Genomic DNA, 144,179 nt, shown 5'->3' with positions numbered 1-144,179 from the left:
ATGCAGAAACAGTTTGTGATATATTAAAACCTAAACATAAAATGGGCTGTATACACAAACATCTGCCACAATAATCACATTACTTGTATTTTTTAAAACAAGCACCTTATAAACTGCACGAGCACCAGAAACGCTGTTGTTTTGACAAGTAGCAATAAATCACTGATATCGATTAGGGGTGAAATCAGGTTGTACGTGCTGTTGAAACTAACACAACTAAAACACATGGAAATGGGAGATATCTTTTATCTCACTGGTTACAGGACAACTCGCAGAAGACAGTCTGCTACATTTTAGTGATGCATTTCAATTTAGGGGTCGCTAAACAAAGGAACACAACACTTATTTGTCATAACTCATCGCTAAAATCATTTGTGCGAGAGGGAGAGGAGGTTGAACGTCCTCTTAAAACTAACAGCTCAAAAACCACACGGAATCTGGGAATAATGAATGTGTACATCACTGGTTAGAGGACAATTTGTAGAAAACAGCTCGCTACATTTCGAAGTGTTGCATTTTGATTCAAGTGGGTCACCAATGTGGTAAGTGTAACACAACTCTTTTTGTTAGTCACTTTTTGTTAAGCGGAGTCAATCACCACCTTCCGGAGACACCTGAAACCCCACCTCTTCAAGGAATACCTAGGATAGGATAAAGCAATCCTTCTGCCCCCCCCCCCCCCCCCCCCCCCTTAAAAGATTTAGATGCACTATTGTAAAGTGGCTGTTCCACTGGATGTCATAAGGTGAATGCACCAATTTGTAAGTCGCTCTGGATAAGAGCGTCTGCTAAATGACTTAAATGTAAATGTTAAATCTCATAAATAGTACTCTTTCAATTCAGAGCCTGGATTTCCCCCTGAGGCTAATATCCATATCATAATGAAATCAATAGAACAGGGGACACACGTTTAGGCTTCTACATTGTGACAATATTAAAATACTCCTACTACAATGTGTTAACATTCTACATGTTGACATCATTAAAATACTCTTCCTACAATGTTAAAACATTCTACATTTTGACATCATTAAAATACTCTTCCTACAATGTTAAAACATTCTACATTGTGACATTAATTCATTGATATCATGAAACAACTCCTTCATGTATTTTCTGCATGTATTTTCTGATATTTGATCAGAGATCTTTTATCAGATTATCTCTGGTCACAGCAATGAGGTTTCTCTCCTGTGTGTGTTCACTGGTGCACTGTCAGATCGCTAGATTGACAAAAACTCTTCCCACATTGATCACAGCTATAAGTTTTCTGTCCTTCATGTATGTATTTTCTGATGTTTGATCAGAGGTATTTTATCAGATTATCTCTGGTCACACTGACCACAGCTGAGATTTCTCTCCTGTATGTGTTATATGGTTTGTAGTCCACTTGCTAGATGTAGTAAAACTCTTCCCACATTGAGCACAGCTATAAGATTTCTCTCCTGTGTGTGTTTTCTCTGGTGTGATATCAGGCTGGTTGACTTAGTAAAACTCTTCCCACATTGATTACAGCTAAAAGGCTTCTCTCCTGTGTGTGTTCTCTGGTGTTTAGTCAGACAGCTAGACTCAGTAAAGCTCTTCCCACATTGAGCACAGCTATAAGATTTCTCTCCTGTGTGTGTTCTACGGTGTGATTTCAGGCTGGTTGAACGAGTAAAACTCTTTCCACATTGAGCACAGCTATAAGGTTTCTCTCCTGTGTGCGTTCTACGGTGTGATTTCAGGCTGGTTGACTGAGTAAACCTCTTCCCACATTGATTACAGCTAAAAGGCTTATCTCCTGTGTGTGTTCTCTGGTGTTTAGTCAGACAGCTAGACTCAGTAAAGCTCTTCCCACATTGAGAACAGCTATATGGTTTCTCTCCTGTGTGTGTTCTCCGGTGTTTAGTCAGACTGTTAGATGTAACAAATCTCTTCCCACATTCATGACAGCTATAAGGTTTCTCAACTGTGTGTGTTCTCTGGTGTGATATCAGGCCGGTTGATTGAGTAAAACTCTTCCCACATTGATTACAGCTAAAAGGCTTCTCTCCTGTGTGTGTTCTCTGGTGTTTAGTCAGACAGCTAGACTCAGTAAAGCTCTTCCCACATTGAGCACAGCTATAAGATTTCTCTCCTGTGTGTGTTCTACGGTGTGATTTCAGAATGGTTGAACGAGTAAAACTCTTCCCACATTGAGCACAGCTATAAGGTTTCTCTCCTGTGTGTGTTCTACTGTGTGATTTCAGGCTGGATGACTGAGTAAACCTCTTCCCACATTGATTACAGCTAAAAGGCTTCTCTCCTGTGTGTGTTCTCTGGTGTTTAGTCAGACAGCTAGACTGAATAAAGCTCTTCCCACATTGAGCACAGCTATAAGGTTTCTCTTCTGTGTGTGTTCTCCGGTGTTTAATCAGACTGTTAGATGTAACAAATCTCTTTCCACATTCATCACAGTTATAAGGTTTATCTCCTGTGTGTGTTCTCCGGTGTTTAGTCAGACTGCTAGATGTAACATAACTCTTCCCACATTCATCACAGCTATAAGGTTTCTCTCCTGTGTGTGTTCTCTGGTGTGATTTCAGAATGGTTGAACGAGTAAAACTCTTCCCACATTGAGCACAGTTATAAGGTTTCTCTCCTGTGTGTGTTCTCTGGTGTGATATCAGGCTTGCTGATTGAGTAAAACTCTTCCCACATTGAGTACAGCTAAAAGGTTTCTCTCCTGTGTGGATTCTCTGATGAATTTTAATGCCCGTTGATGAGGCAAATCTCTTCCCACAGTCAAAGCAGCAGTGAGTTCTCTTCCCTGTGGGTCTCTGCTGGTATTTCTTGAGGTGTTCTAATGTGGAGAGACTCTTCTCTGCCTTGTCAGCATCATGAGGTTGTTGAGGCTCCCCAGAGGATCCACGATAGTCACGTCTCTCTCCTGCGTGAACAACAAAGTCAGACAGATGGTTAAAGGCCCACAAAATGAGCAAGAATAGTCCTATTTTGTCTTGTTTTCACATTATTAGTAACATCGATGATTGAGTTATTCAAGTTATTAAGGTTAATTATTAATTAAGGTTAAATATTAATGAGGGTTTGTACACTAAGTGTTTGCCAAATTGGCACAAAACTTCACCTAACAACAACATAGACCTACTGTAGGACCCATAACTTCACCTAACAACAACATAGACCTACTGTAGAACCCATAACAATAACATAGACCTACTGTAGGACCCCTAACTTCATCTAACATAGACCTACTGTAGGACCCATAACTTCACCTAACAACAACATAGATCTACTGTAGGACCCCTAACAACAACATAGACCTACTGTAGGACCCATAACAACAACAAATTAGACCTACTGTAGGACCCCTAACTTAACCTAACAACATGGACCTACTACGCATATAGAGTAGGACTAGTCTATCTGGCCTGAGCCCAAATGTAGGCCTACAAATGTGCCAATTTGGGGATGTCTGATAGTATTTCTGATTGTCTTAACGCACCACCACCAATGAGCTGAGGAGCTTCTCAAAGCAAATTTCTCTTCACCTCAAACAGCAAGTAAACAAAGTCCAATCAAAATCAATTGCAAATGAGAATAGTTCCTCAAAGTATTTGAAAAACATTTCCAGCTCTCGCCCTTTCGATAACCACCCGGCACGAAAGGGAAAAACGTAATGCGCTGATCCAGTGGAAATGTCATAAAATACCTGATTACTTCTTATCCCTTTCACAAATAGCCAACAGCTGTGTCTGTCTCGAACTCACTGGCGTGGGAAACCAAGAGCCCAGAATTATTTGAAACAATGTTTCAAGTTCGTTGTAGACAGGCCATGTGATTTATAGGATATTTATTTGCAATGTTTTATTTGTTGGCTTTATGTAGGCAATTTTTTACATAGTTGGCAATGGCAATAAAAGTTACTTTTAGATTTGTATAATTTTCATTTAGATTTAGATAGAATGTAGATTAATCACAGACAATGATTTTGAGATACTATTATCAATTAAATTAAACTGCTCCAGTAAAATGTGAATATGAAAATCATAACTGGCACCAGATCAGTAGAAATGGTAAGATAACTTGGCACTCCAAATGTAGGTTGCCTATTACCAGCAACGTCAGAATTTACGAAGGCCAGCAGGAGGAGGTGGTTCGTGTTAGGATTTGTGTTTATTCCACTATAACCCAATGCTATATCACATGTGATATAATATTAGCAACTGTTAGCCTGGGCGCCTGTGTGTGTGTGCTGAAAGTAACATTGTGCACCAGATAGTGTGCAGAGAAGCTGTGGTTAACCTTGAGCGAGAACAGTATGCTTTCTATGCAGGTGCAAATAGCTCAAACAATGTTACAGAACTGTCTGACCTCAGTCTCCAGGGTGTTGGAGCGTAATCCACACAGCAACAGCGCCGGACACCAAGAGGCTGGGACCAGTCTGAGCGCCGGCGATAGGCTGAGCAAAGTTTAAACCACGCTCAGCCTCTACTGTGATAGGCCAACAGACGGGTTGGAACTACGTCTATCACCGTATAAGAACAGCTGCTTACTTACATCCTGCCAATTCTCTGTTCTGCCCTGCGAGGTGATACAGAGAACCCGTATATACGAAAATTGCTTTTACCATTTATCGCTTGAGTTTAATAAAAATACTTAGTATATTCGGTGACTATAAATCACATTTTGTCCTGATATCAGATTTGAATTGGCGTAAATCCCTTATAGAAGAGTTTCTTCTCAACTGGTTAGGCTATATTGATGTAATGGCATGAAAATAAATTGGCTGAATATTATACAATGAATTATCAACAGCTCTAACAATTTGAACCCCACAGGAAATCTACACTGTCAATTCTAGAATACTATATAGCCTAAAATCCTGGCTAAACTATCATTATGACATCATGGATGAATTCTAGAATATACTATATATCCTAGAAACGTGGTTATACTATCATTATGACATCATGGATGAATTCTAGAATATTCAATTCAAGGGGCTTTATTGGCATGGGAAACATGTGTTAACATTGCCAAAGCAAGTGAGGTAGATAATATACAAAAGTGAAATAAACAATAAAAATTAACAGTAAACATTACACATACAGAAGTTTCAAAACAATAAAGACATTACAAATGTCATATTATATATATATACAGTGTTGTAACAATGTACAAATGGTTAAAGCACACAGAATATACTATATAGCCTAGAAACCTGGTTAAACTATTATTATGAAATCATGGATGAATTCTAGAATATACTATATAGCCTCGAAATCTGGTTAAACTATAATTTTGACCTCATGGATGGCCAGTCCTTGTATTCATAGTGTAGTGAATTCAGGGGGTTACCCTGAGCTGAACTCAAACCTGGGTCCAGCGACTGTCAAGCCAACACCTTATAACTGTTACGCCAAGATGTCTGAACTTCTTGACGAGGTCGCTAGGTGTTGGATTACGGTTGATACAATAGCTTTCTCTATGAATTTGGGAGTGGTTACATTTCTCCAGCCCCCATCCCCCAGCTGTTTACCAAACCAAGTCTCTGGGCAGCCATTTTGTTGCTGTTTAAATACTAGGTGGCCCCTTTAAAAAAGTCACACAACAATCAATCAACCAATAACAAAGCTGTAATTCCACCACTGTTTTGCTAATAAGATGATGGATGGGGCTGGAGAAATGTAACTACTTTCAAATTCATAGACAGACCTATGGATGCAAGGACTGACCATCCATGATATCAACATTATAGTTGTAACTATGTTTTGAGGCTATACAGTGTTGATTTAAATTGTTTCTGGAGTGGAGTAAAAAGCTTATTCTGGGTTCTGATGGGGTACAACAGTTGAACTAAGCTCATGAGGCATGTGTTATGTTCTTCAAGAATGAATGGCTATAAATAAATCATTTAAAAATCAAAATATGGATGTAGTAATTGCAGATTTCCCCTTTAACACCACACATCCTTCCAGTTCTCTGCTGCCAGTGACTGGAACAAATTTCAAAAATCGCTAAAGCTGGAGACTCCCTCACCAACTTTAAACATCAGCTATCTGAGCAGCTAACCGATCGCTGCAGCTGTACATAGTCCATCTGTAAATAGCCCACCCACTCTACCTACCTCATCCCCAAACTGTTTTTATTTACTTTTCTGCTCTTTTGCACAACAGTATCTCTACTTGCACATCATCATCTGCTCATTTATCACTCCAGTGTTAATCTGCTAAATTGTAATTCTTCGCTACTATGGCCTATTTATTGCCTACCTCCTCATGCCTTTTGCACACACTATATATAGACTTTATTTTTTCTACTGTGTCATTGACTTGTTTATTGTGTTATTGGCTTGTTTATTGTTTATTCCATGTGTAACTCTGTGTTGTTGTCTGTGTCACACTGCTTTGCTTTATCTTGGCCAGGTCGCAGTTGTAAATGAGATCTTGTTCTCAACTAGCCTACCTGGTTAAATAAAGGTGACATAAAAAAAATAAAACATCAGTTCAACAACTGCAGAGTTTGTGCCTCTGTTTTTAAGGCAGTACTTACTTGTGTTAACCAGGGCCCGTTCATCGTTAGAACCATTGGATGCCTTAAGATGCGTTTGGGAAACCGAGCCCAGAAATCCAGTTTCCTCCTCTTCTTCCTCCTCCTCCTTTTTCGATGTGACAGTAATCTCCCCCTCCTCTTTCACTCCAAAAACTGCATCCTCCTCTTTCTCTTCCTCCTCTTCTTTTACTGTAACATCCTCTTCCAATCTGAACGCGTCTTCTTCTTCTTTCACTGAAACGTCTTTCTCTTCTTTTTTCACTGTAACAGCCTCACTCTCTACTTCTTGTTTTACTGTGATAACCTCCTCTTCCTTCTCCTCTTTGACGAGAGCTTCTTTCTCCGTCCAGCAGACCTCCTCTTCATTAACAAGAGAGTAGCTTAGTGACCTCATGGTTGGAGATGTTAGCTAGCTAGGCTAATGCTAACTTAACCAGCCCGCTAGATGAATAATAAAAACAATACCGTAAATATTAAATTAAAACGGATAACTAACTAGACGACAGTAGTGGTTTTAAAATACAGTGGCTAATATACACTTAAGCGTCTAAAGAGCGTTATTGGTTCGTCTATTTTGTCTAGCAAGCTACCGAGGTGGCTGAATAACTGTTGCTGCTGTTGAAAGAAGCGACCCGTCTACTAGATTATACGTCACACTAGCAGCATTGCCTTAAAGTCGCAGACTTTGACTGGAGTGGGCAACGCAGTTGAGTAAAATGTAAATTGAATTTTCAGACAAAAAGTTAAAGGGTAGTAATCAGGGACGTAGTTAGTCCTAAAATATTAATTAGCCCCCCTTAAATAAATCAATATCAGTCAATATATTTTTTCTGTGATTTCTTATTTTCGTCAACCGTTCCATCGCATCTTAAACTTCCTACTGGGCCGGCACTAGGACCGGGGGAGGCTGCTGCTATGCTAGTGACTGTTTGACTTTCTTCAGCAAATATGGTGGACAGAAATACTTGGAGAGAGGGGTACCCCCAAGGCGGAAATCCCAGGGGGGACGGGGGACACACGACCCCCCCATCCTGGGAAAAATATGATTTGTCCCCCCCAATATAGCACTGTAAACATAACTATGTAATTTCAATAATATGAATAATACGCAATGAAAGCACTTATGCTGATTATAGACACATAATGGCGCGTTTGTAAGTTTCAAAAGATTGCGACCCCCGCCCTTTTCCTCACAATGGTTTGATCCACTGCCAGTTCCTTAGCTGGCAAGGTAAAAGAGGGTTCGTATCTAGTGTGTGAAAGGCACTTAATGCACGTAACTGACGTGAGGTTTATCAAGTCAATCGGCCATAGCAATGTTTTTTTTTTTATGTTGGCAGGGTTCACACACACACTAGCTGAATTTGCAGAGCTAGCACGCAAACTAAAGCAAACATTAACCATCAAGCTAGCTAGTACCTATTCCATTTATGTGGCGTCGTCAAAGATGGAATCTTTGCTATCGTCAGTTTATTCCAAGATCAGCATGCAGCTAGAGTGCTTCAAAGTCCCTGTGATAAGGTTAGCGATAAACTGAAGTACAAACTGAACAGAACTACACTCTCTTCTACCATTGTCTTAAATATATTTAATGGTCTCGTTGCAAAAGCTAAATTGTCGCTAGTGAACTTTTTTATTTTATTTCACCTTTATTTAACCAGGTAGCAAAGATTATAGCAAACACCACAGAAACGGAATTGGTGCTCGCTAGCTTTGCAAATTCAGCTATTGTTGGAAGCCAGCCAATATGAAACAAACTATATTAAAATTACGAAAGGTTGCAGCATATGTTGTGTAAATGGTGAACTCATACAGCTGTCAACTCTTGTCACTGCAATTCACATTTGCTAGCTATCTTTTAGATCGAAGCCCATATAGAATGATATAAGATGATAGAAGCCCATCTCCTACTGTAAATAACCTACACACTGTGTGTGTGTAGCCAGCCAGGTAGAAAAATGGCAGAAAAAAGACGGACATCAGAGTATTTTTCAGTACACCAAAACGCAAAGTAAGAACCCTAGTAGCCTAATATCTCAAAGACTAGTTGATAAAATGTTCATAAGAAAGAAGTGAAATGCTAATGGAAATGTTTCACAATGATGTCATTAGGCAGAGCAGGCAACAGATGGCACACAGACAGCAGAGTTGGGGACAGATATGCAGGGACAGACTGGCAGAGACAGGGAGTCTCAGGTAAGTTTGTTGAGTCTTTGTTTGGCAATATTATGAAAGGTTCTCAATTTTTTTAAGTTGTAAAATAGGGACATAATTGGACAATGCCATGGATACCCCCACTCTCAACTTAAACTGGTGACTGAACTAAGATTTGTTTAAGGCAATGGTATTGCTGTTGTGATTAATTCTGTAGTTTTGGGTACCGGTAGTTACGAGTACGGCAAACACCTTATTTATTTTCTAGGAGACAGACTGTGAGGCATTGAGGGTGGTGAAAGGGAAAGAGCCAGGAAGAGAGACTTCAGAGGACAGTGTCACAGCCATGGCAGGACCAGGTGTCACCCTTGTTGCCAGCAGGACCAGTATAGGGGACAGTGGCACAGCATTGTCCAGTTACCTCAGTGATGGCACAAAACTATATCAGCCACACCCACCATTTATAGAACCGCAAACTCTTGCCAACAGAGTGTTGACGTTTCAAGAGAGATGGTTTCGCGATTTCCCCTGGCTACATTATAATCCATCAATAAAAGGAGTGTTGTGTTTTCACTGTTGCCAAGGGTTTTCAAGCCAGCCATCTTTTGGCCAAAGAGCAGATGCTGTCTTCATTAGTGCAGGATTTAGGAACTGGAGAAAAGCCATTGGAAAATTCACAGCACATCAAAACTGCCAAACCCACCGCCACTTTGTAACTGTAACAGCACACCAGCTAAATCCAATCAGTGTCCAGTTATCCAGCGCGTGGGGTAAACAGCAGGAGGACGCAAGGTATTGCTTGATGAAAATTGTTAGTTCAGTGCGGCATGTAGTAAGACAGGGACAAGCCTTTAGAGGCCACACGGATGACCGTGGGAATTTAAACCAGCTTTAGAAACTTAGGGCAGAAGAGGATGATCCCATTTTACTGAAGTGGTTAACAGAGCGTACCACAATGTACACAGGCCCCAAAGCACGGAATGAAATTCTGAACATCATGGCCAATACAGTCATTCGAGGCGTTGCAGCAGAGATTAGGTCTCTTCCGATTGTACAATTTTCAGTAATTGTTGATGGTACTCAAGATGTCTCTGGTGCTGAACAGGAGAGTGTCTGTCTGCGTTATGTTGACCATGGCATTGTCCCTCACGAGGAGTTTATTGGGCTATACAGGGTGTCGGAGATAACAGGCGAGGGCATTGCGAAAGTGGCAACTGATGTGTTGTTGAGGCTCAATTTGCCCACGTCTGGCTTACGTGGGCAGATTTACGATGGTGCCTCAAACATGGCAGGAAAATACACAGGTGCACAGGCAATTATGAGGAGGCAGCAGCCATTAGCCCTCTATGTACATTGTGGAGCACACTGTGTAAATCTGATTACACAGGCTGGCTGCTCAGCCTCCCCACTGATCCGGGATTCCCTTTCTTGGGTCCATCAGTTAGGTGTCCTCTATGGCCAGTCAGGAAAGTTTAAGAGCATGTTTGAATCAATTGCCACATCCAAAGATACAAATTTGACCACCCTGAAACCCCTATGTCCAACAAGGTGGACTGTGCGGAATACTGCTATTAGAGCTGTGCTAGGGCAGTATGAGCAGGTACTAAGCAGCCTAGAGGAGATGGCAAAAACTGCATCCAAGACAGCTTCAACTGCCAGTGGCATATTTGAGCACTTCAGCAAAGGCAAGACTGTGTTGGGCCTCACACTTGCCTCTGCTGTTCTTGGAGAGCTTGAATGTCTAAACATTTCACTGCAGAAGAAAACTCAGACTGTCTCTGGTATGCAGGCTGCAGTCGAGTGTGTGCGGTCATCTCTTAGGGGCAAGAGAAATGATGAAAGCTACCTTGCACTGTATGAGAAAGCAACAACATTGATTGCCTCTATTGAATCCATTGAGACGCATTCAAGACGATTTGCTGGCAAAGCAGTGGATCACTATAGGGCAGAATTTTTTTAAATGTTGGATGGTGTGGAGGTTCAGTTTGGCGACTGTTTTGACCAGGACAGTCTAAACGTCCTGCAAAAGTTGGAATGTGCGCTTCTCACGGGGGAGTTGGATGAGTCTCTAGATCAGTACCCTGAGGTGAACATAGATTCAGTGCAGATCCCTCTCTTTCACAACAAATACCCCTGTAGCAGCAGTGGAGAGGCAGCAGAGGTCCTCAGGAGGCTTCCAGTGGAGGTGCGGGGGTTGTTTGACCAAGTTGAGGTGCTGATCAGAATTTTGTTTGTGGTGCCAGTGTCTTCATGTGAGGCTGAGAGGAGTTTCAGTGCACTCCGCAGGTTAAAGACTTGGCTACTGGCTAGCATGGGCCAAGAGAGACTGAACGGCGTAGTTGTCTGTAATGTACATAGAGACAGGCTGGACAGTCTCAAGAGGGAAAATGTCTGCCAGCAATTTGTTGGATCCATTGAAACCCACAAACATATGTTTGGTTCTTTTGTTCAGTAGTTTGTATAGCAGTGGTTTTCAACCATTTTTGGGGTACTGGAACCCCTGCATATTTTGAGGCAAGGCAGGCAAGGTTTTGAGCGGTCCTCAGGGACCTCCACCCCCTCTATATTATATGTAAAGTTACTGGAAACCTTGTGGTACTGAATACGTTCATTACACTTTTTGATTTCACGGACCCCTTGCAATTACATCAGGGACCCCTGTTTGAGATCCCCTGGTGTATAGTATATTTGTTATTTTGTTTAGTAGTTTTCAGTACATGACAGTACACTTACTAATTATTTATTTAATGTTATTTTATTTAAAATTGCATACTTTGTGTGACATACTTGTCCATAGCTGCTGTTTGAAGAGTTGAGACACTGACTGAAGGATATTTTGGTTGATTTATTTGGGTTATTCATTGAAGTAGTTATTTTGCTTTTAGAACTGTACTTATTTGTATCTTTCTGTTCTTGTAAAGCTATTGTAGTAGACTCAGGCCAGTGGCACATATTTAATGACTATATAAATGTATCAGAAAAAGTAAAATTAAAAGGTCAATTCAATACGGAGACCAACTTTGTGATGGTTCTCAATGGAGATTATTTTAGACGACATCACACCATGTTCATTGTATTTATGAAAACTGCACCCATACAGTGTACAGTACCATTGCCACCTACTGGCCTTTCTTGGTATTGCTGGTTGTAAGTACAAATACCTGCATACATACTGGACTGATAAGGAACACTGCTATAACTATTATTAGTAGTAGTATTATAATGATTTAAACATTTGAACAAGTTGGGACAACCCTTCAGTTAACGACTGTACCTATCAATTATCCAGTAGTAGTGATTACGGTTCCTCAATATACATTTAACATATTACAACGTAGGCTATGTGTTACAGCACTACTTTTGGTGTCCCCCTCAGGATTTGCTCTTGAGAAAATTTCATGTAATTGTCCCCTCCAAAGTTGATATCAGATTTTCGCCCCTAGGGGTACCCCTACACAGAACTGAACTGGATCAAAGATGGCGGACAGAAATACTAGGAGAGAGGGGTACCCCTACACAGAACTGAACTGGATCAAAGATGGCGGACAGAAATACTAGGAGAGAGGGTTACCCCTACACCGAACTGAACTGGATCAAAGATGGTGGACAGAAATACTAGGAGAGAGGGGTACCCCTACACAGAACTGAACTGGATCAAAGATGGCGGACATAAATATTAGGAGAGAGGGGTACCCCTACACAGAACTGAACTGGATCAAAGATGGCGGACAGAAATACTAGGAGAGAGGGGTACCCCTACACAGAACTGAACTGGATCAAAGATGGCGGACAGAAATACTAGGATGGAAGCAAATGTAAGGGATTATAACGTCATAACGAATCATGCAAAAACATGTACAGTTGACAGGGATGTTAGTTAATGTAGAGACAAGCGATTTTTATCATAAAGTTAATTTACGAAAATCGTGATTTAACAAGCTAGCTGACTAGCTAACATTAGCCAGCTAGCTTTATGGCTGTTGTGACATGACTATGAAATTGTACTTCTGGTTGTTTTTAGGGACTCCTGAAACAACTAGACAACCAGGCGGTCGTTTTGTGAAACAGTGGATGTATAGAATCTAGCTAGCTGAAGAATTTACTGCAAATTTAATGTACAATTTTGTAAGCTTGCCTTGCTGATATTTGCCATGCAGATAGATGAAATAACGTAGCTAGCTATGTTCTTGCTTATTGTGCAGTGGATGATTAAAATACCTGTATGCCTATGGATGTGTAGCTAGCTATTTAGCCGATCTGTGTATGGACCCAAACGTTTGCTATACATATTAGTTCAGAACCTAGCCATGAACCTCAGCTATCATAGGCAGTTGTATCAACTTCAAAACAGCCTGAATGAAATTAATACATCTCTAGGATAGGGGGCAGCATTTTCACGTTTGGATGAAAAGCATACCCAAATTCAACTGCCAGCTACTCATTCCCAGAAGATAAGATATGCATATTATTAGTAGATTTGGATAGAAAACACTATGAAGTTTCTAAAACTGTTTGAATCATGTCTGTGAGTATAACATAACTTATTTAGCAGGCGAAACCCCGAGGACAAATCATTCAGATCTTTTTTTTTTTGAGGTCACTCTCTTTTCAATGGGTTTTCATTGGGAATCGGCAGTTCCTACCGCTTCCACTGGATGTCAACAGTCTTTAGAAATTGGTTGAGGTTTTTTCCTATGTGTAATGAAGAAGTACGGCCATCCAGGACGAGGGTAACTTGAAGTGTACTGTTAGATAGAGGCGCGTGACCAGAAAGCTAGCTACAGTTTGTTTTAATCCTATATTGAACACAAATCATCCCGTCTTCAATTTTATCGATTATTTACGTTAAACTTTGGCAAAGTTTGCAGGTAACTTTTGAGATATTTTGTATTCACGTTGCACAAGTTGGAACCGTTGTTTTTCTGGATCAAACGCGCCAAATAAATGGACATTTTGGATATATATAGATAGAATTAATCGAACAAAAGGACCATTTGTGATGTATAAAGGACATATTGGAGTGCCAACAACAGAAGCTCGTCAAAGGTAAGGCATGAATTATATTTTTATTTCTGCGTTTTGTGTCGCACCTGCAGGGTTTAAATATGCTTCTCTCTCTTTGTTTACTATGGTGCTATCCTCAGATAATAGCATCGTTTGCTTTTGCCCGAAAAGTCCATTTGAAATCTAACATGTTGGCTGGATTCAGAACAAGTGTAGCGTTAATTTGGTGTATTGTATGTGTGATTTCATGAAAGTTAGATTTTTATAGTAATTTATTTGAATTTGGCTCTCTGCATTTTTAGCATCCCACATATCCCAGAGAAGTTAATGAAGCCTATGGATTGAGTAGAATATATTATCATGTTGTGCCAAGGATGCAAGTCGTATATACATGTAGTTATTACCATGCATGAGTTCCCCACAATGTAGCCTGTACATTTAATATATTCACTGATCATGTACTCTACTTTGGCAAATAAAGGTGCAGTTTAGGTATGAATGTCTTTGAGATTATTTTTCAGTCATATCCAATACCAGGAGAATCAAATTCCAGTCTTTGAATGATTGTGTCTGCATGTATGTATTACAATTATACACTTCAACAGTGTTTACCAATCTTGGTCCTGAGACATCAATGGTTACACATTGTAACTAATAGACTAGAAACAGGATTTAACTAGTTACTTCATATATACAGAAATATAATGTTAAAAAACAGAACACTACACTTCCTATGCATCATGTAAATACTCTAACACTCGTTCATCTCAACATCTAATGTCCTTCATCTGCATTGATCTGATAAAAACAGGATAGGTGGAGTATATCATCACATTACACTTCATTTCAACCAGTAGAGAATGTGAAACACTTTATTGAAAAGCTCATTATTCAAGTGTAATAAATACAAGTTTCAATCTGTACTTCAATGCATATCTGTTGTGCATTATAAAAACAGAGGAAGAAAGAAGTGGCGGGAGGTGTAAAAGACAGAAAGGGAAAGAGGTAAGCACATAGGAGCAGGGAAGGCAGCACATGATTAATGAATTACAGTGCTACCTAAATATTCTCTCAGTTCATCACAATTACATAATAGTGTCTCACGCCGGCCCAAATGTTATCTTAAAAGCAGGTGAGGTGGTGATGATGGGACTAGCGGTTGGCATCCTCCCACATCAAAACATATCTGCAGATGAGAGACAGATGGAGAGAGAGCATGTTTAAGCCTTGTGTTTTTATTTTTTATTCTAACATTGTTAGTCATCAATCAAGAGGTGAAATGCAAAACTGACCTTGGATCATTAACTCTGGGACTACTGCATCTATCTGTATTTCAATGTAAAGCATCTCTTTATTAATACTTCCTGTATAATATAAACTGACCTTGGATCATTAACTCTGGCACTACTGCATCTATCTGTATTTCAATGTAAAACATCTCTTTAATAATACTTCCTGTATAATATAAACTGACCTGGGATCAATAAATCTGGGAGTACTGCATCTCTCTGTATTTCAATGTAAAGCATCTCTTTATTAATACTTCCTGTATAATATAAACTGACCTTAAATCATTAACTCTGGGACTACTGCATCTCTGTCTGTATTTCAATGTAAAGCATCTTTTTAAAAATACTTCCTGTATAATATAAACTGACCTTGGATCATTAACTCTGGGACTACTGCATCTATCTGTATTTCAATGTAAAGCATCTCTTTAATAATACTTCCTGTATAATATAAACTGATCTTGGATCATTAACTCTGGGACTACTGCATCTCTATCTGTATTTCAATGTAAAGCATCTCTTTAATAATACTCCCATTTGACCTGACCAAGTGACCTCTCACCTCTGATCATGCTGTACCCTCTATGTAGCCAGTTCAGATGCAGGAGGGGTTCAGACACAGCTGATATAACCTAGAGGATTTAGGGAAAATGAGGAGAGAGGGATGAAGTGAAGGAGAGAGACTGTTATTGAGAAAATAAGGTAGTTAAAGTGACAGTGTTCAACAGGAATCTGTGTGTGTGGCCTCACCTGGTGTCCACACCACACTAAGTGGCTGCAGAGTACTTCATGCTGAAAAACATGAACGGACACAAGAGGACAAACAATATAGCGTAGTTATAGAAATAATGAAGTGTCTTACTATTCTCAATGGTTGCCTATTCTTTGAAAGTGGAAGGAGCCACAGTTATACACCTGAGCCTGTTTACTGCACAACACAATCCATCAAGCAGATTGATACATGAGTGTGTAGGTGTGGGTTATAGGGTGTCTAATTGTTCCACATTTTTTCAATATGGGTGATTTAAAATAGCCTGCTTTGTTTTTGTACAGACATCACACCCTTACCTAAACAGCACCCTCACCTGAGAAGTAGAAATCAAAGGGAAAGAAACTGTGAATTGAATAACTGCAGTTGACATAGCTAAGTAAATGGAAGAATACTTATTGCAATGTGAATGGCTCTTAAAAGAGCCTTTGGTTGTGCATAGTGTAGTCTATGGTGTTGCCAGGGAACATCACCCTCTTTGAAGAAGTAGGAGGTGAAGATCTCCCGAACACGGATTGCCTCTCTTGCTGCGTTGTTGGACCCCATCCTTGAAACATCCTGCAGAGCAGCAGACTCCTCCTCTGGCACACGGGGGTGAGCTGCAGATCCCCTCCTGGTCCTTGTGTCCATCCTCATGAAGTTACGCAGGACACAGGTAGCCTTCACACACCTGAATTCCTCCAGGAGGCAGTCCCAAATGACCCTGGTCACCCAACCTTGCAGTGCCCTACACGTTAACTGTAGGCAATCGTTTTGAAGGAATCTCCAGTTACAAGGTATCTGTAGGAATATGGAAGACAATGTAATTATTAGACTGTTACATCACCAGGTCATTGTGGATTACTAAAGTATAATATCCCTGATAACAAATCATGATAACATTGGATTGATAGATGCATGGGCACACATACAGTGGGGAGAACAAGTATTTGATACACTGCCGATTTTGCAGGTTTTCCTACTTACAAAGCATGTAGAGGTCTGTCATTTTTATCATAGGTACACTTCAACTGTGAGATATGGAATCTAAAACAAAAATCCAGAAAATCACATTGTATGATTTTTAAGTAATTCATTTGCATTTTATTGCATGACATAAGTATTTGATACATCAGAAAAGCAGAACTTAATATTTGGTACAGAAACCTTTGTTTGCAATTACAGAGATCATACGTTTCCTGTAGTTCTTGACTAGGTTTGCACACACTGCAGCAGGGATTTTGGCCCACTCCTCCATACAATCCTTCTCCAGATCCTTCAGGTTTCGGGGCTGTCGCTGGGCAATATGGACTTTCAGCTCTCTCCAAAGATGAGACTGGCTAGGCCACTCCAGGACCTTGAGATGCTTCTTACGGAGCCAATCCTTAGTTGCCCTGGCTGTGTATTTCGGGTCGTTGTCATGCTGGAAGACCCAGCCACGACCCATCTTCAATGCTCCTACTGAGGGAAGGAGGTTGTTGGCCAAGATCTCACGATACATGGCCCCATCCATCCTCCCCTCAATACGGTGCAGTTGTCCTGTCCCCTTTGCAGAAAAGCATCCCCAAAGAATGATGTTTCCACCTCCATGCTTCACGGTTGGGATGGTGTTCTTGGGGTTGTACTCATCCTTCTTCTTCCTCCAAACACGGCGAGTGGAGTTTAGACCAAAAAGCTCTATTTTTGTCTCATCAGACCACATGACCTTCTCCCATTCCTCCTCTGGATCATCCAGATGGTCATTGGCAAACTTCAGACGGGCCTGGACATGCGCTGGCTTGAGCAGGGGGACCTTGCGTACGCTGCAGGATTTTAATCCATGACGGCGTAGTGTGTTACTAATGGTTTTCTTTGAGACTGTGGTCCCAGCTCTCTTCAGGTCATTGACCAGGTCCTGCCGTGTATTTCTGGGCTGATCCCTCACCTTCCTCATGATCATTGATGCCCCACGAGGGGGGCATATCAAGGATGGCATCACAAATGAATACATAAATACCACTTGAAGCTTGATGATGAGTTGATCACTTGAATCAGCTGTGCAGTGCTGAGGCAAAAACAACAATGTGCACCTCTGAGTCCCAGGGACTGAGAACCACTGCTCTTCATTGGGACCTCTTCATATGTAGACTGGCTTTCATAGCACTCTTTATCTGAGGACAGAAAACCTCACAAGACACACACTTCATTTTAGTCCAATTACACCACACTGAATATTATGTTACTATTATCTCCGTCCTCACTTCTAGGGACAGGAACAACACAAAAGTACCTGCCCTATCCAGAATAGCCTCCTCTCTCACTGACAGTTGGGGCTGCTATCCTTTCACCCTCCATGGCTGTTAGCTAGCTACCTACAAATGCATTTGGAGTTTGTTTTTTACAGTGATAAACACATCAAGATAGCTAGCTAATATGAAGTTAGGTAGATGGTGATATTTCATTCGCATATATATATATCTATCTATACAGTATTTGAAGTTGGTTAGTGTGAACGCTGCGTGTAACACATCCGGTATCAGGATAAATAAAAAGCAAGGTCTGCTAACTTCCTTTCATTATGTTTAATTACCGCAAGCAATGAATGGCAAATGCAATTTTCGTATATACGGGTTCACTGTATCACCACGCAGGGTAAAGCAGGGAACTGGCAGGAAGTACGTAAACAGCTGTTCTTATACCTTGATGACGTAGTTCCAACGCGTCTGTTGGCCTATCACAGTAGAGGCTGAGCGCGGTTTAGACTTTGCCCCGCCTATGCTGGCACCCGGACTTGTCCAAGTCCCTTAGTGCTTTCCTTTGTCCACATCTGGTTGCTGGGTAGATTAGCTCCGTCTTGTGTCTCCCCCTTGATTCTTCACTCAAACAATTCCTAATATGGTACTGATCAGTGCCCTGACCTCCCTGGTTGGCCTAGAGAGATGCACCCCTCCCCTCTCCAGATTGACCACAGCTTTTATGGCCTGTGTTGGTCACACATCTGTATTGTTTGTGTGTGTGTGTGTAACAAAACAATATGCTAGCAGGCTATAGTGCATAAACATAAATCCTAACATTAGATAGCTAGCTAGCCATCTAGCTAGCTCATTTAGCAGCTAATTTGAGTTAGCCTGCACTGTAGCTAGTTAGCTAATAATACATCGTATTTTTTTTTACATTTTCAAAATCTATTTAGTTACTTACTTGAATAGGTTCTCCCAGCCATGTGGACAATTGGAAACAGGACAGCAAAGTTTGTCACCAGAGGGTTTTAGAGGATATTACTATTGAACTATGTACCCATTTAATAACCAGACCTTCATACAAACTTGCTCTGCTGAATTCTTGAGTCACAACGGGCGGCCTAAGCGGCATCTAGTCCATCTGCTGACTGGACGCAGTTGAGTAAAATGTATTAATTTTTTTCAGACAAAAAGTTAAAGTGTAGGAAGCATGAGTTTTTACTCACCAGTGTAACAACACAGTGTAGTTAAAGACTTAGTAACTGAGTTGTAGCCACAATCTGGTTACCTATAAGTACAAACAATTATGTTTTTGTTTGAAATTTACAAAATTCAAATTACAAATTTACATTTTAAATGTTTTCTTTAGTCAAGTATGACAATTGTTTTTTTTAGGGGTGTAGGGTGGAAGCTGTCTCAGCGTAACAGGGAATTCCTGTCCGTCGGCTTCCTGTATAGGTCTGTGCTAAAGCCACACCCCTCCCTCTTAATCAAAATGTCCAGATAACTTGTTTCATGCGCATCAAAGGTGAGGGTGAATTTCAGATGTTCACTGCTTGTATTGATGAAGGAGTGGAATCGATGAAGTTCCTCTGCTGTCCCCTGGAATAGAAGGAACACGTCATCAATGAAGTCTTTTTCAGAACCTGATGAGGTGCTAGAATGGATTGTTAGGGCTGATAATCACATTCTTCTCTAACAACCCCACATACAGATTTGCATAATTAGATGCTATTTTTAAACTACAATGACCAAAATGACCTGCATGTCTACTTGTCTTGTCTGTTTATTTTAAACCTGCTATGTAAAAGAGACAGAACAATGCATGATGGTCAACGCTATCCGGGATCCTTGGGACATCCCTACCCTAACACTAACCCTACCCTAACCTTAACCATTTAAAATGTGAACTTCAATGGGCTAGGGACGTCCCAAGGATGTATCTCTACCTGACAATACATGATCTAAGTGATTGATAGTTGGTATTCAGCAATCATAAAGCCTTATTTACTTTAATGAACTACTAAAATAGTGATTTTGTCAGACAGCAGCTCTACACTTTATTGACTGACTGATCCATTCATCCTTCCATCCCTCCTCAGCCTTCCTCTCCTCTGAAGACCCAGTGAGGGTGGAGCTCAGTCAGAGAGCTGTTGAGGGACTGGTTCGGAAGAACACTTCTACAGCCAGAAATGTGAGAGGTCACACGTGGTTTAGATAGTAAATATTTATGTTCCCTTAGCAGTTCATCACGTAAGCAAAAGGGAATATGTTCCATAATCAATGTTTATTTACATTAGTGCAAGTTGTCCACTGATATTGGTGTAATTTCTCACCCCCTTTTGGCTGTATGAAAGTTAATTTTCCCTCAGACACACATTTGTTCTTTGATATTATGAAGGTAATTTGTGTCAAATGTACTTTTCCCCACTCATTCACCCCATCTCTTTATATTGAATATTTATATTCAGTGGCCTGACTGCATCCAGACTGTCATAGGCCCATCCTGGTAGATCTGAACCTAATGCAGCTTAGAGTGATCGGATGACAGACGTCACATTTAGGTGCCAGGTGTAACTGAGGCCATAGATGCTCCATATCCATTACTTTGAGTGTTTTTATATAACATGACTGAATGTGTTTATTTCTGTGTTGCAGGGGCAGTCAAGAAATGGAACGGCAAGGCCACAGAACATGACATAAGCAGAGCTGTGGGAGACCACCTCAATCCCCTGGTAGAGCCGGGGGTGGTGTTTACCACTCCACCACACTTTCAGCAGGCTTGAAAAGTGGGATTGATCTGGTTGATCCATTTGTTTGTTTCTGTTTTCAGTAGTTGAATCATTTGACATGGGATTGATACTGATTTTCATACTAAGAGGGACCAAGAGTCTTTCGATTGGTCGGTCATTGGGTTCATATATCTCCCTCACCAACTTTAAGCACCAGCTGTCAGAGCAGCTTACTGATCATTGCACCTGTACACAGCCCATCTGTAAATAGCCACACCCAACTACCTCATCCCCGTATTGTTATTTATTTATGCTCCTTTGCACCCCAGTATCTCTACTTGCACATTCATCTTCTGCACATCTATCACTCCAGTGTTTAATTGCTAAATTGTAATTATTTCGCCACTATGGCCTATTTATTGCCTTACCTCCATTTGCAAACACTGTATATAGATTTTCTGTTGTGTTATTGACTGTACTTTTGTTTATCCCACGTGTAACTATGTGTTGTTTTTGTCACACTGCTTTGCTTTATCTTGGCCAGGTCGCAGTTGTAGATTAGAACTTGTTCTCAACTGGCCTACCTGGTTAAATAAAGGTGAAATATAAATAAAATTTTGTTGTTGAAATCAAATCAAGCTTTATTTATACAGCACATTTCAGGCATGAATGCAACACAATGGCTTCACAGGAAAAAAACACAATGAAAATAAACAAATATTTAGTACACAACAAACAGAAGACTAACAATTGAAAGACTAATGAGCACCCTAAGGAAATTCCATTGATTAAAATATTAATCAGATGCAACACTCATCCCAAAATATAAGTTTGTTTTTTAGGAGGGGTTCTGAAAGACACTATGAGGGTGTCCACTGAAAATTGACTAGTAACAACAACTGGGACCTAAAAGACACCCACCATGAGACCCACTAAATCTGCCCAAGAAGAGGCAAACAAAAGAAAAACCCACACCAAACTTAAAAGACAGGAAGTGGAACAACTAAAGGTGTTGACTCTCCACATCTATCAACGCAACTGGAGCACTGGGCCAGACACTCTTAAATAGAACCTGGACCAGCTCAGGTGAAACACCTTCCCACTAACGAGATGGACAAGCCAGCACGGGTGTAACACATACTGACTAACGAGGTGACACCAATCAGTGCGTCCTACGTGCTAATTAGCTAGACGCGCTCAAATCCAAACCTCAAAACATAAATGGAAAAACCAAAGCCTGTAACACCTTCCCCCTTAAAGACAACAAATATATCCTATATTTTTGTTGGATAAGTTTGCTCACCACCAACATAAAACTTCCATTTCACATTATAATCAACTACAATGCTTCACCTTCACCAATATAAACATGGTGTCTACTGGCTGTCAACAATTAAACATAAGAAATGAAACTTGAAAAAAGCTTAGCTTCTAGAACTTCCTAAAACTCACTAGCTTCTAGAACTCTCGTCTTCCTAAAACTCACTAGCTTCTAGAATTCTCGTCTTCCTAAAACTCACTAGTTTCTAGAACTCTCGTCTTCCTAAAACTCACTAGCTTCTAGAACTCTCCTCCCATTGGAACGAGCCCAAACAAAAGTCATCTCCAATACAGAAAAACGTGCAGTCAAAATAAATTGTAATCCATGGCAACGCACTGGCTAAATGCAAAACACAAATATTTTTGACTGCCCACCCTTGAGACAATCAGCAACCAAGTTGTCCTTGCCACGGACATGTCTGATTTCAAGAGGAAACTCCTGCAATATCCGTAGTAACTTTCCACCTCACTGCGGAGCTGCTCTCTCTTTTCAGGATTCACTCGATAGGCATGTTGTTGGATCGGGCCCCAGTCCCCAATGTCATGCTCTAGTAACTTTGGTGTGGCACACCCGAGAATGAACCCTGGTATTCTAAAAGAAGGGCAACAATGTCAATATTATTGTCCCCCAAAATTGTCAGTTGGTCGTATAAATAATTATGATTACTAAATGTAAATATGAAAAACAAATGTACACGCCTTTGTTAATATGTATTTGCAATAGTTCACTTAATGGTGAGGCATGGAATAATAAAACATGTATCTTTTGTCAGGCTGAAAGTTTGAAATATGAGGTGATTTAAGTCATGCTTCTTCAGTAGTGGAATAAAGACAATTAGCATTTGAATGTTGTAAAGAAATACTGGAGTGATGTAGGATTGTTAATAATTGAGATTAAGATTGCGATTATAGACCAATTTATTATACGTTGTCCATGTGTATATGTAACAGGGTTTTATTGGTGATTCCCCTTGCCACTTTATTGTTAAGCCAATGGGTTTTTGGTTTTAGTTTTGTCTTGCCGTCACCTACTCAACATGGCATCTTATTGGCTGGTTTGCGTAGCTTGCTTACGAGGGAGGATGTTTCATTAGAATCGTCCCAGTGAACAAGCACCAAACCAGCGGTAAATTGTTGGTTGCAAAGCACTGTACATCAAAAGTGATTTTTATACTCCCAAGTGATGATTTAAGTGTACAATTTATATACATTTGTTTGTAAATGTTATTCGAACATCACACATAAGATGCAATGTTTTTTGGAGAATATTGGTTGTGCATTTTGGTTGTAAAGAATTCCCGCCAGTACTAGCTAGCAACTTACTGTGTCTGGTGGGGGGGGTTCATATATTTTGTACAGTGCGTGAGTGCAGAGTTGGATGGTGAGCCGTGCATTGCATGACGTGCAATTTTGTGCTGTTCCTACCAGGTACATTGTTAAAGATATTATATTGTATATTGTAATTGTATTATTATGGTAACTACATGGCCCAGTGAACAAGCACCAAACCAGCGTGCGTGAGTGCAGAGTTGGATGGTGAGCCGTGCATTGCATGACGTGCAATTTTGTGCTGTTCCTACCAGGTACATTGTTAAAGAATAAATCTCCATGACTGGTGCTACACGTTGGAATTCGTGTCGAGGATTGATTGTACACAACGCAAGAAGAGTACTGTTACAGTGGTGCCGTGACCGTTCTTCTGGATCGGATCATCCTTCGCTGGATTTCCATCTCAGAACTTCGCCGTGGTTGCCGTTGAAGAACCAGATAAGACGTTGCTGGTGCAGTATAGTGCGATATCGCATTTCGCCACAAGAGGGCGCCATCAACGTTTTATTATCGAAATTGATGATTTCTCTGGCTGAGACACTTCACAGATAAACGATATAACTTTTGTTACTTGTTTATTTGCAATTCTAATGTATATCTGATATAAGTAGGGTGAGTTTTACCTGTGTACTAGATATAGGTTCGATTTTGACGTGAGGTTAAAGAAAGAAATATATATATGCATTTTTTTTTGCTAGTTACATTTTTATTAGTGTGTTGATTTCCCATTGTTAAAATGGAAGGTGTTGGGAGAGGTAGGGGTTTCCTGTCATTTAATCTGTCACCATCTGTTGGTAGGGGTTCAGGCAAAATTCCAGTTGCTTCTACACCTATGCCTAAACTGGAGGGTTTTGGGAGTTTTGATGATAGTGTACCCATGGAAACGCCCAAGGATGTGTATGACAGAGTTTTGCCAAATACAGGGAGTGGGGAGGTCTCCATGGATTTCATAGCAGACATAGTACAGCAGATTGGTCATTCCATTGGGGAGAACATTGCCTCCTGTTTGGAGTCAAAGGCAATTGTTGGACATGTTGGGGACAATGTTATGGGGAATGCATGCAGCTCTAGGGGTTTGGATGTGTCCGGCCTGAACCTGGTATTGCAGTCTGATATCAGGGAACCGGTGTACTTTCGGGGGGATGGCTCTGAAAAGTGCACAGTGCATGAGTGGGAGGATATGGTCATGGTCTACATGCGTAAGAGGGATGTATCTGTGATGGACCAAGCTGTTGAGGTTATGGGTAGGCTTATGGGAAGGGCCCGCGATGTTGTTAAAGTGGGCATACGCAGCAATCCCTCCGTTGATTTATCTAAAGGCCCGAGTCCCATCTTTGACATACTGAAACAACATTTTAGTGACACTGCTTGTTCAAGCATGCCCCTCGCTGACTTTTATGCCACATTACCTCTGACTGATGAACAACCATTTGAATATTGGCTCAGACTGAACAGGGCTATGGAGGTTGCTGAAGATTGTCTAAAGAGACAGAAAAAAAGTGTTGAAGACCCATCTCGTGAGCTCACAGTCATGTTCATCAGACACTGCCCTAACGCTGAACTGTCCCTTATCTTTAAGTGCAAGCCATTACAGCAGTGGACTGCTGCAGATGTTCATGAGAGGCTGGATGAATACAGGAGGGAGCAGAGGTACTCTCACTTATCTAAGGTGACCCCAGCCATCACAACAATGAAGCAGGAAGTTGGTGCTGTCATGCCGATCACCATGCCTGCTGTGAGGCCCAACATGGAAGTACCCAATACGTTGCCTTACCCAGCCCAAACTATTCAGGGCTCAGCTGAGCCGATGGAACGTATCCTTGCAATGCTGGAGCGTGTGCTGGAGCAGAGGCCACAACAGTCTGACCATAGGTTCCAGAAAGGGAATAGGAGCAAAGTGAAGTCTAATGGGCCATGTAACGTGTGCGGGGATGCTGGACATGATACTTACTTTCACTGCAGGGCCAATCACCTCTGCTTTCTTTGTCATGTAGCTGGCCACGCACGCTCTCAGTGCCCCAAGGCCGCAGCTCTGAGCACAGCTGGTGGAGTCCCTACAGTAACCACTGGTCAGCTCCCGGAAAACTAGTAGGCCTGCATGTAGAAGGGGAGAGTGTTGGGCCTTTTGTAGAGTCCCCATCGGTGAGAGCTGTTGATTTGGAGTCTGTATATAAAAGTGTTTGTGACAAAATGGAGACTGAGAAGAGTATCATAATGCAGAACACACAGAGGCTTTCCGCACATGATGATTTATTTTATGCCAAGGTGTTAATAGGAGGAGAAGTGGAAGTGAGAGCTATGCTTGACAGTGGATCCATGGCTTGTACCTTGAGCTCTAGGGTCTTACCTGAACTGTTGCGTGCAGGAGTGTTGAAAAGTCCATCATTGAGTCCTACAGAGGTAGTCTTGGTTGGTTGTGGTGGGTTGAAGACGAGGCCTTTGGGAGTATGTGAGCTGGAGATGGAGGTGTACGGATGTAGAGTTGCCGTGCCTACACTGGTGGTTGAAGGCCAGAGTGATGACCTCATCTTGGGCAGCAATCTCCTAAAGCACTTGATTCGCCACCTGAAGACGGATGGAGATCTCTGGAAGAGGGTTTATACTCCTGTGTGTGACGGGGGTGAGGAGAGCAAGCTAATCAATATGATGGCTAATGTGGAGAGATGGAGAGACAGTGAAGTACCTGACAAAGTTGGAACTGTGAGACTAAAAGGGGCGGTGACTCTAGAGCCTATGCAGGAGCACTTAGTCTGGGGCAGACTACGAAACACTCAGAATCTATCAGCGGGCAGTGCTGTTCTCATTGAGCCCAGCAGTTCAAGGTCAACACCAAGGTCAATACTGGTAGGGAGGACAGTAGCTCTATTGCGGGGGGATGGGTGGCTCCCTGTTAGAGTGATAAACCCTTCTCAGAAGACAGTGACTTTGAGACGAAACGCCACTCTAGCCGATGTCTTTCCTTGCATGGCTCTAGAGGACTTTGACTGTTCGTGTGTGAATGATGATTCATCAGCAGCTTTGCAGCAGCAAGTGCAGAGAACGGCTGATATACTCACTGACTGCCAAGATGACTTGACACTGACTGATGACGGTTCCAGCCAACTTCACGATACTGACGGACCTGACAGTTCAAGCGAACCTGAGGTCTTACGTGACTTAGGTTTGACTGATATTGATGTCAACTCCTGTCAAGCGTCTCCTGCTGGTAAGAAGAAACTCATCCAGCTCATAGCTGAGTACCAGTCTATTTTTTCCAGGCACAAGTTGGATTGTGGAAAAGCTTCCGGATGTCTTCACCGCATTCAACTGAGTGATGAGAAACCCTTTCGGATGCCCTACCGACGCCTTTCACCAAATCATTATGAGAAACTCAAACAAGCATTGAATGAGATGGAAGAACGTGAAATCATAAGGAAGTCTAGTAGTGAGTTCGCCTCTCCCCTTGTCCTTGTATGGAAGAAGTCTGGAGACCTGAGACTCTGTACTGATTTTCATTTGCTCAATGCTCGCACCATCAAAGACGCCCACCCACTCCCTCACCAGGCTGACGCACTGGCTGCTTTAGGTGGAAATGCCTTTTTCTCGACAATGGACCTTACCTCTGGCTACTACAATGTGGAAGTGCATGAGGATGACCGGAGATTCACAGCTTTTACGTCGCCATTTGGATTGTACGAATACAATCGTATGCCACAGGGGTTATGTAATAGTCCTGCAACCTTTATGAGGATGATGCTAAACATCTTTGGAGATCAGAACTTTCTTAGCCTGCTGTGTTACCTTGACGATGTCTTGGTCTATGCGCCCACTGAAGATCTGGCTTTACAGCGCCTGGAAATGGTTTTTGAGCGTCTCAAGGCTCACAACCTGAAGTTGGCGCCAAAAAAGTGTAACTTTCTGCAGAGGTCTGTGAAGTTTCTGGGGCATATCATTAGTGCGGATGGTGTAGCTACAGACCCTGAGAAGGTGAGGGCCATTACAGGAGTAACAGAAGCTGATCTAATGGAAGATGGCACTGACATTCCATCTCAGAAGAAATTGAGGTCATTCCTTGGGATGGTGGTGTATTATCAACAGTTCATTGAAGGTTGCTCGACCATTGCAAAGCCTCTCTTTGGATTGACTACTGGACACAAGGCTCCACGCTGGAAAAAGAAGCGACGCTCACCTGTCAGGAAGTTGACGGCTGCCGACTGGACAACAGAATGCAGACAGGCCTTATTCCAGCTAAAGCAAGCCTTACTGGACCAGGTTTTGTTGGCCCACCCCAACTTCGAAAAACCCTTTCTGCTCTCGGTGGATGCGTCCAGCAATGGCTTAGGTGCTGTGCTGTCCCAGGTGCAGGAACAGGGAGCTACAGCGAGACCTATAGCCTTCGCGAGCAAGTCCCTCAGTTATGCGCAGTCGAGGTATCCTGCACACAGGCTCGAGTTCTTTGCCATGAAATGGGCTATCTGTGACAAGTTCCAGCACTGGCTACGGGGACAGCAGTTCACGGTATGGACAGATAATAATCCCTTGACATACATTCTGACCAAAGCAAAGCTTGATGCTTGTGAACAGAGATGGGTCGCCAAGCTGGCACCGTACGAGTTTGACATCAAGTACATCCCTGGAAAAATAAATGTTGTTGCAGATGCTTTGAGCAGAGAGCCCTTCGTACGACCCAGTGCACTCCATCGGCTGACAAGGGTCCCGTACGAGACCTTACTAGCTGAAGCCGACGCTGTGCGCACAGACAGAGTGCAAGATGTGTTTCGCTGGTCCAGCCACCCCTTTGACAAAGCCTCTGACTCCAACGAAGTGGTCATTAGCTGTCAGGCTACTGTTGACCCATCTGGTGCTTTATCAAGGCATGAAGTTGCAGCTGTTCTTCATTCACACAGGTGCTGGGGGGATGAAGTGGGCTCACATGCACTGCTGTTGCCACAGCTTCCACAGGCTGTTATGCCATCAGAGCAGACCGATGTCGATGTTCTGCCACACGACCGACTGATGAGTAAGCAGCGTGATGACAACGTGATCAGCAGAGTGATCTTCTTTGTGGAGAGGGGGAGAAGACCATCCCGGAGAGAGCGTTCCCATGAGACTGTTGAGGTTTTGTGTCTTCTCAGAAGTTGGGACAAGTTGACCATGAAGATGGGTGTACTGTATCGTGTTAAGGAATGTGGTTACAAAGAGGAAAACGTATCTGTATGTGGTTCCAGCCTCCATGAAAGCAATGGTGTTGAAGGGTGTCCATGATGAAGCTGGTCACCAGGGCCAACAGAGAACAGTCTACCTGACAAGACAGAGGTTCTTCTGGCATGGCCTGGAGAGGGAGGTAAAAGCATATGTGAAGTGCTGCAGGAGATGCGTCGTGAGCAAGACTCCTGAACCGGAAGCGAGAGCTCCTCTTGAGAGCATAATAACAACTGAGCCTCTTGAACTAGTGTGCATAGACTTCTGGTCTGCAGAAGATTCTTCAAACAAGTCCTTGGATGTGCTCGTTGTTACTGACCACTTTACCAAATTGGCTCATGCCTTCTTGTGTCCGAACCAGTCTGCTAAGTCAGTAGCTCATCAGTTGTGGAACAACTATTTCTGTGTCTACGGGATGCCTCGCCGTATACATTCAGACCAGGGAGCCAACTTCGAGAGCGCTTTAATAGCCGAACTGTTGAGTGTTGCAGGTGTTCAGAAGTCTCACACCACGCCGTACCATCCGATGGGGAACGGGTCCTGCGAAAGGATGAATAGGACGTTGGGAAACATGATCCGGGCCCTGCCAACGAGAGCAAAGCACAGATGGCCTCAGGCGCTGAAGTCCCTCACGTTTGCGTACAATTGTACAATCCACGAGACCACAGGCTTTGCCCCTTTCCTGCTAATGTTTGGGAGGACGCCAAGACTGCCTGTTGACATAGTCTTTGGCTCTGTCATAGAGAACCCAGAAGTTGTCGACTATGACCAGTTTGTTCAGTCTTTGAGGAGAGATCTGAAAGAAGCCATGAATACAGCACAGGCATCTGCAGCGAAGCAGTTGAAGAGGCATGCTGACCTTTATGACAGAAGAGTCAGAGGAGCACCAGTGGAGATTGGTGATCGAGTGTTGCTGGCTAACAAGGTGGAGCGGGGAAAGCGGAAGCTCGCTGACCGTTGGGAGGATACTGTCTACCTTGTCACTGGGTTGAATGCTGACAGCCACACTTTTAAGATTCAGAACAGCTCCACTGGACGGGAGAAGACGGTACATCGCAACCTGATAATGCCAGTCAACTTCCTTCCTCTTCCCCATGCTGCCGTTGATGAGGGAACAGACATGTCTGGTTTAACAGAGTCTGAGGGCATGAATGACAGCCTTATGGTCTCAGCTGCCATGGACACTGCAGTGGATGATGATGCTGAGTACAGAACGAGAGTGTGGGTGTCAGAATTGCCTTCTGAAGGAACAGGTGACACAAGCCTGGAGGGTGATGTGCGATCCTTGGATGCTCAGGATATTCCACCTTTGGATTCTGTGGAAGATATACTGCAGCTGGAAGTTCTGCCTCGGTCAGAGAGTCTTCAAGAATCTGACCGAGACCGTAACAGTGTAGTGAGTGAGCTAATTGACCAGTCTATTTACGATATCCGTACTGACCTACCAAACTCGGACCATTCCTTACCTGTTCAGTTACAGACGGACTGTGTTGACAGTCCCACTATTGCAACAGTACACAACACTGTTACCCCTTATGCAGTTGAAGGTAGTCAGGGTCGTATTAGGTCAAGGGCAGGAAGACTATTTAAACCAGTGTCAAGACTGATTGAGATTATGAATCAGCAGACAGTTAGCTCTTGAAGGTTTAATATGTGAATAGAGGGTCAATGGTATTGGCATCTTTTATTTGTTTTGCTTTTACATCATTGTGACCATGATTAGAGGTTGCAAGATGGTAATGTGACGGATATGATCAACTCTCTTATGGTAGTTTATTTTATTACTTGGATGTTTTAAAGTCACTGAGTGTACTTAACATGTAACAGGCATGTTTACCTATGAGGGCTAAGGGGATTGATCAACCGCTTTTCACTCTAATTCTCAAGGAGAATAGTCTAATGACTGGAATATTTAGTGACTGATTTAAAGCAGGGTCTGCATCCTTGATATACACAGCTTTACCTTTTAGTTTCTCTATTAGGTAGTATAAAAATATATCAAATTTTTTTTTTTCCTCTGAGTTATTCTGTACATATGTTGAGTGTCTCTGTATCTGGTATGTTTGCACAGTGCCGTTTTGTATTTTTTTATTATTTTTCTTTGCAAGTGGAATTCAGTAGGGGGGAGTGTAACAGGGTTTTATTGGTGATTCCCCTTGCCACTTTATTGTTAAGCCAATGGGTTTTTGGTTTTAGTTTTGTCTTGCCGTCACCTACTCAACATGGCATCTTATTGGCTGGTTTGCGTAGCTTGCTTACGAGGGAGGATGTTTCATTAGAATCGTCCCAGTGAACAAGCACCAAACCAGCGGTAAGTTGTTGGTTGCAAAGCACTGTACATCAAAAGTGATTTTTATACTCCCAAGTGATGATTTAAGTGTACAATTTATATACATTTGTTTGTAAATGTTATTCGAACATCACACATAAGATGCAATGTTTTTTGGAGAATATTGGTTGTGCATTTTGGTTGTAAAGAATTCCCGCCAGTACTAGCTAGCAACTTACTGTGTCTGGTGGGGGGGGTTCATATATTTTGTACAGTGCGTGAGTGCAGAGTTGGATGGTGAGCCGTGCATTGCATGACGTGCAATTTTGTGCTGTTCCTACCAGGTACATTGTTAAAGATATTATATTGTATATTGTAATTGTATTATTATGGTAACTACATGGCCCAGTGAACAAGCACCAAACCAGCGTGCGTGAGTGCAGAGTTGGATGGTGAGCCGTGCATTGCATGACGTGCAATTTTGTGCTGTTCCTACCAGGTACATTGTTAAAGAATAAATCTCCATGACTGGTGCTACACGTTGGAATTCGTGTCGAGGATTGATTGTACACAACGCAAGAAGAGTACTGTTACATATAGGCTGCAAGTACATTGAAAAAACGACATCTTCTCAACGTTCACTTCAACTAAAACCGAACATATATTGGACATCGGTCGTAGTCTTCTTCTCAACGTCTTTTCAATGACATTTTGCTAGGTGGGATAGCCCAATGTCAAAACAAACTTTTAATGTGTCCAAATCAATTACCAATATGCACAAACAGTTTGTGATAAATTGAGCTATATAAACACAAACATCTGCCACAATAATACATATGACTTGTATTTTTTAAACAAGCATCTTACGTACTGCACAAGAACCAGAAACGCTGTTGCTTTGGCATGTAGCAATAAATCTGTGAAATCAACTAGGGGGGAAAATCAGGTTGTACCTAACACAACTAAAAAAACACATGGAAATGGGAGATATCTTTCACCGCACTGGTTAGAGGACAATCTGCAGAAGACAGTCAGCTACATTTGGGAGTGATGCATTTAAATTTAGGGGTCGCTAAACAAATAAGCGCAACACTTATTTGTCATCACTCATTGATATCATGTTGAAATCAATTGTGCCGAGAGGAGGGAGATGAGGTTGCACGTCCTGTTAAAACTAATAGCTCAAAAACCACACGGAATCTGGGAGTAATGTGTACATCCCTGGTTAGAGGACAACTTGTAGAAAACATCGAGCTACATTTTTATTCAAGTGTAACTTGTGATTAAAGTGGGCCACCAACACGGTAAGTGTAAGACAGCACTTTTTTGTTACTCACTTTTTGTTAAATAATACTCTTTCAATTCAGAGCCTGGATTTCCCCCCGAGGCTAATATCCATATCATGTTGAAATCAATAGAACAGGGGGAAACGTTTAGGGTTCTACATTGTGACATCATTAAAATACTCCTACTACAATGTTAAAACATTCTACATTGTGACATCATTTCATTGATATCATGAAACAACTCCTTCATGCATGTATTTTCTGATGTGTAATCAGAGAACATTTATCATAGTATCTCTTGTCACATTGAGAACAGCTAAAAGATTTCTCTCCTGTGTGTGTTCTGTAGTGTAGAGTCAGTTTGCTAGATGTAGTAAAACTCTTCCCACATTCATCACAGCTAAAAGATTTCTCTCCTGTGTGTGTTCTTTGGTGTGATATCAGGCTGGTTGACTGAGTAAAACTCTTCCCACATTGAATACAGCTATATGGTTTCTCTCCTGTATGTAAATCAAATCAAATCAAATCAAATAAAATTTTATTAGTCACATACACATGGTTAGCAGATGTTAATGCGAGTGTAGCGAAATGCTTGTGCTTCTAGTTCCGACAATGCAGTAATAACCAACAAGTAATCTAACCTAACAATTCCACAACTACTACCTTATACACACACACAAGTGTAAAGGGATAAAGAATATGTACATAAAGATATATGAATGAGTGGTGGTACAGAACGGCATGGCAAGATGCAGTAGATGGTATAGAGTACGGTATATACATATGAGATGAGTACTGTAGGGTATGTAAACATAAAGTGGCATAGTTTAAAGTGGCTAGTGGTACATGTATTACATAAGATGGCAAGATGCAGTAGATGATATAGAGTACAGTATATACATATGAGATGGGTAATGTAGGGTATGTAAACATTATATTAAGTGGCATTGTTTAAAGTGGCTAGTGGTACATTTTTTACATAATTTCCATCAATTCCCATTTTTAAAGTGGCTGGAGTTGAGTCAGTATGTTGGCAGCGGCCGCTAAATGTTAGTGGTGGCTGTTTAACAGTCTGATGGCCTTGAGATAGAAGCTGTTTTTCAGTCTCTCGGTCCCTGCTTTGATGCACCTGTACTGACCTCGCCTTCTGGATGATAGCGGGGTGAACAGGCAGTGGCTTGGGTGGTTGTTGTCCTTGATGATCTTTATGGCCTTCCTGTGACATCGGGTGGTGTAGGTGTCCTGGAGGGCAGGTAGTTTGCCCCCGGTGGTGCGTTCTGCAGACCTCACTACCCTCTGGAGAGCCTTACGGTTGTGGGCGGAGCAGTTGCCGTACCAGGCGGTGATACAGCCCGACAGGATGCTCTCGATTGTGCATCTGTAGAAGTTTGTGAGTGCTTTTGGTGACAAGCCGAATTTCTTCAGCCTCCTGAGGTTGAAGAGGCGCTGCTGCGCCTTCTTCACAACGCTGTCTGTGTGGGTGGACCAATTCAATTTGTCCGTGATGTGTACACCGAGGAACTTAAAACTTTCCACCTTCTCCACTACTGACCCGTCGATGTGGATAGGGGGGTGCTCCCTCTGCTGTTTCCTGAAGTCCACAATCATCTCCTTTGTTTTGTTGACGTTGAGTGTGAGGTTATTTTCCTGACACCACACTCCGAGGGCCCTCACCTCCTCCCTGTAGGCCGTCTCGTCGTTGTTGGTAATCAAGCCTACCACTGTAGTGTCATCCGCAAACTTGATGATTGAGTTGGAGGCGTGCATGGCCACGCAGTCGTGGGTGAACAGGGAGTACAGGAGAGGGCTCAGAACGCACCCTTGTGGGGCCCCAGTGTTGAGGATCAGCGGGGTGGAGATGTTGTTACCTACCCTCACCACCTGGGGGCGGCCCGTCAGGAAGTCCAGGACCCAGTTGCACAGGGCGGGGTCGAGACCCAGGGTCTCGAGCTTGATGACGAGTTTGGAGGGTACTATGGTGTTAAATGCTGAGCTGTAATCGATGAACAGCATTCTCACATGGGTATTCCTCTTGTCCAGATGGGTTAGGGCAGTGTGCAGTGTGGTTGCGATTGCGTCGTCTGTGGACCTATTGGGTCGGTAAGCAAATTGGAGTGGGTCTAGGGTGTCCGGTAGGGTGGAGGTGATATGGTCCTTGACTAGTCTCTCAAAGCACTTCATGATGACGGAAGTGAGTGCTACGGGGCGGTAGTCGTTTAGCTCAGTTACCTTAGCTTTCTTGGGAACAGGAACAATGGTGGCCCTCTTGAAGCATGTGGGAACAGCAGACTGGGATAAGGATTGATTGAATATGTCCGTAAACACACCAGCCAGCTGGTCTGCGCATGCTCTGGGAATGCCGTCTGGGCCTGCAGCCTTGCGAGGGTTAACACGTTTAAATGTTTTACTCACCTCGGCTGCAGTGAAGGAGAGCCCGCAGGTTTTGGTAGGGGGCCGTGTCAGTGGCACTGTATTGTCCTCAAAGCGGGCAAAAAAGTTGTTTAGCCTGTCTGGGAGCAAGACATCCTGGTCCGCGACGGGGCTGGTTTTCTTTTTGTAATCCGTGATTGACTGTAGACCCTGCCACATACCTCTTGTGTCTGAGCTGTTGAATTGCGACTCGATTTTGTCTCTGTACTGGGACTTAGCCTGTTTGATTGCCTTGCGGAGAGAATAGCTACACTGTTTGTATTCGGTCATGCTTCCGGTCACCTTGCCCTGGTTAAAAGCAGTGGTTCGTGCTTTCAGTTTCACGCGAATGCTGCCGTCAATCCACGGTTTCTGGTTTGGGAATGTTTTAATCGTTGCTGTGGGTACGACATCGTCAATGCACTTCCTAATGAACTCGCTCACCGAATCAGCATATTCGTCAATATTGTTGTTGGACGCAATGCGGAACATATTCCAATCCGCGTGATCGAAGCAGTCGTGAAGCGTGGATTCAGATTGGTCTGACCAGCGTTGAACAGACCTGAGCGTGGGAGCTTGTTGTTTTAGTTTCTGTTTGTAGGCTGGAATCAACAAAATGGAGTCGTGGTCAGCTTTTCCGAAAGGGGGGCGGGGGAGGGCCTTATATGCGTCGCGGAAATTAGTATAACAATGATCTAGGGTTTTTCCAGCCCTGGTAGCACAATCGATATGCTGATAGAATTTAGGGAGTTTTGTTTTTAGATTAGCCTTGTTAAAATCCCCAGCTACGATGAATGCAGCCTCAGGGTGTGTGGTTTCCAGTTTACAAAGAGTCAGATAAAGTTCGTTCAGGGCCATCGATGTGTCTGCTTGGGGGGGAATATATACGGCTGTGATTATGATTGAAGAGAATTCCCTTGGTAGATAATGCGGTCGAGATTTGATTGTGAGGAGTTCTAGATCAGGTGAACAGAATGACTTGAGTTCCTGTGTGTTGTTATGATGATCACACCACGTCTCGTTAATCATAAGGCATACCCCCCCGCCCCTCTTCTTACCAGAAAGATGTTTGTTTCTGTCGGCGCGATGCATGAAGAAACCAGCTGGCTGCACCGACTCCGTTAGCGTCTCTTGAGTTAGCCATGTTTCCGTGAAGGAGAGCACGTTGCAATCCCTGATGTCTCTCTGGAATGCTACCCGTGCTCGGATTTCATCAACCTTATTGTCAAGAGACTGGACATTGGCGAGTAGTATGCTAGGGAGTGGAGCGCGATGTGCCCGTCTCCGAAGCCTGACCACGAGACCGCCTCGTTTGCCCCTTTTACGGCGTCGCACAGGGTCGCCGGCTGGGATCAGATCCATTGTATTGGGTGGAAGGCAAAACACTGGATCCGTTTCGGGAAAGTCATATTCCTGGTAGGAACGATGATGAGTTGACGTTAATCGTATATTCAGTAGTTCCTCCCGACTGTATGTAATGAAACCTAAGATTACCTGGGGTACCGATGTAAGAAATAACACATAAAAAAGCAAAATACTGCATATTTTCCAAGGAACGCGAAGCGAGGCGGCCATCTCTTTCCGGCGCCGGATGTAGTTCTCTGATGTAAAGTCAGAAGGCCAGATGAAACAAAACTATTCCCACATTGATCACAGCTATAAGGTTTCTCTCCTGTGTGTGTTCTCTGGTGTATCATCAGATTGTTAAATGTAGTAAAACTCTTCCCACAGTCAGAGCAGCGGTGAGTTTTCTTTCCTTTGGATCTCTGCTGGTGTTTCTTGAGGTGTCCTGATCTGCAGAGACTCTTCTCTGCCTCGTCAGCAACATGAGGTTGTTGAGGCTCCCCAGAGGATCCACGATAGTCACTTCTCTCTCCTGTGTGAACAACAAAGTCAGACAGATGTTTAAAGGCCCACAACAGCGGAAATCCCCTGTAAAAGGTTATGCCAAGAGCGTAGCCATGAAGTGCAAGATCGGGAGTGCTACTCAAGGAAACTCACTTTAAGTTCTGTGTCTATTCACTAATTCACCACCGTGGGGGAAAACTCAGGGGAGTGTTCATAGGCTGACAGCAAAAATAGCCTCCATTTCCAGGTTGCTTATGAGTGCATTTCACACTACTTTTGGATTATAATTGTAAGGCTTGTTTGAATCTTAATATATTTGTGTTACTGTCGCAAATCAACTGCTTTATTCATCAACACTTCAACCAGTAAAATGCTCTTTGGCAAGCTTTACCATCAGCCTGACAATAAGGGTTTGTACACTAAGTGTATGCCAATTGGTCCATAACTTCACCTAAAAAATAACATACACCTAGTGTACACGTCCTGGTAATCTGTCTGGCCCTGCGGCCTTGTGAATGTTAACCTGTTTAAAGGTCTTACTCACATTGGCTGTGGAAAGCGTGATAACACAGTCGTCTGGAACAGCTGGTGCTCACATGCATTTTTCAGTGTTATTTGCCTCGAAGCAAGCATAGAAGTACTTTTGCTCGTCTGGTAGAGCGTCGGAGCCGGTGTAGTACGGTTCGATCTTAGTCCCTTATTGACGCTTTGCCTGTTTGATGGTTCGTCGGAGGGCATAGAGGGATTTCTTATAAGCTTCCGGGTTAGAGTCCCGCTCCTTGAAAGCGGCAGCTCTAGCCTTTAGCTCAGTGCGGATGTTGCCTGTAATCCATGGCTTCTGGTTGGGGTATGTAAGTACAGTCACTGTGGGGACGTCATCGATGCACTTGTTGATTAAGCCAATGACTGATGTGGTATACTCCTCAATGCCACCGGAAGAATCCCGGAACATATTCCAGTCTGTGCTAGAAAAACAGTCCATTAGCTTAGCAATGGCTTTTTATTGACCGAGACACTGGTGCTTCCTGATTTCATTTTTACTTGTAAACAGGGATTAGGAAGATAGAATTATGGTCAGATTTGCCAAATGGATGGCGAGGGAGAGCTTTGTACGCGTCTCTGTGTGTGGAGAAAAGGTGGTCTCGAGTTGTTTTCCCTCTGGTTGCACATTTAACATGCTGATAGAAGTGAGATAAAACAGATTTAAGTTTCCAGGCATTAAAGTCCTCGGCCACTAGGAGCGCCGCTTCTGGATGAGCGTTTTCTTGTTTGCTTATGGCCGAATACAGCTCATTGAGAGCTGTCTTCGTGCCAGCATCGGTCTGTGGTGGTATGTAGACAGCTACGAAAAATACAAATAAACTTTCTAGGTAGATAGTGTGGTCTACAGAAGGTTGTATCTCTCTAGGTCATGCCAGTAGGCTACAGTAGATTGTATCTCTCTAGGTCATGCCAATAGGCTACAGTAGGTTGTATCTCTCTAGGTCATGCCAGGAGGCTACAGTAGATTGTATCTCTCTAGGTCATGCCAGTAGGCTACAGTAGGTTGTATCTCTCTAGGTCATGCCAGTAGGCTATAGTAGGTTGTATCTCTCTAGGTCATGCCAGTAGGCTATAGTAGGTTGTATCCAAGTGGAAACAATTATCAACCCAATGTGGAAATTGTAGAATTTGGTCAACAACAAAATGAATGGCTTATTTGCTATGTAAGGTTTACTTGACCTAACAGAAGTTTCGTAATGCTTAAGTTATTATGTGGACACGTGATATACTGACAACTTTGATAAAAACACTATAGGAGTTGTCTCCAGATTGCTATGCATATTCATGCTAGTAGTTTAGCATCTCTCTCCATTGAATACAGGCGGTTGACGTCAACAACCCTCATAGAATATAAACAATAGATTACAATAATAAGATCTATCCACCAATCCAAAGAAAGGATAGGTGGGAGACAGAGAACCCACAGTGCCGCTTTGTGGACAACGACTCCCTTTGTTAGGACGGAGAGACATCTTGTCAGTACATCCATAATCTTTGGTGTAGCCAACCCAACTCTCACATGGCACTATTGGGGGGCACGGTTTGTAGTAAATCATCACTACACAAAAATCACTACATGCCGTGCCCCCCAGACTGCGGTCAGCAGATAGACCCTTCTCAAATATATATGTTAAGTCACTTTTTGGAAACGGAATGGAGAAAACAAGGGATATCTTGTTCTCTACATATCAGTCATCATCCTAGGGCCCCCCATTGAAGAGGTATTGACGAGGCAACCCCGAATATCCAAAGTGAAAAATCTATTTAAGGCGGTACTTACTGGTGTTAATCAGATCTCCTATCTCCTCCTCTTCATCTTTTAATGTGACAGTAATCTCCCCCTCCATCTTCACTCCAAAAACTACATCCTCCTCTTCTTTAACTGTAACATCTTCCTCTTCTTTCACTGAAACGTCTTTCTCTGTAACAGCCTCACCCTCTACTGCTTTTTGAACAGTAACACCCTCTTCTTCCTTCTCCTCTTTCACGATAATGTTCAGCCCCAGAGCTTCTTTCTCCGTCCAGCAGACCGTCTCTTCTTTAACAGGAGGGGAGTAGTTTAGGGAGCTCATGTTCGGGGATATTAGCTAGCTAGCTATCATTAGCGACTAGGCTAGTGCTAACTTAACCAGCTAGCTACTATAGCTGACTTATACAAAATAACGTAATATTAAATAGGTTAACAAGTAGATACGACAGAAGTGTGTCTAAAACACAGCAGCTAATATACACCGAAAGCATATAAATAGCTTGAATCTTTCGGCTATGTTGGCTAACAAGCTACCGAGGTGGTTGACGAGCTGTTTATGAAGAACGTCACGCTAGCAGCATCGCCTGAAAGACGCACATCGCCGTCTGCTAACTGGAGTGGGAAACGCAGTTGAGGATCATATTTTATTTTCAGACAAAGATTATTTTTAAATGGATTTAATTACATAATACCATTATATTGAGACATACAAAGACAGGAAAGTGTTGATTGATTAGTGCGAATATATATTTTTTTACTACAGCTCATTTAACCTGTCTAGGACAGGGGTTCCGCTAGCGGAACTCCGCCCACATTCCACTGAAAAGGCAGTGCGCGAAATTCAAAAAATATTTTGTAGAAATATTAAACTTTCACACATTAACAAGTCCAATACAGCAAATGAAAGATAAACATCTTGTGAATCCAGCCAACATGTCCGATTTTTAAAATGTTTTACAGCGAAAACACCACGTATATTTATGTTAGCTCACCACCAAATACAAAAAAGCACAGACATTTCTTTCACAGCACAGGTAGCTTGCACAAAACCAACCAAACTAACCAAGAACCAACCAAACTAACCAAGAAACAACTTCATCAGATGACAGTCTTATAACATGTTATACAATAAATCTATGTTTTGTTCGAAAAATGTGCATATTTGAGGTATAAATCATAGTTTTACATTGCAGCTACCATCACAAATAGCACCGAAGCAGCCAGAGTAATTACAGAGACCAACGTGAAATACCTAAATACTCATCATAAAACATTTATGAAAAATACATGGTGTACAGCAAATGAAAGACAAACATCTTGTGAATCCAGCCAATATTTCAGATTTTTTAAGTGTTTTACAGCGAAAACACAATATAGCATTATATTAGCTTACCACAATAGCCAAAAACACAAGATGTATATAATGAACAGACTAGGTCTATACTGCTCCTACATGGTGTAACAATATTTCATGTAGATGTATATAATGAACAGACTAGGTCTATACTGCTGCTATATGGTGAGACAACACATCATGTAGATGTCTATAATGAACAGACTAGGTCTATACTGCTCCTACATGGTGTAACAATACAGCATGTAGATGTATATAATGAACAGACTAGGTCTATACTGCTCCTACATGGTGAGACAACACATCATGTAGATGTCTATAATGAACAGACTAGGTCTATACTGCTCCTACATGGTGTAACAATACATCATGTAGATGTCTATAATGAACAGACTAGGTCTATACTGCTCCTACATGGTGTAACAATACATCATGTAGATGTATATAATGAACAGACTAGGTCTATACTGCTCCTACATGGTGTAACAATACATCATGTAGATGTATATAATGAACAGACTAGGTCTATACTGCTCCTACGTGGTCTAACAATACATCATGTAGATGTATATAATGAACAGACTATGTCTATACTGCTCCTACATGGTGTAACAATACATCATGTAGATGTATATCATGAACAGACTAGGTCTATACTGCTCCTACATGGTGTAACAATACATCATGTAGATGTATATAATGAACAGACTAGGTCTATACTGCTCCTACATGGTGTAACAATACATCATGTAGATGTCTATAATGAACAGACTAGGTCTATACTGCTCCTACATTTTTGTATTATTATTATTTATTTTTTTCACCTTTATTTAACCAGGTAGACAGTTTAGAACAAGTTCTCATTTACAACTGTGACCTGGCCAAGATAAAGCAAAGCAGTGTGACAAAAACAACAAGACAGAGTTACACATGAACAAACATTCAATCAATAACACAATAGAAGATCGAGAATATATTTTTATGTTTAGGAATATTGTGAAACACGATCATTACACTATTAATGTAGATATTATTGACATTTTATTAAATCAAACGTTTCACCATTGGGACGCTTGATGTAATTAAATCAAACGTTTTACCAGTGGAACACTTGATGTAATTGTTATTTTCGGATATAAAGACTACGTTGTATCAACAAAAAACGGATTGCAACTTGCAAAACATCTGGGAAGAAAATTACAGACGGAGTCGCAACAACTTCCAACTTTGATCGACATTTGAAGCTGCACAAAGAACGGTAAGTCGTGGCTAATATAGCCGACAGCTATACAATATTTGTTTTTGCTAGTATAGCATGTAGGCTAACGTAACATTAAATCAATGAGCCTCCACACAGTCAGTCAGTACGGGTATGTGAACATTGCACCCAAGATTGAGCTACAACTGGCTAGGCAGTTGGTAGCCTAAATCCTGCCTGATGTTACTGCTGTTCCTAAAACCATTGACATACGTTAGCCTACTGTAACCACACACAGAGAGGGTGTGTGTGTGCGTGTGTTAAGGTTGGGCGATTGTGTAAAAGCCTACATCGCCCGATTGCGCCCCATAGCTTGTCTTGACTTGGGACTTGAGTGCTAAGACTTGAGACTTGTGGGACAAAGTCATTGTTTTACCTCTGGTATATACTGTATTCTATCATATTCTACTGTATCTGTCTATGCATTACACATCTCATATGTACATACTGTACTCTATCCTATTCTACTGTATCTTAGTCTATGCATTACTCATCCATATGTATATACTGTATTCTATCCTATTCTACTGTATCTTAGTCTATGCTGCTCTGACATCGCTCATCCAAATATTTATATATTCTTAATTCCATTCCTTTAGATTGTGTGTATTGTTAGATATTACTTGTTAGAAATACAAGCATTTCGCTACACCCACAATAACATCTGCTAAACAAGTGTATGTGACAAATAAAATGTGATTTGATGTATATACAGTTGAAGTCGGAAGTTTACATACACCTCAGCCAAATACATTTAAACTCAGTTTTTCACAATTCCTGACATTTAATCCTAGTAAAAATTCCCTGTTTTAGGTCAGTTAGGATCACCACTTTATTTTAAGAATTTGAAATGTCAGAATAATAGTAGAGAAAATAATTTATTTCAGTATTTGGTAGCATTGCCTTTAAATTGTTTAACTTGGGTCAAACATTTCAGGTAGCCTTCAAAAAGCTTCCCACAATAAGTTGGGTGAATTTTGGCCTATTCCTCCTGACAGAGCTGGTGTAACTGAGTCAGGTTTGTAGGCCTCCTTGCTCGCACACGCTTTTTCAGTTCTGCCCACAAATTTTCTATAGGATTGAGGTCAGGGCTTTCTGATGGCCACTCCAATACCTTGACTTTGTTGTCCTTAAGCCATTTTGCCACAACTTTGGAAGTATACTTGGGGTCACTGTCCTTTTGGAAGACCCATTTGCGACCAGGCATTAACTTCCTGACTTATCTCTTGAGATGTTGTTTCAATATACCCACATAATTTCCCCCCCTCATGATGCTATCTATTTTGTGAAGTGCACCAGTCCCTCCTGCAGCAAAGCACCCCCACAACATGATGCTGCCACCCCCGTGCTTCACGGTTGGGATGATGTTCTTCGGCTTGCAAGCCTCCCCCTTTATCCTTCAAACATAATGATGGTCATTATGGCCAAACAGTTCTATTTTTGTTTCATCAGACCAGAGGACATTTCTCCAAAAAGTATGATCTTTGTCCCCATGTGCAGTTGCAAACCGTAGTCTGGCTATTTTATGGCGGTTTTGGAGCAGTGGCTTCTTCCTTGCTGAGCGGCTTTTCAGGTTATGTCGACATAGGACTCGTTTTACTGTGGATATAGATACCTTTGTACCTGTTTCCTCCATCATCTTCACAAGGTCCTTTGCTGTTGTTCTGGGATTGATTTCCACTTTTCGTACCAAAGTACGTTCATCTCTAGGAGACAGAGCGCGTCTCCTTCCTGAACGGTATGACGGCTGCGTGGTCCTGTGGTGTTTATACTTGCGTACTATTCTTTGTACAGATGAACATGGAACATTCAGGCATTTGGAAATTGCTCCCAAGGATGAACAAGACTTGTGGAGGTCTACAATCTTTTTTCTGAGGTCTTGGCTGATTTCTTTTGATTTTCCCATGACGTTAAGCAAAGAGGCACTGAGTTTGAAGGTAGGCCTTGAAATACATCCACAGGTACACCTCCAATTGACTCAAATGATGTCAATTAGCCTATCAGAAGATTCTAAAGCCATGACATAATTTTCTGGAATTTTCCAAGCTGTTTAAAAGGCACAGTCACCTTAGTGTATGTAAACGTCTGACCCACCGGAATTGTGATACAGTGAATTATAAGTGAAATAATCTGTCTGTAAACAATTGTTGGAAGAATTACCTGTATCATGCACAACGTAGATGTCCTAACCGACTTGCCAAAACTATAGTTTCTTACAAAGAAATTTGAGGAGTGGTTGAAAAATGAGTTTTAATGACTCCAACCTAAGTGTATGTAAACTTCCGACTTCAACTGTATCTACACACAATACCTCACAATGACAAAGCAAAAACAGTTGTTTTTTTTTTGCTGCAAATTTATTAAAAATAAAAAACAGAAAATTACATTTCCATAAGTATTCAGACCCTTTACTTTTACGTTTTAATGACTCCAACCTAAGTGTATGTAAACTTCTGACTTCAACTGTAGGTCTGGTGTTGGAGGTCATTCCACACTCTGTGTTCTACTACCCAGGTCTGGTGTTGGAGATCATTCCACATTCTGGATCTCCTGCATGTATTTTCTGATGTTTAATCAGACCACTTGAATGAGAGTATCTCTTGTCACATTGATCACAGCTATAAGGCTTCTCTCCTGTGTGTGTTCTCTGGTGCTCTTCAAGGCTTTCTCCCTGAGAAAAGTTTTTCCCACATTGCTCACAGTTATATGACTGCTCTCCTGTGTGTGTTCTCTGGTGTGATACCAGGTTGCTTGACTGAGTAAAACTCTTGCCACACTGATCACAGCTATAAGGCTTCTCTCCTGTGTGTGTTCTCTGGTGTGATACCAGGTTGCTTAATGAAGTAAAACTCTTGCCACACTGATCACAGCTATAAGGCTTCTCTCCTGTGTGTGTTCTCTGGTGTGTTTTCAGATTACTTGAATGAGTAAAACTCTTGCCACACTGATCACAGCTATAAGGCTTCTCTCCTGTGTGTGTTCTCTGGTGTGATACCAGGTTGTTTGACTGAGTAAAACTCTTGCCACACTGATCACAGCTATATGGCTGCTCTCCTGTGTGTATTCTCTGGTGTGATACCAGGCTACTTGACTGAGCAAAACTCTTGCCACATTGATCACAGCAATATGACTGCTCTCCTGTGTGTGTTCTCTGGTGTGATACCAGGTTGCATGAATGAGTAAAACTCTTGCCACACTGATCACAGCTATAATGCTTCTCTCCTGTGTGTGTTCTCTGGTGTTTTTTCAGATAACTTGAATGAGTAAAACTCTTCCCACATTGACTACAGCTATAGGGTTTCTCTCCTGTGTGTGTTCTCTGGTGTCCTTTAAGGTGTCCTATCCAAGAAAAGCTTTTTCCACATTGCTCACAGCTATATGGCTGATCTCCTGTGTGTGTTCTCTGGTGGGATACCAGGTTGCTTGACTGAGTAAAACTCTTGCCACATTGATCACAGCTATATGGCTTCTCTCCTGTATGTGTTCTCTGGTGTGAAAGCAGGTTTCTTGAATTAGTAAAACTCTTGCCACACTGATCACAGCTATAAGGCTGCTCTCCTGTGTGTGTTCTCTGGTGTGATACCAGGTTGGTTGACCGAGTAAAACTCTTCCCACACTGATCACAGCTATAAGGCTTCTCTCCTGTGTGTATTCTCTGGTGTGATACCAGCTTTCTTGAATTAGTAAAACCCTTGCCACACTGATCACAGCTATAAGGCTGATCTCCTGTGTGTGTTCTCTGGTGTGATACCAGGCTACTTGACTGAGCAAAACTCTTGCCACACTGATCACAGCTATAAGGTTTCTCTCCTGTGTGTGTTCTCTGGTGTGATAGCAGGTTGCTTAACTGAGTAAAACTCTTGCCACACTGATCACAGATGTAAGGCTTCTCTCTTGTGTGCACTCGCTGGTGTATTTTAAGTTCTGATGAAGATTTGCAACGTTTCCCACAGTCAGAGCAGCAATGCGATTTCTTCCCTGTGGGTCTCTGCAGGTGTTTCTTGAGGTGTTCTGATCTGGAGAGACTCTTCTCTGCCTCGTCAGCATCATGATGTTGTTGAGGCTCCCCAGAGGATCCACGATGGTCCCGTCTCTCTCCTGTGTGAATGACAAAGTCAGACAGATGGTTAAAGGCCCACAACAGCAGAAATCCACTGTTTATTTGAGGTAAAAGGTGATGCCCAGAGGGTACCCATGCAGTTGTACAACAATTGACATCTGTTAAAATATTTGACAATTGTCTTAAGACAGTCAAGTGAGCAACAGTAATCATATTTTGTCTTGTTTTCATATTAGTAGTAACATGGATGATTGTAGGCTAGAAATAAGTTAAAGTTGTTAAAACTCTAAGCAGTGTGCCAGATGACTTTTGGTCTCCAATATAGACCCCTTTCTGTGTTTGTTAAAATTGCGGCACGAGGGCAATTTGGTTGTAGAAACTCCTCCATGCTAATGAGGAAACCCCTTCTAGCACCAGGGTCAGCGCACTCTCAAGTGTTGTTTTTTGCCATTATTGTTAGCCTGCCACACACACACTATACAATACATTTATTAAACATAAGTTTGTCACAACCCGGCTCGTGGAAATTGACAGAGGACCAGGGCACAAATAATAACATAAATCAATAATTTTGCTCTTTATTTAACCATCTTACAAATAAAACCTTCTTTGTTCATTGACATTGTGAATAACTCACCACAGGTTAATGAGAAGGGTGTGCTTGAAAGGATGCACATAACTCTGCAATGTTGGGTTGTATTGGAGAGTCTCAGTCTTAAATCATTTTCCACACACAGTCTGTGCCTGTATTCAGTTTCATGCTAGTGAGGGCCGAGAATCCACTCTCAAATAGGTAAGTAGTTGCAAAGGGCATCAGTGTCTTAACAGTGCGATTTGCCAAGGCAGGATACTCAGAGCGCAGCCCCAGTGTCTTTTGATTAAATAACATTTTCACAGAACCGCTTGTTGCAATTTCGATGAGGTTCTCTTGTTAAGATATCGGTAAGTGGACTGGAGGCAGGGCATGAAAGGGATAACGAATCCAGTTGTTTGTGTCATCCGTTTCGGGAAAGGTCTTGCGTAATTTCGCACCCAACTCATGTGCTTCGCTAAATCACATTTGAAATAGTCCGTAAGCTTGAGTTCAATTACACACAAAAAAATCATACAATGATGGAAAGACCTGTGTGTTGTCCTTGGTAATGCAGACAGAGAAGAGCTCCTACTTCTTAATCATAGCCTCAATTCTGTCCCGCACATTGAATATAGTTGCGGAGTGTCCCTGTAATCCTAGATTCAGATCAGTCAGGTGAGAAAAAACATCACCCAGATAGGCCAGTCGTGTGAGAAACTCGTCATCATGCAAGCGGTCAGACAAGTGAAAATTATGGTCGGTAAAGAAAACTTTAAGCTCGTCTCTCTCAACAACAAAAAAAGGTGTCAATACTTTGCCCCTTGATAACCATCGCACTCCTGTATGTTGTAAAAGCGTTACATGGTTGCTGCCCATATCATTGCATAGTGCAGAAAATACACGAGAGTTCAGGGGCCTTGCTTTAACAAAGTTAACCATTTTCTTTGTAGTGTCCAAAACGTTTTCCAAACTGTCAGGCATTCCCTTGGCAGCAAGAGCCTGTCGGTAGATGCTGCAGTGTACCCAAGTGGCGTCGGGAGCAACTGCTTGCACGCACGTTACCACTCTACTATGTCTCCCTGCTCCATCAGTACAGATACCAACATGAGCAGCAGCTACGTTTGGCTACATACATTAGTGGAATTCCCGCGAGAGAGTAACGGTTAATGTGATTGGAAGTTAATTATTTGACTAAGCTACCTGTATTTGACATTGTGTTGCTATTTCTCTGAACACTAGATGGTTTAATTTTATCTTTGGCAATGAAACGAGGCTACTCAGGTGAGAAAAAACCTCACCCAAATGTATAGCCCCGTTGGAAAATATAAATTGACTGTTTGAAAATGTGTTTTAAAAAAAATGATTTGTAATTTTTTTTAAATGTGAATCACATTATTACTTGGCATACCCCTGACGGCATACTCCAGTTTGGGAATACCTGCCATAGACTTACTGTAGGACCCATAACTTCACCTAACAACAACATAGATCTACTGTAGGACCCATAACTTCACCTAACAATAATATAGACCTACTGTAGGACCCATAACTTCACCTAACATAGACCTACTGTAGGACCCATAACTTCACCAAACATCATAGATCTACTGTAGGACCCATAACGTCACCTAACAACAACATAGACCCACTGTAACACCCATAACTTCACCTAACAACAACATAGACCTACTGTAGGATCCATAACTTCACCTAACAACAACATAGACTTACTGTAGAACCCATAACTTCACCTAACATAGACCTACTGTAGGTCCCATAACTTAACATAACATTTACATTTACATTTAAGTCATTTAGCAGACGCTCTTATCCAGAGCGACTTACAAATTGGTGCATTCACCTTATGATATCCAGTGGAACAACCACTTTACAATAGTGCATCTAACTCTTTTAAGGGGGGGGGGGGGGGGTTAGAAGGATTACTTTATCCTATCCTAGGTATTCCTTAAAGAGGTGGGGTTTCAGGTATCTCCGGAAGGTGGTGATTGACTCCGCTGACCTGGCGTCGTGAGGGAGTTTGTTCCACCATTGGGGTGCCAGAGCAGCGAACAGTTTTGACTGGGCTGAGCGGGAACTGTACTTCCTCAGAGGTAGGGAGGCGAGCAGGCCAGAGGTGGATGAACGCAGTGCCCTTGTTTACCCATAACCTGTAGTACCCATAACCTCACCTAACAACATAGACCTACTGTAGGACCCATATCTTCACCCAACAATAACATAGATCTACTGTAGGACCAATAACGTCACATAACAACAACATAGACCCACTGTAGGACCCATAACTTCACCAAACAACAACATAGACTTACTGTAGGACCCATAACTTCACCTACCATAGACCTACTGTAGGTCCCATAACTTAACCTAACAATAACATAGATCTACTGTAGGACCAATAACGTCACATAACAACAACATAGACCCACTGTAGGACCCATAACTTCACCTAACAATAACATAGACCTACTGTAGGACCTATAACTTCACCTAACTTAGACCTACTGTAGGACCCATATCTTCACCTACCAATAACATAGATATACTGTAGGACCCATAACTTCACCTAACAACAACATTGACCTACTGTAGGACCCATATCTTCACCTAACAATAACATAGACCTACTGTAGGACCCATAACTTCACCTAACATAGACCTACTGTAGGACCCATAACTTCACCTAACATAGACCTACTGTAGAACCAATAACTTCACCTAACAACAACATTGACCTACTGTAGGACCAATAACTTCACCTAACAACATAGACGTACTGTAGAACCCATACTTCACCTAACAATAACATAGACCTACTGTAGTACCCATAACCTCACCTAACAACATAGACCTACTGTAGGACCCATATCTTCACCCAACAATAACATAGACCTACTGTAGGACCCATAACTTCACCTAACAACCACATAGACGTACTGAAGAACCCATAACTTCACCTAACATAGACCTACTGTAGGTCCCATAACCTCACCTAACAATAACATACACCCACTGTAGGACCCATAACTTCACCTAACAATAACATAGACCTACTGTAGGACCTATAACTTCACCTAAATTAGACCTACTGTAGGACCCATATCTTCACCTACCAATAACATAGATCTACTGTTGGACCCATAACTTCACCTAACAACAACATTGACCTACTGTAGGACCAATAACTTCACCTAACATAGACCTGCTGTAGGACCCATAACTTCACCTAACATAGACCTACTGTAGGACCCATAACTTCACCTAACATAGACCTACTGTAGAACCAATAAATTCACCTAACAACAACATTGACCTACTGTAGGACCAATAACTTCACCTAACATAGACCTACTGTAGGACCCATAACTTCACCTAACAACAACATAGACGTACTGTAGAACCCATAACTTCACCTAACAATAACACAGATGTACTGAAGAACCCATAACTTCACCTAACATTGACCTACTGTAGGACCCATATCTTCACCTAACAATAACATAGACCTACTGTAGGACCCATAACTTCACCTAACAACATAGACCAACTGTAGGACCCATAACTTCACCTAACATAGACCTACTGTATGACCCATAACTTCACCTAACATAGACGTACTGTAGAACCCATAACTTCACCTAACAACAACATAGACCTACTGTAGGACCCATAACTTCACCTAACATAGATCTACTGTAGGAACCATATCTTCACCTAACAATAACATAGACCTACTGTTGGACCCATAACTTCACCTAACAACAACATTGACCTACTATAGGACCAATAACTTCACCTAACATAGACCTACTGTAGGACCCATAACTTCACCTAACAACAACATAGACGTACTGTAGAACCCATAACTTCACCTAACAATAACACAGATGTACTGAAGAACCCATAACTTCACCTAACATTGACCTACTGTAGGACCCATATCTTCACCTAACAATAACATAGACCTACTGTAGGACCCATAACTTCACCTAACAACAACATAGACTTACTGTAGGACCCATAACTTCACCTAACATAGAGCTACTGTAGGACCCATATCTTAACCTCACAATAACATAGACCTACTGTAGGACCCATAACTTCCCCTAACATAGACCTACTGTAGGACCCATAACTTCAACTAACATAAACCTACTGTAGGACCCATATCTTCACCTAACAATAACATAGACCTACTGTAGGACCCATAACTTCACCTAACACAGAGCTACTGTAGGACCTATAACTTCACCTAACAATAACATAGACCTACTGTAGGACCATAACCTCACCTAACAACAACATAGACCTACTGTAGGACCCATAACTTCACCAAACAACATAGACTTACTGTAGGACCCATAACTTCACCTAACATAGACCTACTGTAGGTCCCATAACTTAACCTAACAATAACATAGACCCACTGTAGGACCCATAACTTCACCTAACAATAACATAGACCTACTGTAGGACCTATAACTTCACCTAACTTAGACCTACTGTAGGACCCATATCTTCACCTACCAATAACATAGACGTACTGTAGAACCCATAACTTCACCTAACAATAAGAAAGACCTACTGTAGGACCCATAACTTCACCTAACATAGACCTACTGTAGGACCCATAACTTCCCCTAACATAGACCTACTGTAGGACCCATATCTTCACCTAACAATAACAAAGACCTACTGTAGGACCCATAACTTCACCTAATACAGACCTACTGTAGGACCCATAACTTCACCTAACATAGACCTACTGAAGGACCCATAACTTCACCTAACATAGACCTACTGTAGGACCCATAACTTCACCTAACAACAACATAGACGTACTGAAGAACCCATAACTTCACCTAACATAGACCTACTGTAGGACCCATAACTTCACCTAACAACATAGACCAACTGTAGGACCCATAACTTCACCTAACATAGACCTACTGTATGACCCATAACTTCACCTAACATAGACGTGCTGTAGAACCCATAACTTCACCTAACAACAACATAGACCTACTGTAGGACCCATAACTTCACCTAACATAGATCTACTGTAGGACCCATATCTTCACCTAACAATAACATAGACTTACTGTAGGACCCATAACTTCACCTAACATAGACCTACTGTAGGTCCCATAACTTAACCTAACAATAACATAGACCCACTGTAGGACCCATAACTTCACCTAACAATAACATAGACCTACTGTAGGACCTATAACTTCACCTAACTTAGACCTACTGTAGGACCCATATCTTCACCTACCAATAACATAGACGTACTGTAGAACCCATAACTTCACCTAACAATAAGAAAGACCTACTGTAGGACCCATAACTTCACCTAACATAGACCTACTGTAGGACCCATAACTTCCCCTAACATAGACCTACTGTAGGACCCATATCTTCACCTAACAATAACAAAGACCTACTGTAGGACCCATAACTTCACCTAATACAGACCTACTGTAGGACCCATAACTTCACCTAACATAGACCTACTGAAGGACCCATAACTTCACCTAACATAGACCTACTGTAGGACCCATAACTTCACCTAACAACAACATAGACGTACTGAAGAACCCATAACTTCACCTAACATAGACCTACTGTAGGACCCATAACTTCACCTAACAACATAGACCAACTGTAGGACCCATAACTTCACCTAACATAGACCTACTGTATGACCCATAACTTCACCTAACATAGACGTGCTGTAGAACCCATAACTTCACCTAACAACAACATAGACCTACTGTAGGACCCATAACTTCACCTAACATAGATCTACTGTAGGACCCATATCTTCACCTAACAATAACATAGACCTACTGTAGGACCCATAACTTCACCTAACAACAACATAGACCTACTGTAGGACCCATAACTTCACCTAACATAGACCTACTGTAGAACCAATAAATTCACCTAACAACAACATTGACCTACTCTAGGACCAATAACTTCACATAACATAGACCTACTGTAGAACCCATAACTTCACCTAACAACCACAAAGACGTACTGTAGAACCCATAACTTCACCTAAAAATAACATAGACCTACTGCAGTACCCATAACCTCACCTAACAACATAGACCTACTGTAGGACCCATAACTTCCCCTAACATAGACCTACTGTAGGACCCATATCTTCACCTAACAAAAACAAAGACCTACTGTAGGACCCATAACTTCACCTAACATAGACCTACTGTAGGACCCATAACTTCACCTAACAACATAGACCTACTGTAGGACCCATAACTTCCCCTAACATAGACCTACGGTAGAACCCATAACTTCACCTAAAAATAACATAGACTTACTGTAGGATCCATAACTTCACCTAACATAGACCTACTGTAGGACCCATAACTTCACCTAACATAGACCTACTGTAGGACCCATAACTTCACCTAACAATAACATAGATCTACTGTAGGACCCATAACTTCACCTAACATAGACCTACTGTAGGACCCATAACTTCACCTAACTCAGACCTACTGTAGGACCCATACCTTCACGTACCAATAACGTAGATCTACTGTAGGACCCATAACTTCACCTAACAACAACATTGACCTACTGTAGGACCAATAACTTCACCTAACATAGACCTGCTGTAGGACCCATAACTTCACCTAACAATAACATAGACGTACTGTAGAACCCATAACTTCACCTAACAATAACAGACCTACTGTAGGACCCATATCTTCACCTAACAATAACATAGACCTACTGTAGTACCCATAACTTCACCTAACATAGACCTACTGTAGGACCCATAACTTCACCTAACATAGACCTACTGTAAGACCCATAACTTCACCTAACATAGACCTACTGTAGAACCAATAAATTCACCTAACAACAACATTGACCTACTGTAGGACCAGTAACTTCACCTAACATAGACCTACTGTAGGACCCATAACTTCACCTAACAACAACATTGACCTACTGTAGGACCAATAACTTCACCTAACATAGACCTACTGTAGGACCCATAACTTCACCTAACAACAACATAGACGTACTGTAGAACCCATAACTTCACCTAACAATAACACAGATGTACTGAAGAACCCATAACTTCACCTAACATTGACCTACTGTAGGACCCATATCTTCACCTAACAATAACATAGACCTACTGTAGGACCCATAACTTCACCTAACAACATAGACCAACTGTAGGACCCATAACTTCACCTAACATAGACCTACTGTATGACCCATAACTTCACCTAACATAGACGTACTGTAGAACCCATAACTTCACCTAACAACAACATAGACCTACTGTAGGACCCATAACTTCACCTAACATAGATCTACTGTAGGAACCATATCTTCACCTAACAATAACATAGACCTACTGTTGGACCCATAACTTCACCTAACAACAACATTGACCTACTATAGGACCAATAACTTCACCTAACATAGACCTACTGTAGGACCCATAACTTCACCTAACAACAACATAGACGTACTGTAGAACCCATAACTTCACCTAACAATAACACAGATGTACTGAAGAACCCATAACTTCACCTAACATTGACCTACTGTAGGACCCATATCTTCACCTAACAATAACATAGACCTACTGTAGGACCCATAACTTCACCTAACAACAACATAGACTTACTGTAGGACCCATAACTTCACCTAACATAGAGCTACTGTAGGACCCATATCTTAACCTCACAATAACATAGACCTACTGTAGGACCCATAACTTCACCTAACATAGACCTACTGTAGGACCCATAACTTCAACTAACATAAACCTACTGTAGGACCCATATCTTCACCTAACAATAACATAGACCTACTGTAGGACCCATAACTTCACCTAACACAGAGCTACTGTAGGACCTATAACTTCACCTAACAATAACATAGACCTACTGTAGGACCATAACCTCACCTAACAACAACATAGACCTACTGTAGGACCCATAACTTCACCAAACAACATAGACTTACTGTAGGACCCATAACTTCACCTAACATAGACCTACTGTAGGTCCCATAACTTAACCTAACAATAACATAGACCCACTGTAGGACCCATAACTTCACCTAACAATAACATAGACCTACTGTAGGACCTATAACTTCACCTAACTTAGACCTACTGTAGAACCCATAACTTCACCTAACAATAAGAAAGACCTACTGTAGGACCCATAACTTCACCTAACATAGACCTACTGTAGGACCCATAACTTCCCCTAACATAGACCTACTGTAGGACCCATATCTTCACCTAACAATAACAAAGACCTACTGTAGGACCCATAACTTCACCTAATACAGACCTACTGTAGGACCCATAACTTCACCTAACATAGACCTACTGAAGGACCCATAACTTCACCTAACATAGACCTACTGTAGGACCCATAACTTCACCTAACAACAACATAGACGTACTGAAGAACCCATAACTTCACCTAACATAGACCTACTGTAGGACCCATAACTTCAACTAACAACATAGACCAACTGTAGGACCCATAACTTCACCTAACATAGACCTACTGTATGACCCATAACTTCACCTAACATAGACGTGCTGTAGAACCCATAACTTCACCTAACATAGACCTACTGTAGAACCAATAAATTCACCTAACAACAACATTGACCTACTGTAGGACCCATAACTTCAACTAACAACATAGACCAACTGTAGGACCCATAACTTCACCTAACATAGACCTACTGTATGACCCATAACTTCACCTAACATAGACCTACTGTAGGACCCATAACTTCACCTAACATAGACCTACTGTAGAACCAATAAATTCACCTAACAACAACATTGACCTACTGTAGGACCAATAACTTCACATAACATAGACCTACTGTAGAACCCATAACTTCACCTAACAACCACAAAGACGTACTGTAGAACCCATAACTTCACCTAAAAATAACATAGACCTACTGTAGTACCCATAACCTCACCTAACAACATAGACCTACTGTAGGACCCATAACTTCCCCTAACATAGACCTACTGTAGGACCCATATCTTCACCTAACAATAACAAAGACCTACTGTAGGACCCATAACTTCACCTAACATAGACCTACTGTAGGACCCATAACTTCACCTAACATAGAACTACTGTAGGACCCATAACTTCACCTAACATAGACCTACTGTAGGACCCATAACTTCACCTAACAACAACATAGACGTACTGAAGAACCCATAACTTCACCTAACATAGACCTACTGTAGGACCCATAACTTCACCTAACAACATAGACCTACTGTAGGACCCATAACTTCCCCTAACATAGACCTACTGTAGGACCCATAACTTCACCTAAAAATAACATAGACTTACTGTAGGATCCATAACTTCACCTAACATAGACCTACTGTAGGACCCATAACTTCACCTAACATAGACCTACTGTAGGACCCATATCTTCACCTAACAATAACATAGATCTACTGTAGGACCCATAACTTCACCTAACATAGACCTACTGTAGGACCCATAACTTCACCTAACTCAGACCTACTGTAGGACCCATACCTTCACGTACCAATAACATAGATCTACTGTAGGACCCATAACTTCACCTAACAACAACATTGACCTACTGTAGGACCAATAACTTCACCTAACATAGACCTGCTGTAGGACCCATAACTTCACCTAACAATAACATAGACGTACTGTAGAACCCATAACTTCACCTAACAATAACAGACCTACTGTAGGACCCATATCTTCACCTAACAATAACATAGACCTACTGTAGTACCCATAACTTCACCTAACATAGACCTACTGTAGGACCCATAACTTCACCTAACATAGACCTACTGTAAGACCCATAACTTCACCTAACATAGACCTACTGTAGAACCAATAAATTCACCTAACAACAACATTGACCTACTGTAGGACCAGTAACTTCACCTAACATAGACCTACTGTAGGACCCATAACTTCACCTAACAACAACATTGACCTACTGTAGGACCCATAACTTCACCTAACATAGACCTACTGTAGGACCCATAACTTCACCTAACAACAACATAGACGTACTGTAGAACCCATAACTTCACCTAACAATAACACAGATGTACTGAAGAACCCATAACTTCACCTAACATTGACCTACTGTAGGACCCATATCTTCACCTAACAATAACATAGACCTACTGTAGGACCCATAACTTCACCTAACAACAACATAGACCTACTGTAGGACCCATAACTTCACCTAACATAGACCTACTGTAGGACCCATATCTTCACCTAACAATAACATAGACCTACTGTAGGACCCATAACTTCACCTAACATAGATCTACTGTAGGACCCATATCTTCACCTAACAATAACATAGACCTACTGTTGGACCCATAACTTCACCTAACAACAACATTGACCTACTATAGGACCAATAACTTCACCTAACATAGACCTACTGTAGGACCCATATCTTCACCTAACAATAACATAGACCTACTGTAGGACCCATAACTTCACCTAACAACAACATAGACTTACTGTAGGACCCATAACTTCACCTAACATAGACCTACTGTAGGACCCATATCTTAACCTCACAATAACATAGACCTACTGTAGGACCCATAACTTCACCTAACATAGACCTACTGTAGGACCCATAACTTCAACTAACATAAACCTACTGTAGGACCCATATCTTCACCTAACAATAACATAGACCTACTGTAGGACCCATAACTTCACCTAACACAGAGCTACTGTAGGACCTATAACTTCACCTAACAATAACATAGACCTACTGTAGGACCATAACCTCACCTAACAACAACATAGACCTACTGTAGGACCCATAACTTCACCAAACAACATAGACTTACTGTAGGACCCATAACTTCACCTAACATAGACCTACTGTAGGTCCCATAACTTAACCTAACAATAACATAGACCCACTGTAGGACCCATAACTTCACCTAACAATAACATAGACCTACTGTAGGACCTATAACTTCACCTAACTTAGACCTACTGTAGGACCCATATCTTCACCTACCAATAACATAGACGTACTGTAGAACCCATAACTTCACCTAACAATAAGAAAGACCTACTGTAGGACCCATAACTTCACCTAACATAGACCTACTGTAGGACCCATAACTTCCCCTAACATAGACCTACTGTAGGACCCATATCTTCACCTAACAATAACAAAGACCTACTGTAGGACCCATAACTTCACCTAATACAGACCTACTGTAGGACCCATAACTTCACCTAACATAGACCTACTGAAGGACCCATAACTTCACCTAACATAGACCTACTGTAGGACCCATATCTTCACCTAACAATAACATAGATCTACTGTAGGACCCATAACTTCACCTAACATAGACCTACTGTAGGACCCATAACTTCACCTAAAAATAACATAGACTTACTGTAGGATCCATAACTTCACCTAACATAGACCTACTGTAGGACCCATAACTTCACCTAACATAGACCTACTGTAGGACCCATAACTTCACCTAACAATAACATAGACCTACTGTAGGACCCATAACTTCACCTAACATAGACCTACTGTAGGACCCATAACTTCACCTAACTCAGACCTACTGTAGGACCCATACCTTCACGTACCAATAACATAGATCTACTGTAGGACCCATAACTTCACCTAACAACAACATTGACCTACTGTAGGACCAATAACTTCACCTAACATAGACCTGCTGTAGGACCCATAACTTCACCTAACAATAACATAGACGTACTGTAGAACCCATAACTTCACCTAACAATAACAGACCTACTGTAGGACCCATATCTTCACCTAACAATAACATAGACCTACTGTAGTACCCATAACTTCACCTAACATAGACCTACTGTAGGACCCATAACTTCACCTAACATAGACCTACTGTAAGACCCATAACTTCACCTAACATAGACCTACTGTAGAACCAATAAATTCACCTAACAACAACATTGACCTACTGTAGGACCAATAACTTCACCTAACATAGACCTACTGTAGGACCCATAACTTCACCTAACAACAACATTGACCTACTGTAGGACCAATAACTTCACCTAACATAGACCTACTGTAGGACCCATAACTTCACCTAACAACAACATAGACGTACTGTAGAACCCATAACTTCACCTAACAATAACACAGATGTACTGAAGAACCCATAACTTCACCTAACATTGACCTACTGTAGGACCCATATCTTCACCTAACAATAACATAGACCTACTGTAGGACCCATAACTTCACCTAACAATAACATAGACCTACTGTAGGACCCATAACTTCACCTAACATAGAGCTACTGTAGGACCCATATCTTAACCTCACAATAACATAGACCTACTGTAGGACCCATAACTTCACCTAACATAGACCTACTGTAGGACCCATAACTTCAACTAACATAAACCTACTGTAGGACCCATATCTTCACCTAACAATAACATAGACCTACTGTAGGACCCATAACTTCACCTAACACAGAGCTACTGTAGGACCTATAACTTCACCTAACAATAACATAGACCTACTGTAGGACCATAACCTCACCTAACAACAACATAGACCTACTGTAGGACCCATAACTTCACCAAACAACATAGACTTACTGTAGGACCCATAACTTCACCTAACATAGACCTACTGTAGGTCCCATAACTTAACCTAACAATAACATAGACCCACTGTAGGACCCATAACTTCACCTAACAATAACATAGACCTACTGTAGGACCTATAACTTCACCTAACTTAGACCTACTGTAGGACCCATATCTTCACCTACCAATAACATAGACGTACTGTAGAACCCATAACTTCACCTAACAATAAGAAAGACCTACTGTAGGACCCATAACTTCACCTAACATAGACCTACTGTAGGACCCATAACTTCCCCTAACATAGACCTACTGTAGGACCCATATCTTCACCTAACAATAACAAAGACCTACTGTAGGACCCATAACTTCACCTAATACAGACCTACTGTAGGACCCATAACTTCACCTAACATTGACCTACTGAAGGACCCATAACTTCACCTAACATAGACCTACTGTAGGACCCATAACTTCACCTAACAACAACATAGACGTACTGAAGAACCCATAACTTCACCTAACATAGACCTACTGTAGGACCCATAACTTCACCTAACAACATAGACCAACTGTAGGACCCATAACTTCACCTAACATAGACCTACTGTATGACCCATAACTTCACCTAACATAGACGTGCTGTAGAACCCATAACTTCACCTAACAACAACATAGACCTACTGTAGGACCCATAACTTCACCTAACATAGATCTACTGTAGGACCCATATCTTCACCTAACTATAACATAGACCTACTGTAGGACCCATAACTTCACCTAACATAGACCTACTGTAGAACCAATAAATTCACCTAACAACAACATTGACCTACTGTAGGACCAATAACTTCACATAACATAGACCTACTGTAGAACCCATAACTTCACCTAACAACCACAAAGACGTACTGTAGAACCCATAACTTCACCTAAAAATAACATAGACCTACTGTAGTACCCATAACCTCACCTAACAACATAGACCTACTGTAGGACCCATAACTTCCCCTAACATAGACCTACTGTAGGACCCATATCTTCACCTAACAATAACAAAGACCTACTGTAGGACCCATAACTTCACCTAACATAGACCTACTGTAGGACCCATAACTTCACCTAACATAGAACTACTGTAGGACCCATAACTTCACCTAACATAGACCTACTGTAGGACCCATAACTTCACCTAACAACAACATAGACGTACTGAAGAACCCATAACTTCACCTAACATAGACCTACTGTAGGACCCATAACTTCACCTAACAACATAGACCTACTGTAGGACCCATAACTTCCCCTAACATAGACCTACTGTAGGACCCATAACTTCACCTAAAAATAACATAGACTTACTGTAGGATCCATAACTTTACCTAACATAGACCTACTGTAGGACCCATAACTTCACCTAACATAGACCTACTGTAGGACCCATATCTTCACCTAACAATAACATAGATCTACTGTAGGACCCATAACTTCACCTAACATAGACCTACTGTAGGACCCATAACTTCACCTAACTCAGACCTACTGTAGGACCCATACCTTCACGTACCAATAACATAGATCTACTGTAGGACCCATAACTTCACCTAACAACAACATTGACCTACTGTAGGACCAATAACTTCACCTAACATAGACCTGCTGTAGGACCCATAACTTCACCTAACAATAACATAGACGTACTGTAGTACCCATAACTTCACCTAACAATAACAGAACTACTGTAGGACCCATATCTTCACCTAACAATAACATAGACCTACTGTAGTAACTATAACTTCACCTAACATAGACCTACTGTACGACCCATAACTTCACCTAACATAGACCTACTGTAAGACCCATAACTTCACCTAACATAGACCTACTGTAGAACCAATAAATTCACCTAACAACAACATTGACCTACTGTAGGACCAATAACTTCACCTAACATAGACCTACTGTAGGACCCATATCTTCACCTACCAATAACATAGACGTACTGTAGAACCCATAACTTCACCTAACAATAAGAAAGACCTACTGTAGGACCCATAACTTCACCTAACATAGACCTACTGTAGGACCCATAACTTCCCCTAACATAGACCTACTGTAGGACCCATATCTTCACCTAACAATAACATAGACCTACTGTAGTACCCATTACCTCACCTAACAACATAGACCTACTGTAGGACCCATATCTTCACCCAACAATAACATAGACCTACTGTAGGACCCATAACTTCACCTAACAACAACATTGACCTACTGTAGGACCAATGACTTCACCTAACATAGACCTACTGTAGGACCCATAACTTCACCTAACAACAACATAGACGTACTGTAGAACCCATAACTTCACCTAACAATAACACAGATGTACTGAAGAACCCATAACTTCACCTAACATTGACCTACTGTAGGACCCATATCTTCACCTAACAATAACATAGACCTACTGTAGGACCCATAACTTCACCTAACAACATAGACCAACTGTAGGACCCATAACTTCACCTAACATAGACCTACTGTATGACCCATAACTTCACCTAACATAGACGTACTGTAGAACCCATAACTTCACCTAACAACAACATAGACCTACTGTAGGACCCATAACTTCACCTAACATAGATCTACTGTAGGAACCATATCTTCACCTAACAATAACATAGACCTACTGTTGGACCCATAACTTCACCTAACAACAACATTGACCTACTATAGGACCAATAACTTCACCTAACATAGACCTACTGTAGGAACCATAACTTCACCTAACAACAACATAGACGTACTGTAGAACCCATAACTTCACCTAACAATAACACAGATGTACTGAAGAACCCATAACTTCACCTAACATTGACCTACTGTAGGACCCATATCTTCACCTAACAATAACATAGACCTACTGTAGGACCCATAACTTCACCTAACAACAACATAGACTTACTGTAGGACCCATAACTTCACCTAACATAGAGCTACTGTAGGACCCATATCTTAACCTCACAATAACATAGACCTACTGTAGGACCCATAACTTCACCTAACATAGACCTACTGTAGGACCCATAACTTCAACTAACATAAACCTACTGTAGGACCCATATCTTCACCTAACAATAACATAGACCTACTGTAGGACCCATAACTTCACCTAACACAGAGCTACTGTAGGACCTATAACTTCACCTAACAATAACATAGACCTACTGTAGGACCATAACCTCACCTAACAACAACATAGACCTACTGTAGGACCCATAACTTCACCAAACAACATAGACTTACTGTAGGACCCATAACTTCACCTAACATAGACCTACTGTAGGTCCCATAACTTAACCTAACAATAACATAGACCCACTGTAGGACCCATAACTTCACCTAACAATAACATAGACCTACTGTAGGACCTATAACTTCACCTAACTTAGACCTACTGTAGGACCCATATCTTCACCTACCAATAACATAGACGTACTGTAGAACCCATAACTTCACCTAACAATAAGAAAGACCTACTGTAGGACCCATAACTTCACCTAACATAGACCTACTGTAGGACCCATAACTTCCCCTAACATAGACCTACTGTAGGACCCATATCTTCACCTAACAATAACAAAGACCTACTGTAGGACCCATAACTTCACCTAATACAGACCTACTGTAGGACCCATAACTTCACCTAACATAGACCTACTGAAGGACCCATAACTTCACCTAACATAGACCTACTGTAGGACCCATAACTTCACCTAACAACAACATAGACGTACTGAAGAACCCATAACTTCACCTAACATAGACCTACTGTAGGACCCATAACTTCACCTAACAACATAGACCAACTGTAGGACCCATAACTTCACCTAACATAGACCTACTGTATGACCCATAACTTCACCTAACATAGACGTGCTGTAGAACCCATAACTTCACCTAACAACAACATAGACCTACTGTAGGACCCATAACTTCACCTAACATAGATCTACTGTAGGACCCATATCTTCACCTAACAATAACATAGACCTACTGTAGGACCCATAACTTCACCTAACAACAACATAGACCTACTGTAGGACCCATAACTTCACCTAACATAGACCTACTGTAGAACCAATAAATTCACCTAACAACAACATTGACCTACTGTAGGACCAATAACTTCACATAACATAGACCTACTGTAGAACCCATAACTTCACCTAACAACCACAAAGACGTACTGTAGAACCCATAACTTCACCTAAAAATAACATAGACCTACTGTAGTACCCATAACCTCACCTAACAACATAGACCTACTGTAGGACCCATAACTTCCCCTAACATAGACCTACTGTAGGACCCATATCTTCACCTAACAATAACAAAGACCTACTGTAGGACCCATAACTTCACCTAACATAGACCTACTGTAGGACCCATAACTTCACCTAACATAGAACTACTGTAGGACCCATAACTTCACCTAACATAGACCTACTGTAGGACCCATAACTTCACCTAACAACAACATAGACGTACTGAAGAACCCATAACTTCACCTAACATAGACCTACTGTAGGACCCATAACTTCACCTAACAACATAGACCTACTGTAGGACCCATAACTTCCCCTAACATAGACCTACTGTAGGACCCATAACTTCACCTAAAAATAACATAGATCTACTGTAGGACCCATAACTTCACCTAACAACACAGAGCTACTGTAGGACCTATAACTTCACCTAACAACACAGAGCTACTGTAGGACCTATAACTTCACCTAACAGTAACATAGACCTACCGTAGGACCCATAACTTCACCTAACAACAACATAGACTTACTGTAGGACCCATAACTTCACCTAACATAGACCTACTGTAGGACCAATAACTTCACCAAACAACATAGACCTACTGTAGGACCCATTACTTCACCTAACAAAAACATAGACCTACTGTAGTACCCATAACCTCACCTAACAACATAGACCTACTGTAGGACCCATAACTTCACCTAACATAGACCTACTGTAGGACCCATAACTTCATCAAACAACAACATAGACTTACTGTAGGACCCATAACTTCACCTAACATAGACCTACTGTAGGACCCATAACTTCACCTAACAACAACATAGACGTACTGTAGAACCCATAACTTCACCTAACAATAACACAGATGTACTGAAGAACCCATAACTTCAACTAACATTGACCTACTGTAGGACCCATATCTTCACCTAACAATAACATAGACCTACTGTAGGACCCATAACTTCACCTAACAACAACATAGACTTACTGTAGGACCCATAACTTCACCTAACATAGACCTACTGTAGGACCCATATCTTAACCTCACAATAACATAGACCTACTGTAGGACCCATAACTTCACCTAACATAGACCTACTGTAGGACCCATAACTTCAACTAACATAAACCTACTGTAGGACCCATATCTTCACCTAACAATAACATAGACCTACTGTAGGACCCATAACTTCACCTAACACAGAGCTACTGTAGGACCTATAACTTAACAATAACATAGACCTACTGTAGGACCCATAACCTCACCTAACAACAACATAGACCTACTGTAGGACCCATAACTTCACCTAACATAGACCTACTGTAGGTCCCATAACTTAACCTAACAATAACATAGACCCACTGTAGGACCCATAACTTCACCCAACAATAACATAGACCTACTGTAGGACCTATAACTTCACCTAACTTAGACCTACTGTAGGACCCATATCTTCACCTACCAATAACATAGACCTACTGTAGGACCTATAACTTCACCTAACTCAGACCTACTGTAGGACCCATATCTTCACCTAACATAGATCTACTGTAGGGCCCATAACTTCACCTAACAACAACATTGACCTACTGTAGGACCAATAACTTCACCTAACATAGACCTACTGTAGGACCCATAACTTCACCTAACAACAACATAGACGTACTGAAGAACCCATAACTTCACCTAACATAGACCTACTGTAGGACCCATAACTTCACCTAACAACAACATTGACCTACTGTAGGACCCATAACTTCACCTAACATAGACCTACTGTAGGACCCATAACTTCAACTAACATAAACCTACTGTAGGACCCATATCTTCACCTAACAATAACATAGACCTACTGTAGGACCCATAACTTCACCTAACACAGAGCTACTGTAGGACCTATAACTTCACCTAACAATAACATAGACCTACTGTAGGACCATAACCTCACCTAACAACAACATAGACCTACTGTAGGACCCATAACATCACCAAACAACATAGACTTACTGTAGGACCCATAACTTCACCTAACATAGACCTACTGTAGGTCCCATAACTTAACCTAACAATAACATAGACCCACTGTAGGACCCATAACTTCACCTAACAATAACATAGACCTACTGTAGGACCTATAACTTCACCTAACTTAGACCTACTGTAGGACCCATATCTTCACCTACCAATAACATAGACGTACTGTAGAACCCATAACTTCACCTAACAATAAGAAAGACCTACTGTAGGACCCATAACTTCACCTAACATAGACCTACTGTAGGACCCATAACTTCCCCTAACATAGACCTACTGTAGGACCCATATCTTCACCTAACAATAACAAAGACCTACTGTAGGACCCATAACTTCACCTAATACAGACCTACTGTAGGACCCATAACTTCACCTAACATAGACCTACTGTAGGACCCATAACTTCACCTAACAACAACATAGACGTACTGAAGAACCCATAACTTCACCTAACATAGACCTACTGTAGGACCCATAACTTCACCTAACAACATAGACCAACTGTAGGACCCATAACTTCACCTAACATAGACCTACTGTATGACCCATAACTTCACCTAACATAGACGTGCTGTAGAACCCATAACTTCACCTAACAACAACATATACCTACTGTAGGACCCATAACTTCACCTAACGACCACAAAGACGTACTGTAGAACCCATAACTTCACCTAAAAATAACATAGACCTACTGTAGTACCCATAACCTCACCTAACAACATAGACCTACTGTAGGACCCATAACTTCCCCTAACATAGACCTACTGTAGGACCCATATCTTCACCTAACAATAACAAAGACCTACTGTAGGACCCATAACTTCACCTAACATAGACCTACTGTAGGACCCATAACTTCACCTAACATAGAACTACTGTAGGACCCATAACTTCAACTAACATAAACCTACTGTAGGACCCATATCTTCACCTAACAATAACATAGACCTACTGTAGGACCCATAACTTCACCTAACACAGAGCTACTGTAGGACCTATAACTTCACCTAACAATAACATAGACCTACTGTAGGACCATAACCTCACCTAACAACAACATAGACCTACTGTAGGACCCATAACTTCACCAAACAACATAGACTTACTGTAGGACCCATAACTTCACCTAACATAGACCTACTGTAGGTCCCATAACTTAACCTAACAATAACATAGACCCACTGTAGGACCCATAACTTCACCTAACAATAACATAGACCTACTGTAGGACCTATAACTTCACCTAACTTAGACCTACTGTAGGACCCATATCTTCACCTACCAATAACATAGACGTACTGTAGAACCCATAACTTCACCTAACAATAAGAAAGACCTACTGTAGGACCCATAACTTCACCTAACATAGACCTACTGTAGGACCCATAACTTCCCCTAACATAGACCTACTGTAGGACCCATATCTTCACCTAACAATAACAAAGACCTACTGTAGGACCCATAACTTCACCTAATACAGACCTACTGTAGGACCCATAACTTCACCTAACATAGACCTACTGTAGGACCCATAACTTCACCTAACAACAACATAGACGTACTGAAGAACCCATAACTTCACCTAACATAGACCTACTGTAGGACCCATAACTTCACCTAACAACATAGACCAACTGTAGGACCCATAACTTCACCTAACATAGACCTACTGTATGACCCATAACTTCACCTAACATAGACGTGCTGTAGAACCCATAACTTCACCTAACAACAACATATACCTACTGTAGGACCCATAACTTCACCTAACGACCACAAAGACGTACTGTAGAACCCATAACTTCACCTAAAAATAACATAGACCTACTGTAGTACCCATAACCTCACCTAACAACATAGACCTACTGTAGGACCCATAACTTCCCCTAACATAGACCTACTGTAGGACCCATATCTTCACCTAACAATAACAAAGACCTACTGTAGGACCCATAACTTCACCTAACATAGACCTACTGTAGGACCCATAACTTCACCTAACATAGAACTACTGTAGGACCCATAACTTCACCTAACATAGACCTACTGTAGGACCCATAACTTCACCTAACAACAACATAGACGTACTGAAGAACCCATAACTTCACCTAACATAGACCTACTGTAGGACCCATAACTTCACCTAACAACATAGACCTACTGTAGGACCCATAACTTCCCCTAACATAGACCTACTGTAGGACCCATAACTTCACCTAAAAATAACATAGACTTACTGTAGGATCCATAACTTTACCTAACATAGACCTACTGTAGGACCCATAACTTCACCTAACATAGACCTACTGTAGGACCCATATCTTCACCTAACAATAACATAGATCTACTGTAGGACCCATAACTTCACCTAACATAGAACTACTGTAGGACCCATAACTTCACCTAACATAGACCTACTGTAGGACCCATAACTTCACCTAACTCAGACATACTGTAGGACCCATACCTTCACGTACCAATAACATAGATCTACTGTAGGACCCATAACTTCACCTAACAACAACATTGACCTCCTGTAGGACCCATAACTTCACCTAACATAGACCTGCTGTAGGACCCATAACTTCACCTAACAATAACATAGACGTACTGTAGAACCCATAACTTCACCTAACAATAACAGACCTACTGTAGGACCCATATCTTCACCTAACAATAACATAGACCTACTGTAGTAACTATAACTTCACCTAACATAGACCTACTGTACGACCCATAACTTCACCTAACATAGACCTACTGTAAGACCCATAACTTCACCTAACATAGACCTACTGTAGAACCAATAAATTCACCTAACAACAACATTGACCTACTGTAGGACCAATAACTTCACCTAACATAGACCTACTGTAGGACCCATAACTTCACCTAACAACAACATAGACGTACTGTAGAACCCATAACTTCACCTAACATAGACCTACTGCAGGACCCATAACTTCACCTAACAATAACATAGACCTACTGTAGTACCCATTACCTCACCTAACAACATAGACCTACTGTAGGACCCATATCTTCACCCAACAATAACATAGACCTACTGTAGGACCCATAACTTCACCTAACAACAACATTGACCTACTGTAGGACCAATGACTTCACCTAACATAGACCTACTGTAGGACCCATAACTTCACCTAACAACAACATAGACGTACTGTAGAACCCATAACGTCACCTAACAATAACACAGATGTACTGAAGAACCCATAACTTCACCTAACATTGACCTACTGTAGGACCCATATCTTCACCTAACAATAACATAGACCTACTGTAGGACCCATAACTTCACCTAACAACATAGACCAACTGTAGGACCCATAACTTCACCTAACATAGACCTACTGTATGACCCATAACTTCACCTAACATAGACGTACTGTAGAACCCATAACTTCACCTAACAACAACATAGACCTACTGTAGGACCCATAACTTCACCTAACATAGATCTACTGTGGGAACCATATCTTCACCTAACAATAACATAGACCTACTGTTGGACCCATAACTTCACCTAACAACAACATTGACCTACTATAGGACCAATAACTTCACCTAACATAGACCTACTGTAGGAACCATAACTTCACCTAACAACAACATAGACGTACTGTAGAACCCATAACTTCACCTAACAATAACACAGATGTACTGAAGAACCCATAACTTCACCTAACATTGACCTACTGTAGGACCCATATCTTCACCTAACAATAACATAGACCTACTGTAGGACCCATAACTTCACCTAACAACAACATAGACTTACTGTAGGACCCATAACTTCACCTAACATAGAGCTACTGTAGGACCCATATCTTAACCTCACAATAACATAGACCTACTGTAGGACCCATAACTTCACCTAACACAGAGCTACTGTAGGACCTATAACTTAACAATAACATAGACCTACTGTAGGACCCATAACCTCACCTAACAACAACATAGACCTACTGTAGGACCCATAACTTCACCTAACATAGACCTACTGTAGGTCCCATAACTTAACCTAACAATAACATAGACCCACTGTAGGACCCATAACTTCACCCAACAATAACATAGACCTACTGTAGGACCTATAACTTCACCTAACTTAGACCTACTGTAGGACCCATATCTTCACCTACCAATAACATAGATCTACTGTAGGACCCATAACTTCACCTAACATAGACCTACTGTAGAACCAATAAATTCACATAACAATAACATAGACCTACTGTAGGACCCATAACTTCACCTAACATAGACCTACTGTAGGACCCATAACTTCACCTAACATAGATCTACTGTAGGACCCATAACTTCACCTAACTCAGACCTACTGTAGGACCCATTTCTTCACCTAACATAGATCTACTGTAGGGCCCATAACTTCACCTAACAACAACATTTACCTACTGTAGGACCAATAACTTCACCTAACATAGACCTACTGTAGGACCCATAACTTCACCTAACAACAACAGAGACGTACTGAAGAACCCATAACTTCACCTAACATAGACCTACTGTAGGACCCATAACTTCACCTAACAACAACATTGACCTACTGTAGGACCCATAACTTCACCTAACATAGACCTACTGTAGGACCCATAACTTCAACTAACATAAACCTACTGTAGGACCCATATCTTCACCTAACAATAACATAGACCTACTGTAGGACCCATAACTTCACCTAACACAGAGCTACTGTAGGACCTATAACTTCACCTAACAATAACATAGACCTACTGTAGGACCATAACCTCACCTAACAACAACATAGACCTACTGTAGGACCCATAACTTCACCAAACAACATAGACTTACTGTAGGACCCATAACTTCACCTAACATAGACCTACTGTAGGTCCCATAACTTAACCTAACAATAACATAGACCCACTGTAGGACCCATAACTTCACCTAACAATAACATAGACCTACTGTAGGACCTATAACTTCACCTAACTTAGACCTACTGTAGGACCCATATCTTCACCTACCAATAACATAGACGTACTGTAGAACCCATAACTTCACCTAACAATAAGAAAGACCTACTGTAGGACCCATAACTTCACCTAACATAGACCTACTGTAGGACCCATAACTTCCCCTAACATAGACCTACTGTAGGACCCATATCTTCACCTAACAATAACAAAGACCTACTGTAGGACCCATAACTTCACCTAATACAGACCTACTGTAGGACCCATAACTTCACCTAACATAGACCTACTGTAGGACCCATAACTTCACCTAACAACAACATAGACGTACTGAAGAACCCATAACTTCACCTAACATAGACCTACTGTAGGACCCATAACTTCACCTAACAACATAGACCAACTGTAGGACCCATAACTTCACCTAACATAGACCTACTGTATGACCCATAACTTCACCTAACATAGAAGTGCTGTAGAACCCATAACTTCACCTAACAACAACATAGACCTACTGTAGGACCCATAACTTCACCTAACATAGATCTACTGTAGGACCCATATCTTCACCTAACTATAACATAGACCTACTGTAGGACCCATAACTTCACCTAACATAGACCTACTGTAGAACCAATAAATTCACCTAACAACAACATTGACCTACTGTAGGACCAATAACTTCACATAACATAGACCTACTGTAGAACCCATAACTTCACCTAACAACCACAAAGACGTACTGTAGAACCCATAACTTCACCTAAAAATAACATAGACCTACTGTAGTACCCATAACCTCACCTAACAACATAGACCTACTGTAGGACCCATAACTTCCCCTAACATAGACCTACTGTAGGACCCAAATCTTCACCTAACAATAACAAAGACCTACTGTAGGACCCATAACTTCACCTAACATAGACCTACTGTAGGACCCATAACTTCACCTAACATAGAACTACTGTAGGACCCATATCTTCACCTAACAATAACATAGATCTACTGTAGGACCCATAACTTCACCTAACATAGACCTACTGTAGGACCCATAACTTCACCTAACGTAGAACTACTGTAGGACCCATAACTTCACCTAACATAGACCTACTGTAGGACCCATAACTTCACCTAACAACAACATAGACGTACTGAAGAACCCATAACTTCACCTAACATAGACCTACTGTAGGACCCATAACTTCACCTAACAACATAGACCTACTGTAGGACCCATAACTTCCCCTAACATAGACCTACTGTAGGACCCATAACTTCACCTAAAAATAACATAGACTTACTGTAGGATCCATAACTTTACCTAACATAGACCTACTGTAGGACCCATAACTTCACCTAACATAGACCTACTGTAGGACCCATATCTTCACCTAACAATAACATAGATCTACTGTAGGACCCATAACTTCACCTAACATAGACCTACTGTAGGACCCATAACTTCACCTAACTCAGACCTACTGTAGGACCCATACCTTCACGTACCAATAACATAGATCTACTGTAGGACCCATAACTTCACCTAACAACAACATTGACCTCCTGTAGGACCCATAACTTCACCTAACATAGACCTGCTGTAGGACCCATAACTTCACCTAACAATAACATAGACGTACTGTAGAACCCATAACTTCACCTAACAATAACAGACCTACTGTAGGACCCATATCTTCACCTAACAATAACATAGACCTACTGTAGTAACTATAACTTCACCTAACATAGACCTACTGTAAGACCCATAACTTCACCTAACATAGACCTACTGTAGAACCAATAAATTCACCTAACAACAACATTGACCTACTGTAGGACCAATAACTTCACCTAACATAGACCTACTGTAGGACCCATAACTTCACCTAACAACAACATAGACGTACTGTAGAACCCATAACTTCACCTAACATAGACCTACTGCAGGACCCATAACTTCACCTAACAATAACATAGACCTACTGTAGTACCCATTACCTCACCTAACAACATAGACCTACTGTAGGACCCATATCTTCACCCAACAATAACATAGACCTACTGTAGGACCCATAACTTCACCTAACAACAACATTGACCTACTGTAGGACCAATGACTTCACCTAACATAGACCTACTGTAGGACCCATAACTTCACCTAACAACAACATAGACGTACTGTAGAACCCATAACGTCACCTAACAATAACACAGATGTACTGAAGAACCCATAACTTCACCTAACATTGACCTACTGTAGGACCCATATCTTCACCTAACAATAACATAGACCTACTGTAGGACCCATAACTTCACCTAACAACATAGACCAACTGTAGGACCCATAACTTCACCTAACATAGACCTACTGTATGACCCATAACTTCACCTAACATAGACGTACTGTAGAACCCATAACTTCACCTAACAACAACATAGACCTACTGTAGGACCCATAACTTCACCTAACATAGATCTACTGTGGGAACCATATCTTCACCTAACAATAACATAGACCTACTGTTGGACCCATAACTTCACCTAACAACAACATTGACCTACTATAGGACCAATAACTTCACCTAACATAGACCTACTGTAGGAACCATAACTTCACCTAACAACAACATAGACGTACTGTAGAACCCATAACTTCACCTAACAATAACACAGATGTACTGAAGAACCCATAACTTCACCTAACATTGACCTACTGTAGGACCCATATCTTCACCTAACAATAACATAGACCTACTGTAGGACCCATAACTTCACCTAACAACAACATAGACTTACTGTAGGACCCATAACTTCACCTAACATAGAGCTACTGTAGGACCCATATCTTAACCTCACAATAACATAGACCTACTGTAGGACCCATAACTTCACCTAACATAGACCTACTGTAGGACCCATAACTTCAACTAACATAAACCTACTGTAGGACCCATATCTTCACCTAACAATAACATAGACCTACTGTAGGACCCATAACTTCACCTAACACAGAGCTACTGTAGGACCTATAACTTCACCTAACAATAACATAGACCTACTGTAGGACCATAACCTCACCTAACAACAACATAGACCTACTGTAGGACCCATAACTTCACCAAACAACATAGACTTACTGTAGGACCCATAACTTCACCTAACATAGACCTACTGTAGGTCCCATAACTTAACCTAACAATAACATAGACCCACTGTAGGACCCATAACTTCACCTAACAATAACATAGACCTACTGTAGGACCTATAACTTCACCTAACTTAGACCTACTGTAGGACCCATATCTTCACCTACCAATAACATAGACGTACTGTAGAACCCATAACTTCACCTAACAATAAGAAAGACCTACTGTAGGACCCATAACTTCACCTAACATAGACCTACTGTAGGACCCATAACTTCCCCTAACATAGACCTACTGTAGGACCCATATCTTCACCTAACAATAACAAAGACCTACTGTAGGACCCATAACTTCACCTAATACAGACCTACTGTAGGACCCATAACTTCACCTAACATAGACCTACTGAAGGACCCATAACTTCACCTAACATAGACCTACTGTAGGACCCATAACTTCACCTAACAACAACATAGACGTACTGAAGAACCCATAACTTCACCTAACATAGACCTACTGTAGGACCCATAACTTCACCTAACAACATAGACCAACTGTAGGACCCATAACTTCACCTAACATAGACCTACTGTATGACCCATAACTTCACCTAACATAGACGTGCTGTAGAACCCATAACTTCACCTAACATAGACGTGCTGTAGAACCCATAACTTCACCTAACAACAACATAGACCTACTGTAGGACCCATAACTTCACCTAACATAGATCTACTGTAGGACCCATATCTTCACCTAACAATAACATAGACCTACTGTAGGACCCATAACTTCACCTAACAACAACATAGACCTACTGTAGGACCCATAACTTCACCTAACATAGACCTACTGTAGAACCAATAAATTCACCTAACAACAACATTGACCTACTGTAGGACCAATAACTTCACATAACATAGACCTACTGTAGAACCCATAACTTCACCTAACAACCACAAAGACGTACTGTAGAACCCATAACTTCACCTAAAAATAACATAGACCTACTGTAGTACCCATAACCTCACCTAACAACATAGACCTACTGTAGGACCCATAACTTCCCCTAACATAGACCTACTGTAGGACCCATATCTTCACCTAACAATAACAAAGACCTACTGTAGGACCCATAACTTCACCTAACATAGACCTACTGTAGGACCCATAACTTCACCTAACATAGAACTACTGTAGGACCCATAACTTCACCTAACATAGACCTACTGTAGGACCCATAACTTCACCTAACAACAACATAGACGTACTGAAGAACCCATAACTTCACCTAACATAGACCTACTGTAGGACCCATAACTTCACCTAACAACATAGACCTACTGTAGGACCCATAACTTCCCCTAACATAGACCTACTGTAGGACCCATAACTTCACCTAAAAATAACATAGACTTACTGTAGGATCCATAACTTCACCTAACATAGACCTACTGTAGGACCCATAACTTCACCTAACATAGACCTACTGTAGGACCCATATCTTCACCTAACAATAACATAGATCTACTGTAGGACCCATAACTTCACCTAACAACACAGAGCTACTGTAGGACCTATAACTTCACCTAACAACACAGGGCTACTGTAGGACCTATAACTTCACCTAACAGTAACATAGACCTACCGTAGGACCCATAACTTCACCTAACAACAACATAGACTTACTGTAGGACCCATAACTTCACCTAACATAGACCTACTGTAGGACCAATAACTTCACCAAACAACATAGACCTACTGTAGGACCCATTACTTCACCTAACAAAAACATAGACCTACTGTAGTACCCATAACCTCACCTAACAACATAGACCTACTGTAGGACCCATAACTTCACCTAACATAGACCTACTGTAGGACCCATAACTTCATCAAACAACAACATAGACTTACTGTAGGACCCATAACTTCACCTAACATAGACCTACTGTAGGACCCATAACTTCACCTAACAACAACATAGACGTACTGTAGAACCCATAACTTCACCTAACAATAACACAGATGTACTGAAGAACCCATAACTTCACCTAACATTGACCTACTGTAGGACCTATATCTTCACCTAACAATAACATAGACCTACTGTAGGACCCATAACTTCACCTAACAACAACATAGACTTACTGTAGGACCCATAACTTCACCTAACATAGACCTACTGTAGGAACCATATCTTAACCTCACAATAACATAGACCTACTGTAGGACCCATAACTTCACCTAACATAGACCTACTGTAGGACCCATAACTTCAACTAACATAAACCTACTGTAGGACCCATATCTTCACCTAACAATAACATAGACCTACTGTAGGACCCATAACTTCACCTAACACAGAGCTACTGTAGGACCTATAACTTAACAATAACATAGACCTACTGTAGGACCCATAACCTCACCTAACAACAACATAGACCTACTGTAGGACCCATAACTTCACCTAACATAGACCTACTGTAGGTCCCATAACTTAACCTAACAATAACATAGACCCACTGTAGGACCCATAACTTCACCCAACAATAACATAGACCTACTGTAGGACCTATAACTTCACCTAACTTAGACCTACTGTAGGACCCATATCTTCACCTACCAATAACATAGATCTACTGTAGGACCCATAACTTCACCTAACATAGACCTACTGTAGAACCAATAAATTCACCTAACAATAACATAGACCTACTGTAGGACCCATAACTTCACCTAACATAGACCTACTGTAGGACCCATAACTTCACCTAACATAGATCTACTGTAGGACCCATAACTTCACCTAACTCAGACCTACTGTAGGACCCATATCTTCACCTAACATAGATCTACTGTAGGGCCCATAACTTCACCTAACAACAACATTGACCTACTGTAGGACCAATAACTTCACCTAACATAGACCTACTGTAGGACCCATAACTTCACCTAACAACAACATAGACGTACTGAAGAACCCATAACTTCACCTAACATAGACCTACTGTAGGACCCATAACTTCACCTAACAACAACATTGACCTACTGTAGGACCAATAACTTCACCTAACATAGACCTGCTGTAGGACCCATAACTTCACCTAACAATAACATAGACGTACTGTAGGACCCATAACTTCATCAAACAACAACATAGACTTACTGTAGGACCCATAACTTCACCTAACATAGACCTACTGTAGGACCCATAACTTCACCTAACAACAACATAGACGTACTGTAGAACCCATAACTTCACCTAACAATAACACAGATGTACTGAAGAACCCATAACTTCACCTAACATTGACCTACTGTAGGACCTATATCTTCACCTAACAATAACATAGACCTACTGTAGGACCCATAACTTCACCTAACAACAACATAGACTTACTGTAGGACCCATAACTTCACCTAACATAGACCTACTGTAGGAACCATATCTTAACCTCACAATAACATAGACCTACTGTAGGACCCATAACTTCACCTAACATAGACCTACTGTAGGACCCATAACTTCAACTAACATAAACCTACTGTAGGACCCATATCTTCACCTAACAATAACATAGACCTACTGTAGGACCCATAACTTCACCTAACACAGAGCTACTGTAGGACCTATAACTTAACCTAACAATAACATAGACCTACTGTAGGACCCATAACCTCACCTAACAACAACATAGACCTACTGTAGGACCCATAACTTCACCTAACATAGACCTACTGTAGGTCCCATAACTTAACCTAACAATAACATAGACCCACTGTAGGACCCATAACTTCACCCAACAATAACATAGACCTACTGTAGGACCTATAACTTCACCTAACTTAGACCTACTGTAGGACCCATATCTTCACCTACCAATAACATAGATCTACTGTAGGACCCATAACTTCACCTAACATAGACCTACTGTAGAACCAATAAATTCACCTAACAATAACATAGACCTACTGTAGGACCCATAACTTCACCTAACATAGACCTACTGTAGGACCCATAACTTCACCTAACATAGATCTACTGTAGGACCCATAACTTCACCTAACTCAGACCTACTGTAGGACCCATATCTTCACCTAACATAGATCTACTGTAGGGCCCATAACTTCACCTAACAACAACATTGACCTACTGTAGGACCAATAACTTCACCTAACATAGACCTACTATAGGACCCATAACTTCACCTAACAACAACATAGACGTACTGAAGAACCCATAACTTCACCTAACATAGACGTACTGTAGGACCCATAACTTCACCTAACAACAACATTGACCTACTGTAGGACCAATAACTTCACCTAACATAGACCTGCTGTAGGACCCATAACTTCACCTAACAATAACATAGACGTACTGTAGAACCCATAACTTCACCTAACAATAACATAGATTTACTGTAGGATCCATAACTTCACCTAACAACAACAGACCTACTGTAGGACCCATATCTTCACCTAACAATAACATAGACCTACTGTAGGACCCATAACTTCACCTAACATAGACCTACTGTAGGACCCATATCTTCACCTAACAATAACATAGACCTACTGTAGGACCCATAACTTCACCTAACATAGATCTACTGTAGGACCCATATCTTCACCTAACAATAACATAGACCTACTGTAGGACCCATAACTTCACCTAACAACAACATAGACCTACTGTAGGACCCATAACTTCACCTAACATAGACCTACTGTAGAACCAATAAATTCACCTAACAACAACATTGACCTACTGTAGGACCAATAACTTCACATAACATAGACCTACTGTAGAACCCATAACTTCACCTAACAACCACATAGACGTACTGTAGAACCCATAACTTCACCTAAAAATAACATAGACCTACTGTAGTACCCATAACCTCACAACACAGAGCTACTGTAGGACCCATAACTTCACCTAACATAGACCTACTGTAGGACCCATAACTTCATCAAACAACAACATAGACTTACTGTAGGACCCATAACTTCACCTAACATAGACCTACTGTAGGACCCATAACTTCACCTAACAACAACATAGAAGTACTGTAGAACCGATAACTTCACCTAACAATAACACAGATGTACTGAAGAACCCATAACTTCACCTAACATTGACCTACTGTAGGACCCATATCTTCACCTAACAATAACATAGACCTACTGTAGGACCCATAACTTCACCTAACAACAACATAGACTTACTGTAGGACCCATAACTTCACCTAACATAGACCTACTGTAGGACCCATATCTTAACCTCACAATAACATAGACCTACTGTAGGACCCATAACTTCACCTAACATAGACCTACTGTAGGACCCATAACTTCAACTAACATAAACCTACTGTAGGACCCATATCTTCACCTAACAATAACATAGACCTACTGTAGGACCCATAACTTCACCTAACACAGAGCTACTGTAGGTCCCATAACTTAACCTAACAATAACATAGACCCACTGTAGGACCCATAACTTCACCCAACAATAACATAGACCTACTGTAGGACCTATAACTTCACCTAACTTAGACCTACTGTAGGACCCATATCTTCACCTACCAATAACATAGACCTACTGTAGGACCCATAACTTCACCTAACACAGAGCTACTGTAGGTCCCATAACTTAACCTAACAATAACATAGACCCACTGTAGGACCCATAACTTCACCCAACAATAACATAGACCTACTGTAGGACCTATAACTTCACCTAACTTAGACCTACTGTAGGACCCATAACTTCACCTAACATAGACCTACTGTAGAACCAATAAATTCACCTAACAATAACATAGACCTACTGTAGGACCCATAACTTCACCTAACATAGACCTACTGTAGGACCCATAACTTCACCTAACATAGATCTACTGTAGGACCCATAACTTCACCTAACTCAGACCTACTGTAGGACCCATATCTTCACCTAACATAGATCTACTGTAGGGCCCATAACTTCACCTAACAACAACATTGACCTACTGTAGGACCAATAACTTCACCTAACATAGACCTACTGTAGGACCCATAACTTCACCTAACAACAACATAGACGTACTGAAGAACCCATAACTTCACCTAACATAGACCTACTGTAGGACCCATAACTTCACCTAACAACAACATTGACCTACTGTAGGACCAATAACTTCACCTAACATAGACCTGCTGTAGGACCCATAACTTCACCTAACATAGACCTACTGTAGAACCAATAAATTCACCTAACAATAACATAGACGTACTGTAGAACCCATAACTTCACCTAACAATAACATAGATTTACTGTAGGATCCATAACTTCACCTAACAACAACAGACCTACTGTAGGACCCATATCTTCACCTAACAATAACATAGACCTACTGTAGGACCCATAACTTCACCTAACATAGACCTACTGTAGTACCCATAACTTCACCTAACATAGACCTACTGTAGGACCCATAACTTCACCTAACATAGACCTACTGTAGAACCAATAAATTCACCTAACAATAACATACAGTGAGGGAAAAAAGTATTTGATCCCCTGCTGATTTTGTACGTTTGCCCACTGACAAAGAAATGATCAGTCTATAATTTTAATGGTAGGTTTATTTGAACAGTGAGAGACAGAATATCAACAAAAAAATCCAGAAAAACGCATGTCAAAAATGTTATGAATTGATTTGCATTTTAATGAGGGAAATAAGTATTTGACCCCTCTGCAAAACATGACTTAGTACTTGGTGGCAAAACCCTTGTTGGCAATCAGAGGTCAGACGTTTCTTGTAGTTGGCCACCAGGTTTGCACACATCTCAGGAGGGATTTTGTCCCACTCCTCTTTGCAGATCTTCTTCAAGTCATTAAGGTTTTGAGGCTGACGTTTGGCAACTCGAACCTTCAGCTCCCTCCACAGATTTTCTATGGGATTAAGGTCTGGATACTGGCTAGGCCACTCCAGGACCTTAATGTGCTTCTTCTTGAGCCACTCCTTTGTTGCCTTGGCCGTGTGTTTTGGGTCATTGTCATGCTGGAATACACATCCACGACCCATTTTCAATACCCTGGCTGAGGGAAGGAGGTTTTCACACAAGATTTGACGGTACATGGCCCCGTCCAACGTCCCTTTGATGCGGTGAAGTTGTCTTGTCCCTTTAGCAGAAAAACACCCCCAAAGCATAATGTTTCCACCTCCATGTTTGACGGTGGGGATGGTTTCTTGGGGTCATAGGCAGCATTCCTCCTCCTCCAAACACGGCAAGTTGGGTTGATGCCAAAGAACTCCATTTTGGTCTCATCTGACCACAACACGTTCACCCAGTTGTCCTCTGAATCATTCAGATGTTCATTGGCAAACTTCAGACGGGCATGTATATGTGCTTTCTTGAGCAGGGGGACCTTGCGGGCGCTGCAGGATTTCAGTCCTTCACGGCATAGTGTGTTACCAATTGTTTTCTTGATGACTATGGTCCCAGCTGCCTTGAGATCATTGACAAGATCCTCCTGTGTAGTTCTGGGCTGATTCCTCACCGTTCTCATGATCATTGCAACTTCACGAGGTGAGATCTTGCATGGAGCCCCAGGCTGAGGGAGATTGACAGGTCTTTTGTGTTTCTTCCATTTGCGAATAATCACAGAAACTGTTGTCACCTTCTCACCAAGCTGCTTGGCGATGGTCTTGTAGCCCATTCCAGCCTTGTGTAGGTCTACAATCTTGTCCCTGACATCCTTGGAGAGCTCTTTGGTCTTGGCCATGGTGGAGAGTTTGGAATCTGATTGATTGATTGCTTCTGTGGACAGGTATCTTTTATACAGGTAAGAAACTGAGATTAGGAGCACTCCCTTTAAGAGTGTGCTCCTAATCTCCGTTCGTTACCTGTATGAAAGACACCTGGGAGCCAGAAATCTTTTTGATTGAGAAGGGGTCAAATACTTATTTCCCTCATTAAAATGCAAATCAATTTATAACATTTTTGACATGCATTTTTCTGGATATTTTTGTTGTTATTCTGTCTCTCACTGTTCAAATAAACCTACCATTAAAATTATAGACTGATAATATCTTTGTCAGTGGGCAAACGTACAAAATCAGCAGGGGATCAAATACTTTTTTCCCTCACTGTAGACCTACTGTAGGACCCATAACTTCACCTAACATAGACCTACTGTAGGACCCATAACTTCACCTAACAACAACATTGACCTACTGTAGGACCAATAACTTCACCTAACATAGACCTACTGAAGGACCCATAACTTCACCTAACATAGACCTACTGTAGGACCCATAACTTCACCTAACAACAACATAGACGTACTGAAGAACCCATAACTTCACCTAACATAGACCTACTGTAGGACCCATAACTTCACCTAACAACATAGACCAACTGTAGGACCCATAACTTCACCTAACATAGACCTACTGTATGACCCATAACTTCACCTAACATAGACGTACTGTAGAACCCATAACTTCACCTAACAACAACATAGACCTACTGTAGGACCCATAACTTCACCTAACATAGATCTACTGTAGGACCCATATCTTCACCTAACAATAACATAGACCTACTGTAGGACCCATAACTTCACCTAACAACAACATAGACCTACTGTAGGACCCATAACGTCACCTAACATAGACCTACTGTAGAACCAATAAATTCACCTAACAACAACATTGACCTACTGTAGGACCAATAACTTCACATAACATAGACCTACTGTAGAACCCATAACTTCACCTAACAACCACATAGACGTACTGTAGAACCCATAACTTCACCTAAAAATAACATAGACCTACTGTAGTACCCATAACCTCACCTAACAACATAGACCTACTGTAGGACCCATAACTTCCCCTAACATAGACCTACTGTAGGACCCATATCTTCACCTAACAATAACAAAGACCTACTGTAGGACCCATAACTTCACCTAACATAGACCTACTGTAGGACCCATAACTTCACCTAACATAGAACTACTGTAGGACCCATAACTTCACCTAACATAGACCTACTGTAGGACCCATAACTTCACCTAACAACAACATAGACGTACTGAAGAACCCATAACTTCACCTAACATAGACCTACTGTAGGACCCATAACTTCACCTAACATAGACCTACTGTAGGACCCATAACTTCCCCTAACATAGACCTACTGTAGGACCCATAACTTCACCTAAAAATAACATAGACTTACTGTAGGATCCATAACTTCACCTAACATAGAGCTACTGTAGGACCCATATATTCACCTAACAATAACATAGACCTACTGTAGGACCCATAACCTCACCTAACAACATAGACCTACTGTAGGACCCATAACTTCACCTAACAACACAGAGCTACTGTAGGACCTATAACTTCACCTAACAACACAGAGCTACTGTAGGACCTATAACTTCACCTAACAGTAACATAGACCTACCGTAGGACCCATAACTTCACCTAACAACAACATAGACTTACTATAGGACCCATAACTTCACCTAACATAGACCTACTGTAGGACCAATAACTTCACCAAACAACATAGACCTACTGTAGGACCCATTACTTCACCTAACAAAAACATAGACCTACTGTAGTACCCATAACCTCACCTAACAACATAGACCTACTGTAGGACCCATAACTTCACCTAACAACACAGAGCTACTGTAGGACCCATAACTTCACCTAACATAGACCTACTGTAGGACCCATAACTTCATCAAACAACAACATAGACTTACTGTAGGACCCATAACTTCACCTAACATAGACCTACTGTAGGACCCATAACTTCACCTAACAACAACATAGACGTACTGTAGAACCCATAACTTCACCTAACAATAACACAGATGTACTGAAGAACCCATAACTTCACCTAACATTGACCTACTGTAGGACCCATATCTTCACCTAACAATAACATAGACCTACTGTAGGACCCATAACTTCACCTAACAACAACATAGACTTACTGTAGGACCCATAACTTCACCTAACATAGACCTACTGTAGGACCCATATCTTAACCTCACAATAACATAGACCTACTGTAGGACCCATAACTTCACCTAACAATAACATAGATTTACTGTAGGATCCATAACTTCACCTAACAACAACAGACCTACTGTAGGACCCATATCTTCACCTAACAATAACATAGACCTACTGTAGGACCCATAACTTCACCTAACATAGACCTACTGTAGTACCCATAACTTCACCTAACATAGACCTACTGTAGGACCCATAACTTCACCTAACATAGACCTACTGTAGAACCAATAAATTCACCTAACAATAACATACAGTGAGGGAAAAAAGTATTTGATCCCCTGCTGATTTTGTACGTTTGCCCACTGACAAAGAAATGATCAGTCTATAATTTTAATGGTAGGTTTATTTGAACAGTGAGAGACAGAATATCAACAAAAAAATCCAGAAAAACGCATGTCAAAAATGTTATGAATTGATTTGCATTTTAATGAGGGAAATAAGTATTTGACCCCTCTGCAAAACATGACTTAGTACTTGGTGGCAAAACCCTTGTTGGCAATCAGAGGTCAGACGTTTCTTGTAGTTGGCCACCAGGTTTGCACACATCTCAGGAGGGATTTTGTCCCACTCCTCTTTGCAGATCTTCTTCAAGTCATTAAGGTTTTGAGGCTGACGTTTGGCAACTCGAACCTTCAGCTCCCTCCACAGATTTTCTATGGGATTAAGGTCTGGATACTGGCTAGGCCACTCCAGGACCTTAATGTGCTTCTTCTTGAGCCACTCCTTTGTTGCCTTGGCCGTGTGTTTTGGGTCATTGTCATGCTGGAATACACATCCACGACCCATTTTCAATACCCTGGCTGAGGGAAGGAGGTTTTCACACAAGATTTGACGGTACATGGCCCCGTCCAACGTCCCTTTGATGCGGTGAAGTTGTCTTGTCCCTTTAGCAGAAAAACACCCCCAAAGCATAATGTTTCCACCTCCATGTTTGACGGTGGGGATGGTTTCTTGGGGTCATAGGCAGCATTCCTCCTCCTCCAAACACGGCAAGTTGGGTTGATGCCAAAGAACTCCATTTTGGTCTCATCTGACCACAACACGTTCACCCAGTTGTCCTCTGAATCATTCAGATGTTCATTGGCAAACTTCAGACGGGCATGTATATGTGCTTTCTTGAGCAGGGGGACCTTGCGGGCGCTGCAGGATTTCAGTCCTTCACGGCATAGTGTGTTACCAATTGTTTTCTTGATGACTATGGTCCCAGCTGCCTTGAGATCATTGACAAGATCCTCCTGTGTAGTTCTGGGCTGATTCCTCACCGTTCTCATGATCATTGCAACTTCACGAGGTGAGATCTTGCATGGAGCCCCAGGCTGAGGGAGATTGACAGGTCTTTTGTGTTTCTTCCATTTGCGAATAATCACAGAAACTGTTGTCACCTTCTCACCAAGCTGCTTGGCGATGGTCTTGTAGCCCATTCCAGCCTTGTGTAGGTCTACAATCTTGTCCCTGACATCCTTGGAGAGCTCTTTGGTCTTGGCCATGGTGGAGAGTTTGGAATCTGATTGATTGATTGCTTCTGTGGACAGGTATCTTTTATACAGGTAAGAAACTGAGATTAGGAGCACTCCCTTTAAGAGTGTGCTCCTAATCTCCGTTCGTTACCTGTATGAAAGACACCTGGGAGCCAGAAATCTTTTTGATTGAGAAGGGGTCAAATACTTATTTCCCTCATTAAAATGCAAATCAATTTATAACATTTTTGACATGCATTTTTCTGGATATTTTTGTTGTTATTCTGTCTCTCACTGTTCAAATAAACCTACCATTAAAATTATAGACTGATAATATCTTTGTCAGTGGGCAAACGTACAAAATCAGCAGGGGATCAAATACTTTTTTCCCTCACTGTAGACCTACTGTAGGACCCATAACTTCACCTAACATAGACCTACTGTAGGACCCATAACTTCACCTAACAACAACATTGACCTACTGTAGGACCAATAACTTCACCTAACATAGACCTACTGAAGGACCCATAACTTCACCTAACATAGACCTACTGTAGGACCCATAACTTCACCTAACAACAACATAGACGTACTGAAGAACCCATAACTTCACCTAACATAGACCTACTGTAGGACCCATAACTTCACCTAACAACATAGACCAACTGTAGGACCCATAACTTCACCTAACATAGACCTACTGTATGACCCATAACTTCACCTAACATAGACGTACTGTAGAACCCATAACTTCACCTAACAACAACATAGACCTACTGTAGGACCCATAACTTCACCTAACATAGATCTACTGTAGGACCCATATCTTCACCTAACAATAACATAGACCTACTGTAGGACCCATAACTTCACCTAACAACAACATAGACCTACTGTAGGACCCATAACGTCACCTAACATAGACCTACTGTAGAACCAATAAATTCACCTAACAACAACATTGACCTACTGTAGGACCAATAACTTCACATAACATAGACCTACTGTAGAACCCATAACTTCACCTAACAACCACATAGACGTACTGTAGAACCCATAACTTCACCTAAAAATAACATAGACCTACTGTAGTACCCATAACCTCACCTAACAACATAGACCTACTGTAGGACCCATAACTTCCCCTAACATAGACCTACTGTAGGACCCATATCTTCACCTAACAATAACAAAGACCTACTGTAGGACCCATAACTTCACCTAACATAGACCTACTGTAGGACCCATAACTTCACCTAACATAGAACTACTGTAGGACCCATAACTTCACCTAACATAGACCTACTGTAGGACCCATAACTTCACCTAACAACAACATAGACGTACTGAAGAACCCATAACTTCACCTAACATAGACCTACTGTAGGACCCATAACTTCACCTAACATAGACCTACTGTAGGACCCATAACTTCCCCTAACATAGACCTACTGTAGGACCCATAACTTCACCTAAAAATAACATAGACTTACTGTAGGATCCATAACTTCACCTAACATAGAGCTACTGTAGGACCCATATATTCACCTAACAATAACATAGACCTACTGTAGGACCCATAACCTCACCTAACAACATAGACCTACTGTAGGACCCATAACTTCACCTAACAACACAGAGCTACTGTAGGACCTATAACTTCACCTAACAACACAGAGCTACTGTAGGACCTATAACTTCACCTAACAGTAACATAGACCTACCGTAGGACCCATAACTTCACCTAACAACAACATAGACTTACTATAGGACCCATAACTTCACCTAACATAGACCTACTGTAGGACCAATAACTTCACCAAACAACATAGACCTACTGTAGGACCCATTACTTCACCTAACAAAAACATAGACCTACTGTAGTACCCATAACCTCACCTAACAACATAGACCTACTGTAGGACCCATAACTTCACCTAACAACACAGAGCTACTGTAGGACCCATAACTTCACCTAACATAGACCTACTGTAGGACCCATAACTTCATCAAACAACAACATAGACTTACTGTAGGACCCATAACTTCACCTAACATAGACCTACTGTAGGACCCATAACTTCACCTAACAACAACATAGACGTACTGTAGAACCCATAACTTCACCTAACAATAACACAGATGTACTGAAGAACCCATAACTTCACCTAACATTGACCTACTGTAGGACCCATATCTTCACCTAACAATAACATAGACCTACTGTAGGACCCATAACTTCACCTAACAACAACATAGACTTACTGTAGGACCCATAACTTCACCTAACATAGACCTACTGTAGGACCCATATCTTAACCTCACAATAACATAGACCTACTGTAGGACCCATAACTTCACCTAACATAGACCTACTGTAGGACCCATAACTTCAACTAACATAAACCTACTGTAGGACCCATATCTTCACCTAACAATAACATAGACCTACTGTAGGACCCATAACTTCACCTAACACAGAGCTACTGTAGGACCTATAACTTAACCTAACAATAACATAGACCTACTGTAGGACCCATAACCTCACCTAACAACAACATAGACCTACTGTAGGACCCATAACTTCACCTAACATAGACCTACTGTAGGTCCTAAACTTAACCTAACAATAACATAGACCCACTGTAGGACCAATAACTTCACCCAACAATAACATAGACCTACTGTAGGACCTATAACTTCACCTAACTTAGACCTACTGTAGGACCCATATCTTCACCTACCAATAACATAGATCTACTGTAGGACCCATAACTTCACCTAACATAGACCTACTGTAGAACCAATAAATTCACCTAACAATAACATAGACCTACTGTAGGACCCATAACTTCACCTAACATAGACCTACTGTAGGACCCATAACTTCACCTAACATAGATCTACTGTAGGACCCATAACTTCACCTAACTCAGACCTACTGTAGGACCCATATCTTCACGTACCAATAACATAGATCTACTGTAGGGCCCATAACTTCACCTAACAACAACATTGACCTACTGTAGGACCAATAACTTCACCTAACATAGACCTACTGTAGGACCCATAACTTCACCTAACAACAACATAGACGTACTGAAGAACCCATAACTTCACCTAACATAGACCTACTGTAGGACCCATATCTTCACCTAACAATAACATAGACCTACTGTAGGACCCATAACTTCCTCTAACATAGACCTACTGTAGGACCCATATCTTCACCTAACAATAACAAAGACCTACTGTAGGACCCATAACTTCACCTAATATAGACCTACTGTAGGACCCATAACTTCACCTAACATAGACCTACTGAAGGACCCATAACTTCACCTAACATAGACCTACTGTAGGACCCATAACTTCACCTAACAACAACATAGACGTACTGAAGAACCCATAACTTCACCTAACATAGACCTACTGTAGGACCCATAACTTCACCTAACAACATAGACCAACTGTAGGACCCATAACTTCACCTAACATTGACCTACTGTATGACCCATAACTTCACCTAACATAGACGTACTGTAGAACCCATAACTTCACCTAACAACAACATAGACCTACTGTAGGACCCATAACTTCACCTAACATAGATCTACTGTAGGACCCATATCTTCACCTAACAATAACATAGACCTACTGTAGGACCCATAACTTCACCTAACAACAACATAGACCTACTGTAGGACCCATAACTTCACCTAACATAGACCTACTGTAGAACCAATAAATTCACCTAACAACAACATTGACCTACTGTAGGACCAATAACTTCACATAACATAGACCTACTATAGAACCCATAACTTCACCTAACAACCACATAGACGTACTGTAGAACCCATAACTTCACCTAAAAATAACATAGACCTACTGTAGTACCCATAACCTCACCTAACAACATAGACCTACTGTAGGACCCATAACTTCCCCTAACATAGACCTACTGTAGGACCCATATCTTCACCTAACAATAACAAAGACCTACTGTAGGACCCATAACTTCACCTAACATAGACCTACTGTAGGACCCATAACTTCACCTAACATAGAACTACTGTAGGACCCATAACTTCACCTAACATAGACCTACTGTAGGACCCATAACTTCACCTAACAACAACATAGACGTACTGAAGAACCCATAACTTCACCTAACATAGACCTACTGTAGGACCCATAACTTCACCTAACAACATAGACCTACTGTAGGACCCATAACTTCCCCTAACATAGACCTACTGTAGGACCCATAACTTCACCTAAAAATAACATAGACTTACTGTAGGATCCATAACTTCACCTAACATAGACCTACTGTAGGACCCATAACTTCACCTAACATAGACCTACTGTAGGACCCATATCTTCACCTAACAATAACATAGACCTACTGTAGGACCCATAACTTCACCTAACAACACAGAGCTACTGTAGGACCTATAACTTCACCTAACAACACAGAGCTACTGTAGGACCTATAACTTCACCTAACAGTAACATAGACCTACCGTAGGACCCATAACTTCACCTAACAACAACATAGACTTACTGTAGGACCCATAACTTCACCTAACATAGACCTACTGTAGGACCAATAACTTCACCAAACAACATAGACCTACTGTAGGACCCATTACTTCACCTAACAAAAACATAGACCTACTGTAGGACCCATAACTTCACCTAACAACACAGAGCTACTGTAGGACCCATAACTTCACCTAACATAGACCTACTGTAGGACCCATAACTTCATCAAACAACAACATAGACTTACTGTAGGACCCACAACTTCACCTAACATAGACCTGCTGTAGGACCCATAACTTCACCTAACAACAACATAGACGTACTGTAGAACCCATAACTTCACCTAACAATAACACAGATGTACTGAAGAACCCATAACTTCACCTAACATTGACCTACTGTAGGACCCATATCTTCACCTAACAATAACATAGACCTACTGTAGGACCCATAACTTCACCTAACAACAACATAGACTTACTGTAGGACCCATAACTTCACCTAACAATAACATAGACCTACTGTAGGACCCATAACTTCACCTAACATAGACCTACTGTAGGACCCATAACTTCACCTAACATAGACCTACTGTAGGACCCATAACTTCACCTAACAACAACATAGACGTACTGAAGAACCCATAACTTCACCTAACATAGACCTACTGTAGGAACCATAACTTCACCTAAGAACATAGACCTACTGTAGGACCCATATCTTCACCTAACAAAAACATAGACCTACTGTAGGACCCATAACTTCACCTAACAACACAGAGCTACTGTAGGACCTATAACTTCACCTAACAATAACATAGACCTACTGTAGGACCCATAACCTCACCTAACAACAACATAGACCTACTGTAGGACCCATAACTTCAACTAACATAGACCCACTGTAGGACCCATAACTTCACCAAACAACAACATAGACTTACTGTAGGACCCATAACTTCACCTAACATAGACCTACTGTAGGTCCCATAACTTAACCTAACAATAACATAGACCCACTGTAGGACCCATAACTTCACCTAACAATAACATAGACCTACTGTAAGACCTATAACTTCACCTAACTTAGACCTACTGTAGGACCCATATCTTCACTTACCAATAACATAGATCTACTGTAGGACCCATAACTTCACCTAACAACAACATTGACCTACTGTAGGACCAATAACTTCACCTAACAACAACATAGACGTACTGTAGAACCCATATCTTCACCTAACAATAACATAGATTTACTGTAGGATCCATAACTTCACCTAACAACAACAGACCTACTGTAGGACCCATATCTTCACCTAACAATAACATAGACCTACTGTAGGACCCATAACTTCACCTAACATAGACCTACTGTAGAACCAATAAATTCACCTAACAACAACATTGACCTACTGTAGAACCAATAACTTCACATAACATAGACCTACTGTAGAACCCATAACTTCACCTAACAACCACATAGACGTACTGTAGAACCCATAACAATAACATAGACCTACTGTAGGACCAATAACTTCACCTAACAATAACATAGACCTACTGTAGGACCCATACTTCCCCTAACATAGACCTACTGTAGGACCCATACTTCCCCTAACATAGACCTACTGTAGGACCCATATCTTCACCTAACAATAACAAAGACCTACTGTAGGACCCATAACTTCACCTAACATAGACCTACTGTAGGACCCATATCTTCACCTAACAATAACATAGACCTACTGTAGGACCAATAACTTCACCTAACAATAACATAGACCTACTGTAGGACCCATACTTCCCCTAACATAGACCTACTGTAGGACCCATACTTCCCCTAACATAGACCTACTGTAGGACCCATATCTTCACCTAACAATAACAAAGACCTACTGTAGGACCCATAACTTCACCTAACATAGACCTACTGTAGGACCCATAACTTCACCTAACATAGACCTACTGTAGGACCCATAACTTCACCTAACAACAACATAGACCTACTGTAGGCCCCATATCTTCACATAACAATAACATAGACCTACTGTAGGACCTATAACTTCACCTAACAATAACATAGACCTACTGTAGGACCCATAACTTCACCGAACAACAACATAGCCCTACTGTAGGACCCATAAATTCACAAAACAACATAGACCTACTGTAGGACCCATAACATCACCTAACAACAAAAGAGACCTACTGTAGGACCCATAACTTCACCTAACATAGACCTACTGTAGGACCCATGACTTCACCTAACATAAATCTACTGTAGGACCCATATCTTCACCTAACAATAACATAGACCTAATGTAGGACCCATAACTTCACCTAACAACACAGAGCTACTGTAGGACATATAACTTCACCTAACAATAACATAGACCTACTGTAGGACCCATAACTTCACCTAACATAGACCCACTGTAGGACCCATAACTTCACCAAACAACAACATAGACTTACTGTAGGACCCATAACTTCACCTAACATAGACCTACTGTAGGACCCATATCTTCACCTAACAATAACAAAGACCTACTGTAGGACCCATAACTTCACCTAACATAGACCTACTGTAGGACCCATATCTTCACCTAACAATAACATAGACCTACTGTAGGACCCATACTTCCCCTAACATAGACCTACTGTAGGACCCATATCTTCACCTAACAATAACAAAGACCTACTGTAGGACCCATAACTTCACCTAACATAGACCTACTGTAGGACCCATAACTTCACCTAACATAGACCTACTGTAGGACCCATAACTTCACCTAACAACAACATAGACGTACTGAAGAACCCATAACTTCACCTAACATAGACCTACTGTAGGACCCATAACTTCACCTAACATAGACCTACTGTATGACCCATAACTTCAGCTAACATAGACCTACTGTAGAACCCATAACTTCACCTAACAATAACATAGACCTACTGTAGTACCCATAACCTCACCTAACAACAACATAGACCTACTGTAGGACCAATAACTTCACCTAACATAGACCTACTGTAGGACCCATAACTTCACCTAACAACAACATAGACGTACTGTAGAAACCCATAACTTCACCTAACAATAACACAGATGTACTGAAGAACCCATAACTTCACCTAACATTGATCTACTGTAGGACCCATATCTTCACCTAACAATAACATAGACCTACTGTAGGACCCATAACTTCACCTAACATAGACCTATTGTAGGACCCATAACTTCACCTAACATAGACCTACTGTAGGACCCATAACTTCACCTAACAACAACATAGATCTACTGTAGGACCCATATCTTCACATAACAATAACATAGACCTACTGTAGGACCTATAACTTCACCTAACGATAACATAGACCTACTGTAGGACCCATAACTTCACCTAACAACAACATAGCCCTACTGTAGGACCCATAAATTCACCTAACAACATAGACCTACTGTAGGACCCATAACATCACCTAACAACAAAAGAGACCTACTGTAGGACCCATAACTTCACCTAACATAGACCTACTGTAGGACACATATCTTCACCTAACAATAACATAGACCTACTGTAGGACCCATAACGTCACCTAATAACAACATTGACCTACTGTAGGACCCATAACTTCACCTAACAACAACACAGCCCTACTGTAGGACCCATAACTTCACTTAACAACAACATAGACCAACTGTTGGACCCATAACTTCACCTAACAACAACATAGACCTACTGTAGGACCTATAAATTCACCTAACAACATAGATCTACTGTAGGACCCATAACTTCACCTAACAACAACATAGCCCTACTGTAGGACCCATAACTTCACCTAACAACACAGACCTACTGTAGGACCCATATCTTCACATAACAATAACATAGACCTACAGTAGGACCCATAACTTCACCTAACATAGACCTACTGTAGGACCCATAACTTTACCTAACAACAAAAGAGACCTACTGTAGGACCCATAACTTCACCTAACAACAACATAGACTTACTGTAGGACCCATAACTTCACCTAACATAGACCTACTGTAGGACCAATAACTTCACCAAACAACATAGACCTACTGTAGGACCCATTACTTCACCTAACAAAAACATAGACCTACTGTAGGACCCATAACTTCACCTAACAACACAGAGCTACTGTAGGACCCATAACTTCACCTAACATAGACCTACTGTAGGACCCATAACTTCATCAAACAACAACATAGACTTACTGTAGGACCCACAACTTCACCTAACATAGACCTGCTGTAGGACCCATAACTTCACCTAACAACAACATAGACGTACTGTAGAACCCATAACTTCACCTAACAATAACACAGATGTACTGAAGAACCCATAACTTCACCTAACATTGACCTACTGTAGGACCCATATCTTCACCTAACAATAACATAGACCTACTGTAGGACCCATAACTTCACCTAACAACAACATAGACTTACTGTAGGACCCATAACTTCACCTAACAATAACATAGACCTACTGTAGGACCCATAACTTCACCTAACATAGACCTACTGTAGGACCCATAACTTCACCTAACATAGACCTACTGTAGGACCCATAACTTCACCTAACAACAACATAGACGTACTGAAGAACCCATAACTTCACCTAACATAGACCTACTGTAGGAACCATAACTTCACCTAAGAACATAGACCTACTGTAGGACCCATATCTTCACCTAACAAAAACATAGACCTACTGTAGGACCCATAACTTCACCTAACAACACAGAGCTACTGTAGGACCTATAACTTCACCTAACAATAACATAGACCTACTGTAGGACCCATAACCTCACCTAACAACAACATAGACCTACTGTAGGACCCATAACTTCAACTAACATAGACCCACTGTAGGACCCATAACTTCACCAAACAACAACATAGACTTACTGTAGGACCCATAACTTCACCTAACATAGACCTACTGTAGGTCCCATAACTTAACCTAACAATAACATAGACCCACTGTAGGACCCATAACTTCACCTAACAATAACATAGACCTACTGTAAGACCTATAACTTCACCTAACTTAGACCTACTGTAGGACCCATATCTTCACTTACCAATAACATAGATCTACTGTAGGACCCATAACTTCACCTAACAACAACATTGACCTACTGTAGGACCAATAACTTCACCTAACAACAACATAGACGTACTGTAGAACCCATATCTTCACCTAACAATAACATAGATTTACTGTAGGATCCATAACTTCACCTAACAACAACAGACCTACTGTAGGACCCATATCTTCACCTAACAATAACATAGACCTACTGTAGGACCCATAACTTCACCTAACATAGACCTACTGTAGAACCAATAAATTCACCTAACAACAACATTGACCTACTGTAGAACCAATAACTTCACATAACATAGACCTACTGTAGAACCCATAACTTCACCTAACAACCACATAGACGTACTGTAGAACCCATAACAATAACATAGACCTACTGTAGGACCAATAACTTCACCTAACAATAACATAGACCTACTGTAGGACCCATACTTCCCCTAACATAGACCTACTGTAGGACCCATACTTCCCCTAACATAGACCTACTGTAGGACCCATATCTTCACCTAACAATAACAAAGACCTACTGTAGGACCCATAACTTCACCTAACATAGACCTACTGTAGGACCCATATCTTCACCTAACAATAACATAGACCTACTGTAGGACCAATAACTTCACCTAACAATAACATAGACCTACTGTAGGACCCATACTTCCCCTAACATAGACCTACTGTAGGACCCATACTTCCCCTAACATAGACCTACTGTAGGACCCATATCTTCACCTAACAATAACAAAGACCTACTGTAGGACCCATAACTTCACCTAACATAGACCTACTGTAGGACCCATAACTTCACCTAACATAGACCTACTGTAGGACCCATAACTTCACCTAACAACAACATAGACCTACTGTAGGCCCCATATCTTCACATAACAATAACATAGACCTACTGTAGGACCTATAACTTCACCTAACAATAACATAGACCTACTGTAGGACCCATAACTTCACCGAACAACAACATAGCCCTACTGTAGGACCCATAAATTCACAAAACAACATAGACCTACTGTAGGACCCATAACATCACCTAACAACAAAAGAGACCTACTGTAGGACCCATAACTTCACCTAACATAGACCTACTGTAGGACCCATGACTTCACCTAACATAAATCTACTGTAGGACCCATATCTTCACCTAACAATAACATAGACCTAATGTAGGACCCATAACTTCACCTAACAACACAGAGCTACTGTAGGACATATAACTTCACCTAACAATAACATAGACCTACTGTAGGACCCATAACTTCACCTAACATAGACCCACTGTAGGACCCATAACTTCACCAAACAACAACATAGACTTACTGTAGGACCCATAACTTCACCTAACATAGACCTACTGTAGGACCCATATCTTCACCTAACAATAACAAAGACCTACTGTAGGACCCATAACTTCACCTAACATAGACCTACTGTAGGACCCATATCTTCACCTAACAATAACATAGACCTACTGTAGGACCCATACTTCCCCTAACATAGACCTACTGTAGGACCCATATCTTCACCTAACAATAACAAAGACCTACTGTAGGACCCATAACTTCACCTAACATAGACCTACTGTAGGACCCATAACTTCACCTAACATAGACCTACTGTAGGACCCATAACTTCACCTAACAACAACATAGACGTACTGAAGAACCCATAACTTCACCTAACATAGACCTACTGTAGGACCCATAACTTCACCTAACATAGACCTACTGTATGACCCATAACTTCAGCTAACATAGACCTACTGTAGAACCCATAACTTCACCTAACAATAACATAGACCTACTGTAGTACCCATAACCTCACCTAACAACAACATAGACCTACTGTAGGACCAATAACTTCACCTAACATAGACCTACTGTAGGACCCATAACTTCACCTAACAACAACATAGACGTACTGTAGAAACCCATAACTTCACCTAACAATAACACAGATGTACTGAAGAACCCATAACTTCACCTAACATTGATCTACTGTAGGACCCATATCTTCACCTAACAATAACATAGACCTACTGTAGGACCCATAACTTCACCTAACATAGACCTATTGTAGGACCCATAACTTCACCTAACATAGACCTACTGTAGGACCCATAACTTCACCTAACAACAACATAGATCTACTGTAGGACCCATATCTTCACATAACAATAACATAGACCTACTGTAGGACCTATAACTTCACCTAACGATAACATAGACCTACTGTAGGACCCATAACTTCACCTAACAACAACATAGCCCTACTGTAGGACCCATAAATTCACCTAACAACATAGACCTACTGTAGGACCCATAACATCACCTAACAACAAAAGAGACCTACTGTAGGACCCATAACTTCACCTAACATAGACCTACTGTAGGACACATATCTTCACCTAACAATAACATAGACCTACTGTAGGACCCATAACGTCACCTAATAACAACATTGACCTACTGTAGGACCCATAACTTCACCTAACAACAACACAGCCCTACTGTAGGACCCATAACTTCACTTAACAACAACATAGACCAACTGTTGGACCCATAACTTCACCTAACAACAACATAGACCTACTGTAGGACCTATAAATTCACCTAACAACATAGATCTACTGTAGGACCCATAACTTCACCTAACAACAACATAGCCCTACTGTAGGACCCATAACTTCACCTAACAACACAGACCTACTGTAGGACCCATATCTTCACATAACAATAACATAGACCTACAGTAGGACCCATAACTTCACCTAACATAGACCTACTGTAGGACCCATAACTTTACCTAACAACAAAAGAGACCTACTGTAGGACCCATAACTTCACCTAACATAGACCTACTGTAGGACCCATAACTCCACCTAACAATAACATAGACCTACTGTAGGACCCATAATATCGCCTAACAACAATATAGACCTACTGTAGGACCCATAACTTCACATAACAACAACATAGACCTACTGTAGGACCCATAACTTCACCTAACAACAACATAGACCTACTGTAGGACCCATAACTTCACCTAACAATAACATAGACCTACTGTAGGACCCATAACTTCACCTAACACAGACCTGCTGTAGGACCCATAACTTCACCTAACAATAACATAGACCTACTGTAGGACCCATAACTTCACCTAACAACAACATAGACCTACTGCAGGACCCATAACTTCACTTAACACAGACCTGATGTAGGACCCATAACTTCACCTAACAATAACATAGACCTACTGTAGGACCCATAACTTCACCTAACAATAACATAGACCTCTGACTATAAATCTTTTAATATTTCAGGTGAAACATGGAAACTAAAATGTCTTTGTCATGACATTACATAACCTGATCACCAGATCATTTTGTGAATAATCCCACTAGGCTACTCTGTAATGTGTTGTCAGTCAAAATGTCCTGAATAAAGGAAAATAGCTCTGTGTGTTGTACAATAGCCTATCCATCAAGGAACAGTTCTCTACACATTATGAGCTAAGTATCTCTGTGTCCAAACAGACAAACGAGACCCGACTGTAAATCAAGCAGACAATAACACATTATAAACATCAAATTTGTTAGGGATGTTGGATCCAACGTGGAGCACGGCATAACTGTCTTTACCAGAGTAATGATCGAAGAAGCACTTTGGTTGTTGTTGCATGTCGTGATGTTTTTCATTTGACTGTCATTCAGAAAATGATTTCCTGGATCACTTGATGATAGTTGAACATGTGACTAACAAAATAGCTACAGTATTAAGAATGTGTAATTATTGAAGAACCACGTTGATGACAGTAACCATTTGGGTGTTGTCAATAAAGTTAAGGTGACTCTCGGTTAGAACCATTGAGGAGTGCGAAATCTGAAATTATTCAGGATTTCTGTGCCCATGAAAACTGTTTTCCCGGTGTAATATAAGGAGACACTAAATGTTACGTAGGTAGAGTGCATTTCAGAGATCTGAATACAAGAAAATGTAGGAAAAGGAAAATAACCTAAACCACAAGGCCAAATCTACACTGGAGGAGCTTACCAAGATGACATTGAATGTTCCCGAGTGGCCTAGTTACAGTTTGGACTTAAATCGTCTTTTAAGTCTATGGCAAAACTTGAAAATGTCTTTCTAGCAATGATCAACAACCAACTTGACAGAACAGGAAGGATTTTAAAAAGAATAATGAATATTCACATGAAGATCTGTCTCCTATTGGAGGACATCACGACTTCCCATCAAGCCAACTCCTTGAAGGCCTTACTATGACATCACTCACTCCTTCTAGTTTGCAGTTGTCAAAATAAAAAACTATTTTGCTTAAAACATTTATTTGTTTCCCTTTAGTGTGTTTATACTTTACTGTATTTATATATCCCTTTTCAACAGGAAAAGTTTTTTTTTAAATCACTGGAGGACGTCATGAACAATTCAGACAGTACAAAAACATATTCAAGTGTAGAACGCCCTTTTAAAATCACACATTAGTTCAACAACTGCAGAGTTTGTGTCCCTGTTTTATAAGATAGTACTGACTGTATTTACTGGTGTTAATCAGATCAATGCCCCTGTTTTATTAGACAGTACTCACTGTATTTACTGGTGTTAATCAGATCAATGTCCCTGTTTTATAAGATAATACTCACTGTATTTTCTGGTGTTAATCAGTTCTCCAGTCTTCTCTTCTTCGTCCTCCTCTAATGTGACAGTAATCTCCCCCTCTTCATCCTTCATTCCAAAAACGTCTTCATCTTCTTTCACTTCATCCTCCACTCCAAAAACTGCATCTTCCTCTTCTTTCACAGTAACGTCCGCCTCCTCTTCTTTCACAGTAACATCCTCCTCCTCTTTCACTCTGAAGGGGTCTTTCTCTGTAACGTCTTTCTCTTCTTCTTTCACGGTAACAGCTTCACCCTCTACTTGTTTTTGTATTGTAACAGCCTCTTCTTCCTCGAGAGCTTCTTTCTCCGTCCAGCAGACCTCTTCTTTATCAGGAGGAGAGTAGCTTAGTGAGCTCATGGTCGGGGATGTTAGCTAGTTAGCATTAGCGACTAGACTAGTGCTAACTTAACCAGCCAGCTAGTTGACTTACAACGCAAATATTACATTAAATTGGGTAGCTAGTTGTTTCCACATACGTATGTTTAAATCATAGTGGCAAATAAACCACGAAATTGTCTGAAGAACTTGAATGTTCCGACTTTGTTGGCTAGCGAGCTACCGACGTGGCTGCAGTTGTTGAAGAAGCGTTCCGTCCACTCAATTAGACGTCACTCTACAAACATCGCCTGAAAGACACATATCGCCATCTGCTGTCTGGAGGGAGAAAACACAGTTGAGGGAAAACTTTTATCTTCTTCATTGAATTATAATATTATAAAGCAGTTTAGGGAAACTTTTTTCTCCTCTCCATTATATAAGAATATTATATCAACACGTACAAAGAGCAACAAGTGTTGTTTGATTAGTTCAGATTTTTTAATGAAAATTTAAAACAAACTCTACATCTACTCCACATCTGTATTCCTGATTCAGTCAAATAGCTAGATATCAAAATTAGCACCTAGTTATTGATACCATTGATAAAGTAGAGCAAAAATTACTGTATAAAATAAATAAATAAACTTTACCCACTACAAGGATATTTTAGCCCAGAACCTGGTTACCTCTCTGCTAGGAGGCTGACATTTGGCCATAAGTGGATCTACCAGCAAGACACATCAACATCCACGAATAAATTGTTATTTGGACACAAAATCAACATTTTCAATGGCCATCTCTGTCTTCGATGTGAACTCCATTGAAAACCTGTGGTTTGAATTGAACAGGGCAGTCCACAAGCGCAGACAAAATAAATCAAGGACCCGGAGAGATTCTGTATGGAGGAATGGTCTAAGATCCCACCCAATGTGTTATCTAATCTCATAAAACATTTCAGAGTCGTTATCCTCCCAAGGGGAGGGTGCTGGAATATTGAAAACATGGTTAGCAATAATTCAGACACCTTCCTTTTGAGAATTACATGTTAAACTAAATATCTTTCTCTGAGCAATTGTATCAGTATACAATAATATAATTACCCCTTATTTTTTAAATACAAGTATTTGAATTCTTTATTTTATAGAGTTGTTTTTGCTCATCTTTATCAAGGGTGTTAACAATTTGTCCCCCACTACCTCCATACTGCTGCTACATGGTGTAACAATACATCATGTAGATGTATATAATGAACAGACTAGGTCTATACTGCTCTGACATGGTGTACCAATACATCATGTAGATGTATATAATGAACAGACTAGGTCTATACTGCTCCTACATGGTGTAACAATACATCATGTAGATGTATATAATGAACATACTAGGTCTATACTGCTCCTACACGGTGTAACAATACATCATGTAGATGTATATAATGAACAGACTAGGTCTATACTGCTCTGACATGGTGTACCAATACATCATGTAGATGTATATAATGAACAGACTAGGTCTATACTGCTCCTACAAGTAGATGTATATAATGAACAGACTACGTCTATGCTGCTCCTACATGGTGTAACAATACATCATGTAGATGTATATAATGAACATACTAGGTCTATACTGCTCCTACGTGATGTAACAATACATCATGTAGATGTATATAATAAACAGACTAGGTCTATACTGCTCCTACACGGTGTAACAATACATCATGCAGATGTATATAATGAACAGACTAGGTCTATACTGCTCCTACGTGATGTAACAATACATCATGTAGATGTATATAATAAACAGACTAGGTCTATACTGCTCCTACACGGTGTAACAATACATCATGTAGATTTATATAATGAACAGACTAGGTCTATACTGCTCCTACACGGTGTAACAATACATCATGTAGATGTATATAATGAACAGACTAGGTCTATACTGCTCCTACACGGTGTAACAATACATCATGCAGATGTATACTACTGTTCAAAAGTTTGGGGTCACTTAGAAATGTCCTTGTTTTTGAAAGAAAAGCAAATTTTTTGTAAACAGTGTGGGCCTTCTTGTTCTTTAATAAAGCTTTAGTAAACAGTGTTTTTGAATGCAGCAATTCAACCATGAAAGCCTGATTCACGTAGTCTCTGAACAGTTGATGTTACATTTACATTTACATTTAAGTCATTTAGCAGACGCTCTTATCCAGAGCGACTTACAAATTGGTGCATTCACATGACATCCAGTGGAACAGCCACTTTACAATAGTGCATCTAGATCTTTTAAGGGGGGGGGGGGGGCAGAAGGATTGCTTTATCCTATCCTAGGTATTCCTTGAAGAGGTGGGGTTTCAGGTGTCTCCGGAAGGTGGTGATTGACTCCGCTGTCCTGGCGTCGTGAGGGAGTTTGTTCCACCATTGGGGTGCCAGAGCAGCGAACAGTTTTGACTGGGCTGAGCGGGAACTGTACTCCCTCAGTGGTAGGGAGGCGAGCAGGCCAGAGGTGGATGAACGCAGTGCCCTTGTTTGGGTGTAGGGCCTGATCAGAGCCTGAAGGTACTGAGGTGCCGTTCCCCTCACAGCTCCGTAGGCAAGCACTATGGTCTTGTAGCGGATGCGAGCTTCAACTGGAAGCCAGTGGAGAGAGCGGAGGAGCGGGGTGACGTGAGAGAACTTGGGAAGGTTGAACACCAGACGGGCTGCGGCGTTCTGGATGAGTTGTAGGGGTTTAATGGCACAGGCAGGGAGCCCAGCCAACAGCGAGTTGCAGTAATCCAGACGGGAGATGACAAGTGCCTGGATTAGGACCTGCGCCGCTTCCTGTGTGAGGCAGGGTCGTACTCTGCGGATGTTGTAGAGCATGAACCTACAGGAACGGGCCACCGCCTTGATGTTAGTGGAGAACGACAGGGTGTTGTCCAGGATCACGCCAAGGTTCTTAGCGCTCTGGGAGGAGGACACAATGGAGTTGTCAACCGTGATGGCGAGATCATGGAACGGACAGTCCTTCCCCGGGAGGAAGAGCAGCTCCGTCTTGCCGAGGTTCAGCTTGAGGTGGTGATCCGTCATCCACACTGATATGTCTGCCAGACATGCAGAGATGCGATTCACCACCTGGTCATCAGAAGGGGGAAAGGAGAAGATTAATTGTGTGTTGAGATGTGTTGAGATGTGTCTGTTAGTTGAACTGTGTGAAGCATTTATTTGGCTGCAATCTGAGGTGCAGTTAACTCCAATGAACGTATCTTCTGCAGCAGAGGTAACTCTGGGTCTTCCTTTCCTGTGGCAATCCTCATGAGAGCCACACATACCTTGTCACAACACAACTGATTGGCTCAAACGCATTAAGAAGGAAAGAAATTCCACAAATTAACATTTCACTAGGCACACCTGTTAATTGAAAATAATTCCAGGTGACTACCTCATGAAGCCGGTTGAGAAAATGCCAAGAGTGTGCAAAGCTGTCATCAAGGCAAAGGGTGACTGCTTTGAAATATCTCAAATGTAAAATATATATTGATTTGTTTAACCCTTTTTTGGTTACTACATGATTCCATATGTGTTATTTCATAGATTTGATGTCTTCACTATTATTTTACAATTAAGAAAATAGTCAAAATAAAACCCTTGAATGAGTAGGTGTGTCCAAACTTTTGACTGATACTCTATGTAAATATAATATTTCAGTTGTTGTTTTTGTTACATTTGCAAGCATTTCTAAAAACCTGTTTTTGCTTTGTCATTATGGGGTATTGTGTGTAGATTGATGAGGGAAAAAATCTATTTAATCCATTTTAGAATAAGTAACAAAATGTGTAAAAAGTGAAGGGGTCTGAATGCTTTCTGAATGCACTCTATATATAGGGGCAGTACTTAGTGACATCACTTCATGAAACAGGAGGTACAAATATATAACATAGGTTCACAATATCAACATTCAATGTATCAAAATATATGACCAAGCTGGAAGTGGAAACGCCAGCCCAGCCACAATCCTAGAGGTTCACTGATGATCAACCTCCTCCTTCACATCTGACTCCTGATGATCAACCTCCTCCTTCACATCTGACTCCTGATGATAAACCTCCTCCTTCACATCTGACTCCTGATGATAAACCTCCTCCTTCACATCTGACCCCTGATGATCAACCTCCTCCTTCACATCTGACTCCTGATGATCAACCTCCTCCTTCACATCTGACTCCTGATGATCAACCTCCTCCTTCACACCTGACTCCTGATGATCAACCTCCTCCTTCACATCTGACTCCTGATGATCAACCTCCTTCACATCTGCCTCCTGATGATCAACCTCCTCCTTCACATCTGACTCCTGATGATCAACCTCCTCCTTCACATCTGACTCCTGATGATCAACCTCCTCCTTCATATCTGACTCCTGATGATCAACCTCCTCCTTCACATCTGACTCCTGATGATCAACCTCCTCCTTCACATCTGACTCCTGATGATCAACCTCCTCCTTCACATCTGACTCCTGATGATCAACCTCCTCCTTCACATCTGCCTCCTGATGATCAACCTCCTCCTTCACATCTGACTCCTGATGATCAACCTCCTCCTTCACATCTGACTCCAGTGATAAATCCAGAGCATCTTCTTTTTTGGGGAATCCCGATGGACGACGTCATCGAATAGGTCGTCATCACCACCACCATCCACAAGTTAATTGTTATTCAGGTTATTAATGGGAAGAGCATTAGCAATATGTCCTGTCTGGTAACTTGTCTCGTTCAATGGATTTACATTGACAGGTGCACAGGGAGAAATGCCATTATTTAAAACTCAGTTGATCTTAAACTGTGAAACACTTTTGGAAGTCTTTATCAAAGTCAGTTGCCTGTGATGTTGGGGAAAATGATAGTCCCTTATTATACAAGAGACAAAATTCACAAATTCTACATCACAACAGCAGAGTCATGTCTTAAGTGTAAAACTAACAATGACTCATTAATCCATGGCTTCTGGGAATGTTATGACATCATAAAGTTGTGGGAGGAGTTAGAAAGTTGGCTGTCAGAAGTACAGTTATACAATGTAAAATTACTTTTAATCTGTCTGTCTGTATATTTCAAGACATAGCATAACATGCTAAAATCGCCACTGGGGTGTGTTTTAGTGGGTCTGGGCAGGTGTGATGTAGTTAATGGAGATGGAGGTGTGTTCTAGTGGGTCTGGGCAGGTGTGATGTAGTTAATGGAGACAGAGGTGTGTTCTAGTGTGTCTGGGCAGGTGTGATGTAGGTAATGGGGATGGAGGTGTGTTCTAGTGGGTCTGAGCAGGTGTGATGTAGTTAATGGAGATGGAGGTATGTTCTAGTGGGTCTGAGCAGGTGTGATGTAGTAAATGGAGATGGAGGTGTGTTCTAGTGGGTCTGGGCAGGTGTGATGTAGTTAATGGAGATGGAGGTGTGTTCTAGTGGGTCTGGGCAGGTGTGATGTAGTTAATGGAGATGGAGGTGTGTTTTAGTGGGTCTGGGCAGGTGTGATGTAGTTAATGGAGATGGAGGTGTGTTTTAGTGGGTCTGGGCAGGTGTGATGTAGTTAATGTTTGTATGCTGTTGTCGTTTGTGTGTGTATGTTTTGTATTGTTTATAAAATATCAAATAAAATATTTTTAAGTCCCATTGCAAAGTAACACGTGTTCTATTTTTTGGAGGTATTACATAAAACCAATCAGAATTCAGAAGAATGCCAAAGTCAGGTGTGGAGTAATATGGAAGACCAGCCTATTCCCTATGATGTAAACTACAACAGAAATAACTTCAAATGTAGAACTTCAAATTAAACCAATCGTTTCTACTCATGACTTGAGTGATTAAAGTAAAGCAACATTTTAGAAATACATAACGCCATCTAATCAAAGAATGTTAGCTATATGCAGTTATCTCAGCCAGCCAGCTAACATTAGCTATATGCAGTTATCTTAGCCAGCCAGCTAACATTAGCTATTTAGCCAACTAGCTATGGTCAGCGAGCTGGAGCCCAACTACCGGAGACCAGTTAGAACCCAACTAACAAAACCCAACTAAAACATGACTGCAGATCAAAAAAGCAGAGACATACAGAATGATGGCAGGGAAAATCACAGAATTTAGAACAGCCACATTATTATAGATGACGTCCCACACGACGTAGCCTTTATGTCATCTACTAAACCACTGGCCATGTTCGAGAGCATTAAATCTATGCTGCATTGTAGGTAAATGGTGACTGGCTGACTGATTTATAAATAATGTAATGACCTGACTAGATCATAAAAGAACAACTGTCCAGACAGAGGATTGCATTTACGAATGGACGGTTTATTAAACCAACTTTACACAGGCTACTGTTTGGCCGTAGCCCACGCCAAATAAATGAAAGATAACCCACAAGCCAATCGTGACCTTCTCCTGTGAAGCCCAGACGTAAGAGAGAGAACAAAGGCAAAACCCGGTCTTAACTTCCAATGCTCCATCCCCCTGCCCAACCCCCCTCCACGCCACTCCGCCAACCGCCAGGATGCCCGGCATCAGAACATTCCAGGCATTCCCGTGATTGGCAGATAGCAGGTTGATTGACATGTCGGACCCCGCGAACACAACCACCTACTAGCCTAACACATAACACACTGCTGTCTGTGCGGGTCGCTACAATAATAATGAGTAGTTATTTATGATGCAAGGAGATTTGCAGCTCAGTCAGTCAGCAGTCACCTGCACTGTCGAACCAGCCCAATACCAAACCAATCAGGTGGTTGTTCGATGAAATGAATCTCCAGACGTCATTGATCACATGCTGCTGATAAAGTGATACAGGCATCAGCACACTGCTTTGAAGTATACTGCTTAGCGATTTGGACGCATGCCTCGTAGCTCCGGTATCAAACGCAACATGCCTACCGAAAAGTTGACAAAACAAAAAAAAGGAGCAAGCAGGTTGATTTTCTCTTTCGTTTTGTGCCCACGGCAAGAAGGCACCAGAGTCTACGGTGCTAACGGGTTCCCACGAGATAACACAACCACACAGTACGTGGAAAGCATGAGGTGTGGTTAACATTTGCAAACTTGAGCTAGCTACTGAGCTAGCATACAAACTCCGTAGCACAGAGTAGATCCTCCATATGACGTTGAGAAATTGTGCATTGTGGGTAGTTTCGAAGATATCTGGAAATAAGTGAATAAATATGTAATGACACAAAAACATAATTGTTTGTACTTATAGGTAACCAGATCTTCAATACAACTAAGTGTTGTTACACTGGTGAGTAAAAACTCTTGCGTCCTACACTTTAGCTTTTTGTCTGAAAATTTAATATACATTTTACTCAACTGCGTTACCCACTCCAGTCAGCAGATGGCGGTCTGCGACTTTAAGGCAAGGCTTCTAGTGTGACGTATAATCTAGTGGACGGAATGCTTCTTTCAACAGCAGCAACAGTTAGTCAGCCACTTCAGTAGCTTGCTAGACAAAATATCCGAACCAATAAAGCTCTTTAGACGCTTTCGTGTTTATTATCCACTGTGTTTTAAACCCACTTCTGTCGTCTAGTTAGTTATCCGATTTAATTTCATATTTACGGTGTTGTTATTAGTCAGCTAGCGGACTGGTTAAGTTAACATTAGCCTAGCTAGCTAACATCTCCGACCATGAGGTCACTAAGCCACTCTCCTGCTAAAGAAGACGAGGTCTGCTGGATGGAGAAAGAAACTCTCGTGAAAGAGGAGAAGCAAGAGGAGGATATCACAGTAAAACAAGAAATAGAGAATGAGGCTGTTACCGTGAAAGAAGAAAAATATGTGTTCAGAGTGAAAGAGGAGGAGGTTACAGTAAAAGGAGAGGAGGATGCAGTTTTTGGAGTGAAAGAGGAGGAGGGGGAGATGACTGTTACATTGAAAAAGGAGGAAGAAGAGGAGAAAAATGGATATCTGGACCTGGTTTCCCAAACGCATCTTAAAACCTCTAACGAGTCACAAACCCGGATCCGGGAGCACCCCCATCAAAAAAGCTGACTAGCATAGCCTAGCCTAAAGCCACAGGGATATCATATAATAAAATGTTCATGAAATCACAAGTCCAAGACACCAAATGAAAGATACACATCTTGTGAATTCAGCCATCATTTCTGATTTTTAAAATGTTTTACAGGGAAGACACAATATGTAAATCTATTAGCTAACCACGTTAGCAAAAGACACCACTTCTTTACTCCACCATTTTTTTTACTCCATCAGTAGCTATCACAAATTCGACCAAATAAAGATATAAATAGCCACTAACCAAGAAACAACTTCATCAGATGACAGTCTGATAACATATTTATTGTATAGCATATGTTTTGTTAGAAAAATGTGCATATTTCAGGTATAAATCATAGTTTACCATTGCAGCCACTATCACAACTCTCACCAAAGCGACTAGAATAACTACAGAGACCATCGTGTATTAGCTAATTACTCATCATAAAACATTTCTTAAAAATACACAGCGTACAGCAGATGAAAGACACAGATCTTGTGAATCCAGACAATATTTCAGATTTTCTAAGTGTTTTACAGCGAAAACACAATATAGCGTTGTATTAGCTTACCACAATAGCAAACATCACAACAGCATTGATTCAAGGGAAAAATAGCGATAACGTATAAACCACCAAAATATATAAATTTTTTCACTAACCTTCTCAGAATTCTTCAGATGACAGTCCTATAACATCATATTACACAATGCATATAGAGTTTTTTTCGAAAATGTGCATATTTAGCGGCACAAATCGTGCTTATACAATGAGAATAGTGTCCAAAACCTCAAGCAATCTGTCCGGCGCCATCTTGGAGAGGCACCTATTCTAATCGAAAACTATTCATAAACTTGACTAAAAAAATACAGGTTGGACAGCAATTGAAAGACAAATTAGTTCTTAATGCAATCGCTGGGTTACATTTTTAAAATTAACGTTACTTCAAGCATACAGCGTGCGCTAAAGCGAGACCGCACCATAATTCATGGCGGAATTATTATTTTTACATTTGTCAACAGAACAACGAATTAACAGCATAAAGACTGCTTACTATTTGCTGAGCTTCCATCAGAATCTTGGGCAAGGTGTCCTTTCTCCAGAACAATCGTTGTTAGGTTGGAGAACGTCGTCTTCCACGTTGCAATTAGCAGTAAACAATAGCATGAGAGAGAGAGATACCCAACCCCCTAGAACGCCAGAAAATGAAATACCCGAAAATCGCAATATACTGACATAAACTGATATAACTCGGTTTAAAATAACAACATTATGATGTCTTTAACACCTATATCGAATAAAAACAGAGCCGGATATATCTAAGAGCTTAAAACAGGAGCTTCTAGCACGACATGCCAAGATCCTCCCTGCGTCAGAGCGAAGAGTCAAAAGAGGGGACACCTCGTTTCCAAGCAATTTATAAACTTTCAGATCTGCCTAGAGACTCCATTTCAAGTCCCTCTATTCGCTGACACCCAGGGGAAGGCGTATGCAGTGCATCTCAACCAATAGAGGACAGGCAAATTAATAAACTGTTCTGGGAACAGCGAGCAGATTTCAGCATTTTCAAATCCTCATAGAAAAATTGCTCTAAGTCCAGTTCTGATTCACTCACAGACATAATTCAAACGGTTTTAGAAACGAGAGAGTGTTTTCTATCCAATAGTAATAATAATATGCATATTGTACGAGCAAGAATTGAGTACGAGGCAGTTTAATTTGGGAACGTCAAGATTACATAGTGCTAACAGCTCCCCCTATTGAGGCATCAAATGGTTCTAACGGTGAACTTAGCCATAAGATGGTTTTGAGAAACCATTCCCTGATTAACACTAGTAAGTACTGTCTTAAAAACAGAGGCACAAACTCTGCAGTTGTTGAACTGATGTTTGGTGTTAAAGCGGAAATCTGCAATTGCTACATCCATATTGTCACTTTTAAATGATTTATTTATAGCCATTGATTCTTGAAGAATATAACACATCATGAGCTTAGTTCAACTGTTGTACTCCATCAGAACCCCAAATAAGCTTTTTTTTTTACTCCAGTGTTTAGAAACAATGTAAATCAACACTGTAAAACCTCAACATGGTTAAAACTATAATGTTGATATCATGGATGGTAGTCCTTGCATCCATAGGTCTGTCTATGAATTTTGAAAGTAGTTATATTTTCGAACCCCATCCTCTTATTACCAAAAGCAGTGGTAGAATAACAGATTTGTTATTGTTTGAACTGCAGATTGCTGGGTTGTGTGTTTTTTTTAAACAGAAACAAAATGGCTGCCCAGAGGCTTGGTTTGGTGAACAGCTGAGGGATGGGGGAAGAAGAAGTGTAACCACTATCAAATTCATAGAGAAAGCTATTGTAGCAACCATAACCCAACACCTTGGCGTAACAGACCATCATGGATGGTCAGTCCTTGCATCCATAGGTCTGTCTGAATTTGAGAGTAGTTACATTTCTCCAGCACCATCAACATCTTATTACCAAAACAGTGGTGGAATTACAGCTTTGTTATTGTTTGAACTGCAGATTGGTTGCCTGATTGTGGCCTTTTTTTAAAGGGACAACCTAGGTTTTAAAAAGCAACAAAATGGCTGCCCAGAGACTTCTTTTGGTAAACAGCTGAGGGATGGGGGCTGGAGAAGTGCAACCGCTCAAGTGCCGAGTGGTTATCTAAAGGGCGAGAGCTGGAAATATTTTACAAAAATACTTTGAGGAACTATTGTCATTCGCAATTGATTTCATTAAGACTTTGTTTAATTGCTGTTTGAGGTGAAGAAAAAAATACTTTGAGAAGCTCCACAACTCATTAGTGGTGGTGCGTTAAGACAATGAGAAATACTATCAGACATCCCCAAATGCGCACATTTATAGGCCTACATTTGCATGCAGGCCAGGTAGACTAGTCTTAAATTATGTTTTAATGATGTCATAATGTAGAACCCTAAACGTTTGCCCCCTGTTTTATTGATTTCAACATGATATGGATATTAGCCTCGGGAAAAATCCAGGCTCTGAATTGAATGAGTATTGTTTAACAAAAAGTGACTAACAAAAAAAGAGCTGTGTTACACTTACCACGTTGGTGACCCACTTGAATCTCATGCAACACTATAGAATGTTTAGGTTTTCAATATATCACACACTGTTTCTGCATATTGGTTATTGATTTGGACACGTTAAAACTGTGTTTTGACATTGCACTATTCCCATTTAGCAAAATGTCATTGAAAAGATGTTGAAAAGAAGACTATGCCCGACATCCGATATATGTTCCGTTGAAAGTGAAATTTGAAAATATGCATTGGTCTATAATCAATTTTATTAACAATCTTACATCACTCCAGCATTTCTTTACAACATCCAAGTGCTAATTGTCTTTATTCCACTACTGAAGAAGCATGACTCAAATCACCTCATATTTCAAACATTCAGCCTGACAAAAGATACATGTTTTATTATTCCATGCCTCACCATTAAGATAATTTTTGTCAATACAAATTAACAAAGGGGTGTACATTTGGTTTTCATATTTAAAATTCATGTAACATTTAGTAATAATTATTTATGCAACCAACTGACCATTTTTGGGTACAATTATATTGGAATTGTTATCCTGCTTTTAGACTATCAGGGATCATTCTCAGATGTGCCAAACCAAATGTACGACATTGGGGACTGGGCCCAGATCCAACAACATGCCTATCTAGTGAACCCTGAAAAGGGAGAGAAGCTCCAGTGAGGTGGGAAGTTACTACGGATATCGCAGGAGTTTCCTCTTGAAATCAGACATGTCCGTGGTAAGGACATCTTGCTTGCTGATTGTCTCAAGGGTTGTCAGTCAAAAATATTTGTGTTTTGCATTTAGCCAGTGCGTTACCATGGATCACAATTGATCTTGACACGTTTTTCCGTGTTGGAAATTAGTTTTCTCTTATTCTAACCAACAACTGCGCTGTTGGTTAGGGGCTGGTAAGTTAACATTTCACCTGTTGTATTCGGCGCATGTGACATAAAATTTGATTTGAGTTCTAGAAGCGAGTGAGTTTTAGGGTTCTATAGAAAGAAAAAGGAGAAAAATTATATGATTGTATGTTATTATTTAGAAATATGTTTTTTCTTGTTTTTAATTGTTGACAGCCAGTAGACACCATTTTATATTGAATTAGGTGAAGCATTGTAGTTGATTATAATGTGAAATGGAAGTTGTTTTCTGTTGGTGGTGAGCAAACTTGTCCAACAAAAATATAGGATATATTAGTTGTCTCAAGGGGGAAGGTGTTACAGGCTTTGGTTTTTCCATTTATGTTTTGAGGTTGGACTTTAGCACGTAGGAAAGGGGGATACCTAGATACGTTAGCACGGCTAGCTCGTTAGCCCGTCTAGCTCGTTAGCACGTAGGACGCACTGATTGGTGTCACCTCGTTAGTCAGTATGTGTTACACCTGTGCTGGCTTGTCCATCTCGTTAGTGGGAAGGTGTTTCACCTGAGCTGGTCCAGGTTCTATTTAAGAGTGTCTGGCCCAGTGCTCCAGTTGCGTTGATAGATGTGGAGAGTCAACACATTTAGTTGCTCCACTTTTTTGGTTTGCTTCCGGTCTTTAAGTTTGTTGTGGGTTTTTCTATTGTTTGTCGCTTCTTGGGTAGTTTTAGTGGGTCTCATGGTGGGTGTCTTTTAGGTCCCTGTTGTTGTTACTAGTCGATTTTCAGTGGACACCCCTATAGTGACTTTCAGAGCCCCTCCTAAAAAAAACAAGCTTGAATTTTGGGATGGATATTGCATCCAATTCATATTTTAATCAATGGCATTTCCTTAGGGTGCTCATTAGTCTTTCAGTTGTTAGTCTTGTTTGTTGTGTACTAAATATTTCGTTTTTTCCTGTGAAGCCATTGTGTTGCATCTATATCTGAAATGTGCTGTATAAATAAAGCTTGATTTGATTTCAACAAATGAACCCAATGACTGACCAATCAACAGACTCTCGGTCCATTTTAGTATTTGTTAATGAATAGAATACAGTATATACATATGAGATGAGTAATACATAGACTAAAATACAGTAGAATAGGATACAGTATATACATATGAGATGAGTTATGCATAGACTAAGATACAGTAGAATAGGATAATATACAGTTGGAGTCATTAAAACTTGTTTTTCAACCACTCCACAAATTTATTGTTAACAAACTATAGTTTTGGCTAGTCGGTTAGGACATCTACTTTGTGCATGACACATGTCATTTTTCCAACAATTGTTTACAGACAGATTAATTCACCGTATCACAATTCCAGTGGGTCAGAGGTTTACATACACTAAGTTGACTGTGCCTTTTAAACAGCTTGGAAAATTCCAGAAAATGATGCCATGGCTTTAGAAGCTTCTGATAGGCTAATTGACATCATTTGAGTCAATTGGAGGTGTACCCGTGGATGTATTTCAAGGCCTACTTTCAAACTCAGTGCCTCTGCTTAACATAATGGGAAAATCAAAAGAAATAAGCCAAGACCTCAGAAAATAAATTGTAGACTCCACAAGTCTAGTTCATCCTTGAGAGCAATTTCCAAACGCCTGAAGGTACCACTGTCATCTGTACAAACAATAGTACGCAAGTATAAACACCATGGGACCATGCAGCCATCATACCGCTCAGGAAGGAGACACATTCTGTCTCCTTCCTGTGCAAATCAATCCCAGAACAACAGCAAAGGACCTTGTGAAGATTCTAGAGGAAACAGGTACAAAAGTATTTGTATCCACAGTAAAAATAATCCTATATCGACATAACCTGAAAGGCCGCTCAGCAAGGAAGAAGCCACTGCTCCAAAACCGCCATAAAAAAGCCAGACTACGGTTTGCAACTGCACATGGGAACAAAGATTGTACTTTTTGGAGAAATGTCCTCTGGTCTGATGAAACAAAAAATTGTTTGGCCATAATGACCATCGTTATGTTTGGAGGAAAAAGGGGGAAGCTTGCAAGCCGAAGAACACCATCCCAACTGTGAAGTACGAGGGTGACAGCATCATGTTGTGGGGTGCTTTGCTGCAGGAGGGACTGGTGCACTTCACAAAATAGATGGCATCATGAGGGTGGAAAATTATGTGGATATATTGATGCAACATCTCAAGACATCAGTCAGGAAGTTAAAGCTTGGTCGCAAAATGGGTCTTCCAAATGGACAATGACCCCAAGCATGCTTCCAAAGTTGTGGCAAAATGGCTTAAGGACAACAAAGTCAAGGTATTGGAGTGGCCATCACAAAGCCCTGACCTCAATCCTATAGAACATTTGTGGGCAGAACTGAAAAAGCGTGTGCGAGCAAGGAGGCCTACAAACCTGACTCAGTTACACCAGCTCTGTCAGGAGGAATGGGCCAAAATTCACCCAACTTATTATGGGAAGCTTGTGAAAGGCTACCCGAAACATTTGAGCCAAGTTAAACAATTTAAAGGCAATGCTACCAAATACTAATTGAGTGTATGTAAACTTCTGACCCACAGGAAATGTGATGAAAGAAATAAAAGCTGAAATAAATAATTCTCTCTAATATTATTCTGACTTTTCACAATCTTAAAATAAAGTGGTAATCGTAACTGATTTAAGACAGGGAATTTTTACTACGATTAAATGTCAAGAATTGTGAAAAACTGAGTTTGAATGTATTTGGCTAAGATGTATCTAAACTTCCGACTTCAACTGTACAAATGAGATGAGTAATGCCAGATATATAAACATTATTAAAGTGACTAGTGTTCCATTCCTTAAAGAGGCCAACAGTCTGGTGGCCTTGAGATTGAAAAACAGCTTCTGTCTCTCGGTTCCAGCTTTGATGCACCTGTACTGACCTCGCCTTCTGGATGATAGCGGGGTGAACAGGCAGTGGCTCGGGTAATAACAAAGAACAAATGTGTGTACCTGAGTGGAAATTAACTTTCATACAGCCAAAAGGGGTGAGAAATTACACCAATATCAGTGGATAATTTGCACTAATGTAAATAAACATAGATGATGGAACATATTCCCTTTTGCTGACGTGATGAACCACTAAGGGGACATAAAAATGTACCATCTAAACCACGTGTGACCTCTCACCTCTCTGACTGTAGAAGTGTTCTTCCTAACCAGTCCCTCAACAGCTCTCTGACTGAGCTCCACCCTCACTGGGTCTTCAGAGGAGAGGAAGGCTGAGGAGGGATGAATGGATCAGTCAGTCAATAAAGTGTAGAGCTGCTGTCTGACAAAATCACAATTTTAGTCGTTCATTAAAGTAAATAAGGCTTCATGACTGCTGAATACCAACTATCAATCACTTAAATCATGTATTTTCAGGTAGAGATACATCCTTGGGACGTCCCTGGCCTATTGAAGTTGACATTTAAAATGGTTAAGGTTAAGGGTTAAGATTAGGGTTTAGGGATGTCCCAAGGATCCCGGATAGCATTGACCATTGTGCATTCTTCTGTCTCTTTTACATAGCAGGTGATGGGTTCTGACTTCTGAACTTGAAAATATGAAATATCCTTATTATGTGAAATTGAATGAAACAATAATGTATGTTGATGCTAATATGATGTAAAATATTCCATAATGTTTCTATATGATAACAATAGAGTAATATATTTAATATGATGTACAATATTCCATGATGTTTCTATATGATAACAATAGAGTAATATATTTAATATGATGTACAATATTCCATTATGTTTCTATATGATAACAATAGCGTAATATATTTAATATGCCATATACTATTTTTTGAACAGTTTCACTAATTCATTTTCATTAACTTAATCATTATGACACACCCCTCACTATTGTCATTGGTTGCACTAATTGCACTGTTTGTCTACATAACCTGGTTCAAGTATTCATGACATCACCCTGAGGAAGGCACAGTGATGCCGAAACGTTGGTAAAAACCCATTAAATTCCTGGGAGTTTATACATGGATTGTGCGACTTTATTTATTTTGATAGTTTATAGTTTGTTTGCCATTAGTCAGCACCTCCACACAATTTTTCTGGGTTTGCGCCAGCTCACAACTGATCACCAACAACGAGGAGACAGCCTATAGGGAGTAGATCAGAGACCTGGCCGTGTGGTGCCAAGGAAAACAACCTCTCCCTCAACATGATCAAGACAAAGGAGATGATTGTGGACTACAGGAAAAGTAGACCGAGCACGCCCCCATTCTCATCGACGGGGCAGTAGTGGAGCAGGTTGAGAGCTTGAAGTTCCTTGGTGTCCACATCACTAAAAAACTAAGCACACTTGGTGTGTCTAAGCACACCAAGACAGTCGAGAAGAGGGCACAACAAAACCTATTCCCCCTCAGAAGACTGAAAAGATTTGGCATGGGTCCTCAGATCCTTAAAAGGTCCTACAGCTGCACCATCGAGAGCATCCTGACTGGTTGCATCCCTGCCTGGTATGGCAACTGCTCTGCCTCTGACCACAAGGCACCACAGAGGGTAGTGCGCACAGCCCAGTACATCACTGGGGCCAAGCTTCCAGGACCTCTATACCAGGCGGTATCAGAGGAAGCCCCCCCCCCCCCCCCACTTTCTGTAATCATCTATGCATAGTCACTTTAATAACTCTACCTACATGTACATATTACCTAAATTACCTCGACTAACCGGTGCTCCTGCACATTGACTCTGTACCGGTACCCCCTGTATATAGTCTCCACTTTGACTCTGTACCGGTACCCCCTGTAAATAGTCTCCACATTGACTCTGTACCGTTACCCCTGTATATAGTCTCCACATTGACTCTGTACCGGTACCCCATGTATATAGTCTCCACATTGACTCTGTACCGGTACCCCCTGTATATAGTCTCCACATGGACTCTGTACCGGTTCCCCCTGTATATAGTCTCCACGTTGACTCTGTACCGGTAACCCCTGTATATAGTTTCCACATTGACTCTGTACCGGTACCCCCTGTATATAGTCTAGCTATTGTTATTTAACTTCTGCTCTTTAATTACTTGTTCCTTTTATTTCTTATTTGTACTTTTTTAAACTGCATTGTTGGTTAGGTGCTTGTAAATAAGCATTTCACTGTAAGGTGAAATTCAATTTGATAGACTCATAGTACATAATGAATGACTGACTGCCCAGTTCAACATCAGTTCACCGTCTCACCTCATACTGTATTGGAGCACCAGCAGCTGACTGTCCAGTTCAACATCAGTTAACCGTGACTGCCCGGTTCAACATCAGTTCACCGTCTCACCTCATACTGTATTGGAGAAGCAGCAGCTGACTGCCCAGTTCAACATCAGTTCACCGTCTCACCTCATACTGTATTGGAGCACCAGCAGCTGACTGTCCAGTTCAACATCAGTTAACCGTGACTGCCCGGTTCAACATCAGTTCACCGTCTCACCTCATACTGTATTGGAGAAGCAGCAGCTGACTGCCCAGTTCAACATCAGTTCACCGTCTCACCTCATACTGTATTGGAGCACCAGCAGCTGACTGCCCGGTTCAACATCAGTTCACTGTCTCACCTCATACTGTATTGGAGCACCAGCAGCTGACTGCCCGGTTCAACTTCACCTTCTCACCTCATACTGTATTGGAGCAGCAGCAGCTGACTGCCCGGTTCAACATCAGTTCACCTTCTCACCTCATACTGTATTGGAGCACCAGCAGCAGACTGCCCGGTTCAACTTCACCTTCTCACCTCATACTGTATTGGAGCAGCAGCAGCTGACTGCCCAGTTCAACATCAGTTCACCGTGACTGCCCGGTTCAACATCAGTTCACCGTCTCACCTCATACTGTATTGGAGCAGCAGCAGCTGACTGCCCAGTTCAACATCAGTTCACCGTCTCACCTCATACTGTATTGGAGCAGCAGCAGCTGACTGCCCGGTTCAACATCAGTTCACTGTCTCACCTCATACTGTATTGGAGCACCAGCAGCTGACTGCCCGGTTCAACTTCACCTTCTCACCTCATACTGTATTGGAGCAGCAGCAGCTGACTGCCCAGTTCAACATCAGTTCACCGTGACTGCCCGGTTCAACATCAGTTCACCGTCTCACCTCATACTGTATTGGAGCAGCAGCAGCTGACTGCCCGGTTCAACATCAGTTCACCGTCTCACCTCATACTGTATTGGAGCAGCAGCAGCTGACTGCCCGGTTCAACATCAGTTCACCGTCTCACCTCATACTGTGTTGGAGCAGCAGCAGCTTACTTGATCGTTGATGCTAATCAGCATGTTTGAATCTGAGAGTAAATAGAGCCGACTACACTCTAAAAATGAAGGGTTCAACTGGAGTTGTTCTCAGATCCCCTAAGAACCGTAGGGTTCTTGGTCAATGAAAAACAGCCCCAAAAGGTTCTTCAAATAACTTGTTAGAAGGTGGGTTCATCGAGGAACCTCCGTTGTTGCTGGACTTCTTCCGGGAACTTTGCATTTACAACTGAAAACGATGGTGACAAGTTTGGATGCGACAACAGTTAAAAAGGTTAAGTTGGGTTGATGTTTGGCTCTGAATATTTTTCGAAACTATTTATATTGTAGTGTCTTAGCTCTTATTACTTATTTATATAATAAGAAAGACTTAGAAAGACGTATGTTCCATAACGTTACTATAGCTAATTACCGTAAATATTAGAAAGCCGGGTTTGACCGTCGGCGTTGTATGAGCTACAGTACACTACCGCTAACGTTATGTCCTAACTAGGCACAACTAGGTTTGGATTATTTCCCTCAACTATATTCTTTCCCATATATTGTATATCGTTACATAAAGCCAACATGGCTTTACACTCATTAACGTAAGTTACCAATATAGAGCAGTTCTCACTTTTGTGGTAATGAACTAGCCAACGTTAACTAACTAACTAAGGACGGTGACCTGTCCAGACGAGATGTTACAACGAACTGAATCGTCAATGGAGGCCTTTCTCTTTATATAGCCTGCTACAGCCTGCAATACTATTAACTCACAAGGGGGCATAATGTTACATGTACAATACTATCCCATTTTGGAAACGTTACATGGACAATACTATCCCATTTTGTAAACGTTACATGGACAATACTATCCCATTTTGGAAACGTTACATGTACAATACTATCCCATTTTGGAAACGTTACATGTACAATACCATCCCATTTTGGAGACGTTACATGGACAATACTATCCCATTTTGGAAATGTTACATGGACAATACTATCCCATTTAGGAAACGTTACATGTACAATACTATCCCATTTAGGAAACGTTACATGTACAATACTATCCCATTTTGGAAACGTTACATGGACAATACTATCCCATTTTGGAAACGTTACATGGACAATACTATCCCATTTTGGAAACGTTACATGGACAATACTATCCCATTTTGGAAACGTTACATGTACAATACTATCCCATTTTGGAAACGTTACATGTACGCCTCCTTGTGGAGGGAAATTAATATCTTAGATGGTAGCTGTAGATGGGATTCAAATGCATAATGGTATTAATACAGTGTCTAGACTACCTCTTTTGTATAAATGCCCTTCAGAATCCAAACACAGTATTGCCACGCAGCAAAATGTTGCGTATAATCTTTCAAGTCAGCCTGATAAAATATTGAACAATTTGTGTACAAAGAAACCCTGAAATGTGACGTTAGGCCTGTATGGCAGTACTGTTACTGTATGGCAGTACTGTATTGGCTAGTGCTTTCTCCAATATGTTCTAATATTTAGCATTCAATTGTATGTCGATGCCATTTATCTTTCAATATTTATTTAATATATGTATATTTTTTATGTTTGTAAGACTATTCTTTGACACATTTTCTCTTCCTTTGAAATTCTTATAGGACAGAATATGGACACAATGCAATTGGGATCAAGAAGAAGGTACAGATATGTTGTAGGACAGCTGCATTTGAAGTGTACATTTAACCTACATAGCAGTCAATACAAACTGAAATCTATTAGCATACAAATGTGTGCAAATGATCTTTTCTGATCTTGTCAGAAATAAATCAAGTCCATGGAATGGATATAGACAAAAAGATAATTCAAGGACTATCAGAGGTAGAGAGGCGAGGCAGGGGTGAGGACATCATCCTGCTATTTTGACAGTCCCTGAAGGACAATACAGAAGAGGGATTTGCTCTTATTCCTTCCCTTTCTCTAATGTATTTTGTAATAAAATTATCAAGTGTGTAGCAGCGATTGCCCTTCCTCTTCAATGAGGACCCGAGTTGCCTTTATGTCCGTGACAAGGTATGCCTATGCACCAATCATCTGTTTCTTCATAAACATAGGTGTGCATGCTTATATAAAACTACAGCTGAACATTTGTTGTGTTTTTTGTTAATTGTATGTGTATTAATCTTTTCTTTCTTTTGTTGACACAGATTTCACCGCTCTTCACTCCTTTACTGCACATCGGCGGAAATCCATTTCACCATGAGAGTGAAATCCCGCTGGCCTTTGATGGGGAGAACATCCACGCCCTCGAGGGCGTCCCCATGGGACTTGGGGCTCTGCTAGGGCTGAGTTATTTCCCCCCCCTTAAATTTCCCAAAAATGTCAGAAAAACACTTATGTTAATAACCTCTTGAAGCTAAGGGGCAGAATTTTTATGTTTGGAAAAATAACATTCCCAATGTAAGCTGCCTATTCCTCAGGTCCAGATGCTAGAATATGCATATAATTGACAGAGTAGGATAGAAAACACTCTAAAGTTTCCAAAACTGTCAAAATATTGTCTGTGAGTATAACAGAACTGATTTTGCAGGCGAAACCTGAGGAAATCCAACCCGGAAGTGACTCTTATTTTGAAAAATCACTGTTCCATTGCCTGTCTTTCGTCCATTTAAAGGGATATTAAACAGATTCCCTTTCCAATGGCTTCCTCAGGGTGTGAACAGTCTTTAGACATAGTTTCAAGCTTTTATTCTGAAAAATGAGCGAGATTTATCAAAACGCGTCAGTGGATAGACGGATGTCCTTACATTAGTTCATGCGCGTGACACTGGTTGCTCGACATTTTCTTTCTCTCCAGTATTGAATAGTTTACAGTCCAGTTGAAATATTATCGATTATTGATGTTAAAAACAACTGAGGATTGATTATTAAAAACTTTTGACATGTTTCTACGAACTTTACGGATACTATTTGGAATTTTCGCCAAGCCTTGATGACCTGCCTAAGGCTGTGGAATACTGAACATAACGCGCCAAACAAATGGAGTTTTTTTGATATAAAAATGATCTTTATCAAACAAAAGGAACATTTATTGTGTAACTGGGAGTCTCGTGAGTGATAAAAAACATCGAAGATCATCAAAGGTAAGCGATTAATTTTATTGCTTTTCTGGCTTTCGCAACCAACTGCTAGGTGTTCTTAATTTTTTGTCTAGTGATCGATAAACACACACGCTTGGATTGCTTTCGCTGTAAAGCATATTTTCAAAATCTGACACGACAGGTGGATTAACAACAAGCTAAACTGTGTTTTGCTATATTGCACTTGTGATTTCATGAACATAAATATTTTTAGCAATTCTTTTTTTTTTTGGCACTCTGCAATTCAGCGGTTGTTTACAAAAATGATCCCGCTAAAGGGATCCGTGCGTCAAGAAGTTTTTAAGTTACTGTGTTCTGGGGATAAGAGAAGTTGGGGTGAAGTTACCAGGGCCGGTCATAAAGATGGCAAACTTCCTAACATAACTAAGTGAATATGATATACACACTAAAGCTGAAAATCTGTATTTAGCATGAAGTCTACAATATTGTTAGTTTAGCTATGATTCATTTTTAATGTATGTTGTTTTTATTGTACATCATTATTTTTTATTTTATTTAAATGTCATGAAAAGCACTATACAAAGTAAATTTATTATGGTCTGACATGTCTGCAGAAATGTTACAGTTTTGTCATGTGTTTTGTTTGGTAAATTGTTTTGTAAATAATGAATTCACATTTGTGGTGCCACTAAATAAACAATGAAGTTTTTAAATCAATATTGTCATTATTGTTATTATTATTAAATATTTTTTTACTTCATGGAAAAAGGTTTATTCAAATAATCAATAAAAATAATATAAATCAGCAACTCCTCTCATACTGGGAAGAACCCCCCAGACCTGAAGGGCAGTTTTATTTCAAATGTAGTACCCGGACGGAGAAAATCGAATAAGCGTTTCATAGTTACATCGTTAGGGTAAGTTAACCTAAAGTGGACACACTCAGTTTCTGAGACAGCTGCCCAGACTTTGTAGACTGTTTAATAATGCTTAAACCTCATCTTTATCAACGTATCAATTAAAAGATACCAACTTAAAACCTACATTTGTCTACATATGGGTTGTTTAAATTGTATCAAATTATATTCCCAGTATTACTTTATCAAATCTCTAGTAATCGATTATAGACACATACAATTCATCATATTTTCATATATTCACAGAATCCATGTAAAACGTAAGAAATTCTCAGGTACTCACGACAAACATTCCATTTGCTTTTTCAAGGACTCTCCACAGCTTCGAAGCAGCTCTCCAAACATACTCCCAGCGGAACCCCAAAAAATATAAGTTTGTTTCCCGGACGATGACCGGAATTCAACAGTTTTCTAACCTCCCAGAGACCTCGGCAAAATCAAGCCTCCCAGGAACTATAGACCTTCCGCTGCTTTCTAAAATATCATCCCCCTCTCAATACGACCCTGTGATCTTCTATGATGGGCAGTGAAGGAATGGAACCCAAAGATAACATCATATCAAAGCTTATTATCCAAATGTCAATCATCTGATTAAGCATATTTCTATATGAGGAACTATAGATCTCTTGGAGGAACTATAGATCTCTGTGAGGAACTATAGATCTCTGTGAGGAACTATAGATCTCTGTGAGGACCTATAGATCTCTGTGTGGACCTATAGATCTCTGTGAGGACCTATAGATCTCTGTGAGGAACTATAGATCTCTGTGAGGAACTATAGATCTCTACGTTACTATCCAAACTTCAGATTAAGACTCAGTCACAAACTCTCATATCACAGTCACACAATATCACAGTCACACAACTCTCATATCACAGTCACACAACTCTCATATCACAGTCACACAATGCTATTCCCAAACATGCCTAATCAATTAGTTGTTTTTCAACAATATTTTAACCTGCAGGAATATTTTCTAATTCCTATCTCATGGTTAGTTCCGAGGATAATGCAACTCATACATTTACTCATGCAACTCATACATCTTTCAATACGTCTAAAATTGGGTCCAGGTATAAAACAATTACAGATTTAAAACAATTACAGGTGCACCTTACTAGCTTATACTATATCATAAATGGTCTTAACTAGTAAACACAGATTCTAGTTTTCATCCAGTTCACACAGATAGCTGATTCGGCCCTGTTTACACCTCCAAGGTGCCTCCTACACACTCAGAGCCTACGAGACTTTTATAAAAACTCCACTTGTTTCGCTCACCTCATATTTTTTTTTTAAACAACGTTTGAGATGTCGCTCCGTTCCCGAAGTGTGGTCTCCTGAGATTCCAAGTTTGAGGGCTCCCTCATGTACCTTTTACCCAGGTCGTCAGGAGCGTCACCAAGTGAAGATTCACATCCCCAAATGTGGTTAATTTCTTAAAAATCAAATGACAGAAACTTATCACACAAGTCAGAGTTATACTTAAACTAGATCTTTATTCACTTAATAATAAGGGAGCAGGTCAATACAACACACACATATAAAGTGAATCAATTGAGTGCTCCACGTTAATGATGGCTGGTTGACGAATCACCCCCAGATGATTCATTGAGAGCCCTGAGACAAAAGTACCAAGGTCTTTTACAGCCAAAATACACCCCTTTCAACCTACATGACGAACGCAGATGTATAGAACGGGTCACAAGGTTAAGATTGGTATGAAAGATACTTAGAATTCTCAGCAGACAGTATCTGCTGTAAAAACAGTACTCTTTGTGTAGAAACCAGGGTCTGGCCCTGGGGTCATCTCTCCCTGGTACCATATAGAACAGAAACATTAACTCATGCTCTGGAATGCGGTCTCTTTAGGTTTTATCACCCAAAAGACATTGTATATCTCCTGTCAATGTTTTCTCCCAGAGGCCCATCCTCAGTAGAACACACAGACACAATAGTTCTAAGAACCCTCTATTCTGTTGCATAAAACAACCCTTTGATATAATAAAAGTATTGTAACATAATGTTGCAGTTTTGCTCTTAGTGTCCACTGAAAGTTGACTAGTAACAACTGGGACATAAAAGTCACCCACCATGAGACCCACTAAATTGGAAGCAAAAGAAAAACCCACACCAAACTGAAAAAAAGGAAGCAACCCAAAAAAGGTAGCGCAACTAAAGTTGTTGACTCTCCAATTCTATCAAGACAACTGGAGCACTGGGCCAGACACTCTTAAATAGAACCTGGACCAGTTCAGGTGAAACACCCCACTAACGAGATGGACATATATAATAGGTCGTGCTAGGTATCAACAGCCTCCCGAGTGGTGCTAGCAAGTATACAACCCTGTTCCTGTCGTGTTCTTTGTCCGAGAGAGAGAGAGAGAGCGAGAGAGAGAGAGAGAGCGAGAGAGAGAGAGAGAGCGAGAGAGAGAGAGAGAGAGAGAGAGAGAGAGAGAGAGAGAGAGGTTCAGAGCCCAGTACAGGGAAAATAAAGGGACAGCGAAAGTACAAGAAAATCCATTTGATTATTTTGCCTCAGTCCAAGGATTTTGACTTATTTGTTCAGTACCAAAACAACCCCTCAAAGAGTCATTCCCAATGTATTCCACTCCAAAGATGGAACAAACAGAAAATGGCTGACCTACAATGAAGTAACTCACTCCTTGTTCTGCTCAGTATGTCTTGCATTTGCTAAACCTTCAGCCAGTGATAGTTCATTTGTCAAAGGAGGCCTGGAAACACGTCCATTAGAGAGTACAGGAACATGAGAGAAGCAAGACCCATAGAGAAAGTGCAGAAGCGTTTTTCCTCAGAGCCAGAAAAGCAGACATCCGTACCCTTCTGAGTGATAATGTCAGTTCAACGAGACCAAGTCAGAAAGAGGAGGCAGGTCATGGAACGTGTGATTGATGTATTTAAAGTTAATGGTAAATGTGGGCTTAGCTACAGAGGACACAGACACGAAGCTGCATATAACTTGGGAAACATGGCCGTCAATCATGACAAGTTTCTTGAGCTTATATTGTTGCTAAGCAAATATGATGTCTGCCTACAAGAGCATGTTGGTGGAGCGTTGAGAAGAGCAAGAAGCAGATGGGAAGTAAAGGAAGAGGGTCCTTGGTAACTATGACGTCCAAAACAACAGTAAATAAAGTCATTGAAGTCGTCAGAATGTTGATTCAGCAAACAGTTGCTGTTGAAGTGAGAAAGGCAGGGATGTTCTCAATAGGAATGGACACAACACAGGATTTAACATCCAAAGACCAGTGTGCAGTAGTTCTGCGATATGTCACTGATGTTGTCCACCAGACTCATTGAGGTCATTGACTGTGAATCATCGATTGGACAGTACTTTGTGGACCTGGTGAAACAGACCCTTGAGAAGATGGACATAGATATCAAACAGTGTGTTGGTAATGCAACAGACGGAGCATCAAATATTCAGGGACAATGCAGGGGCTTCTCTGCGTCGCTCACAGGAGAGTCTCCTAACCAAGTACACATATGTATCAGGGCACAAGGCGAGAACCAGATGCAGACACAGGAGGCAGATGGTTGGACACTTAGATGTTTATTGATCCAAAAAGGGAGAAGGCAGGAGAATGGTCGTGGACAGGCAAAAGGTCAAAACCAGCTCAGAGTCCAGGAGGTACAGAGTGGCAGGCAGGCTCGAGGTCAAGGCAGGCAGAATGGTCAGGCAAGCGGGTACAGAGTCCAGAATACAGGCAAGGGTCAGACCCGGGAGGACTATAAAAAGAGAATAGAGAAGGCATGGGCACGGGAATAACCACGCTGGGTGACTTGGACATACAAGATGAACTGGCACAGAGACAGGAAACACAGGGATAAATACACCTGTTTTCAGCATATGGTTACCTCTCTCTCTACCTCCATCTCTTCTTTAACAAGCAGCCATGTTGTTGTCATTCCACTAGGGACCTGTTTTCATCATTTTAAGTCTCCAGTCAATAACCGGTGCACTGGAATTATCCCTCTACATCCTTTACACATGTACTGCACTGGAATTATCCCTCTACACATGTACTGTACTGGAATTATGCCTCTACACATGTACTGCACTGGAATTATCCCCTTACACATGTACTGTACTGGAATTATGCCTCTACACATGTACTGCACTGGAATTATCCCCTTACACATGTACTGTACTGGAATTATGCCTCTACACATGTACTGCACTGGAATTATCCCCTTACACATGTACTGAACTGGAATTATCCCTCTACACATGTACTGCACTGCAATTGTCCCTCTACACATGTACCGAATTTCATGAGAGCAACATAATAATTAATGATTTCTGAACAACCATTTTTTATTTAATGTCTATTAAGAGTATCTTATCAACTTTATTTCACTTGGTGATGCTTCATTATAGAGAGCATAACATGACAATACATGACATCTAACAGTTGAAGGACACAACTTATGTTATTCTAGTTAAACAGTGGGAGTCTAGTTGATTATGGACTAACAGTCTGAAGGACACAATTCATGTTATTCTGGTTAAACAGTGGGAGACTAGTTGATAAAGGAGTGGGGATTTTTTGACAATTATGAAACAATATGTCATGTTTTACTCGTGCCTCAGCCAGCATTGTGAATGGTTAGGAAATAATGGGTCATGTTTTACTCGTACCTCAGCCAGCATTGTGAATGGTTAGGAAATAATATGTCATGTTTTACTCAGTACCTCAGCCAGCTTTGTGAATGGTTAGGAAATAATATGTAATGTTTTACTCGTACCTCAGCCAGCATTGTGAATGGTTAGGAAATAATATGTCATGTTTTACTCGTACCTCAGCCAGCATTGTGAACGGTTAGGCAATAATATGTCATGTTTTACTCGTACCTCAGCCAGCATTGTGAATGGTTAGGAAATAATATGTAATGTTTTACTCAGTACCTCAGCCAGCATTGTGAATGGTTAGGAAATAATATGTAATGTTTTACTCGTACCTCAGCCAGCATTGTGAATGGTTAGGAAATAATATGTAATGTTTTACTCGTACCTCAGTCAGCATTGTGAATGGTTAGGAAATAATATGTAATGTTTTACTCAGTACCTCAGCCAGCTTTGTGAATGGTTAGGAAATAATATGTAATGTTTTACTCGTACCTCAGCCAGCATTGTGAATGGTTAGGAAATAATATGGCATGTTTTACTCAGTACCTCAGCCAGCATTGTGAACGGTTAGGAAATAATATGTCATGTTTTACTCGTACCTCAGCCAGCATTGTGAACGGTTAGGCAATAATATGTCATGTTTTCCTCAGTACCTCAGCCAGCTTTGTGAATGGTTAGGAAACAATATGTAATGATTTACTCGTACCTCAGCCAGCATTGTGAATGGTGTCTGAGGCGGTGACATGCTAGACCAGGACAGTAAATCTAATTCTTAGTTGTTTTTAGTCAGGCATGAAAGGTCTGGGGTGGTTCTGTGGTTATAAGTTACATCTCTGGCCATGCTGGCAGGGTCTGAATCAAACCCAATGTCCACCTGGAACACTGGCAGGGTCTGAATCAAACCCAATGTCCACCTGGCACACTGGCAGGGTCTGAATCAAACCCAATGTCCACCTGGTACACTGGCAGGGTCTGAATCAAACCCAATGTCCACCTGGCACACTGGCAGGGTCTGAATCAAACCCAATGTCCACCTGGCACACTGGCAGGGTCTGAATCAAACTAATGTCCACCTGGTACACTGGCAGGGTCTGAATCAAACTAATGTCCACCTGGTACACTGGCAGGGTCTGAATCAAACTAATGTCCACCTGGTACACTGGCAGGGTCTGAATCAAACCCAATGCCCACCTGGTACACTGGCAGGGTCTGAATCAAACCTAATGTCCATCTGGCACACTGGCAGGGTCTGAATCAAACCCAATGTCCACCTGGTACACTGGCAGGGTCTGAATCAAACCCAATGCCCACCTGGCACACTGACAGGGTTTGAATCAAACCCAATGCCCACCTGGCACACTGACAGGTTCTGAATCAAACCCAATGTCCACCTGGTACACTGGCAGGGTCTGAATCAAACCCAATGTTAAGGGGAGGGAAGATTGGTCAGGAGGATGATGATTATTGTTGTTCTACTGCCTGATTGTTATGCAAAAACGCTATTTACAAAAGCTTTGTTGAAGAACAAGAAGGCCCACACACTGTTGACAAAAGCTTTGTTAAATCACCACAACAGTTTTCAGCTGTGCTAACATAATTTTTTTTTTTTTTTCTAATGATCAATTAGCCTCTTAAAATTATAAACTTGGATTAACTAACACATCGTGCCATTAGAACACAGGAATTATGGTTGCTGATAATGGGCCTCTGTACGCCTATGTAGATATTTCATAAAAAATCTGCCGTTTCTAGCTACAATAGTCATTTACAACATAAGCAATGTCTACACTGTATTTATGATCAATTTGATGTTATTTTAATGGACAAAAAAAATGTTTTTCTTTCAAAAACTAGAACATTTCGAAGTGACCTCAAACTTTTTAACGGTAGCATACATCTTCATGATGTATTGCTACACCATGTAGGAGCAGTATAGACCTAGTCTGTTCATTATTTACATCTACATGATGTATTGTTACACCATGTAGGAGCAGTATAGACCTAGTCTGTTCATTATATACATCTTCATGATGTATTGTTACACCATGTAGGAGCAGTATAGACCTAGTCTGTTCATTATATACATCTACATGATGTATTGTTACACCACGTAGGAGCAGTATGGACCTAGTCTGTTCAATATATACTTATACATAATGTACTGTTACACCACATAGGAGCATTATAGACCTAGTCTGTTCATTATATACATCTACATGATGTATTGTTACACCATGTAGGAGCAGTATAGACCTACAGTAGCGAGCTACTTATTTAGATTTAGTTTGACTTAATGAAACTGCCTTAAATGTGCTGTAGTAAAAAAAATATATATTCGCACTAATCAATCAACACATTCCTGTCTTAGTATGTCTCAATATAATAGTTTTATTTAATTAAGTCCATTTAAAAGAATCTTTGTCTGAAAATAAAATATGATCCTCAACTGCGTTTCCCACTCCAGTCAGCAGACGGCGATGTGCGTCTTTCACGCGATGCTGCCAGCGTGACGTTTAATCTAGTGGACGGTTCTTTATAAACAGCTCGTCAACTACCTCGGTAGCTTGCTAGCCAACATAGCCGAAAGATTCAAGCTATTTATACGCTTTCGGTCTATATTAGCTACTGTGTTTTAGACACACGTCTGTCGTATCTACTTGTTAACCTATTTAATTTAATATTACGTTATTTTGTATTAGTCAGCTATAGGAGCTGGCTGGTTAAGTTAGCATTAGCCTAGTCGCTAATGATAGCTACCTAGCTAACATCCCCGAACATGAGCTCCCTAAACTACTCCCCTTCTGCTAAAGAAGAGGTGGTCTGCTGGACGGAGGAAGAAGCTCTGGGGTTGAACATTGTCGTGAAAGAGGAGAAGGAAGAGGAGGATGTCACAGTAAAACAAGAAGTAGAGGTTGAGGCTGTTACAGTGAAAGAAGAAGAGAAAGACGTTTCAGTGAAAGAAGAGGAAGAGGCGTTCAGATTGAAAGAGGAGGAGGATGTTACAGTAAAAGAAGAGGAGGATGTTACAGTAAAAGAAGAGGAAGATGTTACAGTAAAAGAAGAGGAGGAAGGGAAAGAGGAGGATGCAGTTTTTGGAGTGAAGAAGGAAGGGGAGATTACTGTCACATTGAAAGATGAAGAGGTGGAGAACGGGGATCTGATTAACACCAGTAAGTACCGCCTTAAATGTGTTTTTAACTTTGAATATTAGGGGGTTGTCTCCTCAATACCTCATCAACGGAGGGCCCTGGGATGATGACTGATATGTGTAGTATCAGACGAAGTAGAGAGCAAGCTACCCCTTGTTTTCTCCGTTCCGTTTCCAAAAAGTGACTTAACATATATATTTGAGAAGGGTCTATCTGCTGACCGCAGACTGAGGGACACGGCATGTAGTGATTTTCATGTAGTGATGATTTACTACACACCGGGCCCCCCAATAGTGCCATGTGAGAGTTGGGTTGGCTACACCAAAGAATATGGATATACTGACAAGATGTCTCTCTGCCCTAACAAAGGGAGGTCGTTGTCCACAAAGCTTCACTGCGGGTTGTCTAGCTCCCGCCTATCCTTTCTTTGGATTGGTGGATTCATTTTATTATTGAATTCTATTGTTTATATTCTATGAGGGTTGTTGTGGTCAACCGCCTGTATTCAATGGAGAGATACTAAGCTACTAGCATGAATATGCATAGCGATCTGGAGACAACTCCTATAGTGTTTTTATTACCCTCCAGGCGAGCTTCAATGCCATACAACCCTCCTTCCGTGGCTTCCAATTGCTCTTAAATACAAGTAAAACTAAATGCATGTTCTTCAACCGATCGCTGCCTGTCCAACATCACTACTCTGGACGGCTCTGACTTAGAATATGTGGACAACTACAAATACCTAGGTGTCTGGTTAGACTGTAAACTCTCCTTCCAGACTCACATCAAACATCTCCAATCCAAAGTTAAATCTAGAATTGGCTTCCTATTCCGCAACAAAGCATCCTTCACTCATGCTGCCAAACATACCCTTGTAAAACTGACCATCCTACCAATCCTCGACTTCGGTGATGTCATTTACAAAATAGCCTCCAATACCCTACTCAATAAATTAGATGCAGTCTATCACAGTGCCATCCGTTTTGTCACCAAAGCTCCATATACTACCCACCACTGCGACCTGTACGCTCTCGTTGGCTGGCCCTCGCTTCATACTCGTCACCAAACCCACTGGCTCCAGGTCATCTACAAGACCCTGCTTGGTAAAGTCCCCCCTTATCTCAGCTCGCTGGTCATCATAGCAGCACCCACCTGTAGCACACACTCCAGCAGGTATATCTCTCTGGTCTCCCCCAAAACCAATTCTTCCTTTGGCCGCCTCTCCTTCCAGTTCTCTGCTGCCAATGACTGGAACAAACTACAAAAATCTCTGAAACTGGAAACACTTATGTCCCTCACTAGCTTTAAGCACCAGCTGTCAGAGCAGCTAATAGATTACTGCACCTGTACATAGCCCATCTATAATTTAGCCCAAACAACTACCTCTTTCCCTACTGTATTTATTTATTTATTTATTTGCTCCTTTGCACCCCATTATTTCTATCTCTACTTTGCACATTCTTCCACTTCAAATCAACCATTCCAGTGTTTCACTTGCTATATTGTATTTACTTCGCCACCATGGCCTTTTTTTGCCTTTACCTCCCTTATCTCACCTCACTTGCTCACATTGTATGTAGACTTATTTTTCTACTGTATTATTGACTGTATGTTTGTTTTACTCCATGCTTTGCTTTATCTTGGCCAGGTCGCAATTGTAAATTAGAATGTGTTCTCAACTTGCCTACCTGGTTAAATAAAGGTGAAATAAATAAATCATTAAATAAAATAAAATAAAAGTTGTCTGTGTCCACATAACAACTTAAGCATTATGAAACTTATATTAGATCAAGTAAACCTCACCCAGCAAATAAGCCATTCATTTTGTTGTTGACCAAATTCGACACTTTCCACACTGTGTTGATAATTGTTTCCACTTGGATTCAACCTACTGTAGCCTACTGGCATGTCCTAGAGAGATAAAACCTACTGTAGCCTACTGCCATGACCTAGAGAGATACAACCAACTGTAGCCTACTGGCATGACCTAGAGAGATACAACCTACTGTAGCCTACTGGCATGACCTAGAGAGATACAACCTACTGGAACCTACTGGCATGACCTAGAGAGATACAACCACTTGGATACAACCTACTGTAGCCTACTGGCATGACCTAGAGAGATACAACCTACTGTAGCCTACTGGCATGACCTAGAGAGATACAATCTACTGTAACCTACTGGCATGACCTAGAGAGTTACAACCTACTGTAGCCTACTGGCATGACCTAGAGAGATACAACCTACTGTATGCTACTGGCATGACCTAGAGAGATACAACCTACTGTAACCTACTGGCATGACCTAGAGAGATACAACCTACTGTAGCCTCTGGCTTGACCTAGAGAGTTACAACCTACTGTAGCCTACTGGCATGACCTAGAGAGATACAACCTACTGTAACCTACTGGCTTGACCTAGAGAGTTACAATCTACTGTAGCCTACTGGCATGTCCTAGAGAGATACAACCTACTGTAGCCTACTGGCATGTCCTAGAGAGTTACAACCTACTGTAGCCTCCTGGCATGACCTAGAGAGATAAAACTACTGTAACCTACTGGCATGACCTAGAGAGTTACAACCTACTGTAACATACTGGCATGGCCTAGAGAGATACAACCTACTGTAACCTACTGGCATGACCTAGAGCGTTACAACCTACTGTAACCTACTGGCATGACCTAGAGAGATAAAACCACTTGGATATAACCTACTGTATGCTACTGGCATGACCTAGAGAGATACAACCTACTGTAACCTACTGGCTTGACCTAGAGAGTTACAACCTACTGTAGCCTACTGGCATGACCTAGAGAGATACAACCTACTGGAACCTACTGGCATGACCTAGAGAGATACAACCTACTGTAACCTACTGGCTTGACCTAGAGAGTTACAACCTACTGTAGACTACTGGCATGACCTAGAGAGATACAACCTACTGGAACCTACTGGCATGACCTAGAGAGATACAACCACTTGGATACAACCTACTGTAGCCTACTGGCATGACCTATAGAGATACAACCTACTGTAGCCTACTGGCATGACCTAGAGAGATACAACCTACTGTAACCTACTGGCATGACCTAGAGAGTTACAACCTACTGTAGCCTACTGGCATGACCTAGAGAGATACAACCTACTGTAACCTACTGGCATGACCTAGAGAGTTACAACCTACTGTAGCCTACTGCTATGACCTAGAGAGTTACAACCTACTCTAGCCTACTGGCATGACCTAGAGAGTTACAACCTACTGTAGCCTACTGGCATGACCTAGAGAGATACAACCTACTGTAACCTACTGGCATGACCTAGAGAGATACAACCTACTGTAACCTACTGGCATGACCTAGAGTTACAACCTACTGTAGCCTACTGGCATGACCTAGAGAGTTACAACCTACTGTAGCCTACTGGCATGACCTAGAGAGATACAACCTACTGTAACCTACTGGCTTGACCTAGAGAGTTACAACCTACTGTAGCCTACTGGCATGACCTAGAGAGATACAACCTACTGTAACCTACTGGCTTGACCTAGAGAGATACAACCTACTGTAACCTACTGGCTTGACCTAGAGAGTTACAACCTACTGTAGCCTACTGGCATGTCCTAGAGAGTTACAACCTACTGTAGCCTACTGGCATGACCTAGAGAGATACAACCTACTGTAACCTACTGGCTTGACCTAGAGAGTTACAATCTACTGTAGCCTACTGGCATGTCCTAGAGAGATACAACCTACTGTAGCCTACTGGCATGTCCTAGAGAGTTACAACCTACTGTAGCCTCCTGGCATGACCTAGAGAGATAAAACTACTGTAACCTACTGGCATGACCTAGAGAGTTACAACCTACTGTAACATACTGGCATGACCTAGAGAGATACAACCTACTGTAACCTACTGGCATGACCTAGAGCGTTACAACCTACTGTAACCTACTGGCATGACCTAGAGAGATAAAACCACTTGGATATAACCTACTGTATGCTACTGGCATGACCTAGAGAGATACAACCTACTGTAACCTACTGGCTTGACCTAGAGAGTTACAACCTACTGTAGCCTACTGGCATGACCTAGAGAGATACAACCTACTGGAACCTACTGGCATGACCTAGAGAGATACAACCTACTGTAACCTACTGGCTTGACCTAGAGAGTTACAACCTACTGTAGACTACTGGCATGACCTAGAGAGATACAACCTACTGGAACCTACTGGCATGACCTAGAGAGATACAACCACTTGGATACAACCTACTGTAGCCTACTGGCATGACCTAGAGAGATACAACCTACTGTAGCCTACTGGCATGACCTAGAGAGATACAACCTACTGTAACCTACTGGCATGACCTAGAGAGTTACAACCTACTGTAGCCTACTGGCATGACCTAGAGAGTTACAACCTACTGTAGCCTACTGGCATGACCTAGAGAGTTACAACCTACTGTAGCCTACTGGCATGACCTAGAGAGATACAACCTACTGTAACCTACTGGCATGACCTAGAGAGATACAACCTACTGTAACCTACTGGCATGACCTAGAGAGTTACAACCTACTGTAGCCTACTGGCATGACCTAGAGAGTTACAACCTACTGTAGCCTACTGGCATGACCTAGAGAGATACAACCTACTGTAACCTACTGGCTTGACCTAGAGAGTTACAACCTACTGTAGCCTACTGGCATGACCTAGAGAGATACAACCTACTGTAACCTACTGGCTTGACCTAGAGAGTTACAACCTACTGTAGCCTACTGGCATGTCCTAGAGAGATACAACCTACTGTAGCCTACTGGCATGACCTAGAGAGTTACAACCTACTGTAGCCTCCTGGCATGACCTAGAGAGATAAAACTACTGTAACCTACTGGCATGACCTAGAGAGTTACAACCTACTGTAACCTACTGGCATGACCTAGAGAGATACAACCTACTGTAACCTACTGGCATGACCTAGAGAGATAAAACCACTTGGATATAACCTACTGTATGCTACTGGCATGACCTAGAGAGATACAACCTACTGGCATGACCTAGAGAGTTACAACCTACTGTAGCCTACTGGCATGACCTAGAGAGATACAACCTACTGTAACCTACTGGCTTGACCTAGAGAGTTACAACCTACTGTAGCCTACTGGCATGACCTAGAGAGATACAACCTACTGGAACCTACTGGCATGACCTAGAGAGATACAACCTACTGTAACTTACTGGCTTGACCTAGAGAGTTACAACCTACTGTAGACTACTGGCATGACCTAGAGAGATACAACCTACTGGAACCTACTGGCATGACCTAGAGAGATACAACCACTTGGATACAACCTACTGTAGCCTACTGGCATGACCTAGAGAGATACAACCTACTGTAGACTACTGGCATGACCTAGAGAGATACAACCTACTGTAACCTACTTGCATGACCTAGAGAGATAAAACCTACTGTAACCTACTGGCGTGACCTAGAGAGTTACAACCTATTGTAGCCTACTGGCATGACCTAGAGAGTTACAACCTACTGTAGCCTACTGGCATGACCTAGAGAGATACAACCTACTGTAACCTACTGGCATGACCTAGAGAGTTACAACCTACTTTAACCTTCTGGCATTACCTAGAGAGTTACAACCTACTGTAACCTACTGGCATGATCTAGGCGAGATACAACCTACTGTAACCTTCTGGCATTACCTAGAGAGATACAATCTACTGTAGCCTACTGGCATGACCTAGAGAGATACAACCTACTGTAACCTACTGGCCTGACCTAGAGAGATACAACCTACTGTAACCTACTGGCATGACCTAGAGAGTTACAACTTACTGTAGCCTACTGGCATGACCTAGAGAGTTACAACCTACTGTAGCCTACTGGCATGACCTAGAGAGATACAACCTACTGTAACCTACTGGCTTGACCTAGAGAGTTACAACCTACTGGCATGACCTAGAGAGATACAACCTACTGTAGCCTACTGGCATGACCTAGAGAGTTACAACCTACTGTAGCCTACTGGCATGACCTAGAGAGTTACAACCTACTGTAGCCTACTGGCATGACCTAGAGAGATACAACCTACTGTAACCTACTGGCATGACCTAGAGAGATACAACCTACTGTAACCTACTGGCCTGACCTAGAGCGTTACAACCTACTGTAACCTACTGGCATGACCTAGAGAGATATAACCTACTGTATCCTACTGGCATGACCTAGAGAGATACAACCTATTGTAATCTATTGGCATGACCTAGAGAGATACAACCTACTGTAGCCTACTGGCATGACCTAGAGAGATACAACCTACTGTAGCCTGCTGGCATGACCTAGAGAGTTACAACCTACTGTAGCCTACTGGCATGACCTAGAGAGATACAACCTACTGTAGCCTACTGGCATGACCTAGAGAGATACAACCTACTGTAACCTACTGGCATGACCTAGAGAGTTACAACCTACTGTAGCCTACTGGCATGACCTAGAGAGATACAACCTACTGGAACCTACTGGCATGACCTAGAAAGATACAATTTACTGTAGCCTACTGGCATGACCTAGAGCAATACAACCACTTGGATACAACCTACTGTAACCTACTGGCATGACCTAGAGAGCTACAACCAACTGTAGCCTACTGGCATGACCTAGAAAGATACAACCTACTGTAACCTACTGGCATAACCTAGAGAGATATAACCTACTGTAACCTACTGGCATGACCTAGAGAGATACAACCTACGGTAACCTACTGGCATGACCTAGAGAGATACAACGTACTGTAACCTACTGGCATGACCAAGAGAGATATAACCTACTATAGTCTACTGGCATGACCTAGAGTTACAACCTACTGTAACCTACTGGCTTGACCTAGAGAGTTACAACCTACTGTAGACTACTGGCATGACCTAGAGAGATACAACCTACTGGAACCTACTGGCATGACCTAGAGAGATACAACCACTTGGATACAACCTACTGTAGCCTACTGGCATGACCTAGAGAGATACAACCTACTGTAGCCTACTGGCATGACCTAGAGAGATACAACCTACTGTAACCTACTTGCATGACCTAGAGAGATAAAACCTACTGTAACCTACTGGCGTGACCTAGAGAGTTACAACCTATTGTAGCCTACTGGCATGACCTAGAGAGTTACAACCTACTGTAGCCTACTGGCATGACCTAGAGAGATACAACCTACTGTAACCTACTGGCATGACCTAGAGAGTTACAACCTACTTTAACCTTCTGGCATTACCTAGAGAGTTACAACCTACTGTAACCTACTGGCATGATCTAGGCGAGATACAACCTACTGTAACCTTCTGGCATTACCTAGAGAGATACAATCTACTGTAGCCTACTGGCATGACCTAGAGAGATACAACCTACTGTAACCTACTGGCCTGACCTAGAGAGTTACAACCTACTGTAGCCTACTGGCATGACCTAGAGAGTTACAACCTACTGTAGCCTACTGGCATGACCTAGAGAGATACAACCTACTGTAACCTACTGGCTTGACCTAGAGAGTTACAACCTACTGTAGCCTACTGGCATGACCTAGAGAGATACAACCTACTGTAGCCTACTGGCATGACCTAGAGAGTTACAACCTACTGTAGCCTACTGGCATGACCTAGAGAGTTACAACCTACTGTAGCCTACTGGCATGACCTAGAGAGATACAACCTACTGTAACCTACTGGCATGACCTAGAGAGATACAACCTACTGTAACCTACTGGCCTGACCTAGAGCGTTACAACCTACTGTAACCTACTGGCATGACCTAGAGAGATATAACCTACTGTATCCTACTGGCATGACCTAGAGAGATACAACCTATTGTAATCTATTGGCATGACCTAGAGAGATACAACCTACTGTAGCCTACTGGCATGACCTAGAGAGATACAACCTACTGTAGCCTGCTGGCATGACCTAGAGAGTTACAACCTACTGTAGCCTACTGGCATGACCTAGAGAGATACAACCTACTGTAGCCTACTGGCATGACCTAGAGAGATACAACCTACTGTAACCTACTGGCATGACCTAGAGAGTTACAACCTACTGTAGCCTACTGGCATGACCTAGAGAGATACAACCTACTGGAACCTACTGGCATGACCTAGAGAGATACAACCTACTGTAACCTACTGGCTTGACCTAGAGAGTTACAACCTACTGTAGACTACTGGCATGACCTAGAGAGATACAACCTACTGGAACCTACTGGCATGACCTAGAGAGATACAACCACTTGGATACAACCTACTGTAGCCTACTGGCATGACCTAGAGAGATACAACCTACTGTAGCCTACTGGCATGACCTAGAGAGATACAACCTACTGTAACCTACTGGCATGACCTAGAGAGTTACAACCTACTGTAGCCTACTGGCATGACCTAGAGAGTTACAACCTATTGTAGCCTACTGGCATGACCTAGAGAGTTACAACCTACTGTAGCCTACTGGCATGACCTAGAGAGATACAACCTACTGTAACCTACTGGCATGACCTAGAGAGTTACAACCTACTCTAACCTTCTGGCATGACCTAGAGAGTTACAACCTACTGTAACCTACTGGCATGATCTAGGCGAGATACAACCTACTGTAACCTTCTGGCATTACCTAGAGAGATACAACCCACTGTAGCCTACTGGCATGACCTAGAGAGATACAACCTACTGTAACCTACTGGCATGACCTAGAGAGATACAACCTACTGTAGCCTACTGGCATGACCTAGAGAGTTACAACCTACTGTAGCCTACTGGCATGACCTAGAGAGTTACAACCTACTGTAGCCTACTGGCATGACCTAGAGAGATACAACCTACTGTAACCTACTGGCATGACCTAGAGAGTTACAACCTACTCTAACCTTCTGGCATGACCTAGAGAGTTACAACCTACTGTAACCTACTGGCATGATCTAGGCGAGATACAACCTACTGTAACCTTCTGGCATTACCTAGAGAGATACAACCTACTGTAGCCTACTGGCATGACCTAGAGAGTTACAACCTACTGTAGCCTACTGGCATGACCTAGAGAGTTACAACCTACTGTAGCCTACTGGCATGACCTAGAGAGATACAACCTACTGTAACCTACTGGCATGACCTAGAGAGATACAACCTACTGTAACCTACTGGCCTGACCTAGAGCGTTACAACCTACTGTAACCTACTGGCATGACCTAGAGAGATATAACCTACTGTATCCTACTGGCATGACCTAGAGAGATACAACCTATTGTAATCTATTGGCATGACCTAGAGAGATACAACCTACTGTAACCTACTGGCATGACCTAGAGAGATACAACCTACTGTAACCTACTGGCCTGACCTAGAGCGTTACAACCTACTGTAACCTACTGGCATGACCTAGAGAGATATAACCTACTGTATCCTACTGGCATGACCTAGAGAGATACAACCTATTGTAATCTATTGGCATGACCTAGAGAGATACAACCTACTGTAGCCTACTGGCATGACCTAGAGAGATACAACCTACTGTAGCCTGCTGGCATGACCTAGAGAGTTACAACCTACTGTAGCCTACTGGCATGGCCTAGAGAGATACAACCTACTGTAGCCTACTGGCATGACCTAGAGAGATACAACCTACTGTAACCTACTGGCATGACCTAGAGAGTTACAACCTACTGTAGCCTACTGTCATGACCTAGAGAGTTACAACCTACTTCAGCCTACTGGCATGACCTAGAGAGTTACAACCTACTTCAGCCTACTGGCATGACCTACAGAGATACAACCTACTGTATCCTACTGGCATGACTTAGAGAGCTAAAGTTGTAAAATTGCTTGATTTTAAATGAATATTTTCCAGTTATAATGATAATTTATATCTTCCTATCCACATGTTGGATCCCTCTGCTTTGTCGTCCGCTCTACACCAATAACAGACAACTCCTGTGGGCCTCCCAATCATACAGCCTGGATACAGCCTGGATTCAGACCATGGACTGTAGTGATGCCTCTTGCACTGAGATGCAGTGGTTTAGACCGCTGCATCCGTGTGTGTTAACTATTTAACTGTACTAGAATGCTTAAAAGACTGCTAAAATTTTACATATCGGTAATCGGTATCGTTTTTTGGGCAAGGAAAATATTGGATATCGGTATTGGCCCAAAATGTAATATCGTTCTCAGGATATTACTGCAAGAAACCCCCTCTAAGCTCACACAGCTCTCCTGCACCTTTATCAGATCAGCAGCGATTCACGTCAGCCCCCAGAGAGGTCGTCAGGTGTAAAGTGCTGCGATCATCATGGTGTGGAACTGTTGTTTTGAGTGAGGCAATAACAGGCACAGTCTCGTATCACAAATTAGTTCAATCTGCTTTGAAAGTATCAGAAACCTCTTGTATTCAGGTCTGAATTGTAGCCACTACCTCAGTTGAAATGACAACTATCTCCGAGCGTAGTAGCTTGATGGTCTCGAATGTTCATTTTAGCGTCCCCAGACAAAACCGCACACCCGGAGAAAGTGCAAGTCTCTGGGGTTTCAGTGTCAGGAGAGGGCGGTGATGAAACTGGGTCTTGATTTTAATGAACTCCCCCAAAACAAGAACAAATCTGAACCAAACATAGACTCATATGTTTCACAAGTTTGGCCACACAGTACAGCACAGTAGACAACTAAGTAACTAGATACTCTGTTTGTCTTTGACAGGAGAGAGACCAGACTCTCCCTCTGACAGCAGGAAGAGTCCTTCAGGGGAATCAGACCCAGAGATGCCCAAAGCAACAGGAGGACATCACTGCTCCCACTGTGGAAAGAGTTTTACAAAGTTAGGGAGCCTGAAGAAACATGAGAGGACACACACAGGAAAAAAGACTTTCCAATGTTCCCAGTGTGGAAAAGGTTTTCTTTGGTTATATCACCTGAATAGGCATGAGAGGACACACACAGGAGAAAAACCTTTCCAATGCTCCCATTGTGGAAAAAGTTTTAACGAATTAGGGTACCTATTAATACATAAGAGAATACACTCTGGAGAGAAGCCTTACCACTGCTCCAAATGTAGAATGACTTTTACCTGGTTAGGGAGCCTTAAAACGCATGAGAGAATACACACTGGAGAAAATCCTTTCCAATGTTCCCACTGTGGAAAGAATTTTACCCAGTTAGGGAACCTAAATCGGCACAAGAGGACACACACAGGAGAGAAGCCTTACCAATGCTCTCAGTGTAGAAAGAGTTTTAGGGGTTTAGTGAGCCTGAAACAGCATAAGAGAATACACACAGGAGAGAAGCCGTATCACTGTTCCCAGTGTGGAAAGAGTTTTAGATGGTTAGGCACTTTGAAAATGCATGAGAGGACACACACAGGAGAAAAACCGTACCAATGCACCATGTGTGGAAAGAGATTTACCCAGTTAAAGTCCATGAAATTACATGGGAGAATACATACAGGAGAGAAGCCTTACCACTGCTCCCACTGTGGAATGACTTTTACCTGGTTAGTAAACATGAAAACTCATGAGCGAATACACACAGGAGAGAAGCCTTATCAATGTTCCCAGTGTGGAAAGAATTTTAGGGGTTTAGTGAACCTGAAACAGCATGAGAGGACACACCCACAAGAAAAGCCCTACCAATGCTCCCTGTGTGGAAAGAGTTTTACAAAGTTAGGGGGTCTGACAAGGCATGAGAGGACACACACAGGAGGGGATAAGACGTATCACTGCTCCCTGTGCGGAAAGACATTTAACAGGTTAAGGCATCTGAATAAGCATGAAAGAATACATACACAGGAGGAGACAACATACCACTGCTCTCATTGTGGAAAGACATTTTCCCAGTCAGAGGACCTGAAAGCACATGAGAGAATAGAGAGGCTTTGTTCTGACTTGTGTTTTTGACTGAGCATTTGTGTTTTTGTACATACCACATGAAATCATATTGTTTATATGAAGTCTAAAACAAAATAGGTTTACTTAAAAAAATGTTTGTTTTGTTTCTAAAATGAGATAAAAAAAAAAAAAATGATGTACATTGATATTTTGTATACAAGTGTACAGGTTTCAGGCTCATACAGCGCAGGTGCATAATTTTCCACGATAGTAAGTAAGTAGCCTTGCAGGAGCCTTGGCTTGTCTGATCCAGAACAGCTCATAGTAACAGGAGCCTATCTCCTGTTTCTGTACAGGACTCTAGTCTATACATTACCACAGTATAGTAACAGGAGTCTATCTCCTGGTTCTTTAGTGAGGCATCTTGATGTACAGTACTTCCCCTGGACAGGACTCTAGTCTATACAGTACCACAGTATAGTAACAGGGGTCTAGTCTATACAGTACCACAGTATAGTAACAGGAGTCTAGTCTATACAGTACCACAGTATAGTAACAGGAGTCTATCTCCTGTTTCCATAGTGAGGCAGCTTGTTACTTTGATTTCTTATTTGTATTTTATTTATTTTTTTAAACTGCATTGTTGGTTAGGGCTTGTAAGTAAGTATTTCACTGTAAGGTCTACACCTGTTGTATTTGGCGCATGTGACTAATAAAGTTTGATTTGATAGTCTATTAAGTTGTAATATAGATTAATGGAATTTTGCATTTCTTGATTCCAGCCTTGAAACCTCTTGAATTGGTTTTGATATATGATTTAAATATTGCTAAATTAATTTAATTGGATACAGTTGCAGATAAACATATTGCCACCCTTGCACCTTTCTTAAATAATTACCTATTTCTTCTAAATTAAGTTGAAATTGATGGTCTCCACACCTTATAGGATTCCCAACATTGCAGAACCAATACATTTTATGTTAACTTAAGTTTACATTCGGCTAAATCAGCCACCCCCATTGCTGACAGGTGTATAAAATCGAGCACACAACCATGCAATCTCCATAGACAAACATTGGCAGTAGGATGGCCTTACTGAAGAGCTCATTGACTTTCAACGTGGCACTGTCATAGGATGGCACCTTTCCAACAAGTCAGTTTGTCAAATTTCTGCCCTACTTGAGCTGCCCCGGTCAACTGTAAGTGCTGTTATTGTGAAGTGGAAACGTCTAGGAGCAACAATGGCTCAGCCGCGAAGTGGTAGGCCACACAAGCTTACAGAATGGGACCGCTGAGTGCTGAAGCGCGTAGCACATAAAAATCGTTTATCCTCGGTTGCAACACTCACTACCAAGTTCCAAACTGCCTCAGGAAGCAATGTCAGCACAAAAACTGTTCGTCGGGAGCTTCTTGACTAACCACACATTACGCATTCACACACACACAGCAGCCTAGCCTGAAAATATTTTTGATATCTCGGATTGTTCTGAGAAATATTTCCAGGCTCCGCTGGCATGGAATCTCCCAGGATAAACATCTATGCTCTCCTCCCAGAGGTTATGACAACACAGCATCAAACACCGTAAATACACAACTTGATGCAACCACATGAAAAGGTTTGGGAACATGTTTTCATTGGCCAGTGAGAGGTCAAGCCCTCGCCACAGCTACAACTTATTTATCAGAATTGCTGCTGTAAAAATAGCGACATTATTTCTGACACCCACAACTCAGCTGCACCATGCGAGTTTAAGATTTATGTTTGGTTTGTTAAAATAGAATCTTTAGTCTTGGGTCCCTGCATTTTTTTAAAAATTTCTTTACTTTTGATATTGAAGACTGCATTGTTGTTGAGGAAGAGCTTGCAGGTAACGGGCGTTTATACTATTGGTAAAACATGTGGATAACCACGCTAGCTTCGCTTTCGTGTGGCGCCAGCAAGTATAATAGGTAGTGCTAGGTATCAACAGCCTCCCGAGTGGCGCTAGCAAGCATAATAGGTAGTGCTAGGTATCAACAGCCTCCCGAGAGGCGCTAGCAGGTATAATAGGTAGTGCTAGGTATCAACAGCCTCCCGAGTGGTGCTAGCAAGTATAATAGGTAGTTCTAGGTATCAACACCCTCCCCAGTGGTGCTAGCAAGTATAATAGGTAGTGCTAGGTATCAACAGACTCCCGAGAGGCGCTAGCAAGTATAATAGGTAGTGCTAGGTATCAAATCAAATCACATTTTATTTGTCACATACACATGGTTAGCAGATGTTAATGTGAGTGTAGCGAAATGCTTGTGCTTCTAGTTCCGACAATGCAGTAATAACCAACAAGTAATCTAACCTAACAATTCCACAACTACTACCTTATACACACAAGTGTAAAGGGATAAAGAATATGTACATAAAGATATATGAATGAGTGATGGTACAGAACAGCATATGCAAGATGCAGTAGATGGTATAGAGTACAGTATATATGAGATGAGTAATGTAGGGTATGTAAACATAAAGCGGCATAGTTTAAAGTGGCTAGTGATACATGTATTACATAAAGATGGCAAGATGCAGTAGATGATATAGAGTACAGTAAATACATATGAGATGAGTAATGTAGGGTATGTAAACATTATATTAAGTGGCATTGTTTAAAGTGGCTAGTGGTACATGTTTACATCATTTCCATCAATTCCCATTATTAAAGTGGCTGGAGTTGAGTCAGTATGTTGGCAGCGGCCGCTAAATGTTAGTGGTGGCTGTTTAACAGTCTGATGGCCTTGAGATAGAAGCTGTTTTTCAGTCTCTCGGTCCCTGCTTTGATGCACCTGTACTGACCTTGCCTTCTGGATGATAGCGGGGTGAACAGGCAGTGGCTTGGGTGGTTGTTGTCCTTGATGATCTTTATGGCCTTCCTGTGACATCGGGTGGTG

At 41.3% G+C, this 144,179-nt stretch overlaps 3 protein-coding genes and 1 long non-coding RNA gene across 5 annotated transcripts; 1 reads left to right on the top strand and 3 right to left on the bottom strand.

Annotated features, from left to right (window-relative positions):
• Positions 1–687: 687 nt before the first annotated feature.
• On the bottom strand, positions 688–7,163 carry LOC129838977 (oocyte zinc finger protein XlCOF6-like). The gene is given in 3 exon segments (XM_055906243.1): positions 688–1,443; positions 1,446–2,911; positions 6,538–7,163. Coding segments are annotated over 3 exon segments (1,971 nt in total). The 5' UTR covers positions 6,932–7,163; the 3' UTR covers positions 688–1,332.
• Positions 7,164–14,940: 7,777 nt separating this feature from the next.
• LOC129839018 (uncharacterized) lies at positions 14,941–20,658 on the bottom strand. Of its 2 annotated transcripts, none has more exons than XR_008756960.1 (3): positions 17,729–20,658; positions 15,735–16,533; positions 14,941–15,616 (listed from the first exon to the last, which is right to left on the bottom strand). It is a non-coding gene; the product is annotated as an uncharacterized LOC129839018 (long non-coding RNA). The 2 variants fall into 2 exon arrangements; XR_008756959.1 differs by having other exon boundaries at positions 16,720–20,657.
• A 20,803-nt stretch (positions 20,659–41,461) lies between these two features.
• LOC129838979 (zinc finger protein 883-like) lies at positions 41,462–99,623 on the bottom strand. Its single transcript, XM_055906246.1, has 2 exons — positions 99,024–99,623; positions 41,462–45,328 (listed from the first exon to the last, which is right to left on the bottom strand). Exons 1-2 carry the CDS (start codon positions 99,394–99,396, stop codon positions 43,737–43,739), a joined length of 1,965 nt encoding a protein of 654 aa, XP_055762221.1. The 5' UTR covers positions 99,397–99,623; the 3' UTR covers positions 41,462–43,736.
• Positions 99,624–128,717: 29,094 nt separating this feature from the next.
• On the top strand, positions 128,718–141,968 carry LOC129839412 (zinc finger protein ZFP2-like). The gene is made up of 2 exons (XM_055906850.1): positions 128,718–129,406; positions 140,137–141,968. The coding sequence occupies exons 1-2, from the start codon at positions 129,013–129,015 to the stop codon at positions 141,327–141,329; spliced, it is 1,587 nt and encodes a 528-aa protein (XP_055762825.1). The 5' UTR covers positions 128,718–129,012; the 3' UTR covers positions 141,330–141,968.
• The last annotated feature ends 2,211 nt before the right edge of the window (positions 141,969–144,179 follow it).

This window comes from Salvelinus fontinalis, chromosome 40 (genome assembly GCF_029448725.1).
Source record: "Salvelinus fontinalis isolate EN_2023a chromosome 40, ASM2944872v1, whole genome shotgun sequence".
Taxonomy (NCBI): Eukaryota; Metazoa; Chordata; class Actinopteri; order Salmoniformes; family Salmonidae; genus Salvelinus; species Salvelinus fontinalis.
Note: the sequence above shows the minus strand (reverse complement) of the source record. Positions and strands in the feature narration are given on the sequence as shown.

Coding starts and splice junctions, on each gene's coding strand:
- LOC129838979 (XM_055906246.1), bottom strand. CDS start 99,396: ATGAGCTCACTAAGCTACTCTCCTCCTGATAAAGAAGAGGTCTGCTGG. Junction 45,329..99,023: donor GATTAACACCAGAAAATACA/GTGAGTATTATC, acceptor TCATTCACACAG/GAGAGAGACGGGACCATCGT.
- LOC129839412 (XM_055906850.1), top strand. CDS start 129,013: ATGAGCTCCCTAAACTACTCCCCTTCTGCTAAAGAAGAGGTGGTCTGC. Junction 129,407..140,136: donor CGGGGATCTGATTAACACCA/GTAAGTACCGCC, acceptor TGTCTTTGACAG/GAGAGAGACCAGACTCTCCC.